General features: G+C 52.4%; 1 protein-coding gene across 2 annotated transcripts; it reads left to right on the forward strand.

The window, feature by feature from the left end:
* Nucleotides 1–5,737: 5,737 nt before the first annotated feature.
* Nucleotides 5,738–76,021, forward strand: Znf516 (zinc finger protein 516). Of its 2 annotated transcripts, XM_090352954.1 has the most exons (5): nt 5,738–6,117; nt 37,110–39,051; nt 61,659–62,816; nt 62,910–63,113; nt 75,791–76,021. In XM_090352954.1, the coding sequence occupies exons 2-5, from the start codon at nt 37,275–37,277 to the stop codon at nt 75,928–75,930; spliced, it is 3,279 nt and encodes a 1,092-aa protein (XP_090209080.1). In that variant the 5' UTR covers nt 5,738–6,117; nt 37,110–37,274; the 3' UTR covers nt 75,931–76,021. The 2 variants fall into 2 exon arrangements, with proteins under 2 accessions (XP_090209080.1, XP_090209079.1); XM_090352953.1 differs by having other exon boundaries at nt 61,659–63,113.
* The last annotated feature ends 65,832 nt before the right edge of the window (nt 76,022–141,853 follow it).

Consider the following 141,853-nt stretch of genomic DNA (forward strand, 5'->3'; position numbering starts at 1 on the left):
TCTACTTCCCTCTGCACAGAAAGACTGCTTAATGCCAGCAGCGACATGCTACTCCAGCTACACTCTGCACTTTCAACCCTGTCGACAGGCTGTCCCTCTGAAACCTGTGAATTTACTGCAGTTCAGAGAGCAAAAGATGTCTCTTGACTTGGGTACCTAATGTCACCTCAAAGCTCTCCCTTAGAAAAACCCTGATAAATGTTCACAGACACAAAACTGGCATTAACTATTTACTATAAGCAGTGTCCTGAACTGTCTTCCATGACAGTATTTAGACTTCAACATGTATGGCTGAACATATTCTTAGTCTGGGATTTCACCCACACAGGCCTGTGGAGGCGGGTTCCTTTTGGTTTGTGTTTGTTTTCCACTCTGTTCTCTACTGGAATCCCTCTAGAACTTTCCTTATCTAACTCCCCCCGCCCCCAATCAAGTTGCTGAAAGGGGCAGGGTCCCAAATACTGAACAAGTAAGTCATTCACTGGAAGTCAGTGGGAGAAAATAGGGGTTTCCTTTTAAACTTGTATTGTTTTTAAGTAGTTGTGCAAAGGTGTTACCATTCAACAAATCCGTTGATGAACGCAACATATCTTGAGGGTTTTCTTCACATCTAGTTTATCACCTGGAATTACTATGTGTTATAAAGTTACAAATATTAACTACTGTTAGGACTGATAATTTTGCTTTTCCTCAATATAGTAATTTATCAAAACACTCTAGCACTGAAGACCTGTCCTGGAAGCTCAGAGGTTTGTCTTCTGTGTGGAAACAGTGTCCTCAGTCTTGAATGCCACGTTGAGGGTTTGAATTTTTTTAACTGAACTGTTGCAACATTGGCGATGCTAGCTGTGGTTATAACAATAGCATGACAAGTCACTAAATATTTTAAAGGAAAAGTCACCTTTCTGTGTGTAAACAAGATAGTAATTGTTGACAAACGGATAAGTGACTGGCCTTACAATCAGTGAAAATACTTGTCCATTTAGTAACAATGTAATCCTGGTCCCCTAAGCTGCCATTGTCTATGCGGAGGTGGGGGGAGGACAAAATTCCACTCTTACTCACCTATCAGATTTCATCCACAGCCTGGGGAAGAAAGGAAATCACTTTAAAGCTCAACATTACTGTCCATAGTGCAGGCAGAATTAAATCTTACGTGAGTAAATTAAAAAAAATAAAAGGAATAACTATGTAGGAAGGAGGCAATCCACGCAGACTACAGTTTGATGTGGAGATGGGAGTTCTGCTCAGCGTTGGTTGATGCAACTTGTCAATTTTTCAGTACGTGGAAATGACTGGTGCCACAATGCAGTCTGAGATTAGGTCTGAGAAGACAGATGAATGTGGCAGGCAGATTTCACCCTGGACTCTTACCCACTTCAAAGTAGGACTAGGAACACGATGCACCCTCGTAGCAGGCAAACCTCGATTTCTGCTGGGGCTCACGTGCTCACGCGTGCCATTTGCAGCCCTGCAATTTCGCCCGGGCGCAGCTGCTTCGTGGGTGTCCGGCGTGGAGAGGAACCGTGGGCACCCCGGGCTCGCCTGAGCGTCGCCTGAGCTCCGCTTGTGGGCGTTCAGGCTGAACCAGCAACCACTGTCCGTGACCTCCGAAACGCCTGCTCTCCAAACCAGTGCGACCCTCACCGGGGCGAGCTCGCGGTGAAGGTTCTGCTCCTCCTCCTCCTTCTTCCCGTCCTCCCTGCCGCGCCCCCGCAGGACGGCCCCGCCGCCCCGGGAGGGTCCGGAGTTCCGGGCCGGCGTCCGGCCGGAGCCCACCGCCGCCGCCGCCGCGGAGCAGCCACGAGGACGCGCGGAACAATACGGCCAGACCCAGACCGGGAAGACGCGAGTCCGCCCCGCAGGCCGAGGCTACCGGGCCTGCGTCACCGGGCCGGGCCCCGCCTCCTCCCTCATCGCCCCGCCCCCTCCCGGGGACCCAGAAAGCCGCGCCGCGGGCAGATTCCATTCTGGATCCCCGATCCGTTCCCGTCGCCACCCCGCGCCCCCGTGGCCGTGGGGGCGAACACACCAAGTTTCCAGGACACAAAGCACCATGAGTTGAACTTTGAAAGCACAAGTAACCAGCCCGGCCCGGCTGGGGGGCGGCGGGGACACTCTCCACCCGCGCTCCCGGGCGCGCGCCCCCGACAGTCCGGCGGCCCCGCGGCGCCCGAGCTCGGCCGGGCCGCGCTTCCCTCCGGGCCCCGCGGCGGCCAGGTGCGGGCCGGCGGACCTGCAGCCCCCGCACGTCTGCACGTAGGGATGCGTGTGCGCGCGCGCGTAAACAGCCTCCCGGAGCCGGGCTGCGGCAGCCCAGATCCGCAGGAGAGGGGCCGGGGCGGGGGGGCCGGGCCGCCGGGCCGAGACTCGGGGCGGTGAGGGAAGCGGAATCCGGGTCTGAGTCATCGCGACCTCCAGACTTTCTCCGCGGTGGGGCAGAACTTTGTGCCGCGGAGACAATAGTGGAGCCTGTGCGTCTCCTACAGGGCAGACCATTCCCGGGCTGGGGGAAGCTCGGGGCCTGCGCCGGGCCGTGGGCGCCCGGCCTCCTCCCTGCGCCCCGCAGCCCCCCGAGCCGGGCCGGGCACCGGGGCCTCCGAGAGGCGGGCGCATCCGGGGCGCGCGCGGGCGGCGCGGGGAGGGGGCCGGGCGCGTGGCGGGTCCCGCGCGCCCTCGCGCGTCCCCCGCGCCCGGGTGCAGCTGGCGTGGTCGGTCGAGTGCGGCGCTCGGCTCCGCGCCGCGGGCGCTCGGCTTCACCTTCAGATGCGCCGGGCGTGCGCGTCCTCCTCGCGGTGCCCGCCGCCTCCTCTCCAAGGTAGGGGCCGCGGGCCGGGGGCGTCAGGCGGGGGTCGCAGGACCCCGGCGTGTGCCGTGGGGAGGGGCGCGCGGGGAGGGGCTCCCCGGCGGCGGTGGGGGGGAGACGTGGCTCTTCCAGTTGGTAGTTGTTTGGCAGTGCCATTCTGGCGGAGAGAAGATGCAACTTCGGGCGTCGGGGCGAGCGGCCGGGAGGCGGCTTTTACCGCAGTGGAGGGGCGGGGTGGGGGCGGGGGGCGCGGGGAGGCTCGGGCTTTGTACACTCGTCAGAGGCGACGCGGGCGGAGGGGAGGGAGCTCGGATGCGCATCCATTAGGAGACAAAGAGCAAATTGCCTTACTTTAAAGTAAAACGCTCTGGCTAATGAAGGTGGGTGATGGGCGGCGGGGCTGGCGGCGCCGCTGCTTCAATTACTCAGGGTTGGCGGCGGGGATCGATACCTGCGGGGCCCTCGCGCCGCAGCCCGGGGCCCGTGTGAGTGTGAGTGAGTGTGAGTGCGAGCGATCGCGCGTTCCCACCGCCCCCACCCGCTGTCGCCATGCGCTGTGGAGTGACCCTAACATTAAAGAAGTGGAACTCTGGGAAGGGAAGTTCGCGTAGGGGTGGGGTGGGGGCGGGGAGGGGCGGGCGGCGGCGGCGCGCGCGCGCTCGAGGTCGGCCCGGGGAGCCGGGGCCCGGCGCGCTGCGGGCGCGGGGCGAGGCGGGGCGAGCGCGGGCCGAGGCGGGGCCGCCTCCGTCCTTGCCAGGCAGAACCGGGGCGCTCGTTCGGTGGGTCCGCCTCGTCAAGTTGGAGAGAAACTTTGCGGGCTCAAGTGTGGGGTGGCGTAGCGGGCGCCGGGAGCCCGCGGACCTCGGCGGTGCCGGCCGCGCCCGGAGCCCCGCCGGGGTCAGCCGGGGCCCCCGCGCTGCGCCCGCTCGGGGGGCGCCACACCGGCCGGCCCCAGCCTCCCTGCCGCCGTTCATCCTCGGGAAGGCTCGGAAAGCCGTTTGCTGCGGCTTTTGTTGTTGTACATTTTTTTAAAAAGGCGACTGGTGTAACCTGTGGAATTTGAAATGCAAATAAAAGCCGTGGGAGCGGAGGCCGACTAAATCAGCCCTAAAAATGGGGAAAAGCCTCCGCGTCTTTGAGATCTTGGCGGGCGGAAGCCTCTGGAGAGGGAGTGTGGTTTTTCCCCTCGGCGTTCAGGGAGTGAACGTGACGTCAGGTCTTCTTGGAAAAGATGTCATTTGGAAGGTCTGAGGCGCGGGTCTGTAAAGTGCTTACGGGGAAGGCAGACGACAAGATGCAGGTCTGCGAGCACGCTCCGTCATCTCCAGCCGGAAACCCCAGTGCTGCCGCAGGCGCCGACTCAGCCTCGACACAGCAGCCCGACCTTGGGACACATTTCTCTCTTCTCTTTTTCGTTTGGAAAGCTGGGAAAGGTCAGAGTGTTTTCGGGGTGCGGAGGACGACCCCGCGGCGGCCCCGACGTGCTCCACCCCCGGTCCTCCGTGGTGGAGGGCCGGGCAGATCTCGAGGGTGAGATGGGTGCCGTGTGGGCGGGGGCGGCAAAGGCCCGCTGCTCCATCTACACGGATAACTTTCGGAGCTCGGCTGTTGTTTTACCATTAAATGAAACCGCAGGGAGGAGAGAAAAAAGAAACTGCCTTCCCGAGTCCCCGCCCCTGGGCGTGAGTGACGGCGCCGCCGGCCAATGCGCAGCGCCCCTCCGTCCCGGAGGGCGTCGGGCGTGTGTGGCTGTGCGCGCACGCGCGGCCCGCGCCCGAGGGTCTGCACGCCGAGTCCCGCCGGCCCGCGCTCCTGCGGGCTGCGGCTCCGCCAGTGTGCGGTGTGGACGTGGATGCGCTTGTCTCCCACGCAGCGGTGCAGGCAGGGCCCGGCCCCTCCTCGTGTCTTCCCGGGGGGAAGGGCACGGGGGCGCGCTCGGGTTCAAGTTGGAACCTGCGGACGGGGGGGGGGGGGGGGGGGGGCGCCGAGGGTTTGCCTCTCGGCAACCTGGGCATCCAGCAAGCGTTCCCGCCCGCCGCCCTCCGGGGCACCAGCCGGAGTGGAAACCGACCCGGAACGCGGATCCCGAAACTTGGATCTGCGTAGGGGAGGGACGAGCAGAGCGCTCCTCCCGGCCCAGCCGCACGGACGCGTAGCCCGCGGCGAGCCGCACGGCCCAATCCTGCCGTCCCCCCGGGCCAGGGGCGGCGCGTGGCCCCGGCTGTCCCGCACAGCGGGCGCTCGGGCGCGGGGTGCGCCCTGCTCACCCCGCCCTCCCTCCTGTCCCACTCGGTGCCGATGTTCCTAGGACGACCCTGGCCACGGGGGATGCGCGTGGCTCGCGCCGCCAGGCTGGGGCGCAGAGCCCGCGGACCGCGAGGGCGCCGCGGGGGGGGGGTGGTGGAAGACCCCAGCCGGGAGGCCCCGGCAGAACCGCGCCCCCCGGCGCCCTGGGCGTGCGTGGCCGGGCCTCGCGGAGGTCACCTCGAGGGTCCACGGCCGCCCCGCGCCACCTTCGCGTTCCCACCTCCGCCCCGAGGCGGCCGGCTCGGGACGCAGCGGTGTCGGGTCGCGGCCCACTTCCGCCCCCCGCCCTCGGCCAGCGGGTGCCGGGGGTGGGCTCGTCCCCGGATTCAATCACGCCCGCCGCGGCGTCCCGGGGGCGGGGCCCCTACCTGCCCGCCCCGGGGCGGGGGCAGCTTGTTGCTGGGCTCCGGGGGGCGGGGCGGGAAGGGGCGGGGCGGGGAGGCCGGGCCCCCGCCCCGTCAGGCGGAGCGCACGTCACACGCCCGCACTGTAACCCAAGAAGTGAAAGGGACGGGGCCCGCAGTCCAACTTCGCCCCGTAACAAAGGCGGGGGTCGGCGCGGGCGGGGCGGCCGGGGCGCGGGCCGGGACTCGGCCTCTCCTTTAAACTCGCCTGCGTCCGGGGAGGGGCGGCGGACAGGCGTGGCCCCCGCCGGCCCCCGGAGGGCTTCTCACCGGAGCCGGGCCCCGCGCCCCCCGCGGGTCGTGGGGAGGGGCTCGGGTGCGGGCTGAGCGCCCCGGCCCGCGCCCCGGCTGGAGGCGGCCGGGCGGACGCCGGACTCCCCCGGCAGGCCAGATGTGCCCGCGCGGGGCCCGGGCCTTCGAGGGGTGTCCGCTGCGTAACAAAGGACGGAGCGGGGTCCCCCCGGCCCGCCCGGCGGGGCGGCCTGGCCCGCGCGTCGCTCGAGGAACTTTGGCCGCGCCCCGCGTAGGCGCCCCGCGCAGGGCCGTGGGGTCGGACTCGATGGAGGAGGACTGAAGACCGCCGAGCAGCCGCCGCCGAGGGTAGGTGAGCCCGCGGAGCCTGCGCCGGCCGGCACGCGTGACACCCGACCGGGCTCCCCGGGTCGTTCGTTCCCTTTCATTTTCTCTTGCATTCTTCCATTGTGCCGTCAGATCTTCTGCTGGGTTATTTTTATTGACGCAGACAGCCTAGAATTAAATTTACCACACACCACCATTGTGCACACATGTGAAGTGCCCCCCCCCCCGTGAAGTGGGAGCCTGCCCGGTGTCGGGTGTCGGTGTGGGGTCGGCGCGCACGGAGGACCCGCGGCCATCGCGGATGGGTGAGCCCCGGGGAAACTCCAAGGTGTTTTGGTGATTGAGTTAAAATTGAATGTGGGAAGGGACAGAGCGTGCCCAGTGTTTTTGTAGTTTATTAGCAGGACTTGCTGATTTGCGCATACTGAGACGTTGAGAGCACATAATCCTTCCCCAAAAATACAAAAAATCACTCCCAGCGAAGCTGTGGTGAGCTAAGGGTAGGAAAAGGCACGCCTTTCTAAAGGGAAACGAGACACCAAAAGCATACTTAGTAGCCATTAAGGTTTCAATACTGCTACAGTGGTGAGAGAAGGGGATTTTTGTTTATTTGGAAGTTGTTTTTTTTTTTTTTTTTAAATCGAAGTAGCCTTCCCAAAGGCTTCAGATACAGAAATATCCTTGGACCACAAACTTTTAACTCAAATTGCTGATGTCCTGAGAATAATTTACATTCAATAACATGGCCAAATAACATCGTTACATTGTTATTCGTGCTTAGCCTTTAGAGGTAACAAATGAAAATTTGGCTGGGACTCTGTAGTTCCACATTTTCAGCTTTATAAGATGTCCCAGAGACCAAAGTTAAGTGAAAGGAATGAGAGAGGTCACCAAAAACAGGTCACATTGTCAAAAGCACTTTCCTCTCCACTTCCATAAATGAAACTTTTAACTCCTTTTGCCTTAGTGGCTCCTACCAGGAGCTATTTGAGTTTTATAAGTGAAGCATTTGATGTGATTAAGTTTAGCAACAATTATGTGAAAAAGAAATGGGATTCTTTAGAGACTACTTGGACGTGGAGTCCTCTAACAGATGGCTTCCACTTGTCCCAAATGGGGGAGAATGGTAATGTGACCTAGCAGTTTAAGCCCTGATCACTGGAGGATGGTTCTAGAAGAACCATTCTCAGTTTATGCAGTTGTTGTGGGTTTTTATTTATTCATCTTACGGGGTCGGGGTTGATCTTCATACATTTGTCGAAAAGAATCTTTGAACAAGAATGTTGTGGGAGGGGCTACAGGTCTGCCTGGAGCTTGTGTGTAGAGTTTCAGCTGTATTATACCTTAATGCCATAGAAATAGGAGACTGAAATGTAAGCTGATTACGTGCAGCCGAGAGGAGAGAGCTCACCCCAGCCTGTGCACTTTCCTTTGACGATGTTGCTGGGCTAGCCAGGGAGACATTTCGCCGTTTTGTTTTTTCATTCCACTCTCAACTTAGAAAAGGTGTTTTCTCCTGGTATACCAGGTTTGTGGCCCAGGACAGCCTAGAGGAAATGCCCTCTCGTTGGTTTCTGGCTGGCCACGTTTATCTGGAAATGCGAGCCCTCTTGGGCACCACCATTATAGATGGATGGAAGAAAGCTAAGGGATCTTACTTGTATTTGATCCGATGTCTGGTTTCTAAACAGTGGGGCTTGGAAGTGACATCTCACACGCTGTAAATGTTTATACATTTCAGTGCTCTTCTGACACAATCATTTAGCTCGTGGCCGGGCCATGGCTGCCTCGAAGGGATCTGGGGCCCTGAAATGCTGAGCTGACTGACCCCATCTTACTGTGTCCAGCAGGGGTCTGTGTTTGGGCAGTGCCCTCCCAGAAGCTGGTGAAGCTCTTCCCCTCTCGCCCCCTCACAGCGTTTCTCCACTGGTGTTCCTCACTGTCTCACTGCCACCCACACAAAGGATTTCCCTGGATTGCTTATGACTTGGTACCTTTGACCTCCGGGCCCAGAATAGTTATGGTGGAGGCAGGAAGCACTCATTTCTTGACTGAGTTTAGCTCAGAGGCTGGGAAGTGGTCCCTCTAGCTTGGTTGCTTTGGATTTGCGCCCCCCTCCCCCCAGCTTCTGGGTGCTGTCCTGTTGTGGGATCTAAAGCCGGTAGTGTTGGAATCTGGCTGTTTCCCTGTAGAGGTGCTGGGAAGCTGTGTGGACACCCAGGGCCAGGCCCGGAGTGGCGGAGTGGCGGGAGTGTTGTTTGGGCTCATTGTGGCTGTGTGAGCTCACTTGGGCTCTGGCCCCAGCCTTTCTACCTAACTGGCTGAAAGTGTAGTGGCTGTGGCCTGCAGGGCAGTCAGCTTTTCACATTCAAGCCCAGGCCTTCCTTCTCTCTGGGCCAAGGAACCAGTGAGTTTGGGGGCGGGGGAGGTAGGACACTGCTTTATAGAGGATGACCTCTGCCCTGGGCTGACAGCCACCCTCCCCATCACTCTCCAGAGGTGGTGAGCCAATGGGGAGGCTCCCTTATAAGGGGGGGGGGAGAGGAAGGAGGGAAGAGGGAAGGAGGGAGAAAAAGAGGCAGAGGGGAGCAGGGAGGAGGAAGAGGAGGAGGAAAGGGAGGGAAGGAGAGAGGGGGGGAGAATCACCCCAGAATTTGAGGAATTTCGGAAAGTTGTCACCCACATTCAGTGTGAATCTGTTAGGAGAGTTTACCTTACGGGAAGAGGAATAAAGGAAGGTTTGCTGGGAATTAGAAATAGCCTATCCAGTTGTTTTTTAGAGTATCTTTACTGTAAAATTAATTTTTTGAAGGAGACATGCTTTCAGGGAGTGGCTCCTGCCTGCTGTGGGAGCATAGGAAGTTGGTTCTCAGCGGCTGGTCATTATTGGCAGTTGCAAGTGTCCATGGTGCCTTCTTTATCCTCTGCATCTGGCCACACGTGACAGGACAGCCGGGACAGCTGTGGCCCCTCTGCGGAGACCAGCCTGTGCAGAGAGCAGTGCTTCCCTTCCTGAGGGTAAGGAAGCGTGTGAGTTGCTGGCCCCCGGCCTGCCTTGCAAACAGCATTCTGAAAAAGAGCTGGCATTTGATCACATGGTGTTGAAGATAACAAAGCAGGGTCTCGGGAACTTCCAACTCTTTTCAGAAAGCAAACTTGTAAAGAAATAGAAAGCAGTGAGCAAGGCTCCCTCCCCACCCTGGAGAAACAGGAGGAAAGCCAGCTGCATCAGGATGAGATACAGCTACCTGTATGTTTCGAGTTTGGTGTATTCTGGTGGCTCTTCTGTCTTCCTTCGGTTTGTTTTTGAGTTAGGACTTTAGTCATGTTGTTACAGTCTGGAAATGTACTTCCACAGTTCGGACTCTGCCGCAGGGGGCTGTGGAAAGGGGTTTGAGCCTGCCATTTCAGGCCCGGGGTTCTCAGGTCTCCCTGCCCAGGTAGACTCGTCCCTCCTCCTCTGTCCTCCACTGTCCTCCTCTGTCCTCCCCCTCCTCCCCTCTCTCCTCCTTTCTCCTCTGTCCTCCTCTGTCCTCCCCCTCCTCCCCTCTCTCCTCCTTTCTCCTCCCCTCTCCTCCCTTCTCTCCTCCTGTCTCCTTTCTCCTTTCTCCTTCTCTCTCCTCCTCTCTCTTCCTCTGTCCTCCTCTGTCCTCTCCTCTCTTCCCCTCTCCTCTCTCCTCCTCTGTCCTCCTCTCTCTCCTCTCTCTTCCTCTGTCCTCCTCTCTCCTCCTCTGTCTCCTCCTCTCTCCTCCCCCCTCCTCCGGGAATCTGCACTGTGGGCTCCAGCAGGCAGCCCAGCTGCCCTGCTGTTTACCCTGGGGTCCAGCCTGGCACTTGTAGATTCACATCGAGTGTTGGCTGTGTGAATATTAAAAAAACAAACAACCCCCCCCCACAAAAACCAACTTGAGGTTCCTTTTTGGAGCGAAGTTTTTGTTAATGGTGGACAAGTAAAGCTTTTTAGTATAATTAGCCTGGGGAAGCCTCTTTGACCCCTCCTCTCCCCACATGGAAATAACAAGGGACATTTGTTTAGGAATTTTTATCCTTTGTTTCGGCAAAAGGCAACATGTGTCGGTCTTTGCCATATGGTACTATTTAACCTATATTGCATGAGCTGACGAGGGGCTGTGCTGGGCATTGATTTATGTTAGCATTCGAGAACGTTCTTTGACGTTTCGGCCAGCCAGTGATGTGTTCCAGCCAGAGGGGCCGGGAGGCTCGCCTCAGCAGCCTCTTTATTCCGGGTACTAAGGGGTGGCCAGTGGGTTTCATGGGTTTCTTTTCCTGAACTCGTTTGGGTGGAAATAGTTTGCCATTATGTGTTGAGTAACGGTGTTAATTCAGTAAAACAGTCAAAAGTGCTTAAGACTTCTGCATCTTGAAAGCAGGTTAAAGTTGGAGGTGGTCAGAACAAGGTTACTGCTTAGTTTCTGATTATTGCGGTGATGTTTTAAAAACAAAAATAGAGTTAAACAAAAATTAACGTTTTTTTCTTCTTCCCTTTGGAGTGTGAATAACTGTTTCTTAGTTTTATGTCATGTTTTTTCTTCCCTCCCTCCCTCCCTCCCTCCTTCCTCCCATGCTGATACTGAGGATTAAACTTAGGACCCGAATGATAGTTTGTGGTTTTTGTTGTTGTTGTTTCTTTGTTTCTTTTTCTATTTTTGACTCAAAGCTGGTGCTTTACCACTTGGGCCACAGCTTCACTCCCAGCTTGGTGGTCAGTTGGAGATAAGAATCTCAGATTTTCCTCTCTGGGATGGGTTCAAACTGCAGTTCTTAGATCTCAGTCTCCTGAATGGCTAGGATTATAGGCATGAGCCTACCCTGGCTTATTAAAGTCTATCGTAGTTTTAGTAAAACTTTATGCTGTCATGGAATTACCTACAGGTGTGACTGTGATGTTTTTGTGTTGACACATGTTGGCTTGGGTGTTGGGTAGATGGCGTTTAATTCACAAGGATGGATTCCTGGGTCTCCTCTCAAGAGATTGTTAGTGCAAAGCATCACGGGAAGCCCCACCCCCTTTATGGCCTGGCCATGGGCCTCTGGATGTCTCTCTCAGTTCCATCCTACTATTTCTCTCTTTTTGGGGGGAAATAAATGGACAGATGCATGTCCAGTCTGTGTGTACCAGGAGGTGAGCCTGTGTCTCTTAAGGCCTGCACATGCCTTGGGGAGGTGCCACGCAGGCTGGTGACACCCTGGTGTGAGACTAAGCATCATCCTTGATAATCATATCCCCCCCCCCCAGATTCAGGGGCATAGTCCTAGCAGTTGCCATGTCTTTAGCATGACCATTAGCATAATGACATCTGTCCCTTTGAGGAATACCAGGCACAATTTAAATGAACATTATTGTGATGAGAACAGACAAGCTCAATCTTATTTTTTACTCCCCCCCCCCCCCCGCACCCCATGGCCTTTTATTTTTATCTTTAAAAAAAGAGGCAAGAAAGATAGTCTTGTTCTAAAATTCGCTTTAAGAAATGTGACCTTTAATAAAGAAGTGGACTGTCGGTGAACACACGTGTGCTGTCAGAGTGTAAACTTGGGGACATGAATGCAGAGTCATGGGATTAGTGGCAGGATTAAAATTAGCCTTTGTAAATTACCCCAGTGACAGAAAAGTAGAATCTGCTAATGGTTTAAAGGAATATTGGCTTATCAGTTATTTTCTAGGCTGATGGAAGATTATGGCTTGCTTGGCGTGTGAACTGGAGAAAGTAGGGTTAATTTTCATACTACACACACTTTATTTTTTTCTTTCTTTCCTTGTACTGGTACTGGGGTTTGGACTCATGGCCTTACGTTCTCCCTTGGTTCTTTTTTTCCAGTCAGGGCTGGCACTCTTCTACTTGAGTCCTAGCTCCACTTTGAGCTTTTTTCTGGTTAATTGGAAGTAAGAGTCTCATGGGCTTCTCTGCCCAGGCTGGCTTCGAACTGTGATCCTCAGATCCGAGCCTCCTGAGTAGCTAGGATGACAGCCACAGCCATCCATCTAGTTCTGTGTCCACACTGTTAAGGATCTGCCACTGCATTTATAATCCGCAACTTTGTCACCCATGTTTTCAGTACTGTTGCATCCACTGGGGCAGCTGAGAACATGTAGTGTAACCAGCAGTTGAGTTATGGCTTTGGGGAATAGCACTTATTTGAAGATACATAAGTTCTTTTGAGCCTCAGAGGCTCCATTTGGTGCTTACATGGGCGCATGTGGTTATTTCTGCAGGGCTCGCATAGAGGAGCTGAGTGGTCTGCCGAGGTCCAGCCGTCAGCTTCTGTGGAGCATGGTAAGGCTGTGCTGTGTCAAGAGCATGCCCTTGTCCTGGAGCCAGGTTTTTCCACTGGTTAAGAGTGTTAATCTATTTGATATCATGACCCTGAGGAAAACATGGGCTGTCAGGATTATTTACATTCCTCTGAAAAATGTTTAAAATGTAAAGGTAGGGTTTGTTTTAGAAGTTGAGCTGTATTGGACATATGTCTTAGACATTTGTCATAGTTGCCAGAGACTTACACATGATTACTGGGTGAATCCCGAAGTTCTTCAGGTACTGAGGCATGGAAAGATTTGCCAGTTTAGCCAAGGCCACAGACAGGGTGGTGGTGGGGGGCGGCTCTGTCCAGGGGCAGAGATCCATCCTCACTCTGATGGGATCCTGCTGTATAGCCAAGCTTGACCCTGAACTCAAGACCCTCCTGCCTTGACCTTGTGAAGGATGGAGTCCAACACTCCTTGCCAGTTCAGTTTTCTTTCTTTTAAGATTTTTTTTTAAAACTGTTGCTGTAAAGGTGATTTACAGAGGGGCTGCTGTTTGCTAAATAAGGTAAGGAATGTATTTCTTTTTGGACAGCATCACCCCTTCCTCCACCTGCAGTTCTAGTTTTCTTTGTAAGACAGCAGAGTCCATCCACCTTGAGATCAGGGTTGCTCTGAACATCGAAAGGCTGAGTTAGCACTGGAAATTTGATGTGTTGTTTCAAACCATTTGTAGAGAGCCCTGTCTGATCATCTGTGGTGCCTAGATCCTTCTCCAGGGAGGAGGAGGAGGTGTGTGTGTGTATGTGTGTGTGTGTGTCTATGTGTCTATGTGACTGTGTGACATAATGTGTGGGGATCCATCTGTGGCCCCCAAACCTGGCAGAGAATAGCCTTGCAAGAGGCGGAAAGTCCTGGCCCCCAAACTAGACTGAGGGCACAGATTCCCAGCCTTGTAGAGGCCAGGGGACAGATTTTTCTCGGAAACTCAGTGGCAGCCATCAATACCAACATCATTGCTTTTTCTCTTCTCTTCCTCTCCCCCTGGTTTTCTTTCTTTCTCCTCTCCTCCTCTTCCCTTTTCCTGTTTGTTTGCTTGCCCCTTCCCCCCCCCTCGCCCGTTTGTCCGTCTGTCTGTGTATGCTAGGGATAGATTGCTGACTAGCGGTGGTGGTCCACTTGTGGCTAAGCTCAACTTGGTGCAGGTAGACAGGGTGGCCAGGGTGGGGGCGGGCGCGGAGGGGGAGGGGAGGGGCTGAGCCAGGCCCAGGAGATGGTGTGTTCCCTTTTTTTCGTCATGGTGATGTAGACATGGACTGGCACTCGTGGACACTCGGCCGGGTGCTGTGTGTGTGTGGGCCCTTGTGTCGTCTGGACACCGGAGCCTCTGCTGCAGCGGTGGCCATGTACAGGTCGTCATGTACGGAAACCTTGGCAAACTCATCTCTTACACATTCTCACCGTGAGCAAACAGCTGGCTCGCTCTAGAGTCTCTCCCAGGGGGAAAACCACCACTAGATGGAGACCCAAATTCAGGTGTTCCCTTTGCAGAAGAGGGCAGCGCCCAGTGCTTTTTTGTTATTTACATGGTAAACACAGGTAATGTTGCTGCTTTTCTAAAGGTTTCTTAAAGTGTATTTTTTTAGTGGAAATAAACCATTGGCAAACCCCTACTGTACCGGTGTGTCAGTATTACAGTTATAGTTGTTGTTCTTTATGTGCCTGGGTGACAAGGTTCCAGCTCCTTTGGTTTTCTGGTAGGTGAAGTCGCCTTGTTTTCGGGTGGGTGGTGAGAGGTTGCTTGTTTACACTTCTGTTTTTCCACTGTTTTTCCATTAACAGTAGTTAAGGTTGCACATTAGATGTAGAGTGAAATACACGCAGAATGGAGCACCGTGAGGCGTAGGAGACCGTATCCCCAGGTGGGAGGATAAGACTGAGTGTATCATCTAGAACCTGTTTTTCTGCCCAGGTCTGTTTGCGTCCTGGGTCCCCTAAAGTTATCAGTACAGGCAGACTGCCTCAGACACCTGCAGGTAGCTGGCAAGAAGCTTATGAAAAGCATACAATCCAGTAGTCTTGTAGGGCCCTCAGGACAGACAATTGTGCTCCTGTTCCAGATGTATGGATGTAAATTGAGTACCTGTGAACATAAATTCAGAATCTAGGCTTCCCGGTGACTGTGGTGTTGACAGCCATCGAAAAGGCAACTCTACTAGTTGTCTTCTGTACATAATCTTCCAGGAGGAAGATTTCCACTCCTTTTGCTAGTGGGCATTTCTGGACAGGATGCAGATCATTATAGAGACAATGCCATCAGTACCATTCTCAAGCAAGGACTGCATTAGCTTCCTAGGGCCACTCCTTCCCTCCCTCCCTCCCTCCTTTCCCTCCCTCCCTCCCTCCCTCCCTCCCTCCCTCCCGTCCTCCCTTCCTCCCTTCCTCCCTTCCCTCCCTCCTTCCCTCAATCCCTTTCTTCCTTCCTTCCGGTAGCAGTCTTGGGACTTGAACTCAGCCTGGAGGCTGTCCCAGAGCAGTTGTGCACAAGGCTGGCACTCTACTTCTTGGGCTACGTCTCCCCTCCCAGCTTTTTGGTGGTTGATTGGAGAGGAGAGTGTCGGGTAGTTTGCTGTCCAGGCAGGAGCCGGGAGCGGCTAGCTCTGTGGCTGCCTGGTAATGCAGACATCTGAGGTTGTAACAAATGCCCAATCCAAAAGTACCACCGAGAGCTACAATTTAGAGTCTTGAAGACATTTTGATTCAAGCCATTGAGCATTACCATGTCCTATGATGTGAGTGGAATTTTTATTACTGATTTCATTATAGATTTATCAAGATGGGAAATGCCCCAGTGAGTAACTACTCCCCCAAATAAGTGTCCAGAGGGAAAAGGGATGCGCCTTTCTTGTTAGCAAACGCTTTTGTGGTGCTTCCCTTGTATTATTCAGCCTTCCTCACGCAGCCTTGTTTCTCCGGGTCAGGGTCGTTTGCGGACCCTCCCCTGGCCTCGTGATCCCCTTGTGTTGTTGAATGGATGTGGAGTCCCCTTGGCCGTGACAGCATGTGCTGTGGAGGTGCGCGCTGGCTGCTTCCTGCAGGGAGGCCCACAGAGGCAGGGAAGGGCCTCTGTTGAAGTTGGCCCACAGGGGTCCTTGTCCCTGCGGGGCAGCCATCTTCTCCAAATGTGAGCAGGGGCTATGGGCTGTGGCCGGCTGGTCTGCCCAGGTTTTGCCTGGACCTGACCGTGTGGGGGTGTGGTGTCCCTGGGGAGGGCTGGGCCCCTCTTCACCAGGAGTCTGTGTCAAGCTGCGGAGGAGCAGATGCGAAGGCCGCCTTGCCCTGTTGAGGGTGGAGGTTGTCCTGTATCCTGACAGCAGAGGCAATACGTCGCTGGACCCCGTTGGTGGATGCGGAATATTCTGTGGCTCGTTTTCCTCCACTCGTGGAGAAAGTCAGAAACATTCTTAGTTTATAGACTCTCGTGAGCCACAGGTGGACATGGCTGGTGGTGGACCGGGCAGAACCACTTTTGTGCAGGTGAGCTAGAACACAAGCTCCATCCCTGGCTTTGCACTTTCTGCTACTACTCACTGCACGGCGCTAACAGAGCTGAAGGGAGCCGGGAAAACTAACGCTAACACATCCTAAATGGTTAGTTGTGTTTTGTTTTTGTTTTTTGCCAGTCCTAGGGCTTGAACTCAAGGTCTGTCCTTGAGCTTCTTCTTTGCTGGCTAGCACTAGCACCTGAGTACCATTTTCTGCCTTTTCTGTTTCTGTGGTACTGAGGAATAGAACCCAAGGCTTCATGCCTGCTGGTCAAGCATTCTACCATTACGCCATATCCCCAGCTCTCCTACATAGTTCTTAAATGTGTAATTGATAGGGAGTATTCCTAAATTCACACTGAGCCTTTGCGGGCTGGGCTGGGGAGGGAGAGGGAGAAGGAGAGGAGAGATCTGTAGCCCACCAGGACCAGGCTGGGCCATAGTCACCTCAGGATCCCAGGGAGCCCTTTTTGGGAGGCTCAGGGCCACAGCTGGAACTAAGGCTGTGGGAGACTTACACACTGCCAGTTCTTTGTGTCTGCTGCTACTTGTTTTCAATCACGTGGAAAGGTTGGGGTGTGGAGTTCTCGCTTCCATCTGCCATGACCTGTCGTTTCTCCTAGGCCCTGGTGATTTGAAGCACGATGGCTGCTTCAATGTCAGTCACTTTGAGTTCTGTATCTGCCAGTTAGACGATGCTGGGGATTGGGTGTTTTGATAAGGACATGCATGGTGGAAATCAGGCCCTTTTGTCTCTTCTCTAGAACCGCTCTGAATAAAGAGCTTGGCGGGTTTACTGAGGACTAGATGCAGCATAGCACAGGAAGCGTGGTAGAATAGTAATTGCTCACTTTTGTCCTGGCAAGTGGGTACTCCAAAAAGCCCTTTCTCAGAAGGAGGGATGAAGCAGAAACAACCCTGTGAAGTCCTTGAAGAGATGGCTTCCTGAGGGAGTTGAGGACGAAGAGCAGGGAGATGAAGTTCTGTTTCAGTGGTGTTTGTCATCATCTCTGTGCTGCTAGGGTAAGGGTGTGACCACAAGAGGGACACTTCCCCAGGGCCATTGTCTGGGGGTGAGTGCAGGGCAGCCTGGGAGACAGATGGAAGGGAAACTCAAGGCAGATGGAAGGGGCTCCAGTGTGGAATCGCCAGTGAATCACTTCCTAAGTGTTCTGAGCCTGCCTGCCATGGCTGGGAGAGAGCTGAGCTGATCTGGCCTTCTTCCTTCAGGTCTTGAGATTGCTGCTGGGCTCCCCCTGGCCCTTTCCACGTGAACATGTAAATCGCTTCCTTACAGTGGGCTGCGCTTGCTGGCTGAACCAGACACTTGGTCACCCATCACTCCCTCTAGGTAAACCCAGACACTCTGATCAGCAGATTTATTATTTTGACTGAGTCCAGTTCCATATCTAGCTGTTATTAGTGACGGAAGTGCCTGTTTTAATCAAGGTAAAATTACGTTGAAACCACACAGGACTCTTGTTGATTATCTAGTGGCCTTTCCATATCAGTATTCAGAAAACTTATCAGACTTTCTGACAGGAAGTGGACTCTCATTCAGAAGTGGCAAAGCTCAGACCTGCGGCAGTGAGCTAGGCTTACAGGTGCTCTTTTTGTTTTTGGTCCAGTGCTTTGGGTCTATGCAAATGTAGGCAAAAGACTGTGTTAAAGGGAAGACGGGCACGTTGGCTGTGTGGTGTAGGTGAGGGTTTGTCAGTAAATGGACTGATTATTGTTGTGCAAGGTTTCTAAAGCTCTGAAAGTTGGATTGCATGAGAGGGCCCTGGTCTGGAGAATGATTTAGGGCAGCTCTCCCTGGTGGCTGTCCCTGTCAGGAAGCTCAGGAGCTCAGCCGCTTCTACCAGTCATGTGAAATTTATGGTTACTCACTTGCCTTAGGATCCTGCTGGCCAGAGGAGACTTCTGTATCACAATAAATTGAAGTGTTCTGATGAAAACATCTCTCTTAGACAAACGAGGACAGTTTGGGAGGGGGCGGGGTACTGAGCACAGAACTGTGGCTCATGGTCAGTTACTCCGGGCAGAATTTCTTTCATATTCGTTTGAAAGGCACTTTGTTTTAGTACACTTCAAGACGTCTGAGGTTGGGGCTTAGAAAATGGCCTGTGTCCTATTTTTAAGGGAGCGGAATTAGAGTAGCTAAGAATGAGCTCTGGCCCTGAACTCTGAGTCTGCGATGTGGCTTTTGTTTCTTTGGTAGAATTTCCTTTGCTGGCAGCCAGTTGATCCAAATACTGTTGCCCTAGGGAATTAATATGAAGCCACATGTTTTAATTATTGAGCCAGGACAATGCTTCAGCATCAGTATCTAGGGTCGTACTATTTTTCGTGCCTAAGGGGATGAAGCTAGAAGTGCTTTTCTGGAAGATTTATGCAGAAATAAAAGAAAAAATACTCATAAAAGCGGCAAAATTATGTAAGGTTCACAAATGACAGGAAGATATTGCATTTGTAACTGAAAAAGGACTTGGTGGGACTTCTGGCCGATAACTCACTTGGTTTCCAAGCACATTTTATTTTGGTAATTTAGCCAGATTAACCTTCACTGTTCAGATTTTACAAAGCACAAAGGTCATAGACTGAGGTGGTCCCGCCCGCCCCCCTTAGCCACCCAGTATCCACACTCTAAAGGGGAAATTGCATTTAGAGGAAAAATGTGTTTGGCATTTTGCAATGTGGATGTAATTTTGTTTTATGCAAGCTACTCTGTGCTTTCTGTCTTCTATGTGTTAGTCATTCAGGCATTTAAATACGTTAGTTTAATACGTATATTAGTACTTCTTTTTTGGCAATACTGGTTTGAACTCACGTGTGGGTGGTTTCTAGGGAGATGCTTCCTCTACCACCCCAGCTGTTTGTTTTTTTTTTCTTTAGACCTAACTTTTTTTTTTTTTTGCCAGTCTTGGGCTTTAGCTCAGGGCCTGAGCACTGTCCTTGGACTTTCTCAAGGTTAGAGCTCTACCACTTGAGCCTCAGCACCACTTCCAGCTTTTTTCTATGCATGTGGTACCAAGGAATTGAACCCGGGTCTTCGTGCATGCTAGGCAAGCACTCTACCCCTAGGCCAAACTCCCGGCCCCTAGACCTAACTTTTTTTTCCCCAACTCTTCTTTTCTCTTTCTTTTTTAAAAATGTATTTTATTGTAAGTAATAGAAGGGTTACATTATATTCACCAGGTAGAAGGTGTATTACTTCACAAACATTGTTACCCTTTCTCAGGTTTTTGTCCCCATTTCCCTCCCTCCACCCCCTCCCAACTCTTTTTCTTAATAGTGTCCTTTGAAGAAAAAAGGTTTTAATTTAGAGAAGTAGAATTTATCTATCTTTAATTTCTTGCTCATGATTTTTGAATACCAAGAAGTCATTGCCTAATCAAGACCAAGGAAGTTTACACCTAAATTGTATGCTAAAACTTTTATAGTTTTAAGCTGGTCATGGTAGCTCATGCCTGTAATCCTAGTTACTCCTAGACCTAACGTTTAAATCGTGTTTAGTGGTTTTGCTCAGGATGGGCCTCAGGTAAAAGTGTTCCTCTCCACAGAGCTGGGGTGACATGTGTACTGTCACGTCTGACTGGCACCTTGAGATGGGTTCTCATGTTTTGCCCAGGCTTGCCTGGATCAGGACCCAGCTGATTTCTGCCTTCCTGTGTCTGGGTTTAGAGGCCTTTGCTGCCAGGCCCGATGGTTTGTAGAGACGAAGGCTCTCCAGCTCCCCTGCCCATCTTTCCCATTTTCATTCCCCACATAGTGGGGATTACAGTGTGTGAGTCACTGTCTCTTTCTTAAAATTTATTTTTTATTAGTGTGAAGGAGATGTAAGGTGGGGTTACAGTAACATATGTCAGGTAAAGAGTATATTTATTTTTGGACAATGTTCTCTTCCCTCCCATCCCCACCCACGAGTCGTTTCATTCATTTTCAACATGGTGTCTAGTGAACATCACTGTCGCTCCATTTCTGTGCTCCTCTTACCAATACATACTTCTTTTTGTTGTCGGTCATGGGACTTGAACTCTGGGCCTGGGCGTTGTCCCTGAGCTCTTCACCTCAAGGCTACCTCCCTACCCTTGAGCCTCTACCCCTGGGCCTGGGTGTCGTCCTGAGTTCTTCAGCTCAAGGCTACCACCCTTCCCCTTGAGCCACAGCCCAACTTCTGGTTTTCTGGTGGTTAATTGGAGATAGAGTCTCACACTCTTTTGTGCCTGGGCTGGCTTTGAACCGCAAACCTCAGATCTCAGCCTCTTGAGTAGCTAGGATTACAGGTGTGAGCTGCTAGTGCCCTGCAAGTTTGCTACTTTTGTTGTTGTTGTTTTTGCCAGTCCTGGGGCTTGAACTCAGGGCCTGAGCACTGTCCTTGGGCTTTCTCAAGGCTCTACCACTTGAACCACAATGCCATTTCCGGCTTTGTTCCCCCTATATATGTGGTACTGAGGAATCGAGCCTGGGTCTTCATGCATGCTCTGCAAGTACTCTTACCACTAGGCCCAAGTTTGTTACTTTTTTTTTTTACTCTATTTATTTATTATTAGAGAATTTATTAACGTTGATTTTTACATCATATTTTAAATGAGAAGTTTAACAAACAAGTCTTCAAGGAGGGAATCTCTATTTACAATCACTGGAAGTTTGTTACTTTTTAAAGCACACACGGAAGTGTTTTTGTTTTTTGCTGCTTTTTGGGTACAGCCGTTGTCTGGGTGTTGGGGTGCTGTTGTGCTGTTGCCAGGCAGTCCCTTTGACCCTCTCCTGCCCTCGCGTGTGGCACAGGCATGGCTTACTTGGGCTCCTCCTGGCTGTGAGAGCTGCCCAGGAAGTGAGGAAGTGATTCCGGACTGCATGGAGCTGTGTTGTGCTGTGGAGGTGCTGGCGGTGGCTGAAGTGTGGGGAGCTGGTGGGGTGGCGCTGTGTGCAGGCCTCTCTGGTGTGGCTTCCAGCAAGAAGTCACGCAGCCTGGCGTTTGGAACTTACTTTAGTTTTCAAATCCTCTATGTGTTAGTATCCATCCATTTACCCAGCTCTGCGTGTCCCTTGTTTTTTTTACGTGTTAGTTGTCATTTTGGGGGTCTTTTAAGTATTTTTTCCCATGTGGTTTGTGTTATCTGTCCCAGGTGATTTACTCCATGTTGTTTGTGTTATGTTTGCTGTTGTGTTACGTGGCTTGAAAGTTTAGGACAGTGATATCTCTACCCCTTATAATTGAAAGATGATCTTTGTGCAATTAGTGTCTTTTAAGCCAAGAATTAAACACTGAGCTCCCTGCATTGCCACCCCTCCTTGTGCATTCTGCAAACGTGCTGCCCCTGGACCGCTCCCGGCCCAGAGTCAAACTTCTCATGGCCTTTTCAATCTTCGGATGCTTTTCTTTGGCCTGCTTTTATCTGCAGGTCTGCTTGACTGAGGGCCTTGCCTTTGGAGGAGAAGGGGTATCTTTTGAAGGGACAAATAGTCTCATTTAGGTTTTACTCCTGCCATGGAATGCTTCCTCGTGAGGTTATCCCATTTGCATTTATTTCTGGAGTAGTTATTTAGTCTTCCTTCCTAATTAAAGAATTTTATTTTATTTTTTAAAGTTCTTCCCTGCTCTTTTATATGTTGGTTTATGTCTGGTTCCCTTTCTTCTGCTTTAATTTTTGTGGTGCTCCTGTTCCAGCCATCCTGTCATCCTGTCATCCACACTGTTTGTTGTACCTTTCCTGGCTGCTGATTTCCTGTGTAGTGTGCATGTGTGTGTGTGTGTGTGTGTGCGTGTGTGTGTGCGTGTGCGCACGCGCACCAGTGTTGGGGCTTAGACTCAGGGTCTTGCCCTTTTGTCTTTTTCCCTCAAGGCTGTCACTCTACCACTGCACCCACCCCTCCACTTCTAGCTTTGAGCTGGTTAATGATCGATGAATCTCAGGTACTCTCCTGCCCAGGCTAGCTTTGATCCCCAGTCCTCAGATCTCACCCCTACTAAGTAGCTAGGATCATAGATGTGAGCCACTGGTGGTACCTGGCTAGACTTCCTTCTCCTTCTCCCTGTAGTTAATGGTCAGTACCAGACTTCCCTTTTTGTTTTCAGCTTGATTTTTTTTTTTTTTTTTTTTTTTTTTTTGCTAGTCCTGGGCTTGAGCACTGTTTTTAGACTTTTCTCAAGGCTAGCGCTCTACCACTTCAGGCTTCTTTTTTTTTTTTTTCTTCCTTTCTGTGTATGTGGTACTGAGGAATCGAACCTGGGTCTTCATGCATGCTATGCAAACTCTACCACTAAGCCAAACTCCCGGCCATCAGTTTGAACATTTTTAGCAAAAACTTTTTTTTTTTTTTTTTGCCAGTTCCCCTCTGCAATTGGGTTTAAAAGAGCGTCTAGTGACTCTGACTCTTGCAGAGAAGTGGGAAAGGGTACCTGAGGAAGAATCCAGGCAACAGAACATAGGCTGCAGCCCAGGAAAGGGAAAGTGGTGTTGCTGGAGCCTAGAGGTGTGTGTGCACGTGTGTGTGGGCTTATGTATATGTGCTTGTGTTTGCGTGCGTGCATATGTCAAGTGTGCATAGATTTGCGCCATGCTTGCAAATGCCAGTGTGTAATAATGCACATATACTAGGGCTCACATAACTATATAAGTAGGCATATGTGTCTGTGTTCAAGCCTGCAGGTATGCACGAGTGTGGTGTTTGCAAGTGCAAACACATCCTTACACATGTGCAAGTGTGCTTGTGTGTGTGTCTACTCAATGTAGGGACACACACACACATTCATGCAAGTCTGCACACTGAACAAACTGCGCTGCAATACACACGTACAGTGCATGCATGTACGTGTGTGTGTTCACCAGTATGCTGTCCCCACACTGGTGTTGGAGACGGAGGGCTCGGGGAACCTATAGGCAGGGCTGGTTGTCCCCAGGACTGGGACTGAGCAGATGGGACGTGCGGGGACTGCTCGGTGGTCTGCACCCAGGCTGGCCACACCACAGGCTGGCACCGTGAGGCTGGAGTTGTATGGAGGAGCGTGGTCCAGGAAGAGGATGGAGCTGTGGGCAGATGGCGGCTCGGGAGAGCGGTGATGTGACTTTGCTTTGGGTGGTGTTAGGAGTGTGCTGCATGGTGTGGTCATGCCAGAGGGACTGGCCTGGAGGAGATGGATACTCAGGGCCGACGTCTGCAGCAGGGGCTGCAGGCCACTGTTGCCTGGCGGATGCCGGCTGGGGGAGCGCGGGAAAAGGGATAAACTTCCGGGGTCTCTCAGGGGTTTGAGTTCTAGGATCTCACCTTTGAGGCCCTGTTCAGGGGCCACTGCAGCCCAGAGGCCTGACCACCCTTCCATGGAGAGTTTTAGCCTTCTGTGGTGCTCAGACTCCGCCAGGACCAGGGGTTTGTCGGACTGGAAAAACCTTCAGATGTGCTTTTTACTAGTTAATCTACAGATGGGGAGGGAAAGGCTATTGGGGTTCCTGAGGAATCCCAGGATGCGCCCCTAGTCGGGGGAAGTGCGTCCTTGGAACTCGTGTCTGCACCAGCCCCCTGTCCTGTGAATGTCAGCGAGGGTACTGGGTCCCTTGAACCCTGGCGGTTATTCTCTAAGGTTTTGCTTGGCATTAGAGCTTTTACCTGTGTTTCTTGTTTCTCCTGAAATGTAGTATAGATCTCACCTTGCATGTGGTCCTCGAAAGCCTCTGGCAACAGTTTCTTAATTAATCAGCTAGCACAAAAACTTTCAGTCAACCAAAACTGCTTCAGAAGGAGCAGGGACTATAGAAGAATTTTAAACATCAGTTTTATTTAACTTTATGGAATTACTGTTAAGTGGAGAGTAAGTCTTGCAGTATGAAAGGACTTACAGAAAACCACAGATATGAAGTCCTTAATGTGAATTAAGTCAGAATTTTAGTAGTTTTGGCTGGGAGTGGTTGTAGAATGTTTGTAACAAAAATTGAATGGATTAAAATTCCCAGGATAAACCAGGGAGCAGAGAATAGGGTCTGAATGGAATTTCTAGTGCAGAGGAAGTGGAACATTCCATAGCTGATTTCTGGAAGCGCTCCTTGGATCAGGCAGAGGACCCGTTCGAGCCAGCGAGCTTTCCCAGGGTTTGGGTGCCAGCGCATCCTGCTGTCAGAGCCAGCCACCTTCATCCACAAAGCTGCCTTCAGATGTGGGGGGTGAAAGAGGGTGAGGGGGTCATCTCCTAAATGTCTGAGGGTCAGAATTTGAGGGCTCTGTTCTAGCACTTAGTGAAAAGTTGGAATAAAAACAAGACTAACAACAAAGGGAAACTTCTCCAAGTTCGCTGGCTTCTAATGCTCGCAGCCATAAACCCAGCCCTGCAAGCTGAATGTCTGCGAGTGACATCCCAAACCTGGAAGCAGAGGCAGCTCCGTCTACAGCACCCACTTCTGTTTTGCTTCCTTAAACAGCTCATTCTGGAGAGGGCCTGTAAGTCGAACCCATATTTGAATAAAATTAACCCATGTGAAGATCAATGCATTTCATCCACTTTTAACAATACAGTATTGGCATAGTGGTGCCTTGCAAATATTTGTTTTCACTTCTGCTTTGTGTTACAGTGTCTTAGGAGGATGCAGTATTACAACCTTTGGAGTGATTTAAAGCACTTAAGCGTTGTATTTCATTCTGAAGTAAGGTACATCTGCCATGACACTTCCACGCATGCCCTCTGTGCTGTGAACAGATGTACCCCCCCCCTTTGCCTTTTTGGTCACTTTTGAGGCCATTTTAAGAGCCCGTGTTGGTTTCTACAGTGAGCACATACTTGGTCAAGGACATGCAGTGGACGTGTGCCTGAGCAGTGATTTAACACCTCGTCCTGCAGGGCTGTCTTGATGGAAGGAGATAAAAATAGAAAGTGAAGTTTCCCTTTAATCCCAACCTTAAACTATCTTTGCAGAAACAGTGGAGTTTTTTTGGTCAGAAGTTAACCATCGCTTCTTTCATTTAAAGGAGTGACTCGTCTCTTCCCATGCCCTAACCTGGTAATTTACATTTCTTCTTCCATTGAAAGAAAGCACTTCATCCTCAGCATGGCAGTGGAAACTCTTACCAGGCTTTTGGTTATTTCAGTGTTGAAGGAAAAACATGTAACCCCAATCATGAGTACTTTCCTTCGTCTGCCCTCTCTGTACAATGCACACATTCAGAGACCTCCACTGAAACTTGTATTAAAAGATCCCTCTAAATAGACACATATAGCCAGTGTGCCTCTTTTAGTTATGTATTAACAAAAAGGACAGCAAATCCCTAATAATACTAAGTTTGGTTGCAATCTAGAGGTGCCAGTTTACTAATATTTTATTTGGCTGGGAAAGGCCAGCCTTTCTGGCTGGGATGAGAGAGAGCAGGTCCAGAGCCACTGCCTGGGTTATTTACATTCTTCCAGCACAGAGCTGAACCTGTGGGTGGCAGGCCTTCACCAAACAAAGCTCTTCAGGGAAAGAAGGTGCTAGAACTCTGGGGGTTGGGGCCGCAGGACACATGTCAACCCAGGTCTTAGTCCTTGTCACAGAAGCGCCTCTTCTTTGAGGGCTGGGCAAGGAAGGGGGTGTGAAGGGGTGGAGAGGGGCGTCAAGGTGCCCACAGGAGGGGCACAGTTGTTTCCTTCCTCGGGTCACAGATGCTGAAGGACACTGCCTGTCTTAGTTTGGGTATCTTGGGGGAATGCAGCAAGCACGAATCCCCCCTTTCTTGTTCTTTCTGAGCCCCGGTTCCTGTGGTCTGCCCTGGCCGGGCACAGTGACCCCTGGGCATGGCGGCCAGTGACTGCTGTGAAGAATTCACCGTGTGGTCCTTGCTGTGCCGCGCGCTGCTTGGCCCTGTTGAGGGAGGTTACTGTGGTTGGACAGAGGGGACAGAAAGAGAGGCGTTCCCTGTGGTCTTCCATCCCTTTGTGGGTGCATACCATCATTTCACACCTGGAAACGCTCTCTTTGGTGAAAGTAAAAGCAGAAATTGAATGTTCTTACGGTTTGAACACATTGGCAAGGGCAGGAAATTGCCAAACTTCTGCCTAGAAGCCAGGCTGCCTCTGCAGATTGCAGCACTGTTTGGGGCTGTGACGCGGAGTGTTGTCTTGGGTTGGCCTGCTTGGTCCTTCTCTGGAAATGAACAGCATGTACCGGGTCCTGAGCTGGCCCCCCTGAACTGCTGCTCTGTGGCCCCGTGTCTCCTTGGCAGAACAGCTACCTGTAGCTTCCGGTAAAGGCCGGCGGTTGTGGGAAGTGAGGGGTGTGACTGTGGTTTGGGTGAGGATGTTGCTTTTGTTCAAGTCATGAGCCTGTAAATCAGTTCTGCTCAGAGATTCTGTGCAGTGCGCGATGCGTGGGGCGGAAGGCAGCGCTGATGGGTCTGCTTGCAGAAGGCCCCGGGTCTGGGTTTTCTCCCAGGCCCCTGACCTGTCCTGGTGGTTCCTGGTCTTTTCTCCTTGGGAAAGATGAGGCACAGGTCCCCGAGTCTCTGGTTTGCCATGCACAGGTGAGGATTGGGTCACTTCCAGTTTGGAGTCCTCTTCCTGGTCAGATTCTGTTGTAGCTTCCTTTCTTCAGTTGATGCACGCAGTGGCCTGGCCTGAGTGACTTTGGCCACCTGCTTGCCCCTTGGCCGCTGTGTCCCCCAGACCCCAGAGGTACAGCCGTGCGGCATCACGGGTGGAACCCTTCTCCCCGCCTTGTTTCCACACGCTGAGCGCCCCAGGAAGCCCCCCTCGGGGCCTGTGCTAGATCTGTGTGCTGGCTCTGTTCTTGTCCTACCACGGCCTGAAGCTCCCTGGTCCCTGGCAGGAGAGGTGTCCCGACTTCCTCATGGTGCCTGTTGAGTGACTTGAGAGAAGCTGGCCTGCCAGCTGGAGTCCCTGACCTCAGGTGGCCACGTGTGGCATCTCTTGGAGCCTGTGGGGCGAGGGGGAGGGGGAGTGGCGTGGTCCAGAGATGAGGGTCTCAGGACTCCCTGGGGAAGGAGGTCCCCACCCCTCGCACTGTCCCCCCTCCTGTTCTGGTCTCTCCTGAGGGCAACGGGGTGGCCGCTCCCTGGACTGCCCACGGACGTCTGTGGGGTGAGGTCTTTCCTGATCCGTGAGCGCAGGCGGTCAGGAGGTTGAGTTGATTGCTCTCCCCGGGGGCCGGGGCCGCCCCCAAGGGGCGCACACAGTCACAGAGGACCGCCCTGTCTGGGGATCACCACTGCCCCACAGGGCTCTTGGTGAGCACTGCACTCTCCAAGTTTCTTCAAGCCAGTCCTGCCTGGGTCTACCCACATCGCTCTCTCCTCCTTCGCCGGCTCCACAGCACCTCTCTCAGTCTGAGGAAGCCACCAGCAGCCCAGCTCTTGGCTGGCGCCCCATGCATGGCGTTGTCCTCTCCCAGCGCTGGGAGAGGAAGGTGATTTCCTCCCAGGGTGGCTTGGAGGTGACTCGCCATGTATACGCTGTGCGCTTCACTTCTTGATTGTTTTCATTTTGTGGGCTGGGGTGGAGTCCAGGGCTTTGTGTGTCCTGGGCAGGCTCCTCACCAGTGAGCCCCACACCAGTCTCCACACAGGTGGTGTGTCGTGGTGCTGCGTGGTGACGCCGGTGCAGAGCTTAGAGGGGTCCCCGGAGGGCCCAGTGAAGCAGGCACATCCCGAGGGGGACCGAGGGGGACGCAGGGCCGGCTCTAAGTTCTCAGGTTAGTAGCAAATCGAGACTCGAGATAGGGAATGACCTTGGCTGTGGCCTGGGCACTCGAGGTACGCTTTGTCCTTGCTTTGGGACTTGGAGACAGCAACATGGTTATTACCCTGCAAGTAAGCTTTTGACCATTGTGGACATTGTAGGTGACAAAGGCCCTGTCTCCAAATTTCCTTCCCACGTCAGGTGTGTGGGTCTGGGGTCTTAGAGGGATGTGCCCTAGCCTATGTACCAGCTCACAGCCCAATCCATCCTAATCATTGATGTGCCAGTTCCCTCTTCTAGAGCCCCGGGGGGAGATGGGAGGTCATTCCAGCTGTTAAAAATGGCCCAGGAGGTGGGAGTTGGGATGGACGCTGTGGGCGTGCGAGGTGGGATGGAGGCCGGGGAAGGAGGTGGGAGTGGAAGTTGGGGTGGAGGCCGGGGAAGGAGGTGGGAGATGGGATGGAGCATTGGTGGAGCTGGGCCCTGGACTGTGAGTGACATGGCGTCTGTGAACATGGTGGGACTCCAGAGGAACGCGAGGCCGCCTGCCTCTTAAGCACAGGAGCCCGTCGTCCACCAGTGCTGTGTGCAGTCAGTTACTGGCGTCGGTGCAGTGGTCGGAGCTTGGCCTCTGACACAGTGGGCCGCACCCCACGGAGGGGTCCCTCCACAGCCTCCGTGATGTGTCTAGATGGAATTCTCTTGTGCCAGTCAGCGTGGGCCTCGGCGTAGGCCCGTGAGTCCTAGCGGTGAGCATGGGCAGGTTGTGTGTGTGGCGTGTGGGGCCAGCCCGTGGTGTCTGAAAGACACAGAGGTCTGCCCCGGCTTTCCCTCAGCACAGACCACACCTTCTCCTGGCGGCCGCGAGTGCAGCTTGTCCCTGGTATGTGCCTTCTGGGGGCCATGGTCCTGGCCTGTCACCTTGGCTAGAGTGGTCACGGGAGCCAGTGCTGCCCAAGAAAAATACCTGTGGGCTGTGCAATTCCCAGTGCAGCCTCCTGCGCTGCCGTGGCTCCCGGCCCCATGAAGAGGGTGCAGGGGGTGCGCTGGCCTGGGGTCAAGGAGCTTGGCTGATGGTGCACAGTACTTCAGGGACGGCATCAGTGGAAGACGGTATGTTTGCGGGAGTATGACAGGCCGTCCTATGTGGAGGACTGCCCTGCCCTGTGTGGACAGCCTGTGTGTGTGTGTGCGCGCGTGCGTGCGGGTGTGCGGCCTACACTCTGTGCCTTTGGTCTTCTGTCCTGCCCACAGGCTACTTACTTTCTCCCTCTCCCTGTCAGTTTCATCCAGGTAATTACAGGCCTGCCTCCCAAGGCCTTCCTGTGCTCTCTTCCTGCGTCTTGTACTCGTTGCAGACAGAGCGAGCAGGAGGATCTGTGCAGTTCACCCACCCACATGGCACTGGCGCAGGGAAGAGGCTGACTTAGCAAACTGACTGTCATCATAAGGAATCTGCAGCTCAGTGAGTGTGTGCAGGTGCAGGTGCAGGTGCAGGTGTGAGTCACTTGAAGTGGAGTGCAGAGCTGAGACACCTCCAGCCACAGACCTCTCCCTGATGCAGGGAGTCAGGTCCTCCCTGCACTACGTCTCCGTGGCACCTGCGTGTGGTCTCAGTGGGAAGGTGCCAGGCGGCCCTGCTGGGTAGGGCAGTGTATTCCCTACGCAGGGCATCCCGTTGTGCACGGGACCTGTCTGCTGGGTGGTTCTCAGACTGTCACTCCATCCTGGGTGGTGTGGCAGGTGAAGGTGGCCTCTCCCTTGTTCCAGCACCCTTGTTCGTCACGGCATGTCTGTTATGGAATCCTGTGACACAGCTCTTGCTGGTGCTCAAGGTGGAGACAGACACTTGGGGTCCTCTGGGTTTGTTTCCAGGTCCTCATTGGTGGGGTGGCTGAGTCCCACACTACCAGCTTTCTTGGCTGAGGTCTGGGCATGTCACTGATGTAGCCAGCATGTCTCTGGACACAGACTCCAGTGCATGGGTATAAACTCCCATGCATGGGCGCTGCTCTCATGCATGAGTATAGCTTCCAGAGCTCGGAAACAGATTCTGCATGGTTGCAGACTCGAGTTTCAGCAGCAAGGCCTGTGCATGCTTATGTAATGAATCGCCAGGCTTCCCTGGCCTCTCCCACCTAACCAACCCTCTTAACCCTGTGCCGTGTGCCGCCGCTGTGTGCCGAGTGTGCAGAGTGATGGCAGACCACACCCTCCAGGTCCCTGGCTCTCTGGAGGCTTCCTTTCCATTCTCCCTCTTTCCCCCTCCTGGCAGCACTTTGACACCTGCTCACATTCACATTGGGCAGATTGAAGAAGAAGAATCTGTGAGCTCTGTGCTTGGTAGACTGAAGGAAAGGAGAAGCACTGTTTGTGGTAGCCCTGGCATTTTAAGTGTGGACCTTGCTATGACAAAGGATCTTTCCCTTAATGAGGGTATGTCTGGGATTACAACCAGCCTTAGGTGTAATCCCTGAATTGTGTCTGAGGACAGCAGGGGCTCTCATTAAGGGGTGACTCTCCAGGCCCTACTAGAGTGGGTGGTTGTGGGGCTGGAGGGTGCTCCCTCTTTTGGGATCCAGGGGTGGGGTAGATGCTTTGGAACTGACTATTTTCCCCATGCTGCAGTTAGTGAGAGGCTTTGCCGTGTAAGACCACTCCCTCTTTTCTGCAAGATCACTGTAGACACACAGCCTGTACTCACACCTGGCCCTGCTCAGAGGGTGTGGTGGCGTTTTGTGTGTTTATCCTCTGTTGTGCATGGAGACAAGAGTCGGTCTTTCATCTTGAACATGTGGAACTGGCAGCAATACATGGTTAAGCGTGTTTGAAAATGCATTTTAAGACAGGCAATGCAAGATCAATCCTGTGAGCTGTGAGGCCACGGCCCAGGCTTTCAAAGAGGTGCTGTGTGTGTCAGAGACAAACTAGGTCCTGTTCCAGATGATGTAAATGGAGGGCAGTGAGCTCTATATATAGACAAGCATTGGGGACAATTTGGCCTGTTGTAAATTTTGATCCTCTCCTTAAAGCATTGGTTGGTGTTCGCATAAAGAACACAAGCAAAATCTTAATATCATACATGACATCCCTTTTAGCCCTGCTACTGAAGTCTACTCATGGGTGAATGATTATTAGATTTCAGTAAAATAGATTATGGGAAGTGTTTATTTTTCTCGTGATCTCTTAATGAGGGGAGGTTGGGGTCTGACACGATGCTGACCCTGCAGTACTGGGAAGGTAACGTTTAACTGGGCGTTTCATGCCTAGCTGAACACAGTCATCTGGCTCTGGGTTCTTGGGCAGTTCTTTCTTTCATTCCTGTCTGGTGACTTCTAGGCTCTTTTACAAAGAACAGAGGAAAGAGATAATGTTCACTAGGTATTCGTTGTGATCTGTTTTTCTTTTGTGGGGAGAAGTTATTTTTAGGGAAAAGGTTGGAAAAGGTTGGAAACAAGGCCCTTGTTTGTGTTGGGTTAGGGGCAAAGGCTGTTCCTTGCTCTTGGTGTGCTGACATAAAATACACAGCTTGCATGTAGAAACAAGTCTGGGTTGAATTTTCTTTTACAGTCAACTATTAGAATTTAAAAAAAAATGTGGTGAGATTGGAAAGCACCATGCTGAGGAACGTGTGGGTCTGAGCGCAGCATTTGTCTTCGGTGCTGCCAGTCTGGAAGAACTTGAGAACCTGAGTGAGGTGGAGCCCACGTTGAAAAGTTGCTGCGCTTGTCACTTTAGCTCTGTGGGCAGACTCTCAGATGCTTTCCAGTCACAGTCTCCCTGCATTGTGTCTCAGGCTTTCTGGATTTCCATGCTTGTTTTAAACAAGGAAAATGTGTGATTCTTGGCTTTCTCTGGTTGTCCCTGAGATTTTGGTGTTCCTGAGTTATCTGCAGTGTTGGATTGGATGTAAAACGGTCCCAGTAAGAACCTGGGTCAGGAAAGCTGAGAGGGTGGCAGAGGGCTGATTCTCTCTCAGCTTGCACAGAGGGTGAGTGGCCCCCAGCTCCATCCTGGTGACCATCTTAGGAGAATGCCATCTGGAGTCTGGAGATGGGCGTCTTCCTGGAAACCCTGCTGCTGAGGAAGAGGGACTTGAAATTCTAGTGTCAGTGCCTGGCGGCTGTGGGGTTCAAAACAGTTGCATTCTCCATCTGCAGAGCATTGCTGAGCAGGGCCTCCTACTGCAGGTCGGGGCTGAGACCTTGTCTTTCCCAGTAAAGTCACTCATAAAAGGCCCAAGAAATAAGTCAGTTGTAAATAACAAGCCACTGGCATCCTTTCCTTTGTGGATGGAGGGACAGACAGGCACCAGAGGCTTTCTCCCTTTGATGTGGGAAGGGTACCCCTTACTTTCACAGCAATACCATTTTATTAGCCTCCCAACTCCTTGGACTCCCGGGATGTGTTATTAATAAGCAGGCAGGGCGGATTCCCACCCCCTCGCACTTGTATCTGTTTCCCCTCTCCCACACTTGCTCTTCCTTTTCTGGGTAGAATCGATAACCATGTCCTCCGGGCCACCCTACCTGCAGGTGTTTGATTCCTTCTCTGTTTCTCAGCGAAGACACAGGAAAGCTTACCGAGCACGGCTGGCTTTTCTTTTTCCTTTTCTTTTGGGTAGTGGTAGTGGTACTGATCGACTGCATTGCTCCATTATCTTAGCTCTTGGCAAATGTATCTTTGGGCTTTTATCTGGAAGATGGTGTCTCTTATCTCCTGAAGCAGCAATTTATTTCTTCTTTTTGTTTTTGTCAGCCTAAGGTAAACAATGCCATAAAAGGTAAACCACCACAGAAGGATCACATTTAGGTCCTAAAGCATTTTTGCTATAAGTAGACGTGGCGTTCAGAGCCCTGGTGGGCGGCTGGAGTCGAGCAGAGCGGTGACTCTGCAGGGGTGACCCTGTTGGTAGAGCCGGGGCTGCTCGCACCACCTCAGGAACCTTTGGGGTTGCTGAGCCAGTTAAAGGAAGCTTCCTATTTTCGGTCTGTCAAAGCACCTTGGTGCCTCACCTCCAAAGGAGGGTTTCTAGCAGAAACAGCCTGTGCGTGGTCCCAGGTGGCTTCCCTGCCAGGTCTATCCAGGGGCTCACAGCAGCCCCCAATGCCCATGTCTGTCTCCTTGGCCCTCGTGGGGAGGTGGGCAGGACGCTGTGGCCTCTGATTCTCTTCTTCGTAGGAGAGTGGAAATGGGGCCTGTTCATAATGGATTATTGATGACTCTGGGGACAGCCCTCGGCCTGGGGCCTCAGCAGAGCCCTGCTCCTGCTCTAGGGGACCCTGGTCTGGGGGACTCTTAAGCTGCAATTGTTCCTCAGGCACAGAGTTGGTTGTGGGGAGAGGAACTCTTCATTGTTGCCTGGGAATTCTCCCCACTTGCTCAGAGAATAGGTCTTTTGTCTCCCCAGTAAGATAAGCTTGTCCGGGATGTTAATGATGTATTTTAATTCATGGCTCATAATTCTGCAGTGTGACTTGTGCAGCCTCTATTGTCTCTGTGAGAACAAGCTCCCACAGAGTCCTGCAGCAGGCTGCCACTCCACACTGCGCCCACTTGGTGTGGGTGTGCCGAGCCACGCAGGGCAGGGTCCCCCTCAGACCCCCCTTCCCCCAGACCTGTTTACAATCAGATCAGGTTAACTGATGGCGCCAGAATGGAAAGAAACTGCAGCAGGCACCCCGCCCGCTCCCCACCCCCCCATCTGCCTGGCTCATTGAACACACTCTAAAGTTGGGTGGTTTGGGGAGTGACTGAATATCAGAGCACAGTAAGTGAAATTTAGCCCCTTGTTCCTTTTTCACAGTTAAGTTTTGTTACGTTTAGGGGGTGACACAGACCATTTAGACCTTGTTGGTTTAACAGACAGATTAGAAAACAGTAAGGTAGGTGATTGTCGATTCACGAACTTGCTGTGTACAAATGTTCATAGTGCCCTTTGTAAGAAAATTATTGCTTAAGCTATGGAAGACAGACATTCCCAGCATGACTATGTTTTTGTCCTGCAGAAGGAAAGAAAGGACAGTCCTGAAAGTCCAGGCAAGCTCAGTCTCCTTAATTTTTGCCTGGTTGGCTGCCCTGGCTCACCTCTGGTGCTCAGCCTCATTGATGTCTTTGGAAAGGCCTTTCTGGGGACCCAGAGGTGGTTTTTCATTTAAACAAGCTCCTATTATGCAGATCAGCTGTCTTTCCTTTGACTTTTTTTCTGGAAAGCTAGATGTAGGAAAGGTGATTTCCCAGGGTGCACTCCTGCCCTGAGCCTGCTTGGGCCTAGGGGGAAAGGAAGGGAAGGGAGGTGGGGGGAGGACCCCTCTGCCCGTTTTGTGTTGTGTTTCTGGCTGGAGTGGCAAAGGGGGCTTATTTAAGGTCTTTTGTTAAAAAGGTCCCAAACCCTCTGAAATGGGAAGACTAATGTGAAGACACACGAGCCCCGGGGTCCACAGTCGTCAGTGTTTTGGTGATGGCCTCCCTTCCTTTCTTATCTCTGATTTTGTAATGAGCCTCTAAATATTTCACTATATATTTCCAGTGTCTCCAGCCAAACAGAATAACTGTCATCAATACCGTGGAACACCAAGTCTGTATTAAAGGTTGTTTTTTCTGCAGCTCAGTGGTGGTCTCTCTTCTGGGTGGTTCGGGTGGCTTGGTGAAGTGTTTTCTGGTGGTAAAAACTCACTTGGGCTGTGTAGACAGGTCTGGTGGGCTTCTTTGGCTGATGTCGTTTCATCCCTTTCAGTTTGCTGGACCTAAACCAAATATTGTCAGTGCCAGCCGGGGATGTCTGAGTATTTGGCCACGATTTGTTGGTTTGCTCCGTGGTCCCTTGCAGCCTAAGCCACGCTGGTCACCTGTTCTGAATGCCTTCCAGCCTACGTGCACGCATCGACTGAACCTCACGAGTATTCCAGCACGTAGCTATCATCACAGTCCTCCCAGGTGAGGACGAGGAAATGGTCTCGGGGTCCCGTGGGTGGAGCTGGGTCATCTGATGGCCTTGCCAGCCTGTTGGAAGTTGGTGGGGAAGGGCCTACCTGAGATGGCGGTGTCTCCCCCAGAGAGGCCGTGCGTGGCTGGGGTGTTGGCTGTAGCTGCTCCTCCGAGCTGAGCTGAGGTTCCGGGCTCTTCTCCAGGAGGGAGAGGCCTGTGAAGGACGGGCGTCTCCATGAGGTCAGCTGTGTGCTCCGGGTGGCTCAGGAGGATTCAGGATCTCGGCTTTGGCTGAGTGGGGCTGGCTCGAGGGAGACCCAGGGAAGGACTCATGCTCTTTCTGCCAGAGGACCGGCCTGGAGCTCCAGTCCAGCCACACTGTTTTGATTCCTAGATTCAGTTCCCTGAGGGAGTCTAGTCAGTATTTGTAAGCGCTAGACATTGCTCCCTCCTGGCTTCTGGAAATTTCTCCTGCTTCTCACGGGCAGCGCTTTTTCAGTTGTGCTTGTAGCGGTGCTTCCTTCCTGACCTGCGAGCTCTGAGAAGCTGAGCACCCCGCACGGGTCTCTGGTTCCCCACTGCTGGTCACGTGAGAGGCCTCTGTGCTGTGGACTCTGCATGGTCCTGCGAGGCGCCCTGTGTGGAGCTTGCAGCTCTCAGGAGCAGCCGAGGAGACACCGAGGGACGCGCAGAGCCTGTGTTTATTTTTTAAAATGCCACTCGTTTTCCTTTCTCTGTGTCCAGTGTTTTTGGCTCTGGGGTGCTTGTCCTTCTGTCCCACTGCGCACATCAGCTGGGTTCAGGGTGAGGATGGAGAGTGAAGCCCCTGCGTCCCACCAGGGGAAGCCATCTGTGGGTTGGAACTTTATTTCAGATTTGGTGAATGCAAGGAGTCTGAGCAGTCCCCTAAGTTATCTGCACCATCATCTAGGCCATGGAGTGGGAGAGGAGGAAATGTGTCTGAGGTGTGGCAGCCTGGCATGTGTGTCTCACACCCACAGCATCTGTGTTTGTTTCTGTTTGCTCTTCTCCCTTCTCTCTCCTCATCGTGCATTGTTGTGCAGAGAATGCATACTTTCTCTAATAAACAGATCACTCCCCTGTGTTTCTACAAAGGTGATTACCAAGCTTCTCAAAAAATGAAGTAGATTATTTTCAAAACCCTCATGTGAGCTATTCTCAAAAGCAGCTTTGCACCGTCATTCCCTCTCTGGAAAACTCAGAGCAAGAGGTCCATAGGAGATCAGTTCTAAAATCCCAGTGAACGGGACTCCTTTTGGCTGAGTAAAGTTGAATTACTGCCCTGCACGTTCCCAGCTGCAGCCTCGGGAGAAGATGTGGACTGGCGGAGTGGCAGGCAGTGGGCTGGCCCAGGTGGGCCACGGATGCCCCCGATGGCACCGGCGGGAAACGTCATTGCACTGTCTGTGCCATGTGCGTTCTGAAGACGGCTTCCGGTCCTGTGTGCCAGTTTCTGCCCTCATCTTCTGTAGCACAGTTGTGCCCACAGCCTGGGAGTCCGTGTGGCCATCTCTCAGGGAAGCGACCTCGACCGTTCCTTGGTCCTCGTGTGCATCCACAGGGAGCAGCAGCTGCTGCTGACCAGGCGCCTTCGGTAGTGGACTCCAGGTGTGAGCTGTTGTGATGGCTGTAGCGTTCTTCCTTTGCCTGTGTCTTTCCCTTCAGGCTGTCTGTGAGGCCTCAAGGATGCAGCCTGTGCTGTTTGCCCTGGGATTTATGCCCCCCTGTTGCTTGGGAAGGACAGGTGTGCAGAGAAGGCCGCACAGGGAGGCGGTGGCACCTGGTGGCAGGGTCCAGGTCTTCTCCAGCACCAGGGCTGGGGTCAGAGGACACGCATCAGGGCACCCAAGGGGATGGACAGGGCTCTTCTGGTGAGCGCAGAGGACAACATGTATGTCCTGTGGCCTGGTGGTGGCGTGGCCCCGGTCAGCTGAGCCTGAGGGTTGCGGGACTGGCTTGTTCCCCTTTTCCCTTTCACCCTGTGGAGTGCTCTGCAGGGCAGGGGGCTGCCTGGCAGCGGAGGAGGCGGGGTGGCGGCACTCAAGGCCTCATTGTTGAGGGTGATGGACTAGATCTGAAGGGGACTGCCAGTCGGAGAGGGCACGGCCCTGGGTGCAGCTGCCTCCTCCTGTCCCCTCTGCTGCAGGCATCGTGGACAGGTGAGGGTGGTTGGTGCTAGGTGGAAAGGACGTGGGGCAGGGCTGGGCTCTGCCGGGGTGTGCTGGCGTGGAGGGGGGGCGGCCTTGTCCCCAGGGCCGCAGGAGGCGTGGCCCGGAGCAGAGCGCCCGGGATGCCATTCCTGTTGCACCCAGTCTTTCCACCATGGGCCCCACCACCATGGCTCCTCCTGCCCAGACCCTTATTCAGTCATGTCTGGCCAAGGCTGGGCTTGGACGAGCTTCCAACATGCCCACCGCAGGCACAGTTAGCTGTGCAGTGGGGCTGTGTCCAGGGCCCGGGTGGCGATGTTTCTCTCCATGGGGACCCTGAGCCTGTCTGCCTCTGTGGCAGGGCGTGTGGTGGGCCCTCGCCGACGGCTGTGGGCTCCTCTCTGCCTGACGCCGTGCTGATAAGGTCTCCTCCTCTGTTGCAGGTGCTCGAAGCTGCGTGCTACCTTCTCCTGGACTATGTACCTCTGCGCCACGGGCTCCTCTCTCATCTCCGGGTGGGGGTCTTCCTGAGAATGGAGTGATCCGACGCCCTCCCATCAGGCCTGCGCCTCGGAAGACTGTGCCACACCCCGGCCCACGTTGCCCCCATGGATCGCAACAGAGAGGCGGAGATGGAGCTGAGGAGAGGGCCCAGCCCTCCCAGGGCTGGCCGCAGCCACGAGGTGGATGGGGACAAGGCTGCATGCCACAGCTGCTGCATCTGCGGCAAGAGCTTCCCCTTCCAGAGCTCGCTGTCGCAGCACATGCGCAAGCACACGGGGGAGAAGCCCTACAAGTGTCCGTACTGTGACCACAGGGCCGCCCAGAAGGGCAACCTCAAGATCCACATCCGGGGCCACCGCACCGGGACCCTTGTCCAGCGGCCCGAGCCGGAGGCCGGCGAGACGCAGCTGGGCGAGACGCGCGTGTCCGAGGGCCTGGACGGGTGCACCAGCCCCACCAAGAGCTCGTCGGCCTGCAACCGCATGCTGAACGGGGCGGCGCAGGCGGACGGCAGCAAGATCCTGCTGCGGAGCAGCCGGAAGGAGGCGGAGGGGGCTGCCGGAGCCCCGGGGGAGGTCGAGGCCGCCGCTCGCTGCTCTTTCTGCAAGAGCCAGTTCGAGCGCAAGAAGGACCTGGAGCTGCACGTGCAGCAGGCCCACAGGCCCTTCAAGTGCAGGCTGTGCAGCTACGTGGCCCTGCGAGAGGAGTCGCTGCTGGGCCACATCGAGCGGGACCACATCACGGCGCAGGTGCCCAGCGGGGGCGAGGCCTGCGTGGAGAACGGCAAGCCCGAGCTGAGCCCTGGGGAGTTTCCCTGCGAGGTGTGCGGCCAGGCCTTCAGCCAGACCTGGTTCCTGAAGGCGCACATGAAGAAGCACCGGGGCTCCTTCGACCACGGCTGCCACATCTGCGGCCGGCGGTTCAAAGAGCCCTGGTTTCTCAAGAACCACATGAAGGCCCACGGCCCCAAGTCGGGGAACAGGAACAGGCCCAAGAGCGAGCTGGACCCTGTGGCCACCATCAACAACGTGGTCCAGGAGGAGGCCATCGTCGCGGGCCTGTCTCTCTATGAAGTCTGCACCAAGTGTGGGAACCTGTTTACAAACCTGGACAGCTTGAACGCCCATAACGCCATCCACCGCAGGGTGGACGCCAGCCGGACGCGAGCCCCGGCCAAGGAGGGGCCCGAGGAGAGCCCCCCGGACACCAAGCAGTTCTTCCTACAGTGCCTGAATCTGAGACCCTCCTCGGCTGCTGCCGTGGCCCCCTGCGGGCAGGCCGGGCAGCGGGTGCCTGAGCTCGATCCTGTCAACAGCTACCAGGCCTGGCAGCTGGCCACCCGGGGCAAGGTGGCCGAGCCAGCCGAGTACCTCAAGTACGGGAGCTGGGACGAGGCGCTGGCGGGGGACGTGGCCTTTGACAAGGACAGGCGCGAGTACATTTTGGTGACCCAGGAGAAGCGCAAGCGTGAGCAGGATGCGCCGGGCACCCAGGGCCCCCCCAGGAAGAGGGCCAGCCTGCCGGGCGACCCCATGCTCCCTGGCCACCTGGACCCTCGGCCGCCCGTGCGCCCCAGCCGCCGAGCCACGGCCCCCGCGGGCCACGGCAAGTCTTCGGAGTGCTTCGAGTGCGGCAAGATCTTCCGCACCTACCACCAGATGGTGCTGCACTCGCGCGTGCACCGGCGGGCGCGCCGGGACCGGGAGGCCGAGGGGGACCGCGCGGCCTGCGTGCGCTGCAGCTCGCTCAGCGAAGGTGACTCGGCCTCCCAGCCCAGCAGCCCCGGCTCTGCCTGTGCCGTTGCCGACTCGCCGGGCTCCGGCCTGGCTGACGAGACTGTGGACGACAGCAGCGAAGAGGCCGTGCCTGAACCTGCGTCAGGTGAGTGGGCCGGTGCGGGCTGAGAGAGGTCCAGTAGCTTGGGCCTCGGTGGCCCCTCCCAGGTGTTCCTGCGCCCAGCGAGTCCCATGTCCTGGCCGCCTTGTGTCCAGAGGGTCCAGCCCCCAGGTCACCCCAGGCTCGGGTGGCCTCGAGGGCAGTTACGCCCTGCCCAGCGTCCCGTGTGCCCTGGCGCTCCTGTCCCTCTCGCTGGGCCTGCCTCTTCCCTCGGCCCACCATCCTGGTGCACTCTGCAGGGCTGCAGAAGTTCACCTGTGGCCTCATGAGGAGTGGGTTTCTCCCAGGCAGCCTCCATTTCAGAGTAGGGAAATGGGCCACGGGTTAACTCATCCTGAGTGTGCCCTTCTCTTGCTTGACTGTCCTAGACCCCATTGTGAACGAAGGATGCATGCACATGCGCACACAAGCACACGCACCACTCAAAGGCCACGTATGTACATGTGCTCAAAATGCGTGCATAGTATGCCAACACATGCGAGCACATGTCTGCGAGCACATGTCTGCGGGCACATGTCTGCGGGCACATGGGCACCTCAGATTTGAATATACATCCGAAGTCAACATAATACACGTGAACACGCGCTCCCCTTACACATACGTATTTCTAAAGAAACGCGCACAGTGCACACACATGTACACTTGTTTGTGAGTACACACTTCCTCTCTGCTCCTCAGATTCCTGTGTGTTTAGGGACAGTTAATTGGAACATGTGACTTTCCCAATTGCTCATGTCTCTGTATTTGGCTAACTTCGGTTTTATAGTCTTCCTCATTTTTTTCTGTATTTTTAATGCACATTTTGGTGTTTCTTGACTGTCCTTGGGTAATTGAAGTAGAAGGTGATGTTTTAGTCCTGGGCACCTGCTGGGGAGCGGAGCTTGTCTCTGAAAGTTGTAGACTCGTGGAGTCACAGTCGAGGGGGGCGGTGGGGAATCTGCAAGCCTCTCCTCAGGACAGGTCATCCCTGGAGGCGGCCTTTCCTTGTCAGGATGAAGCTGCTAGTTATCACGGGTTCACGGGGGGGGGGGGGGGGGGGGACAGGGGCCTGCGGCTCTCGGATGTGCACACCACAGAGGTGAACGCTGTGGTTTGTCTGGTGCTTTGAGAGCCGGTGTTCTGTCCATGTTTTGGTCGGTGCAGGTGCTGGCAGCATATACCCTGTGTCCCCTGTGCTGTCCTGCAGGGGGGCTGTCCTGGTTCTGAGAGGACCCCGGGGCCTGGCCTCCGAGAGCAGGGCTACCCCAACTCTTCCACCTTCTTTCAGCAGCTTTTGGTGCACAGCTTGGTGTGCCACTCGCCCCTTTGCTCCACCCTTCTTATAAGTGGGTTGTTGCTGATCATGGCCTTGACTGCTGCTTTGTGGACTGGATGTGGTGTTTGCTAGAAGTGTGTGTTTTTCCACTGTGGGAAGAAGCGCCTTTACTATTTGGGAGACAGTGATGAGCTTTCCGTGCTGCGTCCTAGAGGCCCTGTGATCCAGATCGAGTGAACCCACTTGTACACGGGAAGCCGAGAGGCCTGGAGAAGCCACTTCAGGGGGCATGCACTGTTTCTGCTTGGGTCCATTAAGTTTGGAGACTATTGCTTCCTTCTGACAAGCATGGTGTGTATTTGCTCTCTCAGTGACTGAATTCTTGAGAACCGTGTGCGTGCCTCACGTATGCATAGTGGATTTGAATGTAGCAGAGTTGGCCATGGGGGAAACAGGAGACAGTAGCTTGTGGCTAAAGGGAGAAATGAGCAAGGGAGGAGTTTTGAAGCACGTGCAGGTCTGTGGAAGTCCCTTTCCCTGTTGGGGTGGTGGCTTCCCACCAGATGTCCAGGCTGGGTGATCTCAGCAGCAGTGCAGCCCGGGCCATCACACGACACACGGTGGAGCAGCCCTCAAAGCCGTGGCCCCCGGGGTCTGGCTAGGCTGGTGGAGGAGCGGCCCTTGAAAGGAAGCCAGCTATGAAGAATGCTCTCTGCGGCATCTGCCCTCGGCTCCCTCCCCAGAATGCACCGCGGGGCTGTGGACAGCGCTCACCCTTCCCGATGCTGGGATCACGTAAGCACTGGAAATATTGGGGATTCTTGGAGAATGCCGAAGGGATGACTGGAGACCGTCATTTGTGAGAGACATTTCAGAAACTGACGCCCAGCCGGGATTGCAGCTCTCCTGAGAGGCAGAGTTGGGGCAGAGCTGAAGGTAGAATTCAGGTCTGTGTCCTTCCAGCATCTTCTGTGTGGGTGCCATCACTCACACAGTGAGTGGGAAGGCAGCCGAGGCTCCAGGCACTGGTGTGGACACTGCTGGTGGACTGACTTGTGTCCCTCGGTGTCCCGGGGGTTGCTCTGCCTTTGCCTCCTGGCGTCTGTCCTCACTGACTCAGCACACAGGTGAGCCGAGCTGTGAACAGTAAGGTCGGTTCTGAACCAGGTTCACTGGAAAAGTGACATGGCTCTGGCACAAAGGTTGGACAATGAATGCTTTTAATTTGGAAGATGGGGAGCTCAGGGGTGGATAAGTGGAGTGTATGTATAACACGTGTGGTGTACATGTATGCGGGGGACCAGAGAAACGTGTCTCAGGAGAAGTGAATATCTCCCCACCAGTGAGGGAAGAACACCAAGTGCCTGCGCCAGCTGGGGCTCTGCTCAAGAGTCGTAGGCACAGGAGATGCACGCTGAGGGGCCAGCCCCGAGGGAGGGCTGGGCACAGAGACCAGCCATGGATGCACCACGTGGGGTGGGCACAGTGGCTTTGAGGGCTTGGACTCCTGTGGCCACGGCACCGGAGGTTCTGGCGTGGCAGGTTTGTGCACGGCTCTTCCCTCACACTGTCATTTAAGGTGAAGGGAGCCGAGCGGCCTGGTTCCCCTCCCTTCCTTGTCCTGCCCTGGAGCCCCGCCCATGGCAAGCAGTCCTATTGGGAGTGAGAAGCGTGGCTGTGGAAGGCTCAGTGTTGTGCATTTGGGGACCGAGGGTGTCTTCAGAAGATGCAAACGTGGCTGAGACAGCCCACGGCTGGAGCCTCCGTTGGCCTTTGTGTTCCTGCGGCTGCAGCTCTTCGTGCCAAACTCGTCTTCTTTCCTCGGGGCCGTCGGCAGTGAAGAAAACGTGAGCTGCGCTCAGGCTGAAAACCAGACAGGGAACCGAAGGCCGAGCAGCCTTTCTTCCTTCTTCAGGAGAGCAGACAGCGGTGACTCAGCCGGGGAGGAGTGTCTCTGGAGCCGTGGCACGGAGCCGTGGCACAGAAACTGTGGCATGGCGTGTCCGTATAGCCGTGGTGTCTCTGCAGAGCCGGGGCACGGAGCCGTGGCATGTCTGCGGGGCTGTGGCATGCCCACCAGGCCAGGGCTCTGTCCCTTTCGCTGTCCCCTAGCGTTTCCTTCAGTGGGGGAACAGAAGGAGGCTTCAGGGAGTGCCACTTGCCTTGTCTGCTCCCCAGACCTGTGCAGTTCACTGCATCTCCAAGGGTGGGGCTGCCGGGTCCAGCCTTGGACCTCTGGGGCCCGCCACCTCCAGGGCTGTGTTGCTTATGGCCTCACAGCTGGTGCTACAAAGAGGCAGAATGGGCCGGACAGAAGGTGAATCACTGGAGACCAGGAGGTGTTTGACGAGTGGACTGGAAGTCACCACCCAGGGCGAGGGGGGTGGTGATCCCCAGAAGTGACAGCTTTGATGGCTTGCAGCACAGGAAGCCGTGATTCCCAGAGGTGTCGGGGTTCAGGTTTAGATGAGGCCAGCTGCTGTAGAGTCTGGAGGGTGTGGAGTTGGACTCTGCCAGCTCCGTTGCTGCAGTGAAGTCTGCAGTGGGCCGGGGTGGGCAGGAGGGGCGGAGTGATGTGGAGCAGCTCCTCCCCTCAGAGCGGTACGTGGTGACGGGCTGGAGAGTGGGGATGGAGGCCCAGGGGGTTCTGTGTCTGAAGGTGGCAGGTGGAAGAAGAGCATGTGAAGACACTGTTGGGGCAGAGGTGACAGCTCAGGCAGGTTTGAGCATAGTGGGCGGATTAGGGGTCCCTAGAGCCAAGGGCCAGTGAACAGCACGGGGGGGTGTGTTTTTGTTTTTGCAATTTTTTTATTAAAGAATTTATTAACATTGATTTTTTTTTTGCCAGTCCTGGGCTTGAGCTCAGGGCCTGAGCACTGTCCTTGGATTTTCTCAAGGCTAGAGCTCTACCACTTGAGCCTCAGCACCATTTCTGGCTTTTTTCTATGTATGTGATACCGAGGAATTGAACCCGGGTCTTTGTGCATGCTAGGCTAGCACTCTACCACTAGGCCAAACTCTGGGCCCCAACATTAATTTTTACATAATATTTCAAATCACATGTTTAACAAACAAGTATTCAAGAAGGGAATCTATATATATAATCATTGGCACTTAGATTTCAGAACATAATTAAAATTTGGCTGAGGGCTAGTATGTCATAGATGTTAATCTATGATATCTTTAATATGTGGCTATTAGATCCAAACAGTACAAGAGCAAGGACTCAATATTTGCATACCCAATGCCATGGACATAGTACAGGAAATATAAACACAACTATATAGACATAAAAACTTATGACTCTATAGACATAATGTTTATTACATAGAATGGGGGTTTTGTAGCCCCTCTGCCACATACAAGGGTTTTTGTTTTTTTAATTTTGCTTGTTTCTGTGCTGGTACTCGGGCTTGAACTCAGGGTAGGCGGCTGTCCTTTCTTTGCTATTTATTTATTTATTTCTTTGCTCATTTCCAGGTTTAGGATTTTTTTTTGTTTGGGGTCTTTCTCAGATAATTTTGAGTGTGCTGGATCTAATGTGAGGCCAGTTTTCATCAGGGCTATGTACGATCCGTTATTTGCATGTGTAATTTGCACAAGGCTTTACATATGAAAATGATGGCAGATTTAGATCTGTATGTTACTTAGAATAAAACATCCAGTGATGTTTATTATGGCATTAAAAGTTAAAAAGTTAGTGCTTTCTTTCCTTGAGTTTTTCCTAAGCCCATGTCCTGGTTCACATGGTGATACTGGTTGCAGAGACCTTGTTTCCTAACCCACACAGGAAACCTTGATCAGAAGAAATATTCTCACAAGTTAGTAAGACATTTGGGGTGTTGGTGTGCCAGCTCTAGCATTGCTCAGCTTTTTTTCTTTTCTTCCAGAATAATTACTTTCAGCACTTAGGAGTAAATGATTCCAGCTTTGATGCAATTTTGATTCCTGTTTTCATTTAATGGCCTCCTTGGCGATTGAGATGTGTTGTGTGAAATGGTAGTCCAGGGATGTGTCAGCTGAGTGTGCTGTCTGTCTGTAAACATTGCCGTCTCTGATACGGAAGGCAGGTAAGGAGGGCAGCTGCCTCTGGGATCAAGGATTCATGGCCCAGTCATGGGTGTTGGAGAACAGTTTTGATACTGACAGGACTTTGACCTTCCCAGTCTGCCTTGCAGTTCCCGTATTTCTTTTGATTTTAATCTGTCATGTGACGGTTGTGAATGGTGGCAGCAGAGCAGGGACCTGAGGTCAAATCCAGCAGCCACCTTGTGGTTCTTCTGGACTGGAAGAGGTTTGAGAGGTGGCCCAGGGTCTCCTGAGAAGGATTTGGGAAGTTCCTGCGTCTCAGGTGTGAGAGCAGCGCTGGGAAGGCCTGGCTGGGGAGCTGAATGGAGGCGGAGGCTGTGTGTTCTGATCTCCATGGCGACTCCCCTCAGAGCCCCTGGTGTTGTCCCTGTGGTCAACGAGGGACTGGAGAATGGTGTCATCTCAGCCTGGTTATGGGGCTGGATGGGACCGGGAAATCTTTAGCTCTCAGCCTCCTTAGTACCCGGCCCCTGTTGTGTAGTGGAGGCTTGGCATTTCTTATAAACCTTCAGTGTAAGCCAAGGGGGTGTCTCCGAATGATCCTCAGGTGAGAACTCTGAGGTTTAGACAGACAGTTAAAGACTCTTCCTCACGACTGCGGTCACTGTGGGCGCGGTAGGTCTGACGAGTGCTCTCTCCAGCCATGTGGAGGCAGGTAGAAAGCAGTGGAGCTGCGAGGCCAGCTTCTCCGTGCTCCACCATTGAGCCTTTCCTTACCCGCCTCGCTCCCTGCCCCGGCCTGCTCGCTACCCTAGCCCCGCTTCCCGGTCTGCGCCCTGTTCCCTACCCTGCCTGCTCCCCAGCCAGGGTGCTGCTCTCTACACTGCCCTGCTCCCTGGCCCGGGCCCCGCTCCCCAACCCAGGCCCTGCTCCCTGGCCCGGGCCCCGCTCCCCAACCCAGGCCCTGCTCCCTGGCCTGGGCCTGGTGCAGCCTGTTCTGAAGTCTTCTCCCTGGAGAAGGACACAGGGATGGCTGCTGGGTCCTGGTCCCCTCTTGCCTGAAGGCCAGCCATCTCAGTTGTCATAGCCATGTGGCTTGGGTCCTTTGAAGCCGGACTTGCCAACCCCCTACTTCTGTCTGACATGAATACAGTCTATGCTGCTTAGTGAATTAACCGTGCTACAAATAGGTGAAAGACATTTTCCTCTTTATCCGTATGTCTCCCCCCTCCCTCTCCCTCCCCCCACTCTGTGCGATCCCTGAACGCTTTGTTTGTTTGTTTTGGGACCAAGTTTTACACTCAAGTAGCGCTTGGTGTGAAGTAATTCATCCAAATACTGTGCTTGTTTTGGAGTGAAAGTTGCCAGATTTATACATAAAAATACAGTATGCCTGGTTAAATTTGACTTTTACATAAACAGTAGATGCACGTTTAGGAAAAAGCATGAGTGTATCCCAGGTAGGACTGGGGCATGCTTATGCTGAAGATGGTCTGCCCACCATCTGAAGTAAGGCAGTTGAAGCGTTGGACCCCCTGGAGTTTACCTGGGGCTCTCTGGCTGGTTCCTGAGCACCAGGCACTGTCTGGTCTTGTTGGCAGAGGTCTCCTGCTGAGCAGCTTGCCCGCCCTGTGTTTACTATGGGTGGGGAGAGGTTGGCGTCTCTCACCAGCAAGTGGGCTAGGCAGATGGGGAATGCTTTCTTCTCTGTCTGCACTTTACATGGGCTCAGACCTGAAACCCACCCATTAGCTCTGCCAAGGGGCTGTCAGAGCAGTTCTGAGAGAGACCACAAGTTCCCTTCAGTTTGCTTGGGGATGAAGCTGGCTGTTTTCAAACAGAGCCCTGAGTGCCTGGATGAAGGTGACCTGTGACCCCCCCAGTTCACTGTACACCAAGACTGGCCCTGGGGCTGGGCCACCCACCAATGGAGTTTGCTTCAGGAGCTGTGTTGTGGCTCTGGTGGTGAATGTACCTGGGAGGCCCCTCCGCCTTCTCCAGGTCAGCTCTGGACTCTGTGGTAGTGTCGCATCTATCCGGCAAGCTGCTGGCCCACGAGATCCATGGAGGGCCTGGGTGCGCGTCAGGACACACCCCGGGCCCTGGCGGGCCCTGTGTCACAGGAGCTGGTGAGTCTAGTGGAAGACACCCTGGAGGCAGGCAGGCCCCTGGGAGAGTGCTCCTGGAGCAGCTGGGGTTGCAGGGGGGAGCTGCCTGGCTGCTAGCTTGTTTGATCATCTCCTGTGGTTAGAACCTCCCCAGTGTTTCATCTTGAAATCGTCCTTCAGTTGGTATGGGTAGAGCCCACCTTTTCATGGATTTGCCGCCCGGGATATTGACCAAGCATGGGCAAAACCAATTCACTTTTGTTTTAAAATGTGCAGACTTCTCAATTCAGGTTGTGTTGAAACTGAGGAGCCCTTTGCCAGCTGTGCACTCGGCCACTGGTGGACTGTCACGTCACAGTGTGCCAGCGCTCCTGCTGGAAGGAGGTCGTGTCCGGAGATGGGTGAGGCGATAGAGCGGGTGGAGAGTGAGCCCAGCATAGGTGGCAGGTGAACTGTGGACATTTGTGAAGCCGCTTGTGTTTGGTGAGGTCTGGACCGTGCTGGCAGGTGGCTTGTGTGTTGTAGAAGCTGGGAGGCAGGGAGGGCAAAGCGACTCACCACAGTGCAGGTCTGCGTTGCCGACTTGAGCCTGTGCTCCTTGCTCTGGCTTCCTGGGGCACGTCCCCACGGCGGGCACCCTCGGATGGGGATGTGTGGACCCCATGTCCGTCTTTTTTCTGGTCTGGTGTTGTCACCCTAATAAGTGACTTTCCTGGATTTGGCGGGGGTAGTAGGTCCCCGTGTGGAAATCACCCAGAAACACACAGGGAGAGAGACAGGCAGGGCAGGGATGGAGGAGGTGGAGGGCAAGCTGAGAGCAACTGGGGGGGGGGGTGGCTGCACGACTTCGCGGGTGTGTACCGGCTGTGTCACGTGTGTGCTGTGCACGTGCCGACGAGCGCTCAGAAATAGACGCATTCATATACGACGGCACGTCCTGTGCAGTGTAATCACCGCAGGGAATGCAGATGAGCAGGACAGAGGCTGTCGGCACCCCAGGACGTCTGCTGCTGTGCTGTCTGGGGTGCTGCTCCCGTCTGGGGTCCTACGCCGTTTGCATGTAAACCCACGTGGAAAGCGGACATCCTCCTCCCTGCTGCCAACTGTGTCATGAACTTTTGGTGTGCAGTTCTGACAGGCTCCCGGGGGTGCAGGAAGCGCCATGAGTCATTGGTGGCAGCTCTCCCAGACTCGGATTTCAGGGTGGGAGAGGCGTGCACTTGCCCGTTGCTGGTGGAGCTGTGAAGCTGCGTTCCCATCCAAGCAGGTTCTGGCTCCAGCCATAGCTCGGAGTCCCGAGGCTGTCTAGGCCTTCCGTGTTTCCCTTGTGGATGAGACGGTCTGGCTGCAGCCTCGACACACTGCCCCTTCTTCATGCTGCTATGCTTCAGAAGGAAGCCATTTTTATTTTCACTCACTGGAAGACCGCTTGTGACATTATTTACTTGAAGTTTGAGCTTTAGGACCAAGATCGTTACTATGTATTTTAAAGCAATGTTACATTTTGTCTTCATTTCCAAAGAGATGATAGAGATTAGAATTGTATTTAAAAGGAAGCTGTCACTGAAGGATCTTTGTTTCTACTTTAGTTCTTTCTCATATTTAGGGCTAGTCCAGCAGACACAGCCTTCTTTGTCTTTCTCTTGTCTACGTCAGTGTGTGGCCAGGGTCACTGAAGGCTGTGTGTCTCTTGGGAGGGGTGGCTGGCCTGGCATAAATGGCCATGTTGCGACTTCAGTGAGAAAGAGGAATCGAAAGGCATTGCGCTTGCTGGCCTGTTAATTTATTCTGAACCGGCTTGTACTTTGGTGTAAACATTCAGTCATGATTGATTTCCGTGCTGAAATGCCTTTGCAAGTCCATGACTGGCAAAATAGGTATTTTTATATCCAATACATTTCTTGCCTTTTGACTATTTAGCTGTCATTTCTCTTTTTAGAGTGTGAGATAATGTAAATATGTATTAGCTCAGGGCATTTTGAAACTTCCATAGAGGAACTCGCTGAGCAGTCATTTCACAGAGTGAACCATGTGCATCAGTGTGTGTGCGCGTGTGTGTGCGCGTGCGTGTGTGCACGTGCGTGTGTGCGCGTGCTTGTGTGCACATGTTGAATACATGCACGGTGAAACAGTGAGGACACCCTCCCGTTCATACTGCTAACACAGATCGGCACTGTTAATTATATTACAAATGGAGAAACCCTTTCATGTTTTATTACAGCTTCTCATCTTTCAGCGTGGAGATGTGGGAGGTAGGAAGCTTGGCGTAGTCTCTCCTGGAGCCTTCTGGGGCATGAGGCAGAGGATGAAGTGTCTCCTTCTGGACTGTGCGCCCAGTGAGGTGGGTGGGAAGGGCGGCTGCCCGCTGGCGGAGGCCGTGGCCTCACATTTCCAAGGCTGCTGGCCTTGCTTGGGGCTCTGGCTTCCCAGTTTCCTGGGTTAATAAGATGTTGAAAGTGGGAGGAGCCTGGAGGAAGATCCCGGGTGGGGCCTGGGACCCGGCCAGCCATTCTTGGAAGCAGAGGGGAGCGGGGCAGGTTCCTTTCAGTGCAGGAGTTGCTGCAGTCAGGATCCGGGTTCATTTGCCAAGCTTCACTTCCAGTCTGTATAGCAGCCACCTCGCAGATGCAAGCGGTGGAGTGCCATTGTGAAAACCTGCTTCTTGCTCAGCTGAAGTGCAGCCAGGTTATTCATGGAGGCCTGGGGGCTTGTTGGCCTAGGCCGAGGGCCAGACATGGCTTCATGCGCTTTCCCTCCCCCTTTGTTTGCTTATTAGCAACAGCTGTAATCTTGGAGTGTCATCACCCCCTCCCCCAGGAGAGGGCAGTTGGAGGCAGCACTCTTCTTATCTACAGCCACACAGGGAAGGAGGTGATGTCAAGAAGGAGGTGACGGCTATTAAAAAAGAATGATCATATTTTCCAACCAGTCTGTGAGAGTCTCTCCCCACGTGCAACTTGAGACCTTGGGCCACCGCTGTGACGGTCAGCCTGATGTCCACACTGCAGAACGTCCAGCTTCCTGGAGCCTCAGAGCCCTCCTGGCCATCCTGTCCTCCCGTCCTCCCTGTCCTCCTGACCTCCCTGTCCTCACTGTCCTCCCGTCCTCCCTGGCCTCCCATCCCCTCTCATCCCCTCTGTCCTCCTGGACTCCCTGTCCTCCTGGCCTCCCTGTCCTCCCGGCCGCCATGCCCAGGCTCACACTTACGGGTGTGAAGTTGGATACCTCGTGCCCGGAAAGGTCTTGACGCCTTGCTCGTGCTGGTCATGGATGCCGCCTGGATGCCTTGCAGCTGTCCCAGGGTGGCAGTGGGACGTCACCTCCAGCAGGCGGGCCGCAGCATGCTTTCCAGCGGCCGCCCACTGCTTGCTTAACACATCTCTCGGCCTGCTGGTGTCCAGGACTGAATTCAAATGGGACTTCACCAAGCGCCTTCTCGTCCCTTGCAGGAAGATGTAGGCCCAGTGCAGCACCGTGCTGGGATGGCCTTTCACTCTGGATGGCTGTACATTCCTTTCCAGAGCCAGGCATTGGAAGCAACTTACTCTTTCCTGTGAGCATGAATTAATGTGTTTAATTTCCAGCTCTTGAGAACTGTTGGTAGCAGTGTCTTCACTTGTTGGCAAACGAAACTAAGTGGAAGCGAGACCTGCAGAGCCAGTTGAAGGCCGTGTCTTTCAAGGGAAGATGGACACTGCCTTTGTGGAAGTCCTGCCATTCGAACTCCTTTCACACGGTCTACAAGCTGAGCCTCCATTCACACTGTGCCAGCTTCACTCACACTGTGAACAAGCTGCACTCATACTGTGTACAAGTTCCACTCACACTGTACACGAGCTCCACTCCCTGTAAAAGCCCTACTCACAGCATGTATAGGCCCCACTCACTCTCTGTACAGGCTCCACTCACGCTGTGTACAGGTCCCACGCAGAGTGTCTACAGTTCCATTCACGCTGTGTACGGGTCCCACGCAGAATGTCTACAGTTCCATTCACGCTGTCTATAGGTCCTTCGCAGAGTGTCTACAGTTCCACTCATGCTGTGTACAGGCCCCACGCCTGGTGTATGAGCCGGGCCGGGCACCATGGACCTGGATCAGAAGAGCTGCCTGAAGACAGGGTTCAGGGCGGGGGCTCTCCCTGAAACCCTGTGGAAGAGCTCTTCCCGGCAGACAGGAGGTGACGTGGGGCTGCCTCCTCAGCCATGGGCGAGTCCAGGGGTGAAGCTGGCAGATGGATTGCGTCCGCAAAGAGCCCTCGGCCCTCAGAAACGGGCTGCCCACCCACCGTCTGCGGCAGTGACATCCTCATGGAGGCTTGTAGCCATGTTCGTCTTCACTGCTATTTGCTTCTATCGGACTTGCAATCAGGCATGAGTGGTTGGCTACGGCCATCGGGTGCCGAGGACCCCCCAGCGCTGAGACTGTCCCCAGCGTTGGCCGGGTTGGATGGTAGGAGTGGCTGGCCATGGTACAGGCCGCCTTGGGCCTCAGCTCGCCTGCAGCGCCGTCCTGTGCACAGGTGCTCAGTTGTTCTGCACTCGTGGAGACGGGTTAACCCGTGTGCTGCGTACCAGGGCTGAACAGTAGACTTGTCGTGTTGTCTGGTGGGTATTCGCAGGGATGGTGGATAGACTGGTGTCATTAAAGAAAGTAAAGATCGTAGCTTGTGATCCACATTTAGAATTTACTGTCTTGTTGTGTGTTTCAATGCACCATTTCTGAGAGGACAACTTGTCGAGAAGAAATTTTCCTTAGACAGATTATTGCTAGGTGACTTGTTTTCTTTGGCGCTGGGAGTTTGAGGAAAATGTAAGAAAACCCTTAAGGAAAACTTTATAATAGTCAGGGTCTGCATCCACTTGGATTCCAGAGCCCTGGGAACTCACCGTTTGTAAATCCTCAAGGCCCTTCAGAGAAAGTGGTGCACTGTTTGTGTGTGTGACCTGAGAACATCGTGTTATGTCGCGTGATCTCCAGCTCACGTCTCATGCCTGGTACAATGGGCAGAACGTATGGGTTGTTACACTGTATTAGCTGGGAGTCATGACAAGACAGAATTTGCAGATGTTGAGTTCACCTTCACTTTTCCAGTTATTACTGGTCTGCAGTTGGCCGACTGGAGACAAAACCTGTGGAGTCATAGGCTCTGCTGAGTGGACTTGACTGATAGATGTTTGTGCGTTTGTGGCTCCGAAATTGTAACCTGTAGAAGCATCACTGCACACAGTGATGTGTGTTTAGTAATGGCCGCAGAGCGCGGTGTCACACACAGGTCTGTGATCTGCGAGATTTTTAGGACCTTAGCCTAAGTTTCAAGGATATAAACACACACAGGGGGACACCCACACAGGGACGGACACACACACACACACACACACACACACACACACACAGAAAAGAAGAAAGCTAGATTTGGAGGTGGTCTCCCAGCGTAGGTTATTTTTCAGTGAACTCCTCTTTAAATGCATGTTAAGATGCTTTTGAAGACAATGAGGAACATTGAGAATTAAAATAAAATGTAGCATTGGAGACCAGCCAGGGTGGTGCCTTCTGTAAATGGAGACGTCCTCAGCAAGTTACCCCTACCCTCGGTGAGTGTGCATGTACACACGTGTACGCTCTCACGCATGCACGCACGCACGCACGCACGCAGACCATTCTGGAGGAAATGGCTGTGTCCAATGTCAGAGATCAGAATATGCTCTTTCTGGTTTGGGGTACAGCCCCATGGTAGAGCGCGCTCACTTCTGTGTGAGACTCTGGGTTTAGGCCCCAGTGCTCGGAGGAAAGAACCCCGATGTTTCCACCTTTCCTGTGATGCACTCAAGCTGGAGTCTCCACCCATCAGGCACCAGTGCTGGCCCTCGCTGGGGCTGGGTGTGTCTCCCCTCCCTGTCCACCTGTACAGTGCCTGCACTGTGGGCCTTGCTGCCATAACCCAGGTCCAGCTGCAACGGGGTGGGAAGCAGGGCGGGGCCAGCTCAGGCTGTTCTTCTGAGGCCAGCTAAGAGAAGATGATGAAAATGTCTTCCAGAACTTGAAAGTATTCTAAATCTGCAGTCAGGGCTTCCCGGTGAATGAGGAAAAAAGGACCAAAGGTCAGAGGATCCGCTTGATTTCAATCACTGCTTCCCTGCGTTTTCTAAGACATTGTCTGTTTGGGCATGAACTTTTTTTCCTTTTTTTTCCTTTTTTTTTATTTAAAGATCATTAAAATTGAGTTATCAATTGGGAACAAAAACTAGATACATGAGACAGGGAATACGCTTGTTTTCTCTGCAAGCGACCAAGTGCCAGTGCAGCAGGAGTAAGGGGCCAGGAGAGCCACACATAGGTCTTTTGAGTGCCTTTTTAAAGCGTGGTTTAGAGCCTGCCTGCCTGGGTTTCAGAGTTCAGTGCCTAGATTTGAGGAGACTTGTTCCCGTTTAAGTCCGTGTTCTTCCTGTCAGGGGCCTGGGTGCTGTGGATCTTCTGAGATGGAGGGTTTGAACCTAGGGGTCCAGTATTTGTAGTGCAGGGCTGTGCATGCTGCACGGGCAGAGAGGAGGGCTACATGTTCCTGTCCGAGTCTTCCTGTATGGAGGGCCAGCTCTGCTTGCTTAGCTCACACCCCACTCTCCCTCCCAGCCCTGCCACCCCTTAACCAGGCATCGGCCCAGGACACGCAAACCTCCCAGAGCCCGCAGGCTGCAACGAGGGAGAGGCCATGATGTTATTTAGCTTTATAAAACCCCAGACCCTATGGTTTAACTTACAGGTATTTAGCTAGCAAATCTTGGCAAATGAACAAATATGGGCTGGAAAATAGTTTCCACACCAGTTCTCAATGTATCTTTATCAAAGGGATGCGAGACAGAAGAGAAAAAAGACACAGGCAGGCCCAAGGCATGGAAGTAATTTTAACCAAGTTCTGTTGGTAACTCCTGTAGGGCTAGCCTTGTCCTGCAAAGCCCTTCTTCCTGTGTTCAGATTCTGAGCACCTCCTCCAGGTCTGTCTTCCCTCCTTCCTCTTCCCTCCCCTTCTCTCCCCTGCTTTCCAACTCTCTCCCCTCCCCTTCCTCCGTTTGTCCTTCCCTCCCTCCAAGCAAGTCCAGGGTTTTCATTTTGTTAGGAACTACTTTGGAGCCAGGGTGGTAAGTCCTACCTGAGGCCTTGCTCCAGTCAGTTATCAGATTATTGGGACATTTATTAGTCAGTTGCTGCCTGGTTACGTGGAGTAAATTCCAACATGGTGTCTGCTTCAGGACGGCAGTGCCTCTCCCGCAGTCCAGGACTTCTTTCTTTTCTTTCTTTTTTGGGGGGGGAGGAGGGGAGGAGATCAGATAAAAATTCAAGTGTGTTATTGAATTTCAAATTGTCGTTCTGGAAATGTAAGATGCCCTAAGACCTCGCAGTCATGGACTGAAGGACAACAGAACTTCCAGAAGAAATTGGCACAGTTTGGTGACCTTTCCGGATTGTGGATTGGCAGACCACACATGGTGCCCTGTGCAGGCCTTGCGCTGGGCGCCGGTGCCACCTGGTGGCCGCTCCCACACACTGCGGTGGCCGAGGGGCGGGCAGCTGCCCCAGTCAAGGCTGCCTGTTTCAGAACACTGAACACTTTGTGTTATGAAATGGCCTTTGTTTGCGAGTCCAACATGTGCTGGACTTTAAATCCAAAGACTCTACTAATACATAATGGTGATTTTTTTTTTAAAAAGGACTCATTATGGTTTTGGTGGGATATGCAGAATATGGATTTTGTGTTTGGGTGTGCACACGCGCTGCCGTGGTCCATTGTCCGTGAGGGAGGACGCACAGCGTAGCTGCCCTTCTGAAGAGCGAGTGACTACAGGCCCCTTCCACAGAACACAGCAAGGGGAGACAGCTTTGCTGCTGTGGGCTCTGTTGTTGTTTTTGTGCTGTTCCTGAAGCCTGAAATGGGGACCGGGGCTCCGTCCCTGAGTTTCCTTCTCAAGGCTGATTCTCTACCATGTGAACCACAGATCCATTCGTGTCATTGTGCTCTTTAAGTAGAAGTGGGGTCATGGGCTACCTGGGTGGGCTTTGAACCATGGTCCTCGGGTCTCAGTCCTTGAGCTGCTAGCGTTGCAGATGTGACCCCTGACTCTGGCTCTGGCTGCTCTTTTCACGGTGCCCTTCCTGTGGATATGCCGCCATCTAAACATGGCACAATACCTTCTTTTCAAGTTACTGCTGCTTCTAAGATTCCATCTCAGAGGGCTTCATGGGTGCTAGCCATGTAGCAGGGGTTTCTAAATACTTGCTGGTTTCTAAATGTATGACTGTAATGTTTTAAAGACTTCTTCTTGGCATCGGGTGTGTTCGTGTTTTCTCAAATGGATGATGTTGCCTTGCCATTAGGAGGAGGGCGGGGTGGGGGGGCAGGCGCCATGACGACGCCTAGGTGAGACCTCACCACGAAACAATCGTGTTCTGTTCACACCGGAGTGGCTTTGATTGGAAGCAAAATAAACCAAACTTCAGTGCCTTCTTCATATTGAATCATGGAAGCCATCAGCTCCTTGCTGGTTTTTTGGGGTATTTGATTAACCTTTATATAGTTTATATTCTTCTCGTGCATTGATACCCCTTTTCATGTTTTTGTCTCCCTTTACCTCCCCTAACCCCCTCCCAAACATCTTGTTTTTCCCCTTCCCTTCCCTATTTCAAATAAACAAATGAACATACATACATATATATATATATATATATATACACACACACACACACACACACACACACAAACACACAATGTATTGTTCATTTTGTATTCATTAACAAGGAAAGGTCTTGAGAGTTTTTTTTCCCCTTGCTCTTTTTTTTTTTTTGCCAGTCCTGGGCTTGGGCTCAGAGCCTGAGCACTGTCCTTGGACTTTCTCAAGGCTAGAGCTCTACCACTTGAGCCTCAGCACCACTTCCGGCTTTTTGCTGTTCATGTGGTACCGAGGAATCGAACCGGGTCTTTGTGCATGCTAGGCAAGCACTCTACCACTAGGCCAAACTCCCAGCCCAATCCTCTTGCTCTTATAAGTTAAATTTTGTTGTCAAATTTATCCAGTCAGAAGCCCTGCATTTGGCTTATTCTTTGAACAACAAAATGGCATTTCCAAAGTGCAAAGGTACTTACGTATTTTTCTGTTGAGATGTGAATGCATTGTACTTTGTGTGCTATTTATGCTTGTTATTTCACAAGTCATTTATGGTGGATTAACCTTTTACAATGAAAAGTCAGATAGCAAGAGTCAGCTGAGAACTGGAGTGCTTCAGTCTCGGCATTAGGAGGTGGGCACTGGTTGTGTTCTGGGTAGTTTTCATTCAGTGTGGGCCTTGGGGGCAGGATGGCTTTTCCTGAGTGGCAGGGGCCCCAGCTCATTGTGGTCCATCTCAGCGGGATGCCACGTGGCTTCTCCCCTAGCCTCTGCTGCCTGGCCCCTGGAACCGGAAGTGCTTTTGGAATTTTCCTTTGCTTCGCCAGGCGGGGGAGAACTCCTGGAAGCAGCCAGGCCAGTGGCTCCGAGCATTTCCCCGGCTCTCCTGGCACGCAGGTCCAGGCATTGCAGTCCTCACTGGCCATCTGCTTTTGTCCTCAAGGGGCTGCAGCCCAGTGGCCTCCACCCCAGCTCTTCCACGGAGACAGCTGCAGGCCTCGGCTTCATGGTGGGGAAGCTTTCAGACATGCCTTCCCTCGCCTGTTCTCCCTTCCCTGTAGTTCCCTGCGCCCCTCCCCGCCCCGCCCTGGTATTTTTGTGGCTGTGTAGTGTCTTTTTAAAGACAGAGCAATCATGGTTAAAAGGTTCGTCTGAGAAACTTGTTTCAAGTGCTGCTCTTGCTCTCAGATCATCTTTTCTGTGATCACTGATTGGTGTGTCAGCGTGTGAAGACTCTTGAACCCATCCGTCACAAGGCTGTGTCAGGGTGCTGGGGCGGGGGGGAGGGGAGCCGCAGGCAGGTGGGGATCCGGACTCCTCTGTAGTTTGGGTAAAGGTCATTTCAATGTCAAATCTTTACACCCTCCCTCCCCTGCCTGTCTGTGGAGTCAGATGTGTCCATCTTTTCTCTTTTGGTCAAGGGGGAGCCTCCAGGAAGCGGAAGAGAAGGGAAATGAGCCCACTTGGTAATTAGAGCTGCAGGGGACAGGAGCAGCAGTCACTTGAAGGGCCGATTTGCTCAGGAACCCCGAGTGCTGGCTGCTGTGTAAGTCACCACTGCAGATGCCAGTGCTGGGTTTTCCTCCAGGCAGAGGCAGGCCGGATCTGCCTCTCCCCAAGGCCCCTGCGAGCCTCAGGACGGGTAGCTCGGGTTCATGGTGGCCTGGACATGCTCAACCCCTGGAAGACTGGAGGTGTTTTAGCTATTTTGTGTCCCCGTGCTTGTATCCTGCTCTGGAGGCCCGCAGCCCCTGGCTGTACCCTTCCCCCTGGCCTGGCCCTGGCTGGCCTTGAACTATGATACCCACAGTTGACCTCTCAATTAGCAGGGTTGCAGGTGTGCCGCCTGGCACCCAGACACTGTTGTCAGGGACCCCTGCGTACACACTGCTCTGGTGGACCTGGCATTGCGGTGTGGTTCCTTCTGTAGCTGATCAGACATGGGCCCGTGTTGGGCCTGGAAGTGAGCTGTTCATGGTCAGGGCTGTGTCCGAGCCAGGCCTGAGTCCTGGGGCCGTGTGTCAGACGAAGCAGCAGTACCAGGCAGGAGGCCTGAAGGGTGGCTGCTAATTTAGACCTGAGTGCTGACCGCTGGGCGGGGCTGGGACTTGGGTCCCAGGGGGATTTATCCTAGGGACACTCCTCACCAGCTTTTTTCTGCAGCTGTGCCACGAGCATCTGAAATGACTCCTGTCATTTCTGGGTGTGGGGCCTGGTGTCAGCTCCCTTCCCGCTCCTTGCTTGCCCTGCTCTCCTATCTCTGCTCTTCATTTCCTTTCAGAGGCCTTGACGGCCTTGAACTCCATGGGCTCCCGCTGGGTTTGTCTAACCGGGACACTGGGGCCCCCTGTGCTGTCGCCAAGCCGAGCCTCTCTTTCATACTGGGGTGGAGAGGAGAGAGTGGCTGAGTCTCCCTTTGTGTTCTAGAACCCAGCCCTTTGCCAGGGACTTGAGGCTCCACTAGGGACCCAACATTTTCACCAAATGCAGAACGAGGTTCTCCAGGCTCGGAGGTTGGGCTGGGCGGGTGGCTGTACACTGTACCCCAGAGACACCCCAAGTTGTTATTTTTAAAGGCAGGACCCAAGCAACATCAAAGCATCTTACTTTAAAAAAGAGAAGTGTGGGGCCGAGAGTTTGGCCTAGTGGTTAAAGTGCTTGCCTAGCATGCCTGAAGACCTGGGTTCGATTCCTCGGTACCACATACATAGAAAAAAGCCAGAAGTGGTGCTGAGGCTCAAGTGGTAGAGCTCTAGCCTTGAGAAAGTCCAAGGACAGTGCTCAGGCCCTGAGCTCAAGCCCAGGACTGCAAAAAAAAAAAAAAAAAAAGAAGTGTGGTTTCACTTTGTGTCACTTAAAATACCTGTGAAAGTCCTCGGCATCACAAAGAACTGGAGAGAACCCGGCACACTGTGACTCAGGCCTGTAATCCTAGCTACTCAGGAGGCTGAGGGTCGCCGCTCAAAGCCAGCCGGACATGGAATTCTGTGAGACTCTTGTCTCCAATTAATCACTAGAAAACAGAAGTGGGTTTGTGGCTCTAGGGGTAGGACGGTAGACTTGAGCTGAAGAGCTCAGGGACAGTGCCCAGACCTTGAGTTCAAGCCCCATGACTGACCCCCCCCCCCAAAAAAAAAAAAACAACAACTGACGAGAAGATGCATGAGACGTGGAGGCTGTGGCTGCTTGTGGCAGTCAGCACTGTCCCGGTTCTGCCATCCACAGCGCGGGGAGTCTCAGGGCCGGGGGAGGGGGAGGGGATCCCAGGCCACCCTCTGGAAGCTTCCTCCAGAGGCCTTGGAGAAGAAGGTCCCCGCCAGAGTTCACACTTTCAGATTGCATCTCTACCAAAACAGTGGCTTTCCACAAACCTGGTACCGTGTTGTGAGGTGATTTATAGCATAGAAAGCCAGAATAGCAGAGCGCACAGAATTGACCTAATCCGCCTTTTCTGCATGTCCACTGTAGGGCTGGGCTCCATCTGTGTGGAGCTGTGCTGACAGCCTCGGTGGCTCACCGCTGTGTGAGCCCAGTGCGTGACGTGTTTGTGGTGCTCCTCACACGGTGCCTCCGTGTGGTCTGCTGTCCACACACAGGAACGGAGGCCCCACCGCCCGTGTCAGGCCAGGCAGGTGTCTGGGGGAAGCAGTCACTGGCTTCATCCTGCTTTAACCTCCTTCTCCAGGCTTTCCTTCCCATCACACCCAGAGCCGATTGTGTGGGCACCTGGCCCTGGTGGGCTGGGACCTGCTCCCTGAGCTGGGATCTGCTCCCTGGCCCTGGTGGGCTGGGACCTGCTCCCTGGCCTGGTGGCCTCGGATCAGGTGGTTTCTGTTCTGGGTGTTGGTGCCGCCAGTGTTGGGGTTGAGTGATGGGGCTGGCACAGGTCCTCAGAGCCCTGGCAGGGTTGCCCCTCACCCTCTTGGGGAGGAGACAATGCAGATAATGACAGAGTAGCTTGCGTGGTTGAGTAACAGGCGTGGACATTGCACGATCAGAAGCTCCCGTGCGTTTGGCTGCCTGTGTGGTGAAGCGTGAACTTCCAGTGCTGGGAAACATCCATCCAGCGTGTTTTTGTCAATTGTGGGGCTTCAGCTCGGGGCCTGGGAGCTGTCCCTGGGGGTTTCAGCTCAAAGCTGGTGCTTTATCACTTGGAGCCACAGTGCCATTTCCAGTTTCCTGGTTGTTAATTGGAGATTAGAGTCTAACAGGCTTTCCTGCCCGGGCTGGTTTCGAACTGCAATCTTCAGATCTCCACAGCCTGACAGGAGTGAGCCCCTGGCACCCAGCTCCACTGCCTCTTAGAAGATAATTGCGGTTGAGTTGAACAAGTCAGACCCATGTCCTAGCCCTGTGTGCAGTCCCAGTGTCTGTGTCTAGGGTCCCTCAGAAGGTGACTCTGGGATCTCTAAGAACATTGGTGTCCCTGGTTCTCATCAGAACGAGACGAGGAGTGGATCTTTGACCTTAATCCCTTGAGTGCCATTTCCAGCCCAGAGTCTGATCCTGGGCATTGCTGAGGGCCTGGCAGTGTGGCCTTCTTGCTCCTCACTGCCTGGGAGCCTTGCCTTCAGGGGTTCCGTGTCACCTCAGAGTTCTGCCCTCGGCAGAAGTGAGCCTGGCCTCAGCCCTCTAGGGAGGACTGCTGAGTGTGGCCTGCTGTGGTTCTGACTGGACCTGCCAGCCCTTCCAGGGGAGAGCATGTCCTCTGCGCTGACCACCTCCCACAGGGCCCCACCCCATCCTCCTGGCCCTGCCAGAGGGGAGGGAGGGGATCTACTGCTCTTTCTTCTGGGCTTCCTCCAATGGCAGGGCCAGGGCCTGTCTGGGTCACTGAGCCCTCAGCCCTCCCCAGGCCCCAGGGGTGAGGTGGGTGGTACATGCCTGCCAGCGAGGCCCTGCAAGCTGCTGGGTAGCTCGGGGTTGTCTGCTTTGCCTCTATCCTTTAATCTTGGTGCAAGGTGCTGGAAGCCCTAGGTGCTAGAGCCCTGGGACAGTGGTCTGCGGTGTGGAGGTTCTAGAGCAGTGCTCTGCTGTGTGGAGGTTCTAGGGCAGTGCTCTGCAGTGCAGAGGTTCTAGAGCGGTGTTGTGTGGTGCGGAGGTTCTAGAGCAGTGTTGTGTGGTGTGGAGGTTCTAGAACAGTGTTGTGTGGTGTGGAGGTTCTAGGGCGGTGCTCTGCAGTGCGGAGGTTCTAGAGCAGTGCTCTGCGGTGCAGAGATTCTAGAGCAGTGCTCTGTGGTGCGGAGATTCTAGAGCAGCGTTGTGTGGTAGGGAGGTTCTAGAGCAGTGTTGTGCGGTGGGGAGGTTCTAGAGCAGCGCTGCGTGGTGCGGAGGTTCTAGAGCAGTGCTGCGTGGTGCGGAGGTTCTAGAGCAGTGCTGCGCGGTGCGGAGGTTCTAGAGCAGTGCTGCGTGGTGCGGAGGTTCTAGAGCAGTGCTGCGCGGTGGGGAGGTTCTAGAGCAGTGCTGCGCGGTGGGGAGGTTCTAGAGCAGTGCTGCGCGGTGGGGAGGTTCTAGAACAGTGCTGCGTGGTGTGGAGGTTCTAGAACAGTGCTGCGTGGTGTGGAGGTTCTAGAACAGTGTTGTGTGGTGGGGAGGTTCTAGGGCAGTGCTCTGCGGTGCGAAGGTTCTAGAGCAGTGCTCTGTGGTGTGGAGGTTCTACAGCAGTGCTCTGTAACCCCTGAAGGTTTAGACCCCTGGGCAGTGCGTGCAGTGTGGTGCTGGCACACCTCCAGTCCCTGTCAGGGCCACAGGGCTCCTGCAGGCTGCAGGATGATGGAGGAGGAGGAGGAGGAGGAGGAGCCTGTGGGGGTCCAGTGTCTGGAGAAAGTAGGCGTCTCCATTGTGGATCGTGAGGTGGGTGTTCTGTCCGTGCAGACCTGGCTTTCTGGGAGGCCAGCCTGTGCCCACAGGCCGTGCGTCTCCTCTGCTGTGGGGAATCTGGGCTCCTGGTCTGAGAGCCCCCTGCCCCCCTCCGCGTGGGGGCACACGCACGCGCTGTGCACACGGGACTCAGCAGGACTTGGTGCACCGGTTTTGGATTTACAAAACCGATCTTGGTGCTGAGGGTTTTCGTGGTGAAGTCGCTGTGTGAAGTGGAGGCCGCTCCCCCGGGGGGCCGTCCTGGCCTGCATGCTCAGGCCCTGGGAGCCCCGCTGGCGTTCACTCTGCAGTGCGCGGGGATCTTGATGCCATGGCCCTGCCTCACCTTCTCAGCCAGGTGCCACCTTCTGCTCACCAGAAGCCACGCTGTGGTTGAGGGAACTAGATTCGCCTGTGGTTTATTTTTTGCTCATCCGTCTTTTAAGTCCTCTTAATGGGTTGAAAAGACCAGCCTTGCCCAGTGTCGCATCGCCTTCCTCTGTGAGAAGGGAGATGAAGCCCCGTCCAGGAAGCCCCTTCCGTGCTGCCTCCAAGCCTCAGCCCCGTGTGGCGTGGTGGAGGCGGGGGCGGGCGTGCCTCGGGCGTGCCTGGCTGCTCCCTGCCTGGGTCTTGCTGTGTTCTGAGGAGAGATGGTAACTTCCCCTTGTACATTTTGCATCCTCCAGGGAGACCGTCACGGCGCTGCTGCTTTTCAGAAGAGGTAGCATCGGCCGTGCTCTCCAGCGGGGATGAGAGTCACAGACTCGGAAATAACGTGCTGGAGAGAGGCGGCAGGGAGCCCAAGGCAGGGACGGCAGCTTCCTCCACGCCTGCGCTCGAGAGCAGCAGCAGAGCCGCGTCCAGGCGTCCTGACCAGCACAGACTCGCTCTTGACCTCAAGGTGCCAGCCTTTCTTCCCCTGCAGGAAGCGCCGGGCGCCAGCCGCGGGGCAGACTTCCCTCCCAGCGCCCACGGACCCGGCCCGCAGCCCTCCGCGGAGAGCCCTGCTGTGCACCTGAAGGACAAGCTGCCTGATGTGTCCTGCAAGGAGCCCCCTGGGGGAGGAAGAGGGGCGCCCACCCCAGACGGGGCCCCTCTAGACCTAAGCACCAAGTCAGGCCGAGACGACCCCTGCTCCAGGGACGCGGGGTCCTCCCTGCAGGCGGCACTGGTGGTCCACCCGTGTCCTTACTGCGCGCACAAGACCTACTACCCTGAGGTGCTGTGGATGCACAAGCGCATCTGGCACCGGGTGGGCAGTGCCGCGGTGCCGCCCTGGGTCCAGCCCAACGGCCACAGAAGCATCCGCAGCAGCCTGGTGTTTCTCGCACGCAGTGGCCGCACTGGCCCCCCGCCCGCCCTGGGCGGTAAAGAGTGCCAGCCCCTGCTCCTCGCTCGCTTCACACGCACGCAGGTGCCAGGCGGGGCTCCGGGACCCAAAGGTGGCTCCCCACCGCTGGGGGTGGCCACAAAAGCCACTGGCCTGCCCAGGAACAAGGAGAGCCACTCGGGGGGCCCCTGTGCTCTGTGGGCATCTGGGCCTGATGGGTCTCGACAGACCCGACTTAACCACGGCCAGGAGATGCCCAGCGCCGCCGGGCAGGGGGCCCTGGCCAAACCCAAACTTGAGGCCAGCTCGAAGCCAGTACCACCCACCAGCAGTGGAGGCCTCGGCAGAAGTGCCACCCCCACGCCATCCGTCATAACCCGTGTCGGGGCCCAGCCCTCGGCCAACAGCAAGCCCACAGAGAAGCTTGGGGTTCCCCCGACGGCTAGCTTAGGTCCCCCAAATAAGCACACCGGCCCGGACTCGCTGAAAGCCAGATTCAGTCCTCAGCCTCAGGGTGAGCTTCCGGTGAAAGGCGAAGGGGGGCCTCCTCTCCTGCCCCGCGAGCCCCCCTCCCACGAGCTGAGGACGCCGGCCCCCTGCCCCACAGGGTCCAGAGGGGACAGCATGGCGCAGGCCCCGCCCAGCGTGCCAGGGACCCCCTCCGTCGTACACTCCGTCAAGCAGGAGCCCGGGGCCGAGGGCCAGGAGAAGCGCCTGGACATCCTCAGCATCTTTAAGACGTACATTCCAAAGGACTTCGCCACGCTCTACCAGGGCTGGGGGGCCCGCAGCCCTGGGCCCGAACACAGAGGTAAGATGTGGGCTCCTGTGTGCCAGCAAGCTCAGGTGCCCCTGCCGTCCTGGGCTCGGGGCAGTTCCGGGCAGCCTTTGTCCTGGCCTGCCCGTGCCAGGGATCAGAGCGTCTGCCCTGGCCCTGGAGTTGAGCTCTGAGTGACCTCAGAAAACATTTTAGGCAAAGCCTTGATAGGTGGTCATTGTGCTTACTTCTCTAAAGAAGAGATTGTTACATTTTATTTTTATCCGGAAGCAGTGGAGAGCTTGCTACACAGTATCCAGCATCAGGAAGTAAAGATAGGCCCAAGTATCTGTGTTGCCCCTTTGGGGGCTTGGGGTATGCCAGCATTCCCAGACAAGCAACCCTTCCAGTGACTTTTCCACTGCTGGAAAAGCATGGCTTGGGGCCAGCCCTGCTGGCCAAGGTCTCCTCTGAAATGCTTGGGGTAGGAGCGCTTGTGACCCTAGAAGGTTTTCATATGGCACTGAGGTTGAGACCAAAGTCTAACGACAGCATTTGCGTAGATTTTGCATATACCTTAGAAACAAATTCTGGCTGAGTTCTGTGCGGCCATTTGAAGTAAAGGTGTGAATAGAGTCTGCATTATGGCCCCATCAGAGTCCAGTGTGAGATTGCCATGAGGTGTTATTCGAGTGCCCAGACTTTTTTTAAATAATTTTTTTATTAAAGAATGTATTAACATTGATTTTTACATCATATTTCAAATGTGCCCAGACTTTTTAAGTTTTGGCGCATGTGAGGTTCTGGATTTCCAGGTCAGGGGGTCCAACACAGACGAGGCCTTCCTGTTTTGCTCCTGCCTGTGGGTTTCTTGTCTTGGATGTGACACTTGTTGTCAAACGGAACTTGCAGGTCATTCTCATTTAATATCCAGAACTCTAGGAAGTTGAGGTCCTGTCAAAAATCCAAAGAGCACCCCAGAGGCTGAGGGAGGAGCATCACAAGCTGGAGGCCATGTGGGCTGTGTTAAGAAACCCTGCCTCACAAAACCAAGGACCAGACAAGATCCAGAGGCCTCTGTTCTTGGCTTTCGCTTAGAACCGTTCCACAGGTTCTTGAATGGGGACCTTTCCAAATGTGCTCTGCGTCTGGAGATGGTGAGAAGATGGCAGTATGGTTAGGGTACATGGTGTGGGGCTGGGGGCTGGTGAGCACGGCGGCCCCCGTCTGTGACACAGTGACGTCAGGGTCTGTGGTGCTGTGCCTGGCGGCACATGGGCTCAGCTGTGGAGGCCTCGTGTGTGTGTGTGGGGGGGGGCGGGTCATGGCACCTGTGGGTAACAGGCTTGTTGCAGTGATGGTGGTGTGGATGGAGCAGGGAGCTGGCCTGTCCCTCACGGACCTGGCCTGCCGTGGGCAAGCCTGTGTTCTCCATTCCTGTAGCCTGCTGTGGTCATCCCTTGAGGAGGAGCCTGTTGCTGCGTCCAGGCGGCTGGTTCAGGGATGGTGGTTGTGCAGGCTGTGCTCTGCTCCTCTAGCAGGTGGACGGTGAGGGGTGGGGTGCTGCTAACTGGCTTCCTTGGGTTGTGAGCTGTCCTCTGGCCAAGGCCTGGTGTGAGTCATCTGGGGTGGCCATCTGTTGGCAGTGGTGGGTACAGTCATCTGAGGTGGTAATCTGTGGACAATGTGGGGTACAGTCATCTGGAGTGGTGATCTGTGGACAGTGTGGGTACAGTCATCTGGGGTGGTGATCTGTGGACAGTGTGGGGTACAGGCATCTGAGGTGGTGATCTGTGGACAGTGTTGGGTACAGTCATCTGGGTGGTGATCTGTGGACAGTGTGGGGTACAGGCATCTGAGGTGGTGATCTGTGGACAGTGTTGGGTACAGTCATCTGGGGTGGTGATCTGTGGACAGTGATGGGTACAGTCATCTGGAGTGGTGATCTGTGGACAGTGTGGGTACAGTCATCTGGGGTGGTGATCTGTGGACAGTGTGGGGTACAGGCATCTAGGTGGTGATCTGTGGACAGTGTTGAGTACAGTCATCTGAGGTGGTGATCTGTGGACAGTGGTGGGTACAGTCATCTGGGTGGTGATCTGTGGACAGTGTGGGGTACAGTCATCTGGGGTGGTGATCTGTGGGCAGTGGTGGGTACAGCCATCTGAGGTGGTGATCTGTGAGCAGTGTGGGGTACAGTCATCTGAGGTGGTGATCTGTGGACAGTGTGGGGTACAGTCATCTAGGGTGGTGATCTGTGGACAGTGGTGGGTACAGTCATCTGGGGTGGTGATATGTTGACAGTATTGGGTACAGTCATCTGAGGTGGTGATCTGTGGGCAGTGTGGGGTACAGTCATCTGAGGTGGTGATCTGTGGACAGTGTTGGGTACAGTCATCTGGGTGGTGATCTGTGGACAGTGTGGGGTACAGTCATCTGAGGTGGTTTGTGGTCAGTGTGGGTACAGTCATCTGGGGTGGTGATCTGTGGACAGTGTGGGGTATAGTCATCTGGGTGGTGATCTGTGGACAGTGTGGGGTACAGTCATCTGAGGTGGTGATCTGTGGACAGTGTGGGGTACAGTCATCTGAGGTGGTCTGTGGACAGTGTGGGTATAGTCATCTGAGGTGGTGATCTGTGGGCAGTGGTGGGTACAGTCATCTGGGTGGTGATCTGTGGGCAGTGGTGGGTACAGTCATCTGGGTGGTGATCTGTGGACAGTGTGGGGTACAGTCATCTGAGGTGGTGATCTGTGGACAGTGTGGGGTACAGTCATCTGGGTGGTGATCTGTGGACAGTGTGGGGTACAGTCATCTGAGGTGGTGATCTGTGGATAGTGTGGGGTACAGTCATCTGAGGTGGTGATCTGTGGGCAGTGGTGGGTACAGTCATCTGGGTGGTGATCTGTGGGCAGTGGTGGGTACAGTGATCTGGGTGGTGATCTGTGGGCAGTGTGGGGTACAGTCATCTGAGGTGGTCTGTGGACAGTGTGGGTACAGTCATCTGGGTGGTGATCTGTGGACAGTGTGGGGTATAGTCATCTGGGGTGGTGATATGTTGACAGTATTGGGTACAGTCATCTGAGGTGGTGATCTGTGGACAGTGTGGGTACAGTCATCTGGGGTGGTGATTTGTGGACAGTGTTGGGTACAGTCATCTGGGTGGTGATCTGTGGGCAGTGGTGGGTACAGTCATCTGGGTGGTGATCTGTGGACAGTGTGGGGTACAGTCATCTGAGGTGGTGATCTGTGGACAGTGTGGGGTACAGTCATCTGAGGTGGTCTGTGGTCAGTGTGGGTACAGTCATCTGGGGTGGTGATCTGTGGACAGTGTGGGGTATAGTCATCTGGGTGGTGATCTGTGGACAGTGTGGGGTACAGTCATCTGAGGTGGTGATCTGTGGACAGTGTGGGGTACAGTCATCTGAGGTGGTCTGTGGACAGTGTGGGTACAGTCATCTGAGGTGGTGATCTGTGGGCAGTGGTGGGTACAGTCATCTGGGTGGTGATCTGTGGGCAGTGGTGGGTACAGTCATCTGGGTGGTGATCTGTGGATAGTGTTGGGTACAGTCATCTGAGGTGGTGATCTGTGGACAGTGTTGGGTACAGTCATCTGGGTGGTGATCTGTGGACAGTGTGGGGTACAGTCATCTGAGGTGGTGATCTGTGGATAGTGTGGGGTACAGTCATCTGAGGTGGTGATCTGTGGGCAGTGGTGGGTACAGTCATCTGGGTGGTGATCTGTGGGCAGTGGTGGGTACAGTGATCTGGGTGGTGATCTGTGGGCAGTGTGGGGTACAGTCATCTGAGGTGGTCTGTGGACAGTGTGGGTACAGTCATCTGGGTGGTGATCTGTGGACAGTGTGGGGTACAGTCATCTGGGGTGGTGATATGTTGACAGTATTGGGTACAGTCATCTGAGGTGGTGATCTGTGGACAGTGTGGGTACAGTCATCTGGGGTGGTGATTTGTGGACAGTGTTGGGTACAGTCATCTGGGTGGTGATCTGTGGACAGTGTGGGGTACAGTCATCTGGGGTGGTGATATGTTGACAGTATTGGGTACAGTCATCTGAGGTGGTGATCTGTGGACAGTGTGGGTACAGTCATCTGGGGTGGTGATTTGTGGACAGTGTTGGGTACAGTCATCTGGGTGGTGATCTGTGGACAGTGTGGGTACAGGCATCTAGGTGGTGATCTGTGGACAGTGTGGGGTACAGTCATCTGAGGTGGTGATCTGTGGACAGTGGTGGGTACAGTCATCTGGGGTGGTGATCTGTGGACAGTGTGGGTACAGTCATCTGAGGTGGTGATCTGTGGACAGTGTGGGGTACAGTCATCTGGGTGGTGATCTGTGGACAGTGTGGGGTACAGTCATCTGGGGTGGTGATATGTTGACAGTATTGGGTACAGTCATCTGATGTGGTGATCTGTGGACAGTGTGGGTACAGTCCTCTGGGGTGGTGATCTGTGGACAGTGTGGGGTATAGTCATCTGGGGTGGTGATCTGTGGACAGTGTGGGGTACAGTCATCTGAGGTGGTGATCTGTGGACAGTGTGGGGTACAGTCATCTGAGGTGGTCTGTGGACAGTGTGGGTACAGTCATCTGAGGTGGTGATCTGTGGGCAGTGGTGGGTACAGTCATCTGGGTGGTGATCTGTGGGCAGTGGTGGGTACAGTCATCTGGGTGGTGATCTGTGGGCAGTGGTGGGTACAGTCATCTGGGTGGTGATCTGTGGACAGTGTGGGGTACAGTCATCTGAGGTGGTGATCTGTGGACAGTGTGGGGTACAGTCATCTGAGGTGGTGATCTGTGGGCAGTGGTGGGTACAGTCATCTGGGTGGTGATCTGTGGGCAGTGTGGGGTACAGTCGTCTGGGTGGTGATCTGTGGACAGTGTGGGTACAGTCATCTGAGGTGGTGATCTGTGAGCAGTGTGGGGTACAGTCATCTGAGGTGGTCTGTGGACAGTGTGGGTACAGTCATCTGGGTGGTGATCTGTGGACAGTGTGGGGTACAGTCATCTGGGGTGGTGATATGTTGACAGTATTGGGTACAGTCATCTGAGGTGGTGATCTGTGGACAGTGTGGGTACAGTCATCTGGGGTGGTGATTTGTGGACAGTGTTGGGTACAGTCATCTGGGTGGTGATCTGTGGACAGTGTGGGTACAGTCATCTGGGTGGTGATCTGTGGACAGTGTGGGGTACAGTCATCTGGGTGGTGATCTGTGGGCAGTGTGGGGTACAGTCATCTGGGTGGTGATCTGTGGACAGTGTGGGGTACAGTCATCTGAGGTGGTGATCTGTGGACAGTGTGGGGTACAGTCATCTGAGGTGGTGATCTGTGGACAGTGTTGGGTACAGTCATCTGAGGTGGTGATCTGTGGACAGTGTATGTACAGTCATCTGGGGTGGTGATATGTTGACAGTATTGGGTACAGTCGTCTGGGTGGTGATCTGTGGACAGTGTTGGGTACAGTCATCTGGGTGGTGATCTGTGGACAGTGTGGGTACAGTCATCTGGGTGGTGATCTGTGGACAGTGTGGGGTACAGTCATCTGGGTGGTGATCTGTGGGCAGTGTGGGGTACAGTCATCTGGGTGGTGATCTGTGGACAGTGTGGGGTACAGTCATCTGAGGTGGTCTGTGGACAGTGTGGGTACAGTCATCTGCGGTGGTGATCTGTGGACAGTGTGGGGTATAGTCATCTGGGTGGTGATCTGTGGACAGTGTGGGGTACAGTCATCTGGGGTGGTGATATGTTGACAGTATTGGGTACAGTCATCTGATGTGGTGATCTGTGGACAGTGTGGGTACAGTCATCTGGGGTGGTGATCTGTGGACAGTGTGGGGTATAGTCATCTGGGTGGTGATCTGTGGACAGTGTGGGTAAAGTCATCTGGGTGGTGATTTGTGGACAGTGTTGGGTACAGTCATCTGAGGTGGTCTGTGGGCAGTGGTGGGTACAGTCATCTGGGGTGGTGATATGTTGACAGTATTGGGTACAGTCATCTGGGTGGTGATCTGTGGACAGTGTGGGTACAGTCATCTGAGGTGGTCTGTTGACAGTGTGGGGTACAGTCATCTGGGGTGGTGATCTGTGGACAGTGTTGGGTACAGTCATCTGGGGTGGTGATCTGTGGGCAGTGTGGGTACAGTCATCTGAGGTGGTGATCTGTGGACAGTGTGGGTACAGTCATCTGAGGTGGTCTGTGGATAGTGTTGGGTACAGTCATCTGGGTGGTGATCTGTGGACATTGTGGGGTACAGTCATCTGGGTGGTGATCTGTGGATAGTGTTGGGTACAGTCATCTGAGGTGGTGATCTGTGGACAGTGTTGGGTACAGTCATCTGAGGTGGTGATCTGTGGACAGTGTTGGGTACAGTCATCTGAGGTGGTGATCTGTGGACAGTGTGGGTACAGTCATCTGGGGTGGTGATTTGTGGACAGTGTGGGGTATAGTCATGTGGGGTGGTGATCTGTGGACAGTGTGGGTACAGTCATCTGAGGTGGTGATCTGTGGGCAGTCGTTAGGAGGTGATCTACAATGGGCCATCTGTGGACAGCGGTCTTGGGAAGCCCACACAGCTCTCCAGACATGGGACATAAGAATCCATTAGCACCTATTATACGCCTCAAGTCTTGGATGCCAGTTCCTGGCATGGAGGTCAGGTCAGGCAGTGTCACATCCCAGCACCACCATGGGCACACATAGCCCATTAGTCGAGGACAGGCGTGTCTCCTGAGCATGCACAGGAGCCAGCTCCATTACAGATGAAGCACTCTGACGCAGAAGACACCGGCGTGTCCGTGGCAGGGAAATACCAATTTTCCGTAACACTTACAGTAAGAGACTGTGATAATGACTGCTGGGGCAGCTGCCCCTTTTAATTCTGACTCCACCAGGGCAGAAGGCAGTCACTGACAGCATTAATTATCGGCGTGTGTGCACAGGGGCCCTCCTCCTGCATGACTTACTCAGGCCTGTCCAGTGGAGATGGGATACGACTGGCTTTACCTGAGCGCAGGGCGTTTCATGGCCCTGACTGCTCCTTAGGCCGCAGCTATGGGATGGAGCCCTGAGCCCAGTGCTGCAGTTTCCCTCCGTGAGCCCCTTTGCTTTGTCATTAAGATTCCCACCCGCCCTAATCTTGACTTGCCATGTCTCATCACAAGAGGGCCTTAGCAAGTGACTCTGTCTCAGTCAAACCCGTAGTTTTAAAATGTAAAGCAGTTATGCTGTGGTGGTTTATGAAATAAACACAGCTTCTCACTGGAAAGGTTTCCAGGCGCAGCAGACTCTGCCTGCTGCACGGGTCGGCCTGGCCCTCGTGGTGAGAAGCGAGCGCTGTGGCTGCTGAGTCCCGTGTGCTGGTGGCGGGCGCAGTGCTTGACCGGGAGTGCTTCTCGCTGCGGATGGAGCAGGGCATTTTGTCAGGTCAGCTAGAGTGGATTGTGTGTTCTCACACAGGTGGCCCCCAAACCCAGCACAGACCTAGGGGGTGGCTTGTGGTCTCCCGATCCACACCGCTTCAGTCTTGATTTGGGTCCTTGCATCAACCTTGGTGCCTTTCTGAGCCCACACAGTGCCGTGTCCTCCTGCTCCCCATCACCTCCTGTGGCCCAGCCCTGCGTGTGCTAAGATCTTCACATAAGCTCTGAGCACACCGGCTCCAGGCCTGGTGTTGATCTGGGTTCAGTTAGCACCACGTCTTGTACTGGATGTGCCGTGGCCGGGGTGGCGACCTCTCCTTTCTCCTTACCTCTGGCTGTGTCATCAGTCCTCAGCATCCTGGGACTTCAAGGAGAGTTAATTTGCTGTCATCGCTTTTGAGCTTTGTTCTTTAAAATCCCACAGAGATCCTTTGACCAGAATAATTAAAAAGCACATCAGCAACAGAGGTGGAGTTCGTGGGTTTCTTTTTTCTTACCCTTCTCTCGGTAATTGCACTCGTAACATTGCATTTAGGATACATAATTTGAGGACTATTTTCTGGTTTATGTAGAACACACCTTGTTATTGTTACAGAACAGCCCTGTTCATTTTCATGCTTGGAGAACTTTCACGTTGACGAATTAATATTTAAATCCAGTTGTTTTCCCGCAGCCTTTAGGAGGGGTGCACTGTGAGCTTTCTTTGGGTCATACAACACTGCTCATGCAGAAATTATTTGATGCAACACTTAAAAGTCAAAAGACTTTTTACACACATGCACACTAGATGCTAAATTACCTAACTGGAACAGTACTCCGAAAAGGAGTCATTATTTATGCATGCATCACGAGATGTATGGGGCGCTGCCTGTACTCCAGGCCCGGGCGGGATAGGGTTGGCTCTGTCATCCATGTGCCCGGCCCAGGTGGGATAGGGCTGGCTCTACCATCCCATGTGCTTGGCCTGGGCGGGACAAGACCGGCTCTATCATCCCGTGTCCCTGGCCCAGGTCTGCCCAGGGTGGCTCTGTCCTCCCGTGCCTGTGGTTAGGTCCTGGCGGGTGGTTTAGACAGCAGTATGGCACCAGACACCCCAGGCCTGTGACTTGACTGGATCCATGGAAGTGAGGACAGGATAGAAAGGTGCTGGATTGAATCCAGTGAAGGTTGGCTTGGCTGGATAAAGGGCTATGGGACAGTGGGCACAGTGTGGGTGGGGGAGGGGTTTGTGGGGTCACAGGCATCCTGTGGGGAAGTCCACTGGCATTCGAGATCTGGGGCTCTAGAAGGAGGCCAAGCAGCCCCTGAGGGTGCCGAGGGCAGTTCATGGAGACATGGGGTGTCCCGTTCGGGGGCTGGAGGAGAGTGGGTGTGCTGACGAGATGGTGGGGAGGATTGGCCGCTAGAGGTGAGGACTGGGAGAGGATCTAGAAGGATCCCCCTTCTAGATGGGGGGTGGATGACGTGAGTCGGCTCGTGGGGACCCATCTCGGGAGTCCAAGCGCGAACCTCAGGCAGGCAGGAGTGCGGTGGTCTGGGGTGTGTAGGAGGGTCCTGGAGAGTCCGCCTGTTTATTGGGTAGAACTGTGGATGTGGAAGTGGTTCCAGGTCAGCATGCTGTACTCCGAGAATGCGCAGGACACAGTTGAAGTTGACACAGGGTTCCGGGGCAGATGGCTTTCGTCTCAGTTCCACCTCCAGCAGGTGACCGAGTGTGTCTGCAATAATAACAGTAATGTCCTAGCTGTGAGATGAAGTCAGAGAGCCCGGACCCAGCGCGCGCGTGCATATACACGCACACGTGCGCACGCCCCCACACACATACACACATGCGCGCACACACACATACACACACGTGCGCACGCACATACACACACGTGCGCGCGCGCGCACACACACACACACACACACGTGCGGGTAGGCCCACACAGGCCCAGGGCCGGTGCTTGTGCCAGGAGCTGACTCTCAGCCTTCCTGTCTCCCTGAGGCACCTTCAGGGACCCGGCCAGGCGTGTGGCTGGCTTGTTTAATAACGAAGGGAGGTGAGAGAGAGCAGGTGACCGGTTTTCGGTCAGCGTCCACCGTTTTCCATTCTTGGCTGGAAGTACCAGGGGTGGCCATGGCTCAGTTGCCCTGACCTCCATGTTCGGGTTGCGTTTTCTTCTAAAGGTGATTCCAAGCGTCTTGATGAGGGCTCTCCCTGTGCCATCGAGGACTCTAGCTCAGTGATTTAACTCACTGCAGGTCAGTGTCAGGGTGCCTGTCTGGACCTCAGGGCCTGAGAAATGAGGAAACACTGTGCTGGGAGTGCCCGTGCATACACGGGGCCCCACAGGTGTGTGTTCCCAGAGCTGAGGGGCCTCACCACACCAGCCTGGGGGCCTGAGGAAGCCCGCTCGCCCTGGTGCCCCTGGGGTTTGGTTGAAGGCAGTCTGTCACTACCACAGGGCGTCCTTCCTCGGCAGAGGAGGCCTGCAGGCGTGTGCTATGTGAAACGTGCACACATTTTCACATGACCACAGGACTTCGTTCGTTGGCAGGAGGAGGCCTGCAGGTGTGTGCTGTGTGAAACACGTGTATGCATTTTCACCAGCAATGTTGCAGAGAGAGGCTTTGCTTATTTATTATTATATAAAATAATTTTTGAAGCCAAGAAAGCTTCCTTCCTTTTCCCCTGCACTCCCAGGTTTAGGGCACCAAGAGTCTAGACTGACTGCTGGAATACAAGAGCTGCTGCTCTGATCTGTTTGGATTCTTTGCCTCAAATTTAAAGACTATGATTAATAGTTACTCCCTATTATTCTAAATGTTATCATAAAGTAGTTATGATAAAGCTGGAGAAATAATTCCATGAATCAAAATAACGGGAAACGAAAAAACCAAAATGGCAACCTACTTTGTCTCAGTTTTAACTATGGATACTGTTACAAAATTGAGAATTGTGTAGATGCATTTAAATATAGGTGTAATATACATACATGCTAAATATAGGTGGTATCTTTTTATATGTGTGGGTATAATCTGTAGGTAGCTACATTAAATGTAGGTGTGATCTATTTTTATATAGGCACATTAAAGATAAGTATGATCATTTAAACATAGGAATAATTCATCTTTTTTTTTTTTTTTGCCAGTCCTGGGCTTGAGCTCAGGGCCTGAGCACTGTCCTTGGACTTTCTCAAGGCTAGAGCTCTACAACTTGAGCCTCAGCACCACTTCCGGCTTTTTTCTATGTATGTGGTACCGAGGAATCGAACCTGGGTCTTCGTGCATGCTAGGCAAACATTCTACCGCTAGGCCAAACTCCCAGCCCCGGAATAATTCATCTTATAGGTAGGCACATTGACACGTATCTTAGACTATGTAAGTGTCCCCTTGCCGGTGAGGGAGGGAACAGTAGAATCCCCGAGGCTGCCTCAGTCAGTTAAAGAAACAGAGTGTTTTTTTTCCTTTTTGCCAGATGTGGGGCCAGAACTCAGGGCCCGGATGCTGTCCCTGGGCTTTTTTGCTCAAGGTTAGCATTCTTCCACTTTGAGCCAAAGCTCCACTTCAAGTTTTCCTCCCCGGGCAGGACTAGAACTGTGGTTGGGTAGCTGGGGTTACAGGTTTGAGCCCACCACTACCCCACTAGAATTTTAGTATCATTGAGTTGTTCATGTTTCTAGCTCTGGAGAGGAAAATGCAAATTTTCCAAAAACATACACTTCCCATTTTCTGACCACTGTTTTCCTAAGTGGTCCCTGTGGTTTGAGTTTTTCTGGGGCTCTTTCCTGCCTCGTTTCATTTTATTTCTGGGAAAAAAAAAAACCCAAAAACTCTGTAGGACCACCGTATCTATTGCATTGGGTAATAAAATAATGATCTCAGTGAGTCTATAATTCCCCAAGTGACTGACTCACAGAAGCAAAGATCTGTGTATCTGGGTTTATGGAAATAACTTAGCAATTCCATGAACAATTAGATTATCTTTATTCTGCAGTCTGGAAGTAAGTGTTTATAGAACTTTCTGAGTCCTGGCATTTAAAAAGGACCATCCGTTTTTGGAGAGGGAGCCCTCCGTCTCTGCTGCCCTTGTGACCAGCCCTGCCACCTGCACGCCTCTTGTTTCCTGGTCCCAGGGGAGAGGCCACCAGTGGTCCAGGCTGAGCCTAGAAGGACCTGACACACCTGGCCACACGTGGCATGGCAGGCATGGAGGTGACACCATGTTCCCATACCTGTACTTGTGCCATGTACAGGACACCTGGACTTAACCACATGATGCCAGGTGAATGGTGACAGGTGAATGCACATCTGTGTTCATATGCACAGTGCCTGTATTTATAAATGGTGCCCGCGTTTGTGTACATGTCCTGACACGTGCAAAGTCAAACCAAAGCCTGCTGTCCTCTCAGTGATTGTGGAGACATTTTTCCCCGTGTGCTTGTGGAGAGCGAGTTCCAAGAGCCGTGCTAGTTCTGCTCCCTCTGCAGCACTGGGAGACTTGTTCCCATGTGTGTCCCCGTGCACAGCCCGCCTATGTCCTCGTGCAGAGTGCGTGGCAGGAGGCTTACACGTGCATAAGCACTTTCTCCCACGTCACATCAGGGCTCTGCCCCCACCCCTCCACTGCCTCCACCCCGCCCCAGCACATTGCCCCCTCCTCTCCTGCCGGATGCATGGGGGAAGGGTGGTGTGGAAACAGGGCCAGCCTTAAGCAGTGATCTGAAATTAGGAACTCAAGTTGCCCTCCGAAGCTCCCAAAGGCATAGCTGGAGGCCGGAATATTCTGTGAGAGCTGGCACTTAAGGATCAGAACTAGAGCTCAAGGTTAACGCCGTCAACCAAGATTCATCTTGCCATGGTGGCTTTGAGCTCAGATGGTAGATCCGTGATTCATACAGTAACACGGCCGCCTGTCACCCAGTGCGGGCCCCGTTTTATCATTGTACTCTGTTGACTGTTTCCCTCCTTGGCGATGATGGATGGAGTGGGGGGAGGCCTCCAGAGCCCAACAGGCCTGAGTGAACAGCGCTGTCGGTGGGGCCCGGTTCAGCCTTGTTTGGAGCTGTGGGGTCTCCTGTGCGTCTGCCTGCTGCCCTCCGCATCCTGCCATCTTTGAGCTTTCTCTATAGCCGGTACAGAAGGGAGAACTATCCCGCTGAGCCCTTGAGGACGGGGTGGGTGGACTGAACTTGTCTCACGCTGCTGCAGGCACCAGGCCCTGTGGGCTCCTGGGTGCTGAGGACACAGTTCACGGGAAGACGCTGGAAGCACGTGGCAGCACTGACCTTCTCTTGTCTCCTTTTTCTCGCAGGGGACAGGCCATGCCAGCCCAGGGACTGCGGTGACAGAGCGCCTCAGAAAGGGGACCTGGAGGTGTGCCTGCCTCACCCTGGTGCCCGCGACAGCGTGAACAGTGACCGAGCCGGGGTCCCTGCAGCCTCCTTGCCCTGAACATCATTGCCTCAAGGAGGAAGAGTCCACCTCCCGCCCCGATGCCCCAGCCCAGAGCCTCCCACCTCGCCTCGCCAGCTGTGCTGAACAGCAGAGAGCCCGTGGAACTCCCCCACCCGTGTGCATGTACGTGCCGGCCCACCGCAGCTGTGGCCCCTAACACTAGTGGTGCTGGCCGACAGAGCGGGAGCTTGAGGCGTCTGTATTCTTCACGACAAGTTGGAGACACTGGAATAGAGAGACTCGTGCGCTTTGGACAGCATGGAGGAGCTGAGCACTGTTGCTGGAGCCAGGGCTCAGGGACAGAGGACAGAGGCAGTGTTGGCTGGACTGGGATGGAGGTGGATGGAATGTTAGCACTACTGCAGTGCTCTCCGCGTTGTCGTGGGTGTGGAGAATAGCAGATGCAGGAGAGGAGGGGGTGGGTGACAAGGAGCTGGACTGGCTCAAGGTGTGACTGCATGAGCCGCCCCCTCCCCCGCGCCGGCTCTGCCCTCCTCCATCCCTGCTGACGGGAGATGGAGGCTTAGCGGTGGGGTGGGTAAGGTAGGCTTCGGGAGGAGCTGGTCGGACAGTAGAAGAGCAGGCTTCTTTATTCTCAGGACCTTTTTGTAACAGGGCTACGTTCTGTAAACTGCTCACAAAGAAAGACTACAGGTCTTAACCAATTACTTAGCCACTGAATCCTCTCAATTTGGGCCTGATTTCGAAATGCAGAGGAATCTCGGAGCAGATCTGGGGGCACCTACCACAAAGGCCCCAGGGCTCTGGAATCTTCTGCCCTCCCCACCCCTCCCCTGCACCATTCGGGCAAGTATGCGTCTTCCCTCCTGAGCCTGGGACTCTGCAGGCCGGGCGGGGGGATAGCTTTATATACCTCTTCCATAGTAACGCAAATGCAAGGTGGTTTGTTCTTGTTTTTTTGTTTTGTTTTGTTTTTTTTTAAGTGAGGGTGGAAACCCTTAAGACCTTATACCACGCAGTGTATGCGGATTGAATCATATTCCACAGATATAAATATTTTCTTTTCCTGTTGCTGTGACACTAGGTGCGATGGGAGTATTTCTGAGAGTTTCAGATTTTTGCACATATGATTTTATGCATTATCAGAAGTTACTGCTGCCTTGAAAGAAATGTTCTGTGAAAATTTTTGCAAAAGCTTTACTAGGTTTTTTTTTTTTAATTGTGAAATTTTGTAAAGGCAGGAAATGGATTAAAATGAGCATGCTAAATATATTTTTCAAAAAAGCAATAATTTTACATGTACAGAAATTATCCTAACCTTTAATACTGGTGAGAGGGACAGTTTACCTAATACAGTAATGGATTACTGCAGTTTTGTAGAAAATGGCTTCTGCTGCAAAGACTTGTTTAAACACACACACACACACACACACACACACACACACACACACACACACACACACACACACACACACACACACACACACACACACACACACACACACACCCTGAGGTGTGGTTTTCCTGTTGTCATATGTTGGATTATTATATTATTATTATTGTTATTATTGTTATTGTTAGTTGATGTTTGGTTCTGGATTCTACTTGTTACTGAGTTTAAATTACTTGACAGTTCAGGTGGCTTTTGTGACACTTGCAAACAATGCAATGTAACTGGCTAGCTTATATTATATATGTATTTTTTTTTTTTACTTATTTCCTCTGGCTGTTCTGATACCAGGTATGTACGAGGCTGGAGGTGGTCAGCATGCTCAGGAGGGCCCATGCAGACAGCCCTGAGCCACCAGCTGGGTCCCTCTGTGAAGTTAGAGAGAGAGAGAGAGAGAGAGAGAGAGAGAGAGAGAGAGAGAGAGAGAGAGAGAAAGGGAGAGAGGGTCCTCTGCCCACTGAGCAATGAGAGTGCGTTTGTGTTGATTTGTGTTGATCATTTTGCTTGCTGCCCCAAGCTCTCATTTCTGCATTGTCTGGCTTTTGTTTTCTTGGCTGAACATAAATGGTGACAGTTAGGAATGTACAGAGGCTCAGGACTTGGCCCTGTCTGTTTTCTCTGTTTTAGTTATTAAAAGAAATTCTGTACCCAAAGTGACACAGAGGTGTCGTCTACATTTTTACTGTGTCCACACTGGCACTTGGCATTTAGAGCTGGAAGTGTCTTTGCTCTGCAGGAATCTCAGTCCATCTGGTGGGGTCCCCATCCGGGAGAGCAGACGCAAGGCCAGCGGCTCACAGGCCCTGGCCACACAGGGCGCAGAGAGGAGCCTTGTCCATGGATGACAGGGCCGCAGGGGGCGGGGCGACCCTGCAAGGCCAGCCGCCGGCAGCCCGGGTGTGTGGCTCCCTGTCTTACTGACCTTCAGTATTGGACTGGCTAACTCCCTTAGGTCAGTTCCCCCATAGTATTTAAGTTGATTTGTGTTTTCTTATTTATTTAGCTCGTGTGTTTAGATTTGCTCTTTTCCCCCAATGGTCGTTTCCATGGGTCCTTGACTGTTTCTGACATTCTACTACCTCTGCGGTCTGCTGTCTCCTGGTGCCCTAGCAGGAGTTCCACAGTGTTGCGTGGTGTGACGTCACGTGGATGAGAAAGCGCGAGGTTGGACACACAGCAGCAGCCCTCCACGTCTCCCCTGCCCTGCCCCCCGCACCCCTTCTCCTCCCCACTTCCTTCTCTCCCTCGTGTCTCATTTCAAATAACACACAGATAGCATCGAAGAATCTTTCAGGTTAATCACTCACAGTCCTTAATTTGGAGCCTGAGCCTCCGACCGTCTTTCCCGGCCGGCCGGCTCGTCTGAGTCCTCTGACGCCGCCGCTTCCTGGCCAGTCTCACGCTGGTCACAGCCGGGTCAACTCCAGGCAGGTTTGTTTCAAGCCAAGTGGACTCCTTTTTCTTTGTGTTGTTCTGAAAAGGATTGAAGGCTTTAAGAGGTTTTCCCAAGATTATTTATTTTGTAGGCCAAGAAGGACACTGGTCTCTGAACACAAGGTGCTCCAGGGAGCGTGGTCGAAAGCCACTTGGGGCGTGGGTTGTGATACAGGAGCCCCGGCTCTGCCCTGGGCCGTGGAGATCCATCCCCACGCGGCTGCTGGGTGCCTGTGTCTGGGAGCAGGGCCCTCCTCTGTGCCCCCCTTCGGGTGCGGGTAGAGGCGCGGGGTGGGGGTGGGGGGTCCTTCCCAGCATGCGCTGGGGTGGTGGCCGGCAGGCTGGCTGCCCCAGGCGTGCTCAGGAGAGCCCGTGGGTGCTACACAGGGGGCACGGCCCACAGCGCCCCCTGCACGTGTGGCGGAGATGGGACCACCACCGTCCCCTGGGCCCTGGGCACCACCGTCCCCTGGGCCCTGGGCCCCGGCCCACGGGAGCGGCAGGCGGCCACGTTCCCTGTGTCTGGGGGAGGCACGCCACATCCGCCAATGCTGTGACTCCGGTGACTTCTAATTCCAGAGTGTTTTATTTACTGAGCAGCAACAAAAACCTTAGGCCCCCAACCTCGCGGGGCTGGGGTTCACAGTGGCGCTGTGAGCCTGGGCCATGCCGCGTGGGGCGAGCCCCCTGTGGCCGCCACCGAGGGAAACGTCGTCTTCGTCAGCTTCGCCAGGTGGTACTCTGAGGCAGTAAAATGCAAACAACCATAGAATTTGTATTTCTTTTTAAAAAAATACAGTTTATAACATTATATTTTGTACTCTTTATATTAGAATTTGTAACTAGATTGATGTATTTAACTCTATTTCTGAAGAAAATAATTCAATGTTTCAGTTGTGATAAAAAAAGTATTTAGATAAAGCATAATCATTCTATTGGAATTTGAAATAAATAAAAACAAATCTTGGAGTTCTTGAGAGTTGTAAGACATTTTTCCCCCATCCCAGAAGGGGCTTGGTCATATGGCACCCGTCTTAATCTGGCTGTTTACTTTGTTGGCTGGACAGAACCCACAATGCTAAATGCGGATGCTCTTTATATAAGCACAGTCACCGCACCATTTTTGACTGAGGGAAATGGCCAGGGTGTTTTCTCAGTTCTTCTGTTGACTCCAGGATGCACGTGTACCCCCAGAGTGTGAGCATCCTCGCTTTACACACACACACTCACACTCACACATGCACACACATACACATGCACACACATACACATGCACACACACACTCACACTCATACACACACACCCATATACACACTCACACATACGCACACACATGCACACTCACACATATACACTCACATGCACACACACACACACACACACACTCCTGGGCTGGCCTCCCCGGTCTGTGGCTGTGCTCGCCGTGGGTGGACTGGATCTCAGCTGGCCTAAGGAAGTTACAGGGTGTGTCTGTCTCTGGGCAGGAACACGAGGGGCAAGGTAAGCACTTACCCATGGCTCGGGGGAGGGGGGCTGACCACAGCTGCACGCTGGCCCACGGCGCCCGTGGTGAAGAGCCCTGAGCAGTCTCGAGGGTGGCAAGTGCGCGAGAGGGGAGGTGTGCCTCTGGGTTCAGGGCCTCCCCTCTGAACTATTGACTGGGTCTCAGGAGAAAGGCTGGGTACAAAGATCCCTCTAAGGTGACCGGCCGCCACGCCCACATCCCAGACGGTCACCTCACCTGGGGTCTCCACAGGTGCCAGCTCACTGGCACACACGGGGTCCTGGTGTGCTCACATCACAGATGGACACTGTGCAGTCTCCGTGTGCTCGGTGTGTTCAACTGCTCCCCGCATGGCCCCAGTGCTCTCAGCCCCGGTGCTCCCTGCGTGGCCCCAGTGCGCTCAGCTCCAGTGCTCTTCAGTGTTGGGGGGCCTTCCTCCGTCCTGCCCTTGCCTCCCATTGGGACGCCAGGACAGGGGGGCTGAGTGAGCCCCCAGCAGCCCTCAGAGGCCATTGGGAATTGGGTGGAAGCTTGGTGGCAGGAGACCTGGGTGCAGGAATTTGTACACACCCATACACACAATTCACGTGCACACGTGTTCACCCCCACTGTCGTATGGACCCACTGAGCTGCAAATTCCCCCTTTGGAAATTGCAGTACAAGCAATGGAGGGTTCTTTTCTGTCCATGCACCTAACATTGCCATTGTAGACAGCAACCATCAGAACTCTAGAAACACGCCCTGGGGTGTGCATGGGGCAGGCGGGAATGTCTGCGTTCCACACTCCCCTGGGTGTGCCTGCCTGGCTTCGGGGAGCCTGGCTGCCAGGCAGTGGATTTCAGTATGGTGGGCGACAACCCTGGGGAGTAAGATGGTGACATGAGTGGGCTTGGATCTGGGCTGATAAAGCAGAACGCCCTCCATTGGGCTGTTCAAAGCAGCAAGCACAGGACTTGGTTCAGGATGCAGATTCTGGGAGATGTAGCCTCTGGTGAGCGCTGCTTTGCACCCTTGCAGGGAGGAGGGAGACCACGTCCCATGGCCTTTCTGAGGGCACTGTTGGCCCCTAGGGGCTGTACTCATGACCTTGTCACCTCCCCACATCCTGTCCCTGTCACCACAGCAGGAGTGAAGTCAACTCACAATCAAGAGGCGTCAGGCAGGGCCTTGGACAATGTGCTTCATTTCTGTACTGGTGGGTGTCGTGGCGGCTGCCGTGGCAGACTGCAGGGGGGCAGGAGAGGAACGGCAAAGCAGATTCTCATCGGTGAGATGGTTGCCAGTGGTGGCAGCTCCTAAAACTCAAGGGCTCTGTCTCCCTGGTTTGGGGACACGTTGCTGGGGCTGCAGTGGGGAATAGTCACAGTGTCACTGAATGTGCTGTCCCCTCCGTCAACATGCCAGCCTTGGCTCTGTCCCTCTTCCCTGCCTCTCTCCCCACATCACCACCAGAGGAAGGCTCTGGAGTTTATTTGGTCACTCCACATGTGGATGAAATTGTTCAGTAATTCTTTAATCAGACATCCCAAAGACTGCCTGATTTCCCTCCTGAATTTCCTCCTCTGCTGGGGGCCAACCACACCCACTGTGGGCCCGCCCCTGGCCTGCAGCCCATCTGGGTGACTGTAGGTCAGTGGAAAGACAGCCCCGTCTGCTTTTCCCGGTTCCATGGGCGAGTCCTAGGCAAGAGCACAGGATGACCTGTGCCTCAGTTTCCCCCTTTGCAATGGGAATGGCCCTGGCTAGCCTGCGGGAATGAGGCCATGGGCTGCATTTTACAAGCTTCACTGTGATACATAATTCGGGTTGAGGTTACTCGTGAGACATTTACTTGAATTGCAATGTCTCTTCAGGTCCTGTCAGTAAGTGGTGGGGGTCTCTAGACCCTCGTCCCCGCTCCTATCTTGAAAGAGTCCTATTACATTTATGAAGGAAGAAGCTTCCACTGTGTGTAACATGTCTGTGAACGGAAGCTTCTTCACATATGCCATGCTCACGTGCTCCTGGAGTCTTTGACCAGCAAAATGTCGCTGGGTTCTGTCGCTAGACACTGGAGTGCAGTGTCTAGACACCGGCGTCCGCAGACTGGCAGCACGTGGATACAAGTGAGATGGGACTGTATTTGATTATCCGACACCATGTGAAGACACTGCGTGTAAACACTGGGCAGGATAGCCCCACAGAAGCCAGAAGCCCAGCTTCGGCGTTCAGATCTTCTGTGTTGAGAGCATGGCCCCTCTGGGGTGGACGGAGCTGGAAGTGACCACAGCTTCCACCCCCGCTGTGGCGCTTTGCAGAGGTCAGCCATTACAGCTTTGCAGGCATGTCTTGCTGTTGAGGAAGGTGGATGGAGCAAGTGCTTGTGTCCCGAGAACCACAGGAGAAGTCCAAACAGGCCCTGTCGTATCTAGAGACTGAGATCAGGACGATTGTGACTTAAGGCCGGGTGGGCAGAAAAGTTCTCAACTTGATCTCAGTGGAAGGAAGCCAAGTATGGTGTTATACCTCTGCCAATGCAGCCATGACAGAAAGCCGAAGAAGATGGGGTGTCGTCCAGGAGTGAGCCTGGGCACTAAAAATAATGCAACCCTCCCAAAGGCTTCAAGTGTGTTCTAGAAGTAGAGCGTGTACCCCAGTACCAAGGGCAGTACCAGCTGTCCTTAGAGAAAGCAGTACTATCACAGGGCCGCTTCAGGGCCCAAGTCAGGAATCTCCATGTCAAGTGGCTCTGACGTCCCCAAAATGATGTGAGGAGGATCTGGGAGGTGGGCCAGGAAGGGAGGGGGGAGAGGGGGCCAGGGTAGCCTGAGGCAGCTTTCTGCTGGTTCCCTCCCAGGCCTCCCTCTGCAGCCTGAAGTCAAGAATCGAGGGAAGCAGCGGGCGGCAGCCACGCAGGTGCTGGTCCGGGGCTTAGCAGGATGCTGGGGTGTTTTGTTTCTGTGGTCCCTCGGCCTGACCCATGGCCCGAGGTGTAGCTGGATTTCTTAGGGGATCCTGTCATTCCACTCAGGGCCTCCATCCTTCAAGGGGAGCTGGGCTCCCTGGAATGTGCTCATGCCAGGAGATGTCCTAAAGGGACCCTGTTCCCATAATCGCACAGCTCTGTGCTTGGGATCTGCCTGGAGTCAGTTACAGCACTCAGCGACTGGAAAGCCCCCAGAGACCGTGCAGGCCCCAGGTGTAGTGCATGAAGGTGGGGGTTCCAGTGTGGAGATGGCGCATAGCAGCCTTTGGTTTAGTTTATTGTGTATTTATTATTATGTTAATTACATCGCTTATATAAATTTTATATAGCTATATAGGAGCATAATATATGTAGTTTAATGTCTGATAACGGTAATTGCTGTTCTATTTCTCTTCGTGGGTTTTTTCTGCCTTTCCCTTCCTCATTCTTCCCAGTCTACTTGAACTTTCTCCACGCTGGCTCTGTTGTGCGGTGAACAGCCCTGCACACTCTGCCCCAGGACGTCGGACTGCAGCAGCGCTGGTCCCTCGGGGGTTCCTTTTCTGTGTGGCCTTGTTTATTATTATAACCAGAGAGATTCTGCTCACCGCAGCCTTCCCCAACACCGGCATCCCACCATTGTCTTAGCACCTGCACTGGCTGTGCATTTGCTTCCAGAGAGCTCATGTTGAAATTGCCTCTCCTGCCACTAGATGGTGGCTGGTGGTCACATATGAGACAAACCCATTTCAAATTCATCCACCCACCATCATTTGCTTGTGCAATCACACCAGGGCCTGCCCTGTGCCACTTCATTTTACCTAGTGGCACGTAGCACTGCCCAGTCCACTGAGGCCCAGGCCCTGGGAGGCAGGAGTGGGTCCAGCATTCAAGTTCTCCTCTCAAGGGGCCTTCTGTTCTCCTAGGGACACACCAGCCATCAGCCGGCCTCACACACACATCTGAGAGAGGTGGCAGCTATGAGTAGAAAAGGCTGCAGGCTCTGAGACCACCGTTCTCTTACCCTGACCAGCGCACCGGGAGGGTGGTGAGCTGGGGAGGGGCCCCCACCGCGGGCACCACAGATCAGATCAGCTCCCAGGAACAGATTCAGAGAGAAGCCTGAGAGACGGGAGGCTCAACACCACCACAGCCGTGCGCTTCTGACATCCACCCGGCCTCCACACTTCATTTCTTCACCCCAGCTTCCACTTGCACAGTGCCTGGCTGCCAGCATCATCTAACACTGAGTATGGCGACACGGCGAAGCTTGCGTTTCAGTTAGACTTGGATTTAATGGTGGCTATTTCTTTTCTTTACGTTCAATTCAGTGTTGCCAGTGTATGCCATCTGTCCCGGCCACACCCATCCCCCCAGCTGGCCTGGTTCCATCTTCACAGGTGCACATTGAATATTAGTGATTCCGGTTCTGAGATCCCCGGACCCGGCTAGGGTCCTGATGATGCCATAATTATCCTGGTCATGGTCACCGCCACCACCACCACCATCATCATCATCATCACCATCACCACCGTCACCACAACTACCACCAGCACCATCACCACCACCACCACCACCACCACCACCACCTCCACCACCACCACCATCACCACCACCACCAGCACCACCACCATCACCACCACCATCACCACCACCACCACCACCACCACCACCACCACCACCTCCACCACCACCACCATCACCACCACCACCAGCACCACCACCACCACCACCACCATCACCACCACCACCACCACCATCATCATCATCATCACCATCACCACCGTCACCACAACTACCACCATCACCACCACCACCACCACCACCACCACCACCACCACCATCACCACCACCACCATCACCACCACCACCAGCACCACCATCACCACCACCACCACCACCACCATCACCACCACCACCATCACCACCACCACCACCACCACCATCACCACCACCACCATCACCACCACCACCAGCACCACCACCATCACCACCACCATCACCACCACCACCACCATCACCACCACCACCACCACCATCACCACCACCACCACCATCACCACCACCACCACCACCACCCCCACCACCACCATCACCACCACCACCATCACCACCACCACCACCACCACCACCACCACCACCACCACCACCACCACCATCACCACCACCACCAGCACCACCACCATCACCACCATCACCACCACCACCACCATCACCACCACCACCAGCACCACCACCACCACCACCACCACCACCACCATCACCACCACCACCACCATCACCACCACCACCAGCACCACCACCATCACCACCACCATCACCACCACCACCACCATCACCACCACCACCACCACCATCACCACCACCACCACCATCACCACCACCACCATCACCACCACCACCACCACCACCACCACCACCACCATCACCACCACCACCACCATCACCACCACCATCACCACCACCACCACCACCACCATCACCACCACCATCACCACCACCACCACCACCACCATCACCACCACCACCACCATCACCACCACCACCACCATCACCACCACCATCACCACCACCACCACCACCACCACCACCACCACCACCATCACCACCACCACCACCATCACCACCACCACCACCACCACCCCCACCACCACCACCACCACCACCACCATCACCACCACCACCAGCACCACCACCATCACCACCATCACCACCACCACCCCCACCACCACCATCACCACCACCACCACCACCACCACCACCATCACCATCACCATCACCATCACCATCGCCACCACCATCATCACCACCACCATCACCACCACCACCACCATCACCACCATCACCACCATCACCACCACCATCACCACCACCATCACCATCACCACCACCATCACCACCACCACCACCACCACCATCACCACCACCATCACCATCACCACCACCACCACCACCACCACCACCACCATCACCATCACCACCATCACCACCACCACCATCACCACCACCACCACCACCATCACCACCACCACCACCACCACCATCACCACCACCATCACCATCACCACCACCACCACCACCACCACCACCACCATCACCATCACCACCATCATCACCACCACCATCACCACCACCACCACCACCACCATCACCACCACCATCACCACCATCACCACCACCACCACCACCACCATCACCACCACCATCACCATCACCATCACCATCGCCACCACCATCATCACCACCACCATCACCACCACCACCACCATCATCATCACCACCACCATCACCACCACCATCACCACCACCATCACCATCATCACCGCCACCACCATCACCATCACCATCGCCACCACCATCACCACCACCATCACCATCATCACCACCACCACCATCACCATCACCATCACCATCGCCACCACCAGCACTACCATCCCTCAGACCAGGCCAGAAAGAAGGAGGGAAGGAGGAAGGAGGCTGCAGCCCAGATGTCCTCCCAGGACTTTTCTATGTGAAGGCCCAGAACAGCCTGCAGGTGAAAGTTCTCTAAGTGACCTTTGAGGGAGTCAGGAAATTGAGCAGTGCCAAGGACTGGATCGATGTAGCTGTATTCTTATGAAATAACAAGCTGGTAGAGCTGCACGCTCTCTCCCGGCTTGCTTGAGCGCTCTTGTGGAAGACATTAGTGAGGATAGTCAAAGAGCTCCTGGGGGAGGAGCAGCACTTGGCGCGGGCAGGGCACCCCCTCCCCGCTACTGTCCCCTCAGAGAGTCCGGGACTCTAGAATGGCACTCTGGAAACGTCCACTGTGAAGCAAGCCAGGTGAGTTGAAGTGTGTTTCCTCCTTTGTAAGCTTTCAAACATTAGGGGAGAGAAGGAGAGAGAGAGAGAGAGAGAGAGAGAGAGAGAGAGAGAGAGAGAGAGAGAGAGAGAGAGAGAGAGAGAGAGAGAGAGCGCTTGAGGGGGGGAGAATGAATTTACCTGTACAGTAGCAAGAAATTATTCTTTCTCTGTCTCTGTCTCTGTCTCTCTCTCCTTCTCTCTTTTTTTGCCAGTCCCAGGGCCTGAACTCAGGGCCTGAGCACTGTCCTTGGACTTTCTCAAGGCTAGAGCTCTACCACTTGAGCCTCAGCACCACTTCCAGCTTTTTCTATGTATGTGGTACCGAGGATCGAACCCAGGTCTTCGTGCATGCTAGGCAGGCACTCTACTTACTAGGCCACACTCCCAGCCCCAGGAAAATGAAAACTAGCTGTTGTTAATACAAATGAAAAGACCTCTTATTTGACCATTGCCAAGGCACCTAATAAATATCTATGCAAATGAATTTGTAACCCACTGACGTTTGGCAAGCAGGAGTCCTGAATTCAGTCTAGGGAAAGGGGTGGGAGGGTTCTCACCTGCAGCAACGTTGAGGTGAGCTGAGGTGGGACGGGGACTTCCAGTGCGTGGAAGGAGGGGGAGCTTGGCCAGGTGGAGGTGTGGGAGGGCGGGGCTGGAGAGATGAGAGCAATGGCTGTGAACCATGGCCGTGCCCTGACTGCATCAGCCAGAAACGCAGGCCACGTGTTGAGTCCGGGCGGGGCCTGGAAGGAGCCCTCACTGCCAGTGTATGGATGAAACGCAGAGCCGGGGCCTCCGGGCTCTGGTCCCTGTCACCTGGCCCCGTGAGGCCCCGTGCAGGCTTCCCATGTGGACTTCCTGTCCAGGCCTCTGGTTCCCCGGGACGCTTGCTGGGCAGGGCTGCCTCCGTAAGCTGGGGGGCCCAGGCCGACGTGAGGGCGTGGAGAAGGGGTGTGGTGGAGGTGAGGTTGCGTCTTCTCACCTGCCTCTCACCTGTTGCGCTGCTGGCTGTGTGCTACCACACCTCCCGCTCCTCAGGTCGAGGTCAGACCCCGTGCCACCTCCAGCTGTCCCAAGGGCAGCCTCACCTTGGGGACAGGTGGCCCCTGCATGGGTCCTTCTGGAGCCGTGACTGGGGTGAGCAGGGCTGGCCCTGCCTCAGGCGGGCCGCAGGCTTCGGGGCAGCTCTGTCCGGGTCTCAGCACTTCTGGGCCCAGGAGCTGGCAGGGTGCCCTCCGTTACCTGTGGGCCACACGTCCTGCGGCTGCCGTCTGCTCACCTCTCCGGGGCTGCGCCGCACAGCCATGTTTGCTTTGAGGACGCGTCCAGCCTGTCTAGTGAGTTACTACCGCCTCGTTTCAGACCTGGCAGCCCCCTTCTCTTGAAATGAATTGGTAGGGAAAAAAATCAATGGGCAGCATATTATGTGTCCAGCGTCTCTAGCTAATGATGAGACATGAAACCCTTGACCGTGGCTCTCAAAGTCGAGCGTACTCCACGCGCACCAACACCTTATGCGATTTCAGAGTTTTTTCCCTTTTGTTCTGAAGCAGCAGGGGAGGCTGTGACGGGCTGGCTCCCTCACTGGAGACGAACGGGCTCAGCTGAGGAGAGTAAAGGAAGGAAACCTGTGTGGATGGGACAGTTCATGCTCTGCGTCCTAGGCTGTGTTTGTGGAGCCTTCCCCTCCCCCCCTTCCTTCTTCTTCCTCCCTTCCTCTTTTCTCCTTCTTCTACCCGTTCCTTCCCTCTTCTCGTTACCCTTCTTCTCCTCCCTTCTCTTCCCCTCTTCTCTCCTCCCCTTGCCTCCCTTCTGTCTTCCCCTTCCATTACCCCTTCTTGCTTTCCCCTCCTCGTCTCTCGTGTCCTGTTCTCTCCCCTTCCTCTGCCCCTCCTCCCTTCTTCCTCTAATTCTCCGGTCTTCTTTCTCTTTTCTGTTCGCAATAGTGTCAGATGTTTCTTGTTCTTTTTCATCATTAATTAGGATAAGCAAAAATATTTGAAAAGCCTGTGAAGCAAAAACAAAAATCCGTAGGCTGATATTAAAGAAGTAACCACTGCTGCTATTTAGGTAAATTTATCTCTAAATAATTTCTGACATGGGACACGTGACATGATGTAGTATATCGTAGGACTTCATATTTTATAAACCCCAAGTGGGGTTGTCGTTTGCGTATTAAGACTGGCTTACTTAATTTCCTATGGGGCATCTTTCATGCTAAAAATACTACTTTTAATGGTTCCAAAGCAATTCATTTTGTGGATTGCTTATCTACCCTGCCAGTTCTGCCCAGATGGGCCTGTAGATTGTCTTCTACTCTCTGAAAACTTGAGAGAACCAAGCTCTGACCAGCATTCCCTCCCTGCCCCTCCTCTGCCCCCTGCCTGGGTCCAGGGACATCTGCTTCCCTAGAGAGGCCACATGACCCCAGGGGGGGTCTGTTCATTCCTGCATAACTACAGACCTGGGGGCCCTGCTCACGTCCCTCATCCATTCCCTTTTAAAGCAAGCCTCTTCATTCTCATGTGGAGGGGCCAGCTTGATCATTGCCTTTACCTTTTGGTTTTAGGGGTAGATATCTCAACTCGGGTAAGAAAAAAAGTAGCAACTGGACACTGACATGAGTGGCCCATGCCCACCGCCCTTTAGCCATGAGGTTTAAATCTGTCTACCTGTCTGCCTGCCTTCCTGCCTTCCTGCCTTCCTGCCTGCCTGCCTGCCTGCCTGCCTGCCTGCCTGCCTGCCTGTCTGTCTGTGTCCGTTGAACTCAGGGCCTAGGTGCTGTCCCTAAGCTCTTTATGTTCAAGGTTAGGGCTCTGCCAATGTTGAGCCACAGCTCTACTTCCAGTTTTCTGGTAGTTAATTGGAGATAGGAGTCTCACAGTTTCCTGCCCTGGTTAGCTTTGAACCATGATCCTCCGATCTCAGCCTCCTGAGTAGCTAGGATGACAGGTGAGCCATGGCGCTCTCCCGAGACCTACAGTCACCTGTGGTCAGAGGTGCTTACATCATCTCCAAGCGCTGCTCTGCATCTCTGGGTTCTGGAGAGCAGATCCTAGCACTGCAGCCTCTCCTCCTGCAGCATCCTTCTCTGGGTCCCGGCAAGGCTCCCGGTCAATTCCTGAAGTCTCCTGGATTTTCCTACAGGCAGAAGCCATTGGCTTGTCGAGTCATTTGTACAATAGGTGTCATTAAATGAAAGCTGTCTTGACAAGTTCATGTGCTCTGTGCCCTAGTGTGCCATGAGTGTGTCATAATATAAAACAGTCCTAGGATCAGCTCAGTGGCACTGGAACGGAAAACATGGCTGCTGCAGGATTCAACGAGTGCTCCTCCCCTCCTCCCATCAACGCCTTCTTCTAGGGGGTGGACGGGCTTCTCTCCCGGGGGCGGACAGCTCAGTGGTAGGAATGCCTGGACTGGCGCCTTGCCATTCAGAGGCAGGGGCAGGGGCAGAGCACAGGGCTGTCCTCGCCTTCTGGCTTGGATGGGTCGAGTGAGTGAGAGCACGCTGCACGGTACAGCACACGCGCCAAGGGACTGAGGGCTCTGCTCGCACTTTCCGTGTCGTGCTCTGGACTTGGGTGTTGATGGAAAATGAGTGTTCACTGAGTTTTCTAGTGACTTACTCTAGAATAATTTGTTTGCACTCCTTGACATTTCTGATGCCACTTGAATGTTGATTAAAATCTGGTTTCCCTCCCTTCCACCTCCCCCAGGGCTCCAGGGTAAGATACTGCCAATGGCAAGTCTCTTTTCTCTTTTATTTCTGACATTTTCTCTGGGGTTTGAGACCTAAGTGATGACTTATTTTGGGGTGGCACAATAGCAACATGAATCTGTTTGCTTTGACACAAAACTGAAGCATCTGATTTCCTGGGGCCCCTCCGAGGCCCTGGCTCACCATTGCGAAGTAAAAATAGAGGCCATGTTCGTGTCTGTGTTTGGCAAAGTGTCTGACTCACTCAACCCGCTTTATAAATAATAACACTAGTAATAGTGCAGTGGGCCTCTGTCTTCTCAACGCTGGCTTTCCTTCTTCCTTCCCCCTTCCCTTGCTTTTCATGGCATGTTAATATGTTAGTTTTGTTTCCGAGACATACGTCTTGGTTACATCTCTTAGTAACCTTTCGGGATGACTTTATTTTCTGTTCTCGGGGAGGGCACAGATGTTGGCTGGTGTGGCGGCTGCGGGCTGAGGTAGATTAACTAGTGTGCCCGAAGTTCACCCCAGCCTCTCAAGTTCTTCAGTTCTCTGGGCAGTTCTGGGTGTCCTCACCCTTTCCTAAGCCACTGAGCATGGGCAGACAGTGAGGTGACAAGTCCCTGCATGCCCACAGCCTGGAGGCGTGCGCCATGAACCCAGATGACGGTGTCACGGGAGTCCCTGGCCCCTGGGGAAAGGGACAGTTGGTGACCAGAAGGGACTCAAGGAGGAGCGGAGGGAAGCAGGGGCTGGAGGTGCAGTGCCCCAGAGCCCGCCTCAGAAGCCCGCTCCCTGCGCCGTGGCGCAGCCTCTGTGAAGGACATCTTGACATCTGTACACCAGTATGGAGCTGGAACACCGTTCCGTGAGGTCATCCAGTCAGCCGGGCCACAGCCTGGAGGTGCGAAGCCTTGAGCAGACCCGTCCACCCGAGAGGCCAGCCGAGCAGTGTGCGTCCCTAGACATGGCGGCACACAGCTGCAATCCTAGCTGCTTCGGAACAGGATACAGGATCTCAGCTTTCGACTGGCCAGGGCAAGTCAGCATAGACTCAATCTGAAAAGCGACTGAAGGGACGAGGACATGGCTCAAGTGTGAAGAGCGATGTCCACTGCTACAGAAGGAAGTAAAGGAAGGGGGAGGAGGGGGGGGGGCGGGACGGAGGGAAGGGGGGGAGGGAGATTGGAATAAATTTGGGGGGCCAAGTTCAAGAGAGAGATCAGAGCCATTTTTTGAGCCCCGTTCTGCCTTCTCCATATCTGTGTGTCCTGTTAGAAGCTGTGTGGTCAACTAGCAGGAGAGTTCCAGCCTGGGCCCCCGGGGCTGTGGGTAGGATCCAGGCCCGTAACTCCCCCCACAGCTAAGCTAGGTCGTGCTGTATGTAGCACCACAGTGTGTTAACCTGGGTCACAGCCTGAAGCAGGGATCGCTTTCCTCAGTTCCTCCACCCTCTGTGTGTCTCTCACATCACTGACTTCTCTTCCTGCCTCCACCAGACCCGCTTGCCTGCTCCCCGCACTGGCTGTCTCTCCTGCCCAGTGGAGGCCTCCGCTGTGGACAGTGGGTGGGCAGGGTCTCTCGATGTTGCCCGGGGGAGAGCAGGATGAGTGGACAGACCTGGCCAGTCCTTCTCTCCAGGGGCAGTTCCAGAGGTGTTCAGGGCTCCGACCCCCCAGGACAAGCTGGGTTTCTTCAGCAGTGGCAGTGAGTGGAACCTTTCCCCCAGATTTTCGGTTCTGTTCTTTTGTTGTTACTAATCTGCTGTGGAAGACTCTTGGGTCAGGGATCTTAAGTTATTCAGTTAATAAACCACACTCAGAACCTGCCATTTGGACCAAAAATGAGAGCAGACGTGTGGATGTCCTCTTGGGGACTTTTCAGCATGAACTTGACTGTGTGCTGCTCTGTGAGAGGCCAGTCCACGCTCGGGGTCCTCAGCAGGCTGCGGTTTCTGCTGGCTCTGTGTAGCTGTGGTGAGAAGCTGTCGCTGGCCCTCCTCTGCTGGCCATTCTCGGGGCTTCATGCCGATCGATGTGTGTCTTCTGCAGTAGTTCATGCTGGGCCTGTTACGACCCCCTCAGCTATTCCAGTGGTAAACTATGACAGCCAGGTAACCAAATATATATCCACGTTACACACTCTAAATACAGATCCATAGCTATTTCTTTCTCTATACTGACCGTACAAATCCCCGAACCTGTATTGATTTCTACATAAATATGAATACAGATGTGGGATCTATGTGTTTAAGACTAAAGAAAGCACGAAGGAGAAAATGAGCAAAGATGAATAGCTATCACTGGGGCTTTAGCATTTAGAAGAGCCGCTGCATTCCCCTGCACGCAGAGGGTGGCGCTGTAAGTGGATTTTCAGGCAGTGGAGGGACCAGCATGCCTCTGCCCTTGCCTAACGGGTGCCAGCTTCCTTTTGGGAAGCAGGATGGAGTCATATGGGGCTGCTCCATCTGAGAATCAAGTGTGGCATGATAACTTCCCGAGATGATGTGGAGGGTGACGTCTCAGTGTGACCATGTCTCAGGTCCCCGAGACGGGGCTGCAGAGCCCAGGGCTGGAAGCGAGAGCGGGGGGGTCTTCCTTCACTCCTCCCAGGGCGGAATTTTCCCTCCCCCTTCTCTCTCTCATCCTTCTTTCACATTTAATATACAACAACTTGACAGAGTACTATAGTATAATCATCTAATAACATCCATTTTACCCTGTGGAATTATATCTAATCTTACCATGTTAACTATGTCACTATTAGAAGAGTAACATAAAACTCAGTTTATAATATTGAAAATTGTAACATGACACCATGTTATCAATCACATTCCCTGATAATATTAAACTTTCCTCATTTGTCTTTAATTTTGCATTTTTAGTGTAACAGATTGAGATTAAGGGGGCAGGCTTTGTTCTCCATGTCTTGGCAGGTGTGTCAGTGGGGAGCTGAGTCTGAGGGCAGATCGAGCCCCAGAACCTCTCAAGTAAAGTCATGTTGGTAGTGGATTACCAAGGCCTGAGACTCTTCATGGTGTCCCAGTAATCAAGAAAATGTTGACAATTAGAAAAAGGTTTGAATTAAATTGCATACTTTGGAAGAAAGATTTGTCATTGAAGGATTTAGTTTTCTCTGTTTTTGATCAATTTGGGAAATATTTACCTATTAGATATGGAGATTTCTTCTTATTAACACGAGTGCTTTTTGCTCTGAACCAACTCCTGAAGAATTAAAATAGCAAAAACTATAGATACTGAAAATGTCTTGGTATGTTTCTTCATTATATTTCTTAAGAAAAGTACTGAACTGTAGGGAGACCAATGGTGTGAACCCTCTGAACAGCTAATGAACCGTTTAACAAAATGAAGAGCAGGCAGCGGAGAATAGAAAGCAGAAAGGAGTTTGGTTGCAGGGACACTGGAGGGAGGCCTATGGAGGAGGAAAGGAGAAAACACAGGCCTCGTACTCGGTGCACATTATGTGAGACAGAACTGCGTCACTTGAGTGCGGGGCTGGGGCGGGAGCTGGGGGAGACACTGGAAGGGTGACATTGGTCAGAGTGCACCGGACTCATAACCTGACTTGTGGATGGGACACCTCTTTGTACAATTAGTTAAAAAATAATAAAAGAATGGGACTGTAAATATCACCTATTGGGTGTTTACTAATATGCCTGGGGATATTATTTTAAGATCTCTGTGGTTGAAAGTAAGATGTGCAGTTTTAGGTCACCCGTCTATCTCTAGCACATACTGCATGCACCAGCCGGGTTATGGCATGTTTGTTACACAGCATTGCCTGGTCCACCATGCCACACTCTGGAGCCCAGGTTGTCCACTCTGCTGTCTCAACCAGTGGCGGCAAGAAGCCCTCCATGGGTGTTTGCCTGCATCCGCCCCACACCCCTCCCTGTGAATGCCAGTGCTCCACGTGAAGCCAGCCCTGAGTATTTGCAGTTGTGAAACAGGGCTGGCTCCTATCTCTGATGGATTCCTGTAATCTGAGTGTCACACATTTTAGGGTCTCTAAAGTGGTTATCTCAGTGGACCTGGGGTGTGAACTCAGGACCATGCAGGTATTTACCACGTGGGCCATGCCCCGAGATGTGTGCATTTTCAGAGACTTTATGGCCAACAACACTGGGAGCGGGGAAGCCCAGTCGTCTCTTCTCAGATAGTGCCGCGGAGAGCCCACTAGTAGAGAGATCACTAGTGGAGAGATCACTGGTGGAGAAATCACTGGTGGAGAGCCCACTGGTGGAGAGATCACCGTGGAGAGATCACCGTGGAGAGATCACTGGTGGAGAGATCACTGGTGGAGAGATCACCGTGGAGAGATCACCGTGGAGAGATCACCATGGAGAGATCACTGGTGGAGAGATCACTGGTGGAGAGCCCACTGGTGGAGAGCCCACTGGTGGAGAAATCACAGTGGAGAGATCGCTGGTGGAGAGCCCACTGGTGGAGAGCCCACTGGTGGAGAAATCACGGTGGAGAGATCACCGTGGAGAGCCCACCAGTGGAGAGATTACTGGCGGCTTTGTGAGTGAGATGTTCCATGGCCAGGCTGCATGCATCTTCCCCTGTAGGAAATATGGCGCCTGTGGCTGCCTGCCCCAGGACACAGGCAGGCCTCCGGGCTCGCTGCCTTCTGTGGCCACCAGCCAAGAAGAAGTTAATTTTACTTTGGCACGGGAGTGGGAAGGAAATGTCACAGAAGAGGGGACAGTGGGATTTGCACAGGACATATAAGAGGTTGACAAGGCATCCCGCGCTCAGGCATGGCACGGTGTGTGTGCGGGGAACATTCACTGAGTATTATGGCAGCTTCTAATGCACAGTCACAATGGACCCTCACCGTAGTTTAAGATTTAAAACACGGTAACGAGTACTAGGCTTAGGCCAGCTCATAGGTTTCTTATAACCCTGGTTTTGTCAATCTGTAGCAAATTTCAGTCCATGACTTCATCTTAAGCCGTTAATGATTTAGCTGAAGGCTTTGGAATAATGAATTTGTTCAGACCGCAGTCCCTGTAACCTCCTTTGGATTCCGCTTGGGTCAGGCTTTCTAGATTTTTGTCTCTGGTCACAATTTATGTTTGCCTGGCATTTCGTCCTCCAAGGCTCCATTCATGCATTCAGTCAACTCTGAACTTTGAGTAACAAGGACCATGAAAGCGGCTGGGCTTCACACCTCTGGAGTCATGAGAACAGTTTTTTTCTTCCCATGCCTTGCCCCAGCCTTTGGGGACAAGATCATAAGCAATTAGTAGCAGCTCACCTGGCATTAAGTGAGCCATCTGTGGCTAAAGCCACAGTGGTCAGAGTGGAATGGAGTCCGTAGACTTGCTCTGGGCAATTTGCTTGAGATAGCCAGTCCATTCTAGTCAAAGGCATAATAGCTTCCTGGCTTAGAATTCAATTTGGGCTTAAAATGATATTCATGGTTCTCCTTGTGCATATTATAGGCTATTTGAACATAAAGTAGAGTTATTTCATGGAATCCTCGAAGGTCTATTTTATATCATCTACGCAGAGGAAGCAGATGAGAGAAGGGACAAGAAAGCACAGAATGGACTCTATTTATGTCACCATTCGGAACTTACGCTGCATTATTTTCTTTCTAGGTTATGGGCATTTTTTTGAGAAAGGGAAAGAAGATAAATGTCAAGGAAAGGGTCCATTTGGGTGCCATAACGTAACTGTTTGTTCTCAGGGTGCTTAACTTTTGCTTAGTGAATGTCTGAGCACATTCAGAATGATGTGGAGCTGAGTTTCCTACCCGTTGTTCACTCAGAGCCATCACATACATAAAATAGGGGTTACTTGCACTTGGTTTTTTTAAAACCGGCTTGGCACACGTTGACGGAGAAGTTCTGACGTGGGCAGTATCCCATGGGAGCTAGAAGGGGCATACTTAGAATACCGAGAATACTTAGAATGGTGACAAAGCATCTAAGGTCTGTATACACAGGACCTCGTCTGATGCACATGGCCAAAAGCAACTCTGAGCAGCTTGCTGCTAACTCATCTGAATGAGTTGAGGGTTGCTGTGTTTTCAGCAGCAAATTCACGTGTATCTGTGCCTATAACAGTCAGGCAAAGAGGAGAAAAGACAGGTTCCAGAGGCTCCAGGACTTACTTACTTCTCTATGACGAGGCGAGTAGTCCCGGAGACAGCTACGTGGTAAAATTACGCACGCAACAACCCAGCTTCTGCCTCTGCCACGTTAGTTGATTTTCCCAACTCTTCCTCGTTTCCTTCCACTCTAGACACAGCAGCTCTGTCACTTCCAAATACAGAAAGGTAATTCCACACTCGTGACTTTGGGTCAGCGTGCACACCTTAAAAACAAAGTGAACAGATACAGGTGAGTGAGGCTCGCGACTGTGAAGAGGAACCGATTCTGGAAGTGCCACACCATACTAGCTGTGCACACATTTAGTTCCACAGGAGGAAGCCTGTGTTTTAGAAGAAAGGTAATACAAGGCATCTGCATTTCGAGATGCAGTGCCTCTTGAGAATGAGGGTCAGGGAGGCCTGTGGCAGCCTGAATAAGTACTGCAGGTTTCTGGGTGGTTCAGGAATTCCAATAAGAAGCTCATGATTTGTTTCCTGGTACAAGTCTCCCGTAACTTATGGACGTAATTTCTAGGTTAAATCTGGTCTTTAGGCATCATGCTGTAACATTTTGTTGACAGAGTATCGAGCCACTGCTCTCTACATTGAAGTATGGCCGTCTCCAGCAATCTACTCATGGTAAAATCAGCAAGCCAGAGTAAGACTCAGTCTAACAGTCTTAATTTGGCCAATTAAGACAAGAAAGCATGTATTGATCATGAGTCTCAAACAGAAGAACCCGCCTTATTGTAGGAGACCAAAAAGTCCATGATTGGTAATGCCTTCCTATAAGGTGATGATGTGATAATTCAATGATGTGCTTAAAACTTCCAGTAAATTCCCATCATTTCAAAGCCTATGGAGGCCATTAAATCAAGGCTGATTTGGACATGAATATTTCTCTTATACAGAAACATATAAATGGGATCAGACGGTCAAGGTAGTTCAAGTAAGTGGCAACTATTAATTTTATCGAAGAGGCCTCCCACAATTGATGTTCCTAGCTTGGAAAGCTGGTCCATCTTCAAAGGGTTAACTGGTGTCTGCTAATGGAAACGGCATCACAAGACAAAGTGGTACAGTTTAATGCACCCTGCTTTGAATTCAGAGTTCATGTACCGTCTAGACGAAAGGCCAAATGAATTTACAGTCCTTGTGTCTTTTGGTGGAGGGCCGTTTTCACTGGAGGATATGTAAATACGGCGCTAATCAGAGGTTCTGGGATTCCAGATGTCATGGAAGGTTGTGACCTGGAGCCCGGTTAATATGGAGTGAGGCTGCGGAAAGACGCCTTTTGAATGACAGGGAACATGCAGTGTTTTGCATGGAAAATAACTTCTCGTAAATGACCCCTGCTTTCCCTTCTCACGTGGATGACAGTCATGAAGGGGCAGACGATCCTCCCGCCCGTCCCTGTTATTTACCCCAAACACTCTGCCGGGCTGGACCGCTGGCTTCCACACAGGAAGAGAGGAGAGGGAAGAAAACGTCTCCTTGTTGGCTATGGGGGTTTCCCCACGAGAACCAAGGAAAAGGAACACACGCAAGCGTACAAGGGCCAGTGCTGTTAGAGGCATGTGTGCCATCTGAGGGAATATGGGACAAAGGTGGCCGCCCAGGGGCCCAGCCCCTCGGCCTGGTCAGAGCTCTCCTCGGGGCGGGAGGTCCTCCGAGAAGGCTTGCTCTCTGTGGGTAGCTCCCACCTACTCAGGAGGTGATGTGTTTAGATGGCAAGTAAGCCACACGGAAGCCGGATACCCTGCCTGTGTCTGCAGTCCCCGTATTTGATGCGCTGTTCAAGGCCAGATTGGGATACATAGAGAGAGCCTGCCTTGAACCACTAGGGCTGGCAGCGTAACTCAGGGACAGAGTGCATAGTTGTTTTGCCTGGAACATGGGAGGCCCGGGCTCTGTGCCTCGGCGGTGGAGCTGTCCTCTTCTCCTGGCAGGAAGTGATCTTTCCATGCTGTCTGCCTTGTTGCTGGAAACCGTACAGCTGTGCTGTGATTGTTCTCATAGATAACCTGTTGCTCCTTCTCGGGGGCTGGGAAGCTTCCTAACTGTTTCTTTACAAAGACTTAACTCTGGCTGCTGCCCATGGCATTGGCTGCACTTGTCTGCCGTGGGTTTGTCTCTGGTGGAATGGCTGTCCTGTTGTGCACTGTCGTCTCAGCTGCCTGTACCTTTTACTCCACCCCATCACCCTTCTCCCTTCTGCCGTGCGCCTGCGTTTTCCTCAGGGTCCCTCTCTGGGAGCCCAGAGCGCTGCAGGCCCGCACACACTGGCGTCCTCTTGGAGCCGCCTGCACTGGTGAGAGCATTGCTGTTTAAAATGGAACGGCCTTCCTTCATGTGTTTGGAACGATGTCCGCAATGTTTTTCTTGCCTCAAGCCATCCCTGCGGGCAGAGTCTCTGGAGGAGGATGGATGGGTCTGCAGCAGTGGGGTAACCACAGAGGGCCTTGCGGATTTAAATGGTGGCCTTGCACCCTGAGGGAGTGGGCAGAGGGCTCTGTCCCCCAGTCTTGGGCATTTATCTCAGCTGGCCTGCCTTCCTCACACCCGGGCTCAGGTTTGACCCCCCCACCCCCCGCCCGCCCTGCTGCACCTCCCTGGAGTTGCTTTCCCGCCGTGCCCAGAGTGACAGCCGTGCTCTAGCCACCCAGTGAGTCTGACTCTTTCCTAAAGAAAAGCCTCTCCACGGACAGGGCATGGTCTCACAGGAAGACACCACAGGAACCCCTGAGCTCATCCCGAGGGGTCTGGAGTGCCTGAAAATGAGGGCCAGTCTCCAAACACGCTACTCGGCCCACCTAGTCTAGGGTGTCCTTCCATCTGCTGACCTGAAAATGCCTCAGAATCCAAAACAAATGCCACGCTCTTATAAATACCCACGTGGCACCCAGACCTCAAGTCAGAACCCCAGCTCAGTCCCGGAAGAAGAGTCCCAGAGAGACAGATTGCTGTGAGCACTCAGGGCTGAGGCTGTGGGAGCCTGGAGCACAGGTCTGTCCTCGGGCTGGCTTATTTCCCTGCACGCGCCGCCCTCTCTGGTTCTCAGGCTCACACACTTCCTCTGTTACTCAGGACTTCGTTTATGCTTTCACGTGGGCCTCCACCCTCACCTTTCAAAGCAGATCTTAGTGGATATTTTCTGTTCCCTTGGGCAGAATTAGATAAACAGTGCTCCAAAATGCAACCAACATTAAACGCACTGTGCTCCCTCCTCTTTGTTTTAAGCTTGGTTTTGAGTTCTGAGACCTCTGAAACATTCCTTAGCATAGGCAGATTGACCAGAGCGGGAAGCAAACACCGACACAAAGGTAGAGCTTACGGGTCTGTGACTATCCTGCTCTTCAGAAGAACTGCCGCGTGAAGCCGTGGGTCAGCCTGGCATCTCCCCCTTCTCCACGGAGACCAGCGTGGGCAGGGAAGGGGAGGGAAGATGCGTCATGGAGACACGTCAGCCGTAGCGGTGATCCCGTATTTCAAGGGGGATGTGGACAGATATTTGGAAGCAATCCAGGGCCATGTTGGCTCTGCTCCTCTACCCGCCCTGGCTGTAGGGGGAGGTGGCCACTGCCATGTTTCAGGGCATGTATGGATCCATGGGCATTTAAGGGCGATGCCAGGCTGGTGAGCACAGGCAGTGAAGTGAGTCTCACCAAACAGCGGAGGAGAAAGAATCCCTTCAAAACCACGTGAAGACCTCTGTGTTTTGTCAAACTTTTCCTTGACTTGATGGCCACAATGTCAGGGTCTATTCAGAATGTCCACATTTGACACTTAAAATGCTCAATTTGGCCCTCCATGTCTCTGAGGGAATAAAATCAAATTCTGCTATGTGTTTCAATAGGAAAAAAAATCAAATTCTTCCACTGCACAGGGGTAAGCATTCTGTGGCCGGTGTGGAGAGCCTTCAGGTCTTAAAATCTGAGGGACTTTGGGATATGTGTTTTCAATCAAGGCAAGTCCACGTTACCTCGAACTTTTATTACTGTCATCTATCAGGCTTTGAGACAGCCTCACTGTGAAGATCAGGCCGACTCGGAAGGCCAGGGAGTGTAGACAGGCCTCCAAGACGAGACCTCCATGCCTCAGCCTCTCGAGCACTGGGATTGGAGAGACATGTCACCATGCCTGGTGATAGAGCTTACTTTTGATGGTCTATCTACTAAAAAAGCTGTCTGTGTAGGGAGGTTCAGGACAACTATTTTGGGGTTCTGCATTGGATCTTCCTGGTTCATTTGAAGAGTTAGTGTATCAGTCAGGTACTATTGGACTGGAAAATTCTATTTGCACAGGAAATTTTAGATACATTTTTTTCCTCCTGAATAAATCTATTCTGTGCGGACTCATCCTTGCTTTCTGTGTTAGTCAGACCCATTCTTACATGGCAAAACATTTAACTAAGTAACACACAAAGGGGCATTTGTTTTGGCTCATGAATTCAGAGGCCTCGATCCATTTGTCTTCTCTGTTGATTGTGAGTCTGAGGTGAGGCAGAAGCATGTGATGGTGGAGGCTGCTTACCCCAAGGAGAGCAGGAAGGAGAGAGAGAAGGGGGGGGGGAGAGAGAGACAGAGACAGAGACACAGAGACAGAGACAGACACAGGCACAGACAGAGACAGAGACACATAGACAGAGAAGGGCGGGGAGTTTACCATTTATCTAACATCCAAGTGGCTTTGTGCTGTTCCACTACTGGCTCATCCAGGCCCAGCCTGTGGCTAGCATTGCCGGCATTCAGGAGGGTAGGTCTTCTCCTCCTTAGCGAAGCCCCTCTGGATCACCTCACCGCACACGCCCAGAGGACTGCATTACAGTGTGAATCTTCGAGGCACTTCTGAATGCAATCAAATTGATGCTTGAAATGAGCCGTCACATTTCATTATGTTTCCTCTGTTCTCCCTGAATTCAACTATGAATACAGTATATTTTCATAAAATTAGCTAGAGATAGTAGAGGTCTCAGGCTTCTGTCTTCCCTCCAAGCCCTTTTTCTACACTTAGATCAACGTCAGGTATTTATTGTGGTGCTAGAAGTTTTCAAGTACACGAACTAAAGGGTGACTCTGAATGAGTCAATGAAAAGAAAATTTACTGTGGTTGTGAAAGGACTCCCACAGTCACCCTCTAGAACCAGTAATAAACTGATTACTCTCAGAGAGCCCACACACATCCTTCTAGCATCAAATATGAGTCTGAGTGGCAAGAAACAAAAACAAAAACCACACAGCAAAAATACAAAACAGCAATAAAATCCCAACAAACCACCTCCGGTGGAGAACAGCTTTGTTAATCAAGGGAAAGTGGTAAGTGTGACAGTCCCAAGGGAAGAAATTCTCCCAGCAAGGCATGAGAATAAATAAAGTTGAACAGAGACAGAACAATTGTGGTGGACCCAAAGTGACATGTATTATGACTAATAAACATACAGCTGCTGTCAGCTGGGGAGAGCTGTGACATTGTTTTAAGGAATCATCTAGTGCATGGTGACAGAAACAAGCATGTGCCTGGGTTAGGGGCAGAGTTGACACCACAGATCTGCAGGAATGGAAAGGGACAGGGAGCTCAGATTTGTTTGTGGAGGGATGGACAACAGCTCCCGAAGCTGTGTGAGCCCGGGAGCCCGGGAGAGTGTCCTTTCTTCGCGGCTGTGATCAGAGTGAGGACTTGGCGGTATGGAAATGATTTTAGATTATCTGGGAACCTAGTGCAGTCCTGTGGTCATCACTGCAGGCTTGAATCCCAGGACCTTAGGAGGGTCCACAGATGTGGCCACAGGTCACTGCGTTTGTGGAGATTTGTTGCAGTGAAAATGTGAGATGAGTCCACAGCTCCTCCTGAGTCCTGCGAACTTACAGAAATCAACTCCGGAACTCTAAAAATGAACCAAAGCAACAAGGTAAGATTTATTGTAGAAAAATGGCTGAAATGTCATTAAAACTCAGGGGTTCAGAAAGTTTTCGTGAGTCACTAGGATTACAGGCATGAGCCACGGGAGCTGGATTAAAAACAAAAACAAAAAACCAACCAACAACCAAAACCAACCGACAAAACAAACCACAGCAGCACTAAGAAGATTCGCAGAGATATCTTGCTCATACAGAATGATCAGCATAAACTAAACAAGTAGAGAAAATATACACTGCCAGAAGTGGAAATCAGCATGAGAGTAACACAAGAAATCTAAAACAAGAAACTTAGGAGGGAAATGACAGGAATTACAGTTTTAATGGCCAATATCAGTGGTTGCAATTCTCTGCCTAAAGATATAAAATTGTAAGATGGATCAAGAGGTTTTGCATTCTCATCTATTTTCTATAAGAGAGGTAAACGTTTGGAAGAAGTCTAGGCAAATGCATCCTTTAAACAGGCAGGAGTAGGTATATTTGGTAAAGTAGATTCAAAACTACACTGAATCAAAAGTTGATCATTTCATATTAATAAAGAAAATTCTCCATCAGGAAGACACAGCCATTTTTAACATTTATTTATGAAATGTTGGCGTATTCAACTTGCTTAAGTAATAGAAAAACATTCACCCCCCCCCTCCAATCAATGGTGACACTTCAGACTTCAATGACACCATATACCAGGGTGTAACAGGTATCTATAGACTGCTTTGTCCCTCAGCAGTACAAGACACCTTGTTCTCAGTATCCCACGGAACTCTCCAAAGTATGTCACATTCTAGGACATAAAATACTGAAACATCCTCTGTATCCCGTCAGACCATGATAGACTAAAAGTAGAGGTTAACAACGAAAACACTTCAACTCATGGAGATGGAAGGACATGAAGCTGAGTGGTGACTGGGTCATTGAAGGACAGAGTGGCCGGGCACACGCGCTCTGCAGGGCCGCAAGGTGTCTGTTGAGATTGCTGGGAAGGCAGAAAGCTCTGCTCTGCTGTCAGTGGACAGCCCTTGACGGGCCTGCCCTGCCATCCCCTGACAGCCAGGGCCCCTGGAGTGGTATCAGTGGAAGCTCACTTTAGGGAGGCTTAGAGAAGATCAGAGCTGCACAACCCACAGCCGCAGGTCTATTTCTGATTGAAAATCACTCTTCACATCCAATGTCAGGAAGCTCAAGCTGGAGAAAAGCAGATAATCCAAATGACCAAGATGTTAAATTCCCTAGCAAGGATTGCAAAGAGCTGCCAAGATGTGCTAAGCAGAGAATGCTATCCGAACACGTGAAAACAGAAAGAAATAGAGTCTCATCGAAGAATGACAGGCCAAAACAAAACAAGAGATGAAATAAAGAAATGGACAGGAACTGGAGTGAAGCATGCAAGACACGAACTAAAAGCTCGCTGGATGTGCTCTTCAGAAGAAGGGGAGACAGGAAAGAGCCAGTGAACAGGCAAGTCCACAGCCAAGAAAGTCCAGTTAGAAATGGGCAAAAGTCAGGAGTGGACCCGTAGATCAGAGAACACACCGAGGGCAGGTTTGCTCTCCAAACCACATCAATGCCGCCGGCCACACGGCATTAAAAACCCCCACATGTCCCGTGACGTGCTCATCAAAATGGGGAATGAAAATTTAGAAAGCGCCACCATCGATTTCTGGTGAAAGCCGGATGACTGGGTCACTGCGTCTCGTTCCCGGGGTGTGAGACGGAGCAGCCCTCTGCAGGGCTGGGCTGGTGGCTTGAAAACGGAACTTAGGCTTATCACACTCAGTTACCTTCACACAGACATTGCAGGTGGGTGTTTGTGTAGCTTCATTCATGCTAAACCCCAAGTGGAGAGTGGAACCCTGTCTGTGGTAAGTGGGTAAGCAGTGGTCCCTAGGAAATTACACCGAGGGAAACTTGTCAAACCCAAGGTTGCCCACTGCCTGATTTCATTGGCACAATTGCTCTGCAGTGGAGGGAATGGACACTCGTGGTTCCCCGGGGTGGGGGTGGGTGGCAGACAAGGCCCTCCAGGGGCGACAGGAAGGGCACGAGGGCGGGATGCTCTGAACTCTGGCTGTTCCAATGTTACTGGCCCAGAGGTGACATTCTGCTACAGGTTTGTAAGAGGTCATTTCAAGGAAATTGGGTAAGGAGTCCATGAGATCTTCCTGCATTGTTTTTTCACAACTGCAAATCTACAGTGATTGGAATTGGCACGTGTAATGAAAATGACAGAAATGTTAGCAACATATTTGTGGGCCTGATGAGGCAAGGCCCGGGTCCCGTGCTTCCCTCACTCCTCACTGCTTGGGCTGGGAGCGCATGGGCTGTCCGTTGTGTTCGTTCTTCCATGCCGGTATGGACGGCTTGATCCCCACCATTCCCTAGATGCCCCCATGAGCCTCGGTTGTCAGCCTGACTCGTGGACCAGTGCCGCCAGGAAGCATTCTCTATCTGACGAAGAAGCTCTGGTTCTTCCCCACATGGAGCGTAGCTTAGCCGGTGCCACTCATCACAAGGCTGAGACTGGCCATGGAGCAATCCTGTCAAGTCCACTGCCCGGAGGCCCCGTGGGAAAGGTGGCTGAAGAAGTCCTCGTCTTCCAGGGCAGGGTCTGTAGTGCTGAAATCAGTGGTGGACGAAGCATGTTGGGACAAGAGAGACAGGCAACTGTGCGGCTTGGATGGAGGACTTGGAGCTGCCCAGAGGCTCTGAGGTGGGTCAGTGGGCAGAGCCGGTCAGTGGGCAGGTGGGTGAGTCACTGGATAGGGCTCAAGGTCTTTCAGAGACGTCACTTCAGCCTCCGGTGAGAGAGGCAGGAAAGCTGGTTGGCTCTGCTATGATGACTTATGATTGTAGCCCAGTGCAGGTGGTAAAAAGTTTAGAAATACTTGCAGTATTAACCAGAAGTCATGGTCTGTTTAAAACAACAACAACATGTTTTCGCCTCTTGTGGACCTGCATGGGTCTATTTGCACTCTCTTGTTTCCCAGGTATTTTCACAAGCATTTCTTTGATTCTTACAATCTGCCAGGCTGACTGTCAGCAAACAGGGTCTTCTATTTATATGTCCATACTCTCATGGAAGAAACAGACACTCCAATACAATCAAACAAGAAAAACAGAAAAGAAAATTTTAAAAATGAATCCTTTCTCTCCTCATGATTTCTTGTTTTGTATCTTTCTTTTCTTTTGGTTTTTCTTTCTCCCTCCCCCTACCTCCCCTCTCCCCCTTCCTCCCTCTTTCCTCTCCACCTCCTCCCTTTCTTCCTCCTCCTCCTCCTCCACTTTTTCTTCTTCCTCCTCCTCCTCCTCCTCCTCCTCCTCTTCTTCTTTTTCTTCTGCTTCTGCTTCTTCTTCTGCTTCTGCTTCTGCTTCTGCTTCTGCTTCTGCTTCTTCTTCTTCTTCTGCTTCTGCTTCTGCTTCTTCTGCTTCTGCTTCTTCTTCTTCTCATCAAAGCAGAAAAGTATGCCATGCCAAAAATCCTGGCAAGCAAGCAGGGCAAGCAGACAGGCTGTTCTCTCATTTCTCCCCACAACACAGGCCCACCCCTCTGCTCTGAGTGGTTGAGCTTGGGTTCACAATTTGCTTATGATTGGCTAGTTTGAAGTGGGGCAAATGTATTTACATGATGTGACTGCAATAAGATGAACAATACCAAGTAACGTCAAAACATACCCATGGGCCGGGAACATGGCCTAGTGGTAGAGTGCTTGCCTGGCAGGCATAAAGACCCAGGTTCGATTCCTCAGTATCACATATACAGAAAAAGCCACAAGTGGTGCTGTGGCTCAAGTGGTAAGGCTCTAGCCTTGAGAAAAGCCCAAAGACAGTGCTCAGACCCTGAGTCTAAGCCCCAGGACTGGCAATAAAAACAAATTAACAAAACATACCCACACCCTTTGCTCTTTCTAGAACAATCTGAGGTGTGTAATAATTCCATCTCGATAAAAAATCAAGTTAAGTCCAAGCTTTACCTTTAAAAAACACTTCCTTATTCCAAAGCAATTCCTCTTTTCCTTAACCAGAGCTAAGGCAGCAGGCTAAAGCAGGAACTTCTGAACAATACACTTTGATAGGAACAGCAGTCTTTCTCACAACCCCCCCCCCTTTTATTCTGGGTCAACCAGAAGGGACCAGAGATGGAGTGCACCCCCTGAGCCCACTGGACCCACAGTTGTAATGCTGACACAGTGAATTTAGATATCTTGCATTCTAATTTTATTTTTTCCCGTTGTGCTAAAGGTTTAACTTCCAAAAGAGATATTCTGGACGCGGGAAGTCAGAAGAGTCTTGCTGCCTTCATACTTTCTAACGTTCCTTCTCATGTTTTCTTCCCATGTGAGTTGATTCAATGGTCCTCACATGTAGCTTAGACTGAGATGTTCATGCTGAAAAATATTGGCAGGAGTTACTGTCTGTCTGTGACTATATCCCACTTCTTTTTTTTTTTTTGGCAGTCCTGGGCTTGAGCTCAGGGCCTGAGCACTGTCCTTGGACTTTCTCAAGGCTAGAACTCTACCACTTGAGCCTCAGCACCACTTCTGGCTTTTTTCTATGTATGTGGTATGGAGGAATTGAACCCCGGTCTTCATGCATGCTAGGCAAGCACTTTAACCACTAGGCCAAACTCTCGGCCCTTATATCCCACTTCTTTTAATGCAGATATTGCTTGCTATTTTTCTTATTTTTCAGATTACAGTGTTTGGTTTATCCACTCATGAAACATATTCCTTTGCACATTATGTTTGTTCTTGGACCGAACTTACTGAAGTGCCATGTTTTCTTCCCCTCCTGGAATCCGTCATGTGGCGAGATGCTAATGACATGTGACTGAAGAAGTGTGCACAGGTGTGTCGTCAGGCTCAGACTGGCAACTCTCTGTTACACACACACACACACACACACACACACACACACACACACACACACAGAGCCAGGCCTGATCAAAGTCTTCCATTTGGTGGGACTTGGCAATGGTTTTGAAATGTTGACAACTGTCAAATTAAGATCACCCAAGCTATTTCGCAGGCTCCCATTTGGATGCAGGTCTTGGAACAGAAGGAGAGGGCTCCTGGCTACTGCCCAGCTGATTTCCCCCCATCATGCAGCTAGCTGTGCTTTGTGAAATGAAGCAGCCGGGAGAGCGGCAGGTCAGCGCCCAAGGCCCGAAGTCGAGGCTGCCCTGGGCGAGGGCTAGCGCACCACCTCTTGCTTCAAATGCGCAGAGGATGGGCGTGTGGCTTGAGCTGTGCCTCACTTTTGGAGCTGATAGCAGAGAGGAGAAATTATGTACAGAAGTGTCTTTCTTTGTCCTGTTTGCTTTGGTATCTATCGGAAGTCACTAGGCCAACCTTCTGAATGAATCCTTGCAGTTCAACTCCTGGCTCCATTTCCCAGATGGACTCACAGTGGGGTAGGCAGAAGTTGGCGCCTCTTCCATCCCAGAGTCATTTTGGCTCAATGATAAGTTTATATCTAGGGAAAGGTAGACACTGAGCCACCAGGTGACCTCAGGATAACTGTGTCAGGCAATGGGGTCGAGCTCGGGTCTGTGACTCCATTTCAAGCGGCTGAGGGTCAGGTCAGAAATCGTGGGGACAGGACCCCTGCGGCCTTAGGAGGGCAGAGTACCATCCGCAGGGCTGCCTATCTTTGGATTTTGTTGTAGACACAGATTCCACACACCTCCTCTAGGTCCTGAGGGGTAACCGATGGGAGTTGGCTGACCTTCCCTTAGGTGACAGCGTTTCCTGCCCCCGGGCATCAGATGGTAACCGCCCAGCCCCAGGCTGGTTTCCAGTGACACTCTCCTTATCCTGCCTTGTCTTTCTCAATGTCCTTTGCAACTTGATAGGAAAGAATCCCGTCGAGGTACCAGTTATTGAGTGTTTTAAATTCTCCTTTGGAAGCTGGCACCTCTGGCCAGTCAGGAAAGCAGTGGGCATAGCATAGATAGATGATAGATAGATGGAGTACATGATAGGGTTGTATTATCCAGTAATGTCTCATTCACTTTACCAATACATGACATAACACTATCATACACTCCATCTATCTATCATCTAGCCATCCTCTATCTCTATTAATACACTAAAGCGTATCTGTAACACATCACTAATTCTATAACTGTGGAGGAAAACACACCCTCCCTTTCCTCTGCTTCCTCTTTCTCTTCACTCTGGACCTTTTTCATCATTTCTGGTCAAATACATCAGTTCTGGCAATATCTACATCTTTAAGGACACATTATGTGTCTCTCAAGCACACAAAGTAACGGCTATAGAAATTCCCTGGAAGACAAACTTGGTCCAGGCCCGGTGATGGAGCCGAAGCCACTGCGGGCTGACGTGAGTTGGATAGACTGGGTCTGGGCTCATTCTGTGTAAAGCTAGTGCCTTTGTTTCCAAGTCCTGCTGGGCTCCAAGAGTGAAATACAGGTTCTCTAGGAAAAATGAGACTAGGTACTTTGATTAAATAGCTTTATGCTTTGTTTCTGTAACTCAACAGTTCAGAAAATATTCATACTCTCAAAATCTCAGAATCGCGGTGTGAAGCATGAGTGTGGGGAAGAAGCATGCATGGGAGCCGTGGAAGTGAACCCACAGGTCCTCACTCCCGGGGCTTCTGTGTCATGCTGCATCTGGGAACGATCAGTCCTCCCGGCTACCTGGAGTGCAGTTCTGAATCATCCTCGGCCCCTCCGTGTGTTTCTGGTAATGGAGTCATGACGAAGTTCAAGGTTCACAAATAGCACCGACAGCTACACTGGGAAAGATTTTTTTTCTTGACTATCTCCAAGGAGTGTAACAAAGGTTTAACAGCAAACAAATCATCCCTGGCTCAAGAGCCTTTGGTGCAGGAAGAGCTGGCGGGTCTCGATATGGCCATGTGCTGCCAAGCAGGGAGAGAGCAAGTTCAACGGGTGCATTAGTGGATCCTGGCAGCCCCGTGGCAGTCCCAGGTGTCTCTCTGCTGATGGGCTCAGTGCTGTGAATGGCGTGTGCAGGGTGTGACGTGACCTGCTCCCGCCACAAGGTGTCACTAGTGCCGCTTAGAGCCCCACGTCCATCCGCTCCAGCTTGCAGCTTACCCTGCCGACCCCAGGCCTTGCCTTTTCTACACACACTGCTGCAGCATCTTTACTGAAGGAGACAAAACGGGGTGGAGAAGCCCCTTCCTCATTTAATTCCATTTAAACCTCCGCATCTTAGGAGTTCCTTGGCGCCCTGGAAATGCTATGGGGCAGTGAAGACTCGAGGATGGCTGGGATTTCCAAGTGGAGGCATGTCCCCAGGAGAAAAAGCACACCTGCTGGCCCAGGAGTGAGCTGCACATCTTATGTCTGGACGAAGACTTGTGCAAGTTGGCATCTTGTGGCCTTCCAGTGTTACGGGGGTGGGGAGGGGGAGGTCTGAGTGCCGGGAGTTTTGTCTTTGCAGAGGCCAAATTTGTCGTCATTGTCACAATGAGTGACTAAATCTCCACTGAGAACAATGCCAAAGTGAAACACCTCTGCGAAGTTCCAAGGTGGCCATAGTGGCAGCTTCCACACTGCTGTACACTCGAAGCTCTGGTGTGGCCCTCTTATCCTCAGACCCACTCCTGCTCTCCCCTGTGACTTTTTATTGCTGTCTGGGGTCTGGGCTTGTTTTCTCTGTGGATTGGAGAATTAAAGGATGGGAGAATGTTTCAAGCAGACAAAAAAGGCTTGTCTGAAAATATAACAGCAAGATGGACTCATTGTGAAAGGAAGGTCCCAGAAAGGGCGGCTTTCAGTCTCTCAGTGGCTGTTCTCCTCCCCCTTGGGGCCGAGCCCGATCTGATTGGCCAGTGAGGTGGACAATGTGTTCATAAGGATCTGGGATTGGTCCCCGCCCAAGGAGCATGGGCGTTTCCTTGTGATTTCACAGACTCTTGATTGGATGGAGATGGGGTCATTTGCTAGGGCACAGTGCTCAGACCCCGAGTCCTGATGCTGCTGGGGAAGCCTCACTCTCCCTTAGCTCTGTCCCCCCCACCGCCCCCGCCCTGGCCTGCTGTTCCCAATCCAGCAGGACAAGCTGAATTGTCTCACATGAGAAAATGGTTTGGCCCAGTTTCCTCCCAGCCATGTTAAGAATTGACATAGACTGCTTCAGGGGCCATGGGGCGAGCCTCCAGCCCAGGGCATTGGGCCCAGCCAGGCAGGGCATACTGCCCTGTGATGAGGAAAAGGCAGCAGCTGGTCTTTGCTTCCTTCTTCACTGGAAACCATCTTCCCTTACTGCTGCCCTGGGGTTACCTTTCGTGCAGAGTGCATGATCAGAGCAGGTGAACTTTTGGAAAAGATGGCTTCCTGCTTATCTGTGCCCCTCTTTAGGACAGAGTATAGGACTTCCATGTTAGTTCTGCCGGAGGGAAAGGTGGTAGCTGGAGCAGAGTGAGATCTTTCCAGAAGGAGTAGGAAACAGTGACCTGTGCTGGGTTGACAGATCTTCGTGTCCCAAGGGCTCTGAGTCTTGTGGCTATGACTCCAGGCCATGCACCTTACTGTGCATTACCAAGCCATCAGGGGGCATTAAACTGCATCTTCAGTGCCAAGGTGGGTAGTGGGTGCGGCTGCCCACAGCACCACTCGGGCCTGTCCTCCACACAGAACCTGGGGCTCATTAGACACGGTGGCACCCTGGGGCAGGACAGCCTCTCTCACAGAATCTAGCACTGCGGACGGAGGTGGGTGGAAGCTGGAGATGGAACAGGCTCAGGTGGACAGAACGTAGCTTTGTCAGACCCAACAGAAATGTCTGTTCCAGGGGTTGCAAAATGGAGGTCTCCCTGCCAGGGGAACCAGCCAGGCGGCACGCCCTCAGACCTCGCTCCCTCCATGTTCCGACGCTCCTTGCCCTGGGCCGGGTTGGGTCCCCCAGAACCATGTGCTGAAGTCCTGGTTGCCAGCACTCACAGTGTGGCCTTGTCTGGAGTTGGGGTCCTTGCAGATGAAGCTGAGCCAGGAGGAGGCCTCAGTGGACAGGGCACAAGGAAAGAAGAGGTGGTTTGGGCACAACATGGGGGCGGGTAGCTGTGTGGAGTCCAGAGTCCAGGGCCAGAGCCAAGAAGCAGCACCACGGGCCGAGGTCCACCGCCGGAGGTCAGAGGCGAAGCGTCTGCTGGAGAGGTGTGGGGCGGCTGCAGGCCTTGCTGGGTTCTCCATCCCGAGGCGAGGCCAGGCACTCAGTCCAGCCCCGCTGGCCATGCAGGGCCGGCTGCCGCGTGAGCAAGGCTCTTGGGGTTCTGGGGCAGAGCGCTGAGAGCTGTGGAGACGAGGAGGCGGCCTGTAAATGGAGTGCGGCTGCACACGAGGCCGTCGCGCCCTCTCTGAGAAGAGCTGTGAGGCTCACATCTGAGTTCTTGTGCCTTTGGCTCCTCCTGTCCTTTTGCACCACTTGAGCTTGAAGTGAATCCAAGAGCATGAATGGTGTGCTTTACCGGTTCTCGGCCCAGACGGCCAAGGCTCAGCCATGTAGCTGCATGTAGTGCTCAGAAGTCGCACGGTACTACTGGCCGCCACATTGAACAGAGCCAACGCAGAGGGAGCGGACAGTGAACACATCCGTGTGGAAGCCAAGCAGATGTGCTGGTGCTTTTTCTGACAGGTTTAGACTTTGCAACAGAGTCCAGAGGCCCTTGGGATGGTGAGTAGCACGAACAGAGCCCCTTCTGAAATGTGAATCTGTTCTGAGCCTTAGTTTCCTTACTTCTAAGCCAAGGGTCGCCACCAGTGGTGCCCCGGACGGCCGCGGGCCAGGTTTGCTCGGGCTCGGTCCTGCGTGGTCTGGGGAGGAACAACGTTCTTACCGCGGGCCACTGCACAGAAGCCACAGCCTGGAAGGCAGAATTGTCTTAGCTCTTGCTCAGTCTAACCAGACACTTAGAAAACACAATGCCAGTGTTCTGCATCACAGTAAGGTAACTAGTGATTATAACTACCTGTCAAAATACGGGGAAGAACTAGAGAAGTAGAGTTCAGGGTTCCAGCACAGAGAAGGAATATGGAAGGGGAACGAAATACTAATTACCCTGATTTGGTCATTACACATTCTATGCATGTGTTGAATTATCACACTGAAACTCATATGTACAATTATTATGTGGCAATAACTACAACAACAAGACACAGAGACCCATGTTGGCAAGAGAATATGGAATTTGGAGATAAAGACCAGATCTTACTTCTTGACTCACGCCTAGCAGACCTTTCTCCTGTGCGATGCCCCCACATGAAACCCCAGTCAGTCACGTCTGCTTGTTTGCCTGACTTACAGTCTGCCCTGAACTAAACAGCGGCGTTCGCTGCTCTCCGTGTATGGGGCATGTTCTGGGAGGACTCGGTGAAGGTGGGTGGAGATGCTGCCCCTGCCACCACACAGCTAAGGCCTAATGGCAGACCAGCACTTTCTTAACGTGTTCTCGCAGGTGAGGGGCATCCATCTCTTCATTGTGTCCAGTGGTTTCTCTCAATTTACCCCCTCAGTGGGCTCTTGAGTTTCCTTTATTTATGGTGTTCCTTTTGAGGTGCAAGGGTGGATAAACACCGGGCATGCAGGGCAGGGCACCATTTTGAATCTAGAATTTCTGGTCATTCAACTCACTTCAGTCCCGAAGGTCTCCCTCGAGCCTGCCTGGCCCCGTGACATTCTTCCCTGGCCCCCATGCCCGGGGTCCCCACCAGCCCACCGTCAATTTCTGTAGAAGCATTTTACCGAATAGTGTCACTTCCCCTAGTGCTCATGAGGGGCATGTGGGTTCTTTATCTCAAATGGCGTTTGGTTTTATTTCTGACCCATGCTTCCACAACTCCTGGGGGCTGGCTGTAATGGCGTGGTAGGCTCTCCAAATGCAGACACAGAACTCAGGTTGCAGCCTGAGCTTTGTCTGGGCCAGGAGCTGAACCGTCTGTGGGGAGGTAGGCATTCTCAGATCTGGGCCGTGTGCAGGGAGGTAGGTGTTCTCAGGACACTTCTGGTCGCTGGTGAGTTAGGCTGATGAGGGGAACCCAGTGGAACCATTTTCATGACAGAACCAGAATTCTGGGTCCTCTAAAGTCATTGATTGGACAACCTACTTTCATCACATAATTATTACCTGTAAGGTCCTATGAGCAAGAGAGGCCCTAGAGAAGCTGGGCAGTGCCAGGAGCTGCAGGATCCTTTCAGTGGGGACATTCCATATCAGTCCTGTCTCCAGCACTCTCCTTATCTCAGTAGCTCTGCCTAGAATCTAGAAAAGACAAAGTTCCCACAAAAATGCCTTTCCCAGGTACAAGTTTATTTTACAATTTTTTTTTCTAGCCAACATCCATTAGTTGTAGAAGGGCTGGTTCTATTGTGCTATGCCCATATATGTGTACGATGGATCCCCTCAAATCCACCCCCTCTGTCACTGTCACTCCTCCCCCTTCCAAAACAACCTCAGCAGGCTTTGCCAATCTGTTTTCATACATGCAAATAAACTATGTGGACCATATTTATCCTCATCCACCCTCTCCACCCGTGCTGATACCAAACCCCCAACAGAGACTGTTTTACTATCCGGCCACAGCTTTTTAGGGTGCATTTCTTTTACCACAGGGGGTCGCCATGGTATTAGTATATTTTAATCAGAATAAGCTTTCCCATCCCCCCATGGGCCAGCAGTTTTCACTGATTTTGTGGTGCCATCTTCATCCACAGCTGTGACATGTTGCAGGTAAAAGTTCTGTGTGTTCCTGAATGAGTTATTCAGTAAAAATGAAAACTACATTTGGCAATCCCAATAGAACGAATGCTCCCTCCTTCTCACCTTTCTTTGTCTCTCTCTTCTGGACTTCTTCCCCCATTCCAGATCAGATGCACTCGACAGTAGCTGGACGTTTCCCAGGCCCTAACCTCATCTGAGCAGCAGAGGAGGGAGGGTCGGGCCTGAGATTGTGGCTGGTGGGGCAGGTAAGTGCCCCTGGCCTGCTCCCATGTGGCTCTGGACCTGTGGCCACTTGGCTGGTTCTGTGGCCCCACGGTGCTGGAGCCGAACCATGAGTACTGGAATGTGCTTTGTGTTCTTGCTGGACCCCTTCCCTCCGCCCCCTCCCCGCTCCTCCTCCTCTGTCTGGCTAATGGTGCTACAGAGAAAGATCAAAGTCTTCCAGATAAGTGTTCTTTTACAAAATGTTCCTGACACTCAACGTGGTAAACATTTCTTTCTTTCTTTTCTTTTGGTTACGAGGATGTATAAACATGCCAAGTGAGATGGATAGACTGCACTTTCCTCTTTCCTCCACTTGGGTCACGGCACACGTCCTGCAGCTCGTGCTCGGGCCTGCTGGCCTCTCCCCACGCAGGAAGCAGCAGTGGAAGAGGAAGGTGAAGCCCTTGGCTCCAGCTCACCCTCCCTCTCCTCTACCATCACACGGCAGGCTGGTTTCTTTCTTTCTTTAAGTAATTTTTTTTAAGAATTGATTTTTTAAAAAAAAAAATGTCCTTCTTTTTGCGCAGAGACCTTCCTACCAACACTAACTTCTCTCTGCCGAAGAAGTCACCCCCCAAATCAACATAAACCCAGAATTCAAGGCCCACACTAGGTGCTTGTTTGATGTCCGCTGTGGAATCTCTGTGGGTCTGTGTTCTGGTCCGCTGGTGCAGGCCATCTGGTGACCCTGCCGTGGTGCCTGTCCTGGGCTCTGAGCCCTCCCCACCCCCTGCCCCACCTTTAGATTGGACAGCATCTCCTGTGCAAACCTCCCAGGGCTGCCCTGGGTCCTGGCCAGGTTTTCATGTCTTTCTCTTATCTTGTGTGTGGGGAGAGGGAGGAGTTGGCCAAACCAGGCAGCTCCCCGGGGTCTGGGTGACGTGGCTATTTCAGGTCCTTATGGTTGGGGAAGCTGACGTGGTGCTGGCTACGTTCCACCGGATCTCTTCTACAGTGGGGTGACGGGTGTGTGTGGGGGGCTCTGGCTTGCCCTCACCCTGTTGTCTTGGGGGTTCTGGTCCTGCTGTCCTGGCAGCCAGGAGCGCTCTGAGATGGGAGGGAGAGCTGCCTCCCAAACTGCCAGCCAGGCCCGGGCACCGCAGGCTCCACCAGGCCTCCCTGCCGTCAGCGGTGGCCAAGAGGGGTGCAGCACGCGGGGCCTTGGAGGTCAGGCCCCCCCCACCGCTCCTTCTCTGCTGTGGCACGTGGTTGGTAACCAGACTCTCCATAGCCCGTTCCCCGCTGCTGGGAAGCAGAAAGGCCTCTACCACTGGAGGCGCCTCTGCAGTTTCGCTCAGTTCTCCTGTGTGTCTGCCAAGGGCAGCGTGGGCCGAGCAGCCTGTGAGCTGCTGTGAGCCACGGCACGCCCATTCCCCGCATTCCAGAGTGTGGCAGGCCCCACGCCTGCTTTTTATGAGCGTCATTAAGGCCTAGCAGTTGCACTGCGAAACCCGAGACACAGCTGCCCTGCCAGACGCAGAGTTTCGACTGCTGTGAAGCTGTGGCGGCTGTCGCCGCATCCCTGCTCCTGTGTGAAAGATCCCGTGCTCTCATTTCTGTGTCGAGGCCCTCCGCCTCTTCTCTATGTTGCATGAACATTTTTTTCATTAAAAAAAAAAAATCCGGAGAGCAAAGTTGCTGAGTGAGCCAAGAACGGATGGGTCCGTTCCCTGCACAGCTCCCTGCAGACCCACACTCACCACCAAGAAAAATGAGTGGACGGGCTGTGCCTGACAGAATGAGCAGCCGTAAATCACACCACAAAAACTAGACACGCATAATTTGGCACCATTGACAGTGGCCTCCCCACCAAAGGCTCTGGGCTTTTACGTCTGAGCTGATGAGAAGCTTGGAACTGTCTTTGACCTTACAGTGGGGGGGGGGGCTCAATGTTGAGGAGGGGGCTGGGGGATGAGTCCTGGCACCCAATCGCTGGAGGCAGTCCCTCTTTAGCACCCCCAAAATCTCCCCTTCCATAGAGCTGTCAGTGGGGCTGGACATCCAGCAAACACCCACAAATCAGGGCTGTCGGGATTAAATCGGGCCTGGACGGCGAGTAAGTTATTAGCGCCTGTGAAACTAATTGGGATACAGATACACTCATTTTTGCAATGTCTTTCAAACACCAGTTGTGATGGGAAACAGCTGTTAGATCCAGGGGAAAAATACAAAAGGAAAGAAAGAAAAGAGGAGAGCTGGGATTCAAAATCATAATAATGTCTGTCTTCTCTCTTCTCTTGCACAAAAGCTCTTAGCTTCTATTCTCTCCAGACAATTACTCACAGCAGGCAGGTCAACCCTGAGGAGCGCACGGCTGCTTTTAAAGTTCATCAGCGGCGGAGGGGGCAGGAGACAGGGGGAGAAGAAAGGATCCTCTCTGGGCCCGCGTGGGGGCGGCTGGCGTGTTTAATCTGGGTTAGGCTCGGGTGAGGGGAGCGATTCCGATTCCCCGGGCCCTCGGGAGACCACCACTGCCACTCGGGAGGCGCCATGTGGATGATGGCACTGGATGCCCCCCCCCCCAAGCCGGCCGTCCACCGGCCTGGCCAGGCTGAGCCGTGTCCGGCTTCCTCCCTCTTCCCCCAGATCCTTGGCATCCAGCTCCCCTCCTCTCCCGCGGGCACAAAAGTACTCAGGACAGGATCTTGCAAAGCAGAGCCCCTAGAGTGGGGAGAGCACAGTGGGGATGGCGCTGCCCTGCCCTGGGTGCCTTTTCTGTCCAGAAATCCAGGCCTGGGCTCAGCCCCATTGCTCTGTGTGTGTGTGTGTGTGTGTGTGTGTGTGTGTGTGTGTGTGTGTGTTCTCTGGACACAGTTGCCACCTCTGGCTGGCATCCAGTCCCCCCCCCCATCCTGCATGACCTTCATCCCCCATCATCAGCTTCCTCTAGGCCCCACCCGACCCCCAGGGGAACCTCTTAGAGGTCTTTCCCCCTTTCCTCCCAGCAACACAATAAATAAACGGAAAATATGGGTGCCTGCAACTCCATCCTTTATCATATGGAATATAATGAACTTGACGATGAGGGCTGTATAGATAATTATAGGCCATGGCTCAAGTCCTCTCGTACCCCCGCTGGTGAGTGGTCAGATGCATCCGGTCCCCACTCCCGCTGGCCAGAGAAGGGTCTCCCCGCTGGGGCTCGCCAGGCCTGCGGCTGGTCTGGCTCAGGGTTAATGGCGTGCTTCTGTGGAGGGGCCCTTTCCCACGGGTGGCCTCTGCCTCCACCCTCCTTCCTCAGCCCCAGGTCTGCAGAATGAAGCAGCACCTTGTCAGCTCCAAGGGAGGAAATGGGGAGAACGGGTCATGGATTTGACCTCTGCAGGGTCAGTTTTCTCTAGGACTTTGCAAACGGCCACTGTGCCTCCAGAGGCCATGCTGCAGAAAGCCATGTTTCCTATGCCTGGGCCTCAAGTGCCTGGCAGCCCATAAGGTCCTAAACCAGCCTGGGAGAAACCCGAGGGCTGAGGCCGGAGGAGAGGGAGGGGAAGCACGGTGCCAGGGTGGAACCCATGGGAAGGCAGCATCATCTTCCCTTTGGCTGTGGGCAAGGCGGCATTTATTTATTTATTTATTGCCAGTCATGAGGCTTGAACTCGGGGCCTGAGCACTGTCCTTGAACTTTTTCTCAAGGCTAGAGCTCTACCACTTGAGCCACAGCACTATTTCCAGCTTTTTCTGTGCATTGTGGTACCGAGGAATCGAACCTGGGTCTTCCTACATGCAAGGCAAGCACTCTACCACCAGGCCAAACTCCCGGGCCGCATTATTTTGTTTTTAAAATTATCTTTCAGCAGGTGTACAGGGGTTCCAAGCAAATGTCACCCTTTTATTTATATTTTTTACACTACATTTGCTGAAGGTGTACACCAGCAAGCCCTGCTCCCAGGCTGCATTTCTGTTTTCCAGGAGGCCAGCCAGATTCTCCAGCCGGCTCTGCTCCTCAGCGGTGACCCATCACCCGCAGGCACTCCCCTGCCACCGCCATGCTCTCTGGCTACAAAGTTGGTGTGAAGCAGACATGACTGAGCGCAGCAAGTGGAATCTACCCCGAGCTTCTGGAAGATCTGCTCCCTCGCTTTATTGGAAAAGTTAAGGAATGTGTGGGTGGCTGTGTGCTCTTCCCAGTGGGAGGGGAGGGCTCAGCCTGGTCTTGGAGGGTGTGTGCTCAGCTAGGGCTGGATAAACGCTTCATCACACGCACCATCGCCCCTGTCATCCGTCTGGTGTTGGCGGTCTGACCTAGCTATCGTAACTTGAAAAGGGGGTGGTGCAGGCCCCGCTGGGCCTCGTAGGGTTCTGGAGTCTGTGTGTCGCGCATGCACCTGTAATCTAACATTGCTGGTGGCTGCCAGCCTCTGTGGATGCCGGCTACACTGGACTGCTCAAGAAAAGCACAGGAGATTAAAAAAAAAAATGGAATTCTCCTCAAGTTCAATTTTATTCCAGTCTCCACCCCGCATTCTTTGTTCCCTCACCTTGGCTGGTGGGAGGAGGGCCAGTGGGTCCCCTGGGGCCCTGGCCTCGCCCCATTTTGGCCAGCCAGACCTTGTGCAACCAGAGCCGAGTCTGTTCCGACGTTCGCTGGTGGAGAAGCAGGGTTGTGACCGTGTCAGGGTGTGCGCCTGTGTGAGTGTGTGTGAGTTTGGTGTGCATGTGGCTGCTCTCTCCTGCAGCAGGAGGCTGAGAGGTCCCTGCAGACCCACTCCAGCTGCTCTCTGCCAGGCAGCTGCCATGCGCCACGCGTTAACCCTCTGCTGCCCACGCTGCAGGCCTGCACAGTGGACAGCACAGCATGGGCTGCAGCCCCTCCTCAGTTCCACGGTCGTCCACACGAGCTTCTCCACAGTGGTCTCCGGCCTGGGCCTCTGTGTGTGATCTGAAATCATTTTGGGTCACCACTGGGGACTTCTAAGCTTCCAGCGGCCCATCCTCAGATGAGCTCTAAGAAGAGTCCCTGGGGGGCAGCAGGACCCCCAGGACGGGAAGACCTGGAGGGCAGGGGGCCCTCGGACAGACAGCATCTTTCTGGGCTGCTGGGAAGGGGCCCAGGACACGAGGAAGAGAAGCTTTGCTTCCTTCTCTTGCACACGAACGTGAAGGCGCAATGCGGTAGTTAGCAGATATTTGTAAAATGAAAACAAATGATCTCTTTCCCAAAGAATTACATTTGTGATTCTTACGAGTTTGCAGCTCTTCACTCTCTCGCCAGCGCTCTGCCTGCTCGCTGGCTCACCCTGGGCCTGGTTCCGTTTTCCACATTATCCTTGGACTGTACGAGTTTCAGCTCTCAGGGAAAGCAGTTGTGAATCAAAAGAACAATATTGCATAAAAATCCATGCTCTTGCTCTTTCTTAGGGAAAAGGAACAAAGTTGCATAATTACACTTAATTTCACTCTTCTTGTTGTTTTTTCTTGTACGACCTGAAAGAATATTGGACTCTTTAAGCAGACCTATTTTGCTGACCAAATGTTTTGAAACTATCATTCCATAAGGCTTTCTCCAAGCCTGAAATGAAGGATATTTACATAATGGGAGCTGCTGTAGGTCTCCTGGTAACACTAGCCTGCATTTTGCGTTCCTATCTTGATTTCTGGAGCTTGCTCTGGCTCCCAGGCTGGGGTTGATGCTGACCTGCCTGGTTGGAGCAAAATTCACAGCGCTGATAACACACAGCATTATTGTCAGCTCCAGGATCCTGCTCCAGGCCTCATGGGCGAGAGGAGAGAGAGTTCTCCCTTGGGTGGAAGGCCCAAATTGTCTTAATTTGTTTTTGCTAGAGGTACAGATAACCTAAGAATTTTTTTTCCTAGCAAGCATTCCATTTTATTAAGTATAAAGAGAGCAGAGATGAAGGGAAAATACAAAATAAATATGCAGACAAATAAATAAATAAAGATTTCATTTGTTTTCTTGAAAGCCACAGTAGAAAACTCTCAGTTGCAACTATTGCCAGTCTCTGTAGAAAGCTGGTCAACTCGGATCCTTCTAGCTGTCTTGTCATGCAAAGTGAACCCTATTTTCATCTTTCTTCAAATGTTCTCCCCCTTCCCTTCCCTTCCCTTCCCTTCCCTTCCCTTCCCTTCTCTTTCCTTCTTCTTTCCTTCTCTTTCCCGTTCTCATCCATAGCTCAAGTTTTCTATCCTTGTATGAATATGGAGGAGTGGAAAAAGCAGCTGCTGGATCTCCACTTTTTGCCAGGACTTACCAGAGAAGAGCACGGGGAACCAGACGGCAGCAGGAGGCATTATCAGCCTGTGTGTTGGTTTTCTATGCATGGCAGCTAGATTGACAAGACAGACCCAGATGGCTCCAAAGGGTCTGAAGACACAGCAGGAAGGATTTACACAACATACAGTTATGATTTCTTTGGAACTGTTATAGTCTATTGGGTCAATAATAAACTGTTTTTTAAAGACTGCCAAAATGTGAATTCATACAGCAGACTGTAATGGCTCCTGACCTGTCAGGTACATGCCACAGCATTTAGACCATGAATGTATGCCACAGCCCGGCTCACAGATGCCACCAGGCTGTGTCCAGCAGAGAATTCGAACAGACCAGCCCCAGCTTCCATCCCAGAAGCCGTAGAAAAGGGCATGCGGCAGAGGGGGAGAGGGAAATATTTGTTAATATTCAGGAGTTTAATGCCATAATTTACATTTCACTTTTAATTGACTATATTTTGATAAATACTCTGAATTTCTTGTATCAACATAAACTCTGTTTTCCCTAGGATGAAGTTATTTTCATTCCAAACTCTATTTAAAACACCTTGATTACACAATCTTGCAGGTTGATGTACAACAGTTAATTTATGCATGGTTCTCATGAGTAAGCCTCTATGCTACATATTTATAATTTCTCATTGCTCTTGTGATTGGAACACAGAAATTCTTGGCTTCACCGTGCATGTACCTAGTACTGCCCAACTCTGTCCAGCAGGGGGAGGCAGACTGTAAGAAGCTCCCGGACAAACGCCCCCCCATATATATATATATATATATATATATATATATATATATATATATATATATATTTTTTTTTTTTTCCCCCCAGCACACACTGACAGTTAGGGGAAAACAAAATATCCACAAACAGGGAAATTAAATGAATAGTTTGCAACAGAAATGGCAGCGTGGCATAGTTTCCTTTAATAAAGACTCCAGAGCGCAGATTCTTCACGGATCCTCTTCTCCATAAACATCCTTCTTTTTCTCTTGGCTCTCGTTCCGTTATAGTGGGAAAATTTCTTTTTTCCAGAAGAAAAGCCTCGTGAATTATTTAACAAATAAAATCTGTCAACACAACCATGTTCAAAGGCATATTCTCGATTTTTTCCAAATAAGTAGAACAATAAATGCGTGATCAGGAGTTGGTTTCTGTACACAGCGCACACAGGCGTGCATACCTACACGTGTACCCACACAAACTGAAAATAAAACTCTAGCTGCATTCTGAATTCCTTTCACTCATTTTGCAGGGGTGTGTGTGTGTGTCCTTAATGGGGCAGAACTAATCATTTCTGAGTCTTATGTGAACCTCTGTGTGTATATTCTTGCCAGTAGATATATATTTACAAAAAGACCAACAGTGAGACTATCGGAGACTATAAGAAGCATCTCTTTATTTACAATGGGCTGTGGTTGAAGGGAGATTCTTCTTTCAGCCACCGTCCTCTACTTCCCTTTCTAAGAAGGACTAAACAAGGTGGCATGGCTCAAGGATGGCTCCTGGCTCCAAGGGTGCCTGGGGGCCTCGCCATCTGAGAATGGAGTCCCGTAAGGCACAGGTTTTGCTCTGCCCAGCAAGGAGCTGGGGCACGGGGACGAGGCACAGGCCCTGTGCCCAGCCCTGGATCTCCCGCCTGCGCTCTTGACTGGTGTATCAGCGGCAGATGTTTCTATCGGTCCATCTTAAATTATCATCCGCCAGGAGATGAAGCCCTGCTGCCTCCTTCTTGTGATTTTCAGTCCTCATGTCACAAAGTTTTCAATCAAATTCCTGCAGTGTGCCTGTAGCTCACAGGACTCGAGGCACACGTATCCCACCCAGGCAGCGGGTGTAGACCGGCTTTATCCATGGAGTTCCGAGACACAGAGCTGCAAGCCTGCCCACATCCAGGGTATGAGCTGGATTCCAAATCTGTCTGTTCCTCACACCAGCAGGGTCTGGCCCAGCCTCACCTGGAGTCTGAGGAATGGACAGGGGCCAGTTTTTCTGGGAGGCCTTCCTGCGGGATGACCTTGGGCTGGTGGGTTTCAAGATGAAAGAACCATAACTGTGGGCGGTGTCCCTGGAAGTAGCTTTCTCATTAATAATCTTCGGAAAGCTCTGGTCACCACATGGCTTCCAGTGCATGCATTCGCTAGACCGGAAGGGGCATGTGGCTGTGGCCATTTCCTGTCTCACGATGATGCTCCGTGAGGCTGGGAGAGCCCAAGAGGCACCCGTCTCTCCACAGGGCGGGAACTCACGCAGGCCGGGGCCCAGCCAGGGCTGTCCTGCCTGGTCTGTGCCGTGCGTCACCCAGTCGGCCACCAGTGAGACCCTTCAAGTAGAGCAGAGGCCAGTCCAAGGCCACACCTGCAGGACCATCTGTGGGCTGTTTGGCCTGTGGGCCTGACGAGACACTTTCCACTGAGGACATGCAAGTGGCCGCCATTTGACTCTTCTCAGATCTCTCTTCAGATGGGGCTGGCCCTGGGGTGGTGGTGGTGGTTCTGTGTGCCCTGGGTGACTGGCCCAGCCTGTCCCCAAGGTGAGCGCAGATGCACCCAAGCTTTGTTTGGCCGCGGCCTCTCCCCTGCCCTGTCAGAGCTCCGCAGCCCCTACAGCCTAAGCAAAGGGATCTTAAAACATCGTCTCCAAGTGACTCTGAAGAGTGTCAGATCGCTAAGAAAAAGCAGAGCTGAGAACTGGTGGCCCATAGTAGCAGGGCTCTTGGAGCCGTTTTGTTGGGTTGGTTTAGTATTTTTCCCTCCTGCATGGAGTGTGTCTGCGGAGATGCTGAGGCACTCCGTCTCCAGGCCAGTGTGCAGTTTGCTCATCTACCAGCTTCCTACAGGCTGGTCCTGGAGATGTGGGGATTCTGTGGTGCTTGGGGTTAACACAGGCTGAGTTCTGGGAGTGTGAGGGAGGGTAGGAGACCAACTAGGACACAGAGAATTGCAATATGTATTATAAGAGTTCAAAGTGGAGAAAATGGATGCGGGAAAGGCTGTGGGCTCTTAGAGTTCCTGGAAAGAATGCAGTGTGGCAGAAGTCCTGAAGACAGTGCAGGGTTTGAGGAAGATGACAGGGAGAGGACAGCAATCTAGGTTTAGAAAATAAAGATAAAAGAACATCATTCTCAAATTTATGAAACACCCACCTTTACCCTGGCAAGCTAAGTGTTCCTGCTATTTAGATGAGAATGCATCATTGGCTTATTGTACTCTTAAAAAAAAAAGAAAAGAAAAGAAAAAAAATGGCAGTTGTGGGAGTTTCCTTGGTGTGGCCCGTAGGGGGCAGTGCAGGCCGGGATTTCACACCCTGTGCTCTGAAGTCTTGTCATTTGACAAAAACCTCACCAAGCACAGGCTCTTCAAAACATTCAATTAGCTACACCGGCCAGCAAGGATGTGAGGCGAGCGGGCTGTTCTTTGGATCACAGAATGATACTGATAAAAAAGTAGAATAAAAACTTGAGGATTTAAAGATTCATTTTAGCAGCATGGGAATAATATGCAATTTCTCTTCGGGCAGCGTTCTCTGGCAAGCTGCATCATGATGTCAGAAGATGGAAGTTTTTTCCATCTTCTCCTCCAGCAGCCAGAGCTGGCACCTTACACCCCGCCTGCCACCTCATTCAGCCTCAGTTTCCTGTCTAGAGGCCAATAATAATAGTAACAATACTAATGAAGCCATACTGAGTTCATTGTGCTTTAAACGGTAGGAATTATATTCCAGCATCTCAGAACAAGAAATCTCATCATGAGCACTAATCACAGAGGCAAGATCTCCCACTTGAAACTTCAGGAATGTCTTCATGTGGAAATATGAGAAAATCGGAAGTTATTTCCTATGAACATCCCAAGTTCAATTTACTTGAAGAGTTACCCATTTACCAAGTACGGATGCCCCCGGGAATAAAGGAGTGATAACAACAAACATGCAGGTTTTAGGCTTTTGACTCATCGGATCATGAGTGAAATCCCCAGGCCACACACGGAGGGGAGGCGCCCCGTGCAGGGACCCGTGCCGGTGGCATCTGGGAAACAATGCTAATTCTCTCCCGCGTTGATTGGGATGCAATGATTTCATGAAAATGTCAGAGCAGGTGTGTGGAAAAGACATTACGGTGTCAGAATGAGATGAAACAATGTTAATTTGTGTGTGGAAAGCAAGTAACTCCGCCAAGAAGAAATAGAACCAGCATTCAGCCACATTTTCACCTTGGCACCTGTGATCTCAGAGGCCGGGAGTGGAGGCCCCAGACGCCAGGCCGTGGCGACCCGCAGGGAACAAGATTTATTTCCTGCTTCCCATTTGGGGCTTTACATGAAGAGAGGCAACACGTTGGAGGGATGTGAGCTTCACACTACAGCTCAAGCCTTCCAGCCATGCCTGTGAAAGACAGACCAGGCCAACTAGTGAAGGAGAGATGAGGAGGGCTGGGCAGGGGAGAGGAGGGCAGAGGAGGGGAGAGGGCTGAGGGAAGAATCAGGCTGCCCATGCAGCTAGGTTCACAAGTTCCTGCCTCTGGGTAAATTGATGTATTTTTCTGGTGTGAAAAGTCCTTGAGTGTTAAAATGTGCTCAACACCTACCTGACGTCTGTGAGTCTGAATCTGCAGAACAAAGGTGAGCTTTAATTCCAGTTTGGGTGTTAATTTGGCCTGTATAAAACACTCCAATAAAACTAACATTTGAACGGGACCCAAGATCCAAGCAGGAGCTGAGGATATGAAAGGAAAATAATAATTCTAAGTACTTTGAATTCTACAGCAGTTTTTTCAATCCTTTTTTTTAATTCCCTCAGATTTCTCACAGCCCCTATTCCCACTTCATTATTTAATACAGCTTGTCTGGAGTAGACCAGCAGTCTTAAGGAATGTCAAGCCCTCACTTTCCATTCAAGAAATAAGGGCCTCCCAGGACCTGCCGAGCACTTCTGGTTTCCATCTGACGCCAGTGGCCACATGCCGGAATGAGCAGCCATCTTCTGTGAGAAGGCCTCGGCTTTCCTGCTGGCTTCCGGAAGGCTGACTTTGTGTGGCCTCGATAAGTCACTTCTCTGGGCCTTGCTTTCTCCATCGGTGGGTTTGGCAGGCTGGAGTGTTGGTCTACCCCGACATGTGGTGCCTCGTGAGTCCCGGGTGCGAGGGGACACGCCGGTCATTGAAGCTTTGGTCACATAGCGGCCCCACAGTCAGTCTGGCTCGTGTGCTTTGTGTGGAGCCAGGCTCCACGTCGCTGTGATGGGAACACATCGTGTTCAAGGGAGCGTTTTGGCGTTGGACCCCGCCTTTGCTGGGCCCCAGGAGCATGCAGGGACGCTTCTCTGTGCCCACTGGTGGAAGGGAAGCCACTGGATCTTTGCCCAGATCTGTGGGTGTCTAGTTTCCTTGTTTATTTTTTAGGGTCTATTTTCTGAAGGTATTTCTCATTCTTTTTTTCCATATATTTTTATTATAATTAATAAAAGGGTTACATTATATTCACCAGATAGAAGGTGCATTACTTCACAAACATTGGGTATTTCTCATTCTAGTTTGTGAGTATTCTTTCTAGCAGTGTCCGGCTAGATCTTGTCTTCTTCCTCTAATTTAAGTTTTAAATGGGCTCCCGGGAGTTTGGGGTTCCCATGGGGCTCTGTCTCCGTGGTCTCCATCTCCCTGCCTTCCCCTGCAGGTGGAGGGAGTTGAGGTGGTGGAGAAATGCCTTTCAATAGTTTTTAGTGCAATATTAAGTCATGTCGGATATAACAAGTAACAGTGCAGTGAAATGAACTCAGGAACAGCAAAGCCATTAAGAAAATGTGCCATTAGGGAGAGGGGAAGAGATTCACCAGGTCCACACTTGAATATGTTCAAGGAAATGATTAAAATGTTTATAGCCCTAATAATTATGTCCCTTTTAAGAAGCAGAGACTTTTGGAGCCAGGAACGTTTTCTGAATTCACTCTCACAGTAGCAAGACCTGGGTGTTTTTCTTTTCCTTTTTTTCTTCTTCTTCTTCAACTTTTAAAGCGCATGTGAGTGTGATGGAATGTAAATTCAGAAGCCCATCGGGAGCCGTGTTTGCAGATGTTTGGCCGTCGGTGATGGGCGTTCACTGGTGGTGATGCGTTGTTCGCTGCTCTCCTCTGCCTGTTCCCCGCTTCTTCTTTCCTTTTATCTATGAAAGCTAAAGCTTTAGGTTTTGTTCAAACCTGTGAAAGCATATATCAAATATTTCCTTATTTCTTTTCCTAATACCACGAGAGAGTATTTTTTCTTTTCTTTTTTCCCCTGCAATATAATGCCAGTCTAAAATTGACAGGTATTTGTTGCAGTCAGCAATGAATCGTTCAGATTTTGGATCACCCACCAGCTTCAGCAGTGCCTGGCATCTGTCACAACAGAGGGAAAACTTGTTAAGTGATAGGGAGACATACATTAGCGTGGAGCCCAGTGGGTGGAGGGGCCCCTGGTGGGGCCCTCAGTCTCCGGGCCTCTCCAGTGCAGGGTGTGGGCCTCTGTTCATGGTTTGATTTTTTTTTGCATGAGATTCATGTCCCAGCAAGGCAGTAAGCAAGTCTTTCGCCCCTACCCCGATGGGCTGGGGTGTGAACTCAAGGCCTGTGTACTAGGTAGATCCTCAACTACCAAGGCCCACTCCAGCCCGTTGTCTCCTCTGGTTACTTTTGGAACAGGGTCTCACTTTCTGCTTGGACCACGAGCCCCAGCTCTGTTCCCTGTGGAGCTGGGATGACAAGAGAGTGCCTCTCCACGGAGACCGGACCTGAGGATTTTCTACCCTGGCTGGCATGAAACCTCAGTCCTCCCACGTAGTAGCTTGAATGACACGTGCCCGCCACTACTCCCAACTCTTCACTGAGGGGTGGGCTTGTCCATTTTCGTGGCCTGAAGCTTTGATTTTTCCTGTTTTAAACTAGCTAAGTAGCGAGGATGACAGACATGAGCCACTGGTGTCTGGCTGGCACACAAGTTTTCAGGTGAAGCCTTTAATTCCAAAGAGCACTTATGGACTAGAAAAGTGGATTAACTGGTAGAGAGCCTGCCTAGCAAGCACAAGACCCCAAGGCCTCAAAAGGCCCTGGTTCCACTAACAAGAAAACTAGAAAATGAGCACAGGTATCTCAGGCAGTCACTGTGGCAGAGTCTGTTTCCATGTGAATATTCTGCTTTTGGCTGCCCCTGTGAGCAACTTTACGGCATGTAGGATTCATAATTACAAGCCAGACCAGTCTAATGAGAGTTCAGCAAGGAAGAAATTGTCTTTCCAAAAGTCTATGTGCCTTAATTTTATACTGTTTTTAGGAGATGCTACTGCCTTTTGGTTTGTGGAAATTGATTTCTCTCCTGAAAAAAAAAAAAAGAGTGCAATGCATCTGGCATTACTAACCAGTGGACAGCTTTTGCTGTTCTTGTGGGATACGAAGGGCAAAACATTCTCCATTTATTGTTAGTTTAACTTTTATATAATTTAAGTGGTGTTTTATAAAGAGTGTATACCCAGAAACCATAAAGGAATAGACTGATAAACCCAATTACATGTCAATTCTAAACTTCTATATGGTAAGAGCTACAGTGTAAAAGATAAACTAAAATCTCCTAAGAATCTTTGCAACATAGCTGACAATCAAGGGCTGAATTTCCTACATTCAAGAAAATAATGAAGACCTCAAAAGATACGAAGACAGCCCATTAGTAAAAGGAATGTAGATATTGGCCAATGAATGCTTGCAAAGATGCTCACTCTCCTTACAGCTGAATGAATGCAAATAACAAGTGTCATTCCTTGAGACGATCTGTTCCACAGGACCTTACTTTCCTGGCCTGTGCTGGCATCTCAAGTCATTGCATCCACAGCCAGACCCTGTGTTTGCTGAAATCCTAGAGATGTGTATGCAGCACACAAGAGATACTAGCCACGTGTGGGCAGAAAGTAGAATGGGTGGGGGAAGAGGTGGTGTTGTAACTGAGTCCCAGCAGAAGAGAAGACGCACCGGAGTGGAGCTTTAAAGAAGCACCATGCCAAACATTTGAAATTCTGCTGAAACACAATGCTGGTTAGGCTCTCCGGACAAGGCTGCTTGATTGGGGTCTTCAGGATCCCCACAGGTGTGAAGTGGGGCCTGGTGGGAGGAATTTACACTCACTGGGGTGTGACCTGGAAGAGGACGAAGAGGATGGGGGATGGCAAGTCCTTCCGGTCTCTCCCTGCATCCTGGCAGCTATGAGGCGGATGGGTTGACCCACTGTGATGTTCTGCTCCATGTGGCCCATCATGGCAGAGACCACAGCTGAGACCACGGCAGAGGAGTCCACGGCAGAGTCCATGGCTGAGACCACGGCAGAGTCCATGGCAGAGAGCACAGCTGAGACCACGGCAGAGTCCACGGCAGAGTCCACGGCTGAGACCACGGCTGAGACCACGGCAGAGGAGTCCATGGCAGAGTCCACGGCTGAGACCATGGCAGAGTCCATGGCAGAGACCACAGCTGAGACCACAGCAGAGTCCACGAAAGAGTCCACGGAAGAGTCCACGGCTGAGACTTCAGAAACCCTGAGCTCAGTCCTTCCCCTTCAAGCCCGATTTCAGATGTTTCCTGTTTTTGCTGAAGAGCTAACTCTCACGCGGGGTCTGTGAGGAGCAGTGCGCCTTCCTTCAGTGGAGCGCTGTTCATAGTAGTAAAATAGAGTGGAGACAAATACAACACAAATCTAGAAGCAGCTCTGCCATCCACAAGAAGGAGGTTGCCAAAATGAGTTACGATTGGCCCAGGCGATTGAAGAAGACACAGCTTTTAATTACACAGAAAGATCTCCAAGAAAGATCACCAAGCAAGCAAATAAGAAAACTGGCATAGGGGCTAGGAGTTTGGCCTAGTGGTTAAAGTGCTTGCCAAGCATGCACGAGGACCCGGGTTCGATTCCTTGGTACCACATATATAGAAAAAAAAAAGGATAAAAATTGGGGCCGGGAGTTTGGCTTAGTGGTTAAAGTGCTTGCCTAGCATGCATGAAGACCCGGGTTCAATTCCTCGGTACCACATACATTGAAAAAAGCCAGAAGTGGTGCTGAGGCTCAAGTGGAAGAGCTCTAGCCTTGAGAAAGTCCAAGGACAGTGCTCAGGCCCTGAGCTCAAGCCCAGGACTGGCAAAAAAGAAAAAAGAAAACTGGCATAAACCAGTCTCTGCAGCCTGCACTCCCTTCTGTAAAAAACAAAAACAAAAAACTTCTGCACACCAAGGTACATATTTTCCATGCATAGAAACTTCCTGGGAGGATGTGAGAAGCGATGGTTCCCACCTGGACCTGGGAAAAATCACTGTGCAGCCTGGAATTTCCATCTCATGGTGTGCTTCTGCACAGTCTTTGATTTTTTGACCGTATGGACATGTCAATTCAACAATGAAACGACAGAATTATTCTTTTTCAGAAAGCTCTTGTTTTGAAATGATTGTAGGTTCCCAGTGCAGAGAGGTCCTGAAAGGCAGAGAATAGGACTCTGACCTGCTTCCACTAGGGCTTCTCGTGTGTCACCCCAAGGCAGGCCACTGGGCCACTGTGCTCTGTATGGACGGCTCTGTGTTATTTTACTACCGCTGTGGACACCTCTAGGCCCACGGCATGGAATTCCTCTCTCAGCGTCAGCATCTCCGGGTGCTCTCTTCATGCTCCTTCCTGGTCCCCCTCTACCCCCCAACCCTAGCAAGCACTGCTTTAACCTCTTCTCATTAGCTATAATTTCGTCATTCTGAGGCTGTTACCAAAACTTACCCTGCTGCATGTGGACTTCTAAGCAGGCTTCATTCGCGCCGCACAATGCCTCCGGTCTGTCCGGGTGTTGTACCTTGGCAGTTTGTCCTGTGTTTGCTACAGCAGTCGTGTGGCGTGTCTGTGGTGTGGACATGGTGGACATGTTCGTTGTCCCTGGTTCTTGGTTAGTTAAAGTCAAGCTGCGATGAATAAGTGGGGTTTTTGCAAGGGTGTACGTTTTCAGGTTGTAGGATCAACAGCCAGGAGCTCAATGGATGAAGCACATGGCAAATAGATTTAAAAAATAGGTTGTTGGAATTCTGTCCTGGAGTGGCTACCCTGCCTGCACACTGTGGGGGAGAGGCAGGCGGGCGCTCCTGCCCTCACCGGCATTTAGTGCTGTCACTCGTTGTTATTTTGGATGCTGTAAGAGTAATTGCCCCTCATGGCTTCATTTGCATCCGTTGTTTGCTAGTGCTGTCACACGTCCGCTCACGACACCTTAGTCGGCCTCTGCACATCCTGTTTGTGGATGTGTCTCAATGTGTGTTGCCTGTTCACAACTCCCCCTGTCCCCGAGTTATTTTCAGAATTCTTTCTGGGATGGGCAACCCTTTCTGTGGTGGTGGTCGTTGCAAAAGTCACTTGGGTATTTATAATACTCCATGGAGACCAGGGCCCTGGCTATGGGAGCTGGTGAGACCCATTATTCGTCTGTCCCCCCAGGCCCCAAATGGCTTTGAGAGTCATCTATGGCCTGCAGGCGGGAAGTATCCCACCCTGTTCCCCTTAGGCTGACTGGCCTGCACTGTACTGCTGACTTCCCAAGAGGCAGAGGTGCCTCCAGTGGAAGCTGTGCTTCGTGAACGTGGATCGTGTCCCAGCACCCCCTGTGCTGCTTGACGCCCTGTGCTGCTTGACGCTGTCCTTAGGCAGAAGCCGCAGCTCCCAGTGCCTGGGTCACCACCGCTCTACTCCGGGGGGCTCTGCTCTGTGCACCACTGGAGGTGCCAGGAACGATACCGTAAGCCGCGGTGCCTAAGCGTGGGCCCGAGCAAGCATTCTGGGCCTGGTTCTGCAGGCAGGCCCGGGGTAGGCCGAGGCCCTCTGCCGTCCAAGTGCGTCAGGGCCTTCACAGCTCCGAGGGGTTGCTGGGTGTACCCACGCTGGTGTGGGTGCCTGTTGGGGTGGTGTGCTTTCAAATGCTTCCTCCCCTCTTGTGTCCATCCTGTCATCCTTTTACCCAGGCCTTGGCGAACAACCAGCTTTCAGTTTTATTCAGGGTCTATTTATTGAATTCTTTTCTTTTATGGTGAAAAGGTCAGATTTGATAAATTTTCATGATACTTAAATCTCACTTTTTTTCTCTTGATTTCATTTTAATATAAGGTGTATGATTGAAGTTGGGGTGCATTGCATTTTTTTTCTTTTTGGCTATGAAAATCTGATTTCTCAGCATGGTTTGGTAGGACAAGGCTATTTTTCGTGTGTTGAGTGGCTCTGCCGCTCTGTAGAGTGGCATCCCTTTAACTAGGAGAGCTGCAGACTCAAGACTTGGTGTTACGTCGTGTGATTCCTTCACTCTGCCATGCAAGATTGTTTTAGCCAGTCTAGGATATATGACTTCCCCTACACATTGCAGAATAACTTCTTTTGTGTATTTGTATTTTTTCCCCTGAGATTTTGTTGGGAATTCTGTGAGATGAGGACAGCTGGCATTGACACACACATTGTGGTCTTCCATTTCCCAAGTTTAGCATCCCTATTTTCAAGATGCCGGCTGCATTCTTTCATAGGCATGCTGTATATCAAGTTGAGTTATTCCTCTCCTCCTGGGAATTAGTGTGTGAGGGCTCTGGTCGCCGGGGAGCAGAGATTTCCTACATTCTCTATTGTGTTTCTGATTTGATTTTAATTTCTAACTTGAGTATGGTCACAGAAGATGAAGGAAGATTTAAGCCTCTTCAATGTGGCATGTTTATTACATGACTCAAATTCTGTCCATCTCAGAAATGATGTCTTGCAAAGTTTACTCTGTTGCTATTGGTTCTGTGGATTAGGTCTGTGGATCAGATTTGTGGATCAGATCTGTGGATTATATCTGTGGGTTAGACCTGTAGATTTGATCTGTGGGTTAGGCCTGTGGGTTAGACCTGTAGATTATATCTGTGGGTTAGATCTGTAGACTGTATCTGTGGATTAGACCTGTGAGTTAGACCTGTGGATTAGACCTGTGGGTTAGATCTGTAGATTGTATCTGTGGATTAGACCTGAGGATTATATCTGTGGGTTAGATCTATAGATTATATCTGTGGATTAGACCTGTGGGTTAGATCTGTGGCTTAGACTCGTGGATTAGGTCTTTGGATTGGTGGACAATATTGTTGCTCATCTTGTTTCTTGTTTATCTCTCTGTCTTGTTTCCTTATCCACTGAAGTAGAACGATGAGGTACCTGAGAGGCATTTTGCTCGTGTCTCTCTACATTTAGTTTGAAGTTTTCTAGGTCATGTGTTTTGCAGCTCTGTTGTTGAGTGCACGCATGGCTGTTGAGGACAAGCATGTTTGATACATTGAGTATGTTTTCTATATTTTTACCACAGTCATCACTGTGTATTTATTGCTGGCATTGTGTGTGTATGTTTATTCACTCCAGAAACACCTTTTGGTAAAAACAACAACAACAAAATCCTCCAAAGACAAAAAAAAAACCTTATTGAGGGATGATCATTGGCAAGAGTTTACAGACATTTAATGCAGGCAACATGGAAAGTTGGAGGTGAATGTGATCTGTAAAGCTGTCACCACCATGGCCAAAACCACCCCTATCACCTCTTAAATTGCCTGATACCTCGTCAGCAACATTTTTATTTTCTGAATTGTAAGAATACTTGACCTAAGGTTTATTCTCAGCAAATTCAAAGAATACAGCACAGCATTGTTACAGAACGGCTGTGCAGTGCTGTGCATCTGTGGAATTTACTCATCTTACATAATTGGAACATGGTACTATGTGGGTTTTCTCCTTACCCAGCCCCAGGAGACATCTTCACATCTGTACGCCCCTCTTCTAGGAGTCTGACTAGTTCAGATCCCATCTCTCCTCCCATGTATTTGTCTCCTTACCACTGTTTAACTCATTAGTGCAATTTTTCCACCATCTTCCCTTTTCATAGAGATCATTTCACCCCCTCACCCCCTCGTCCCCAACACCTTTTTTTTTTTGGCCAGTCCTGGGGCTTGAACTCTGAAGCTAGGTGCTATCCTTGTGGTTAGTCCTCTCCCACTCGAGCCACAGTTCCACTTCCAGCTTTTTCTGGGTAGTTTGTTAGAGATAAGAGTTTTGTAGATTTTCTTACCCGGGCTGGCTTTGAACCGTGATCCTCAGCTCTCAGCTTCCTGAGCGCATTTAACCAAATCATTTACATTTAACCAAATCATTGATAAGTAAATGAATAAGTCTGTCACTAAAAATAAAGTTCTGCTTGCTGTCTCTTTTTGTCTTGCTGCTTCCTGTCTGCTCTCGAACGTTTGTTAAAGCTAGGTGTGGAAGCGCCTGTGCTAATTGTGAAGGCACCTCTCCCCATTGCTTTTTTTTTTTTTTTTTTTTTTTTGGTGTGTGTGTGCCAGCCCTGGCCTTGAGCTCAGGGCCTGGGCACTGTCCTTGGGCTTTCTCAAGGCTAGAGCTCTACCACTTGAGCCAAGGCACCACTTCTGGCTTCTTTTTCTATATATGTGGTGCCCAGGTCTTCATACATGCTAGGCAAGTACTGTAGCACTAGGCCAAACTCCCAGCCCCTCCCCACTGCTTTCAATGTTGTTTAGCTTTGAGTCTACTGGTGTCACGTCACCAGTTTGACTGACGTACAGGAAGTCCACCTGCAATTTACCTTTCTCATTTTCTGTGGCAGTTGTCTTAGATGAGTCATCCACACTCATGATGATGCTATGTTTGTCTTAACAGTAAACCATAATTCAGAGAGTCAGGAAGAGCAGAAAGTTGGCTTCCTTAGTCACATGTTTTTCTTTTAACTGCCTCTCCTCATTCCTTGATGTTCTAGGCTCCATTAATTCAGTATTTTCTTTGTTTAGAGGTCTTCCTCTGTCCACATTCTTAGTCAACCTCTGGTGACAAAGAGTTGTAGCATCTTTCTGTAAGAGGACATTGAGTTTCTTTCTTATTCCTGCATATGGAATTACAGGGTGACGGTTCCATTCCCCTGTAACTTGAACAATGTTGAGGCAGTTTCCCTCCCCCCACCTTATTCCATCTTTTGTTTCCAGAAATCGACTTTCATTCTCGTGTCTTTCACCTTCATCTAGGATGTTTCCACGTTCTTGGTGCCTCAAGATTTCAGAATTTGGATATGCTGTCTCTTACTATACATTTTGTTGTGTTTGTGCTATTTGAAGCATTCTTGAATATTTGGTTCACAGCTTCCCAAATTCTGGATATTTCAGTTGCTATTATATCTTTGACTAGTTCTTTAACTGCCTCTTTCTTCCCAAATTCTGATGCCACAAACGTGAGGTATCAGGTATGAGGTGTCATCTTCCTGCTGGGTGGGTCCTCTCTCAGTGTGCTTTCCCCCCCTTGTTCAAGTTGGATATTTTCCATTGCTCTACATTCTACTACACTGCCTTTTCTTTCATGACCCCCCCCCCATCGTGCTGTGAGCTTATCTACTTAGTGTATTTTTTTAAAATTTCAGTTCTAAATATTTTACTTATTTCTCTTACTTATTCATTGACTAGAAATGCTCATTAAATTCTTTTATGCTGCGATTGAGTCTTGAACCCAGGCCTCACACTTGCTAGGCAGTTGCTCTACCATGGAGCCAGCCCCAGTTCATTAAAATACTGATGGCAATCATTTTTAACTCTTCAGGAGATAGTTCTCACATCTCAGTGTCTCGGTGTTTGTGTTCCTCCTGAAGTTGGGATTCTCCTGAGGAATCCCGGATGAAATCTGGGCATTTCGTGTGCCATCTTTTGCATTCCTGGACTGTAATTACTCCTTCTGCCTTCGCAGGCGTCTGAAGACCCTTGGCAGCTGTGTTGGGAGCCGCGTTTCTGCAGCCAGGTTTCCATCTGGATCTCTGTGAGGGTGTCCAGAGCTTCTTCTCCCCGCTGAAGGCTGGGACTCCCCATCCTGCACGGATGACAGGGTGACAGGGGTAGGGAGTCCTCATGGTCTGCACTGCCACTGCCACCTAGCAGCCTTGCTCCCCCTAATTCTGAAATCACCCCATTGGAGCACGGTTGCCATGGTGGCCTACAGGTGGAGACACCTCCTCCTACCTTTCTCCTCCTCCTTCTTTCTTCTGCTTCTGTTTTCTTCTGCTGCCTCCCTCCCTCCCCCTCCCTCCCTGCCTTCTGTGGCACTAAGGTTTGAGCTCAGTCCTTGCTAGGCAGGTGCTTTTCTGACGATCCATGCCTCCAGCCCCAGTGCTCTTCCTGCAGGTTGAATTGAAGCTAGATGACGGAGGGAAAGGAAACACTCCCTCTGCTAGCAGGGTGGGCTGCAGGCGTACGGTGGCCTTCGGATGGAGCGGGAGCTGTGCCCACGCTTGTCAAGCAGTCCCCACAGCTGTGGAGAATGGCTGTCTGGTCTCTGTCTTGATGTTTCTGTGATTATGGCCTCTTCCTTAGCTGGCAGAGTAGAAGAGGAGAGAGGGGCTCAGAGGCCCTGCTCCCTCCCTTCAGTGTGGTCTGAGCCCTGTGTGGAGACGGCCATTGTCTGGAGTGAGAGGAACGAGGAAAAGCGTGTCTACTTTGCCTTTCTGGAAGTGGATTCTGACAGTGCGTTTTAGCTGAGGCTGATGTCGGTGATTTTTCCTCAGTCCACCGACCCGCGTGGGCTTCAGCGGGAAGTTACCTCCCAGATCCCCACTCCCTCATTCCAGTCTTCTCCCTCCTCTCTCCCCTCAGCTTCCTTTGTGTTTTTTCTTCAAAGTGAATTTAGAATAGGTAATAAGCAAAAAGAGATTAATGAAGCTATTGTTTAAATTTTCAAATTTTAAGGTAGTTGCATATTTCTAAATCATGTGAAAAATTCGTACCCCAATTACATCCCCTTGTTCAGCAGAACCTCCGTTCCCCAGTGTGAGGTGGGGAAAGGCTCTATTAAATAGTCAAGGGGAATTCTTTGTCTTCGCTTCGTTTTAAGATGACGGTTGACTGGCATTGACTCTATTTGTGTGAACAAGCTTCGAGGCCTTCTCACACAGCCTTGGCCTCGGTGAGCAGCCGGCACACCTGGTCTAGGGTGTAGTACAGAGGTGCCCCTGTTTCATAGTTGTCTTTTCCACAGTAAGAGATTCTTTCATCTGCGGAACACAGATGGTGGCAGCCGCCCCGAGATGCAGGAATTGTCCCGGCATTAATGAGTCTCAGGTGAGGCTGGTGTTTGGGGTGTTTTGGTGGGTGGGGGGCTGTCCCTCCCCTCAGCTATTCTGTGGCGGATCTTCTCATGGAACTGCCTGTGCTCTCCTCAATCACTCTTTTTTTTGTGGGGGGGAGGTCATGGGGCTTGAATTCTGGCCTGGGCGCTGTCCCTGAGCTCTTCAGCTCAAGGCTATGGCCCTACCCTTGAGCCATAGCCCCACTTCCCATTTTCTTGAGGTTAATTGGAGATAAGAGCCTCTTGGCTTTGTATTGCTCGGGCTGGCTTTGAACCTTGATCCTCAGACCTCAGGCTCCTGAGTAGCTAGGATTACAGGCGTGAGCCACTGCACCCAGCTTCAATCCCTCTTACATGTTAATTCAGACTTAATATATTCTTTTTAAACTTAAAAAATATCAACTGTGTACGCCTTAGTCAAGGTCCTTAGCAAAGCAGGTGAGAAAAGGCCAATGTTCCTTTCAGCCATCAACTCCTTCCTGTCTCCTCAGGTCTTGGTCACTGGCCATGACTGCATTTGTCCTCCCTACTCTTGTAGGACCCATGCTGGATGTGGGGTTAAAAGCTCACACAGGCCAGCATGCCCACTAAAGACCTGCTGTGTGGAGTTATCCATCACCCACAGGCCAAGGTAAGAAAAGGTATATGTGCATGCTCCCTTGACTGTGTCACAGGAAGGAGTGCCGTGCAAGTATTTGTCCCCAGGGAAATTTTTACTTCATTGAAAACACAATACCCTGGCATACCTGGGATCTCATTTTTGTGTTCTGGAATAAGATTTTTCTCTTCAAGAGCTACATTGCAATTATTTATTGATTCATGTGTCTAGCCAGCTCCAAAACTCAAGGAGCACGCAAGTGAGAGCACCAAGTAAGCCCTGGAGTGGAAACTGGAAGTGAGAGCACCAAGTGAGCCCTGGAGCAGAAACTGGAAGATGTTCCTTTCCAGGTTGCTTTCAAATCAAGCCACAGGACACGTGCGTTTGCCACAGGCCAAAAAGGATCTGCAGTGTAGAACTGCGTTGATTCGAATGCTGAGGCTTTGAGAGTTCAGAGCAGATGACACCAGCCTTTCACGACTGGAGTGGTCCTCAGATCACAGGCTCATGTGGAGAAGGGATTGTAGTGGGTGCTGGACTGAGACAATTCCCAAGAGAAAGGAGGAGATGCAGGTGATAGGACCTTGGCTGCCTGCAAGAAACCACAAAGCCTGGTGGACTGAGAAAGCTTCTGCAGAGAGGGTGGCATCCAATGGAGAAACATCTGCGGCAAAGAAAACCCAAGCTCCTCTCCTGTGAAGTCGGGAGGCATACAGAACCATCACGGCCTGCGTCCCTCTTTGTTCACTCTGCTCTCACTGACGAGTTGTCTGGGAGCACAGAACAGAACGAGGTGGATCACAGCCAACACCTGAGCCGGCAAGTCCAGGAACGTCATCAAGAAAGGGCTTTCTGTTTCTTTCCCTCCTCTTCTTTCTCCTTCTTATTTAAAAAAATTCAAAGCCATTTTATTTAAAATGACATTCCCTGCAAAGTAATGCCTTGCTTTTTATTTAAACTTGTAGCATCTCTGAGAATAAAGGAAGGAAGAGAGGAAATTAAAAATGCAATGAGGGAAGACGTCTGGCTGGTTGGCCTCTCACCAAGTGACCCTCTGATAGACCACATGGGACCCAACTCCGCCAGCCTACCGAGGAAGCGAGCGATTTATGGTGCCTTGTTTGGGCGTTTGATAAGTATCTCTATAAGTGATGCAAGGAAAACCAACCCTGCACCTACTATAATTGCAGAATTCCTGTAAATTATTTTAAGATGAGAGAGGCCATCAAGACTGGAGAGAAATAACCCCCGGGCTTAGATATTTATGTGTATTTCATTTTAAAAGTCAGTGCCACAACGCACCAATGATCATTAAGCAACCTGTCTGGGTGTCCTTCGAAAGCCAGAACATTTTTTCCCTGAGGAGCACGAAACAGTTATTCATAAGCAGGCTGCTTCCCATGCATGAAACATGAGGAGCTCTGGAAACCAGGGGACCACTGGGGTTCGTTCGGAGGGGCTCCTATCGGAAAATCTCTTGAAGGAACAGGAGGAGATGTCTTTTACATTCCCTTTGCAAGACGTGAAGTGTGATAGGGCTAAAGCTTGTCGGTTCCTTCAGCAAAGCAATCAGCGCTGGCTAAAACCTGGAATCAAAACCAAGAAGAACTTGTAAATGTAGGGCGGAGGCTGTCCATACTTGTGCTTCTCCCGTGAGAATTTCAGCAGATGGTTTTGATTGCCACATGAGGGGATGCGACTTGTAGCCAGTGCACAGAAACCTTAAGAATGTTCTGGAAGCAGGAAACTAGCCAGCTCCTAATGCCAGCCGTGTCCAGGGGAGGCCCAGGTGGGCCCGATCCCGGGCCAGTCTTCGGCTCCCTGTGGGGGCCTTGTAGACCATTTGAGATCATGCTACTTCCGAAACGGCTGCTAGGTCTTCCGGGGTCTCCTGGCTGGCGTCCTCCTTCGTGAAAGGAGGTCCCATGGAATGTTTTGGGTTTTTTCTTTTTAAGCACAGAATTATTTTTGTCCCCTGGTCAAAGGCTTTTTCTTCAGTGATCTCTACAAGTTGGTACACTTTGTTCGGATATGGCTTGTGACACATTCTCTCCATGGGGCGGGGTGTATTCTTACTGTAACTGTTGGGACTCACACTGCTCAGCTAGGCCTTTCTTAGGAGGTGTTAGGTTTCCACTAGAAACTGTGCAGTAAGGCTGGACTGATCTGCAGAGATCTTGGGGAAACATCCACAGCCGTGAAGACGGTCGTGCGCCCTCTCCGCTGGCTGCCTGGTGTTCTCCCGTCCACTCCACGTGGCACTGGAGTGTTCACGCTGTGGGGACTCTCGCCTTGCGCTGCCGCTGTGGAAATGATGCCTGGCTCCTGGTGGAAAGCGTTAGCGCAGGGCACGCTGCTCTTGGTTCCGCTGCTGCTGCTGAAGCAGGGGTGAGGCGAAGGGAAGGAGATGCTGCTCCTTCTTGTCCAACTCCTACCCACACACAGCTCCGGCCTGGCCTTGGCGGTGCACGTGTGCTAGCCCGTCTTTAGGAGCTGTTGGCTCACGAGTGGAGCCTTGCTGGGTTTGAACAGCCCGGTTCGTGGGCTAGCACGGGGCGGTCTGCGGGTGGCACACAGAGCACTGCGCATAGGGGCAGGGCTGAGTTCTGGGGCCTAACGCCTCCTCACATCCTGCTCGCCTGCCTCTGTTTCCTCTCAGGCATATTCTGCACTGACGGGTTGTGGCTGGCAAATATGACTGCATCCTTCACTGCTAACAGAAGGCAAAAGCGTGCTGAGAACCAGCAGCTTGTAAAGATGGCACCGGGACAGGAAGTCCTCCTGCCACAGTTCAGGCCCAGAGCAGCCTTCCAGGAAGAGGAGTCTGCCGTGCGCTCCCCTCCATGGCCCTATGAACTGAAAGATTCACACCCCAGCCCTGCTTCCTGACACATCAGCGCGACACTCAGTGCAGGGCACTCCTCCAGTTGGCTCTGGCTGTGGCATGTGGAAGACCCCTTGGAGTTTACATAGAGCAGTGCCACCCTTGTTAAGCCTGGCCAGGGGATGGTATTGGGACCCCAAGAGTGTGTGTCTGAACCTCCCTGAAAGGGTGGTAATGAGAACTGCAGGAAGTCACGGAGAGGAGAGCTTCCTGTGGACTTACAGGTGTCATGGAGGAGGTGAACCCACGTGGATCACGGTGAAGTGGTCACTGCAAGCTTACTGTGATTTAGGTATTGGTCACAGTATTTGATGTGAACTAGTTTAAGTAGCAGTGTTTGTTCTAGGACAGTATTATTGTGATGCCTACTTTACAACTGAGGAGCCTGAGGCAGGGAACTGGAAAGGCCATGCACGCAGGGCTGCACAGAAGCAGAGGAGCCCAGGCTGGGCTCCGGGCCCCAATACCATGTCTCTGCACCCGCAGACGCTCATCCCAGTCATGATCGCCTAGCCTCACCTGCCAGGTTCCGCGTCTCCTTGGCCTACAGAGCCGCCTGGCTAGAGTCAGGGTTCCTCTCATTATTCAAACCCAAACCTGATTTATATGCATCAGCACCCAAGAGCCACTGGGAAGAGCCACCAGGCCAAAGCAGAGCTGGTCAGATCTGGGGTCAGTGGCAGGTCAGTGAGCTATTACGGGATCTAAGATCAAGATCGGTGGGCAGGCGCGAGAGTGGAAAGGAGAGGTTATCTGCATTAAGCTTGGAGACTGTTTCCACGGGAAGGCAAGTGATGGGCTGGGCAGAGGGTGGCAGAAGACCTGGGGGTCAGAGCCCAACTGAGAATCCTAGCTACTCATGAGGCTGAGATCTAAGGACTTCCGTTCAAACCCAGCCTGGTAGAAAGTCTTCCAGATTCTTATCTCCATTTAGCCAACAAAAAGCTGGAAGTGGAGACACAACCCCAGGGGTAGAGCACCAGGTGTGAGTGGAAAAACCAAGGGGAGTGTAAAGCCCTGAGGTGAAGTCTTACCTCCAATATATGCACAGAAAATTAAAAAAAAATGCAATGCTGGTATTTATTAGTGCAAAGGCAAGGACGAGGTAAACACTTGCCGGAGAGATGAAAGCAAACACAGGAAGGAAGAAAGACACACCGCAGACACCATCTGGTCAACCCGCCCGCATCCTGAAGACCTGAGGTGCACAGGT

Source organism: Megascapheus bottae, chromosome 19 (assembly GCF_031878675.1).
Source record: "Megascapheus bottae isolate mThoBot1 chromosome 19, mThoBot2.hap1, whole genome shotgun sequence".
NCBI classification, from domain to species: Eukaryota; Metazoa; Chordata; class Mammalia; order Rodentia; family Geomyidae; genus Megascapheus; species Megascapheus bottae.

Bases quoted from the DNA above. Each gene is read 5' to 3' on its own strand.
- Znf516 (XM_090352953.1), top strand. From the start codon at position 37,275: ATGGATCGCAACAGAGAGGCGGAGATGGAGCTGAGGAGAGGGCCCAGC. The intron at 39,052-61,658 runs GTGAGTGGGCCG...TGCATCCTCCAG, and splicing joins CGTGCCTGAACCTGCGTCAG to GGAGACCGTCACGGCGCTGC. The intron at 63,114-75,790 runs GTAAGATGTGGG...TTTTTCTCGCAG, and splicing joins CCCTGGGCCCGAACACAGAG to GGGACAGGCCATGCCAGCCC.